The following is a 143,231-nucleotide window of genomic DNA, read 5'->3' as shown; positions in this document are numbered from 1 at the left end:
ATACCTCTCCATAATGTGGAGCAAGGCTGGTGATCACAGAGAAGTCAGCTCACCTGAGCCTCACCAAGAACTCAGAGCTAAGACAGACCCAGCAGCTAAACTGGTACATTGTAGCCACAGGAAAGATATTGAGTGAACTCTACCAAATTTATTTAAAGCAATACAAGACACTGCTGCCAGAGGTCACCTTCCCCACTGAAGGGGCAGCAGGTGAACATTTGCTTTGTTTCAGGTGTGTGGAGCTCTGAGTCACTGAAGCACCCCTGAGCCCTGGTTTGCAGGGTGGGCTTTCAGTGGGACTGAGTGGGAAGCTGCAAAGGCTCTGCTCAGTCCTTACTCAGTCCCACGTTAAATTTTTTGATGCTTCAATGCTGATTTCTTATCTTGCCATCATTTATTCTCCCCCACAGTTATCTACTTTCATTCTGGCTTCTCTTTCTTTGCCCTCCCTGCCCTTTCCAGGGAGGCTTTATGGACTCTCCTGCTGGGGAGACCAGTGGGAACAGAGACCATAAACAAGCACAGAGGAAAGGTTAAAACCAGGGTAAGCGTGTGTGACACTTCCCCATGTACTCTCCCCATCTCTATTTTCAGCTCTGGGGCTTTCCTGACTTCATGATTTGTCTAACACAGCTCTGAAAAACAGCTTCAGTACAGCAGCTGATGTCTACTATTGGAATGTAGCACCCAAAAAACCCAGCAGAGTGAATACAAAGAATGGCTTGGAAATCATTAAAATCACTGTAAAAATGTTTTGCAGTTAAACTTATAATTTGTTCTTGGTTTACCAGCCAGAATAGAGAAGGGACCTATTCCTATTTAGAGAAAGAAAGGATAAAATGCAAGCATGTTCTTCAATCTAGCCAGAAGAGTAAGTATATTAAGAAGTCCCTGGAGGATAAAGCAGATACATGCAAATTAAGAACCAGGTACAGGTTTCACAATGACAATTATTAACCACTGGATGAAATTATCAAGAGAAGTACTTGATTACCTATCTTGTCTTCAGATCAAAACTAGATGGCTTTCTGGAAGGAAGCTTTAATAAGACAGGGGTACTTTAGTGAAATATAATAGCCTGTGATATGAACAAAACAGTGATCTAAGGGCTCCTCTGCCTTTAAAAACTGTGACTATCAAAATGAGGAATTGTTGTTTGAATAAAAAAGACAGCTGATCAGGAGCAGCATTCATAAGATTATCCTTGTCACATTATCTGTAACCTTTCCTACAAAACAAACACCACCATTAGCCAGAGTCTTCTTGCAGATCACATTTGCCAATTTACTCTTGACCTCTGTTTTTTTTATTTTTCTCAAGATGTGAAGACTTGACAAAACTTTTCAGAATGTTTCCACCACTGCTGTATAAAGTGGAAGGGTTAATCCTGCGTGTTTACACTGATGCTGTGTAAATGGGAGTGCTCAGTATGATTATTTCTAACAGGATGACTTCAAAAATTCTTGTGAACTTTAAGATGCATATTTGTATTCCCAAACTATTACTGCAGAGCTGCTGCTCATTCTCCAGCTACATTTATTCCTGTGCAGAGCCCTAAATGAGAGCAATATTTTTTCTTACTGACTTAGAGCTCTGTATTTAAAATCTGTGTGGATGTGGCACTTAGGAACATGCTTAAGTGGTGGATTTGCCACTGCTGGGTTTAGAACTGGATGTAGTCTTAGAGGACTTTTCCAGATGGTTCTCTGATTTCAGAATTTCTCAAATTCATCACAGATATTTAATATTTTATATTTTAACTCTGCACCTTTCCCCTTCAATACCTAGAACCTCTCACACATTGGTAAAATTTGTCCAGCTCGATTGTGTGTGATAATTCTGACAGAGAAGCAGTACAGCACAAAGCAGCACACGAAAGCTGCAACAGATGCTCCAAAACAGGTGTTTTAGGAAGGAAGAGCACAAAACCTAATTTATCAGGTTCACAGATCAAAAAGGACACTCCTCCTTTTCAACTTTACCCCTTCCTAAAATTCACCTCATGCGAAACGATCCTTCTGAGAGCGGCCGATTTGTAAATTTGCGTACAGATTTTAGATGTGAATTTAGATAGAAATAATTAACTTTTTTTTTTTTTTTTTTTTTTTTTGCCTGGAGCATACCGTGAAGGGCAGCAGACACTCCTGCTGGGGCTGCACCACGTAGAGGCTGAGCAGGGGCACCCGGCAGGGCCCTGCCAGGCCACACGCCAGGCACAGGACGTTCTCCAGAGCCTCGGAGAGCACGGAGCAAGTGTTGGCCCAGGAAGGGGAGGTGACATCCACCACCAGGATGTGGGATGGCTGCTGGCTGGGGGCTTTGGCAGCAGGGAAAATTCTCCGTGGTTCTGAGGGTAATTTTCTGGAATTCATGGCTTCAGCACGTGGGTGTTACGTGCACGGTGATGCATCTGAACGGGAGAAATAAATTAAGAATAGCAATGAGTGTCAGAACCCTGGTTACTGAGAATTTCAGACTTTCTGTGCTAACAAGCACTGACCCCCAAGAGAACACTGCATTTGACCTGAAGCCATAGAGAAAACTTCCAAAAATAAATGAAACTAAAATTATAAGTGTGTAGTTTAAATAAAAATGTATAATATCACTTTAGATATTTAAGTGATTGCAATTTCTTTCCCCCTCCATCACAAGCTTTTTTTTTTATGCAGAGTAAGATGAATTTTTGTTTCCTTTTCTCAGTATCAGACCAAAACTGGGTGGTGGGAATGACACCTACTGCTGCTGTCTTTGGAAATATCTTTAGGGTAGACTGTATATATTAAAAAAAATAGAAAATTCCCATTCAGTTTTCAAGGGAGAAGGCCAGGTTTAGTCTCTTTGAACTACAGTTAATGCACAAGTCCCTTCTTACACACAGAGACTCAGTGATCCCAAGTGCAAAGCACAGAGCACAAAACCTGTAGATGTTCCTCCAGTGAACCTCTCAATCCATTTCACATAGCAAAAAACTTAAATTTTAGAATCTTGTAATATATATATAAAACAAAATAAAAGTTTTATAAGAAAAACTAGTCCTTCTTCTTCCCCTTCTTCTTCGTGAGTTTAAATAATATTATGTAATTAGCTAAAAAAATCCACTTTACAAACCACAAGTAGTTATTAAGTTAAAAGTAAAAATAATTTAAGTGTCATTTCTTAATTCAACAGTTTATCCTTAAAAAAACTTATAGGAATACAAAAACAAAACAAAACAAAACAAAAGAGCTCCATTTTAAACTTGTTAACATAAAGTACTATAAAACTCAAACAGTCCCTGTGCCTTCAGTCCCAGCAGCAGGAGACAAGTAGGTGGAAAAGCCAAAAGAGGCCAGCAGGATGCAGCAAGAAAATCCTGCATATCCATGAATTTTACTTTGTGGGTAAAGTTTACTTTTTTCTTTTCTTTTCTTTTTGTTTATTTTTACTTTGTGGGTGTGAAGAACCAACTTTTGTCCTTCAGAGTGTCAAACACCTGGAATGAGCTCCTCCACAGGCCTTGAATATGACATTTGTTCTCCACCCCTATCTCCCTTCAACCTTAATGCACAAGAGCATTTTCCTGTTCAAAAATCTACTTTTTACTTCATGAGCAAAAAGCCTTTCTAAAAATCCTCTCTTTGCTAAATCCATGAAAAACATTCAGTGCTGTTTCTAAAGATACAAGAAATCCTTCAAAAAATAAAAGTGTTGGTATAACTGCACACATCTTGTTATGAACTGGGATCATTTTTTTTTCTTCCTCCAGTTTTGCTCCCAGCAGAATTAGTAAAAGTTTTAAAAAGGATTTACACAGCTGGGCTCTGGCCTGTCATTTGTGTGCTGTGTTCAGCTCACACAAACAGCTCTTTTAAGGTCTCCAAGGAGACAAGATACTGCATTTCCTACAGCCTCCAGCACTCTGGAGGAAGAATTTCTGTAAGGCTTGGGAAGAGCAAGAAATGAGTTTCTATCTGGCTGAAGAATCATCAGAAAAAAAAAAAAAAAATCTGAATTTCTAGGATTCCTTAGGATGCCTGTCAGTGCAGGCAAAACAAGAGTGATCACAGCCTGAATTTCAAAACTGGGATTAACACTTCAGAGCTGATGAAAATGTTATAAATACAGATATAGATCATGCAGGTATCTTGCTTTGATTAGTCCTCTGCTGTAATTTGATTGTCAAATGAAAAACTGCCAGACACCCCTTTAATCAGTGTCTCTCCTGCAGCTTTTCAATTTCCAGCAGAGTTTACTCAATTACATCACTGAATCTGGGAATGGACTTGTCTGTCTGAATTTTTTCTGATGAGGCTTCAGTGCTACTGAACTCTGCAAGCCCCCAGAGCTTTCTCAAACAAGAAACAAAACCCATCCTGCCAGAAATCCACGAGAGCTGGGCCTTAGCATTGGTTTCAGAGAGGAAAATGAGCTTTGATGCTGAAGCAGAGTTTTCCTAATTTTGAATGAATTCTCTCATTCTTGGCACTCTACTTTGTACTCCCAAACTATTACTGCAGAGCTGCTGCTCATTCTCCAGCTACATTTATTCCTGTGCAAAGCCCTAAATGAGAGCAATATTTGTTCTTAGAGCTCTGTATTTAAAATCTGTGTGGATGTGGCACTTAGGAACATGGTTAAGTGGTGGATTATTAAGGACTATGTTTATTTTAAAGTGGTTTTGTTAAAATAGATCCCTTATCAGCTCCTTACCAACTGAATTTCGCTTCTTCATAATTGTGGTGTCTTAATTAATCTCTGCTTAGCAATATTAATGTGATTTATATGCATCTATCTATACAATATTTGACAATATTTGACCTTTTGTATAGCTCTAGTGAGGCTGGAGAACAGAGGAATTCTGTGGAAGTGGTTGCTGTGGTAAAATGACATTTTCATTTAGGCATTGGGTGGACTGACAGAGCCCATCCCGAGGGATCCCCCACAATTCCATGAGAATTGTGCAAACTGCAAGCTCTGGCAGCTGATTTGACATTAAGTTATTGCTCAATAAAACAGAACTCTCCAGGTGTCAGGGCTGGTGAAGTGCATTTTGCTCAATGCAAGGAGACACAAATTGTGCAGAACTGGAAAGAGGCAGAAAGGAAATTTCTTTATAGTGAGTGATTTGTGACTGCTGAGGACATTCTGCAGTTGCACATCATCCTATGTGCTTAGTTTGTTATATATATAAAAAAAAATTAAATAATATCCAGGTCTAAAAAGACATAACACCAAAGCCACTGGTTAAAGAGGATTAAGGATAATTGGTTTTAAAATGTGCCATTTTCAGAGTAAGCTTCAAACCCCTGGGAAACAGGAATATTCTCATGTGGAAAACAAATCAAGCTGCATAAATGAGTGGGTTTACTAGAGAATAAACTGGCTGTGCAGTGTGGATGGCCTCTGGTGTGAACAGTTTTTTCCACCTAGCCTAGAAAGGAAGGTATTTATTTTAAAAGGTCAGGATGAACAGAAGAATAAAGACATAAAAACAAAAGAGTTTGCAGAAAACCAAGCTACTGAAAACAAAATTATTCCAGACCCTATATAACAGAAGATATTATGTGTTACTCTATTCATCAGTGCTATAATCAATCATAAATAAATGGATTTAGGCTTGTGCTTTTATTGACATAAAATCATCAAAGTTCAGCAAGAATTGTCGCTTCATATTAGTGTTAAAATCGCTCATTATAGCCTTTATAGGTTCTTGGGTTTTTTTTTTTTCCTCAAAAGAAGGGCAAGCATAACATTGTGGGAGTATAAAAAAAGGCATTTTTAAATCCTGAATCACTAAAAATGAGTAAAAATAAAGAAACCTGAAGAGAGCAGCAGAGCAAGGACAAATTACTGCAGAATTCCCAGGTGCTCCTGTGGAGGAGCAGCCAACTCAAACCCCACCAGGAGAGCTGGGCTATCAGGGTGCTTGAGTGACAGGCTGGAATTCCCAGAGTTCAGCTTTATAGGAATTGCAATAACTCAGTGATCGGATGATGGGCACGGCTAACGAAGCCTCAGGGGGCAGCTGCTCCATCTTCCCTGGCATCTTGATTAAGAATCCAGGATGACACCATGTCAACACACACACTCTAACCTGATAAAAACCTGCATAATTCATGGGCAGAGCGTGCTGCAGGCAGGGAATCACCACTGAGGCTGCACAGAAAATCCTGGGATACCCCCACGTGCTGGGATTGTCCACCAGGTCCTCCATGGCTCCTGCAACCTCAACTCTTCTACCCTGGATGTGACCTCAGAGTCTGAAGTTTCAATCTTACTGTGACATTTTCATATTCATATTTCCTGTACTGTTTTGTTTTTGGGGTTTTTTTTTGGTTTGTTTTTTTTTTTAAAGTTTTAGGCAGCAACACTCCCTCACTGGTGGCTGGATCCAGGGAGCAAGGGAAGGCAGCACTTGTCCCGCAGGAAATCCTGTGGCATGTGCCACCTGGAACAGCAGGATGTGCTGAGGTGGCTCTGGCTTTTGAGGCCTCTGCAGGGAATGGGAGAGCACTGCTGGGATGGACAGGGACTGGGACAGGGACACCCGTACTGGGCTGTAAAGAAATTGGGAAAGCTTGACAGGGACAGGGACACCTGTACTGGGCTGTACTGGGACTGGGACACCTGTACCAGGCACTACAGGAATTGGAACACCTGTACTGGGCTGCACTGGGGTTGAAACACTTGTACTGGGCTGTACTGGGACTGGGACACCTGTACCAGGCTGTACAGAAATTGGGAAAGATGGACAGGGATTGAGACACCTGTACTGGGACTGGGACACCTGTACTGGGACACCTGTACTGAGCTGTATAGAAATTGGGAAAGATGGACAGGGATTGGGACACCTGTACTGGGACTGGGACACCTGTACCAGGCTCTTCTACAGGGATTGGAGCACCTGTACTGGGCTGTACTGGGGTTGGAACACTTGTACTGGGCTGTACTGGTATTGGGACATCTGTACTGGGCTGTACAAGGGCAGGGACACCTTTACTGGGCTGGACAGGGACAGAGACAGCTGGACAGGGATCAGGACACCTGTACTGGGGTTGGGACAGCTGTACTGGGCTGACAGAGACTGGGACAGCTCTACAAGGATTGGGACACCTTTAATGGGCTGGACAGGGACAGGGACAGCTGCACTGGGCTGTATAAGGACAGGGACATCTTTACTGGGCTGTACAGGGACAGGGACAGCTGGACAGGGATCAGGGCACCTGTACTGGGTTGTACTGGGATTGGGACAGCTCTACAGGGGTCATGACAGCTGTACTGGGCTGTACTGGGATTGGGACACCTGTACTGGGCTGCACTGGGATTAGGCCAGCCTGAAGGGTGGCCAAGCCCCCAAGGGGTGTCAGGGCAAAGCAGCAGCTCTGCTGGGCTCCCTCACACCCCATCCTGTGTTTCCCAGCCATTTCTCCTTGCTGCCATCCATTTTCCCTGCACTGGACCCTGTGGGAAGGATGGATGGGGAGGGAAGCACCGGGCCCAGCTCTTCCCCCAGCTGGGGCCTTGATGGAGCATTTTGGTGCTGCAATTAAACCAGGATCAGGTACAATCTCTGCCTGATCTCTGTTTTTTAAGGTGCACCTTCCACCCTGAACCGGGTTTCCCCCCACACTTTCCTTCAAGTTCTCTCCACACCAACAGCGCCCGAGGCTGCTCCCCTTGGATGCCTTAATTGCACTTAGAGAGGAAATGGGGACTAATTATTAACTTCCCATGGGAGCATGGGTTGATGTTTTCCATCCTCCCAGCTCCCAAATACCTTGGACAAGGCTTTCCGTGAGGGATTTGAGGTGGAATTTCCCTGAGGGATCTGGGATGAATTTCCCTGAGGGATTTGGGATGGAATTTCCCTGAGGGATTTGGGGCTCAATTTCCCTGAGGGATTTGGAGCAGAATTTCCCTGAGGGATTTGAGGCTCAGTTTCCCTGAGGGATTTGGGATGAATTTCCCTGAGATATTTGGGATGGAATTTCCCTGAGCGATTTGGGGCTCAATTTCCCTGAGGGATTTGGAGCAGAATTTCCCTGAGGGATTTGAGGCTCAGTTTCCCCTTAGCAATTTGGGGCTCAATTTCCCTGAGGGATTTGGGATGAATTTCCCTGACAGATGTGGGATGGAATTTCCCTGAGATATTTGGGATGAATTTCCCTGAGGGATTTGGGGCTCAGTTTCCCTGAGGGATTTGGGATGGAATTTCCCTGAGGAATTTGGGGCTCAATTTCCCTGAGAGATTTGGGATGGAATTTCCCTGAGGAATTTGGGATGAATTTCCCTGAGGGATTTGGGGTGGAATTTCCTTGAGGGATTTGAGACTCAATTTCCCTGAGGGATTTGGGGCTCAGTTTCCCTGAGGGATCTGGAATGGAATTTCATCCCTGAGGGATTTGGGGCAGGATTCCCCTGAGGGATCTGGGAAGGAATTTCCCTGAGGGATATGGGATGAATTTCCCTGAGGGATTTGGGGCAGGATTCCCCTGAGGGATCTGGGATAGAATTTCCCTGAGGGATCTGGGATGGAATTTCCCTGAGGGATTTCCCTGAGGGATTTGGGGCGTGATTCCCCTGAGGGATCTGGGAAGGAATTTCCTTGAGGGATATGGGATGAATTTCGCTGAGGGATTTGGGACTCAATTTCCCTGAGGGATTTGGGATGATTTTTTCTGAGGAATTTGGGGAAGAATTTCCCTGAGAGATTTGGGATGGAATTTCCCTGAGGAAATTGAGATGAATTTCCCTGAGGAATTTGGGGTGGAATTTCCCTGAGGGATTTGGGGCTCAGTTTCCCTGAGGGATTTGGGATGGAATTTTCCTGAGGGACTTCCCTGAGGGATTTGGGATGGAATTTCCCTTAGCGATTTGGGGCTCAATTTCCCTGAGGGATTTGGAGCAGAATTTCCCTGAGGGATTTGAGGCTCAGTTTCCCCTTAGCAATTTGGGGCTCAATTTCCCTGAGGGATTTGGGATGAATTTCCCTGACAGATGTGGGATGGAATTTCCCTGAGATATTTGGGATGAATTTCCCTGAGGGATTTGGGGCTCAGTTTCCCTGAGGGATTTGGGATGGAATTTCCCTGAGGAATTTGGGGCTCAATTTCCCTGAGAGATTTGGGATGGAATTTCCCTGAGGAATTTGGGATGAATTTCCCTGAGGGATTTGGGGTGGAATTTCCTTGAGGGATTTGAGACTCAATTTCCCTGAGGGATTTGGGGCTCAGTTTCCCTGAGGGATCTGGAATGGAATTTCATCCCTGAGGGATTTGGGGCAGGATTCCCCTGAGGGATCTGGGAAGGAATTTCCCTGAGGGATATGGGATGAATTTCCCTGAGGGATTTGGGGCAGGATTCCCCTGAGGGATCTGGGATAGAATTTCCCTGAGGGATCTGAGATGGAATTTCCCTGAGGGATTTCCCTGAGGGATTTGGGGCGTGATTCCCCTGAGGGATCTGGGAAGGAATTTCCCTGAGGGATATGGGATGAATTTCGCTGAGGGATTTGGGACTCAATTTCCCTGAGGGATTTGGGATGATTTTTTCTGAGGAATTTGGGGAAGAATTTCCCTGAGAGATTTGGGATGGAATTTCCCTGAGGAAATTGAGATGAATTTCCCTGAGGAATTTGGGGTGGAATTTCCCTGAGGGATTTGGGGCTCAGTTTCCCTGAGGGATTTGGGATGGAATTTTCCTGAGGGACTTCCCTGAGGGATTTGGGATGGAATTTCCCTTAGCGATTTGGGGCTCAATTTCCCTGAGGGATTTGGAGCAGAATTTCCCTGAGGGATTTGAGGCTCAGTTTCCCCTTAGCAATTTGGGGCTCAATTTCCCTGAGGGATTTGGGATGAATTTCCCTGACAGATGTGGGATGGAATTTCCCTGAGATATTTGGGATGAATTTCCCTGAGGGATTTGGGGCTCAGTTTCCCTGAGAGATTTGGGATGGAATTTCCCTGAGGAATTTGGGATGAATTTCCCTGAGGGATTTGGGGTGGAATTTCCTTGAGGGATTTGAGACTCAATTTCCCTGAGGGATTTGGGGCTCAGTTTCCCTGAGGGATCTGGAATGGAATTTCATCCCTGAGGGATTTGGGGCAGGATTCCCCTGAGGGATCTGGGAAGGAATTTCCCTGAGGGATTTGGGGCGGGATTCCCCTGAGGGATATGGGAAGGAATTTCCCTGAGGGATATGGGATGAATTTCCCTGAGGGATTTGGGGCGGGATTCCCCTGAGGGATCTGGGAAGGAATTTCCCTGAGGGATATGGGATGAATTTCCTGAGGGATTTGGGGCGGGATTCCCCTGAGGGATTCGGGACCGAAGCTCCTTTTCCCGCTGCCGTGCCCGCGGCCGGGCCGGGCCCTGCCCGGTGCCGCCGCCCCCGCAGCCGCCGATCCCGATCCCGGCTCATCCCGGGGCCGTTCCCGTGGGAATGCCGCCATCCGGGCTCAGACCCACCTGGGTGAGGCCCTTTCCCCGGTCCTGGCCCGAATCCCGGGTCAATCCCGGGTGAATTCCGGGTGGATACCGGGCGGGCGGGGCCTCCGCGCATGCGCAGCGGGCGCTCCCCGCAATCCCGAATTTGGGATGCTCGGGAAAAGCGGGATCGCTTCTCCTTTCCCAAATCTGCCCTTTGAGACCCTCCCAGCGCATCCAGCACCGCTTGAATTGTTTTTTAATTTCACCATCCGATCACCCAAACGTTAATTTTACCGAAATTAACCCCCGGCGAGCCTCAGTTAAAGCGGAAGGGAGTTGGAAGGTTGGAAATCTGGGATTGGAGATTTATGGCACTTCAAGGAGTCTGGAGGGACCAGAAGATGCAGAAGGGATGAAGGGATGGAAAGCTGGAAAATTCTCGTTTGAGAAAAAGATGATTAAATGTTGGAACCCTGGTTACTGAGAATTTCAGGCTTTTTGTGCTGGCAGGCACTGACCCCCAGGAGAGCTCTGCGTTTAACTTAAAGCCATAGAAAAAACTTCCAAAATTAAATGATAGAACTAAAATTGTGAGTGTATACTTTAAATAAAAGTGTGTAATATCCCATAGTAGAAAACCTAAAGTTTAACATTTTAGAATATAGTAATATATATAACAAAATTAAAAAAACTAAGGCAGAAGCTAGTCCTTCTTCACCTCCTTCTTCATAGATTAAAGTAGGATTGTGTAATTAGATAAAAAAGCCCACACTGAGAGCCACAAGTAGTTATTAAGTTAAAAATAAAAATAATTTAAGTGTCATTTCTTAATTCAACAGTTTATCCTTAAAAAAGCCTTGCAGGAAAAGAAGTGCAGCTCCATTTTTAGTTTGTTAAAGTACTGTGAAACTCAGAGTTTGTGGGACTGTAATATAAACAAGAACTAATAAACATCTGAGTCCGAACAAGAAACGCTGTCTCACACATTTAATCCTGAGCCTAACTAAAAAAAAACCCCAAACCACCACAATTAAAGGGCTAAAGAATAAGAGTGAGAAATTGTTAACTAATAGGGATAAAATGCTAATTAATGGAAATAATGATGTGACTTAGAACCAGTGCAGCTGGTCAGGGGTCCCTCCTCACGGTGTGACAGCCCGAAAATCCCTCCTTGGAGGGAATTTTGGAGATAAAAATTGAATGCATCGCTTTGCAGCTGTGCCAGTTCAGTGAATGCAAAAGGAAATCCAGGGAATATTTTTACCGTAAAGTGAATTATTGAGATTTGGGGTTGTTTTTCCCGTTTACTCTTTACGTTTTCACTCTTGACTTCCAGCTCCATTGTGGCACGAGGGAAAGGAGGAGTAGGGAAGCAAGGGGAGCAGATGGACCCTCACAAAAAGGGAGTTTACAGCCTCAAAAAGCGCCTGAAAACTCACAGGGATGTGTGTGCGTGTGTAAATACTAAAACTTTTAAAGTTCCTCATCTTTATATATTTATATATATTTTATATATTGACAAAAATATATATTTATAAAATAAATATGTTATATAAAAGTAATTTTTCTGTATTGACAAATATATAATACAATTATATATATGATATATACTATATATAATAATATAATATAATATAATATAATATAATATAATATAATATAATATAATATAATATAATATAATATAATATAATATAATATAATATAATATAATATAATATAATATAATATAATATAATATAATATAATATATAATTATAGACAAAATAAATATAGATAAAAATTGATTTCAAAACAAAACGCCCTCTCTGATGTATTATATTCAGGAATTTAGGATAGAAGAAATCTCTGGCTACAGAACCGTAGTGTTTGAAAGGGCAGATATAACTTCTGTATTTATAAATTAAAATAATAAAAGGTAATAAAATATAAAGGCTTGACTTGTATCGCTGCTGCCACCACGTGGTGAAAATCAGGAACTGCAGCCACCCATGACTCAATGGTACGGCAACCCAAAACCACAGAAAAACCACAGAAAAACCCTCCGAACCGAACAAAAAACCGAACCAAACCAAACCATAAATCCACCAAAATCTCCCCAAAAAAGCCGAATCCCCATTCCACGCGTAATTAAAGGTGGGATGGAACAGAGCGATTGGCATGCGAAGTGTCTTTTTTTTTCCGCTCAGTGCTTCCGCCCTGTGGCGAAAGCTCGGTACTGCAAGTGGGCGTTGTGTCCCGTTTATTGCGGATTTTTCGGGGATAAAAATGAACATTTTGGGGATAAAAATGAACATTTGGGGAATAAAATCCGAGTTATCTGCCCTGGGGAAACTGAAGACTTTGATGTGAAATTGAGGAGATTAATAGGTGATATTTTGGGAGGTAAAATTGAGGTTATCCTTAAGGGACAAGTAGGGAAAATTGGAGGGATAAAACCTGTAAGGGATGGAATGAATATTTTTTAGGGAAGGGATGTGAGGTAAACTATAGCGGACAGAGGGAACATTTTGGGGTTAAAATGTACAGGGGACAGGCATCAGTGAATGGGTCAGGGACTCAGGGGTGATATTTTGGACAAATGGATGGCAGAAATGAAACAGGATGGAACAGCCCTGTGGTGCTATAACCTTGAAAATGGAAATACTCCTTGGATATTCCAAATATTTCCTATAATGTTAGAAAAAAACCACAAATAATCACTGGCAATTGGAGCCTTCGACTCCTGCAGTTCCCACTCCAGCCGCGAAGAAGGGAATTTCTGCAATTTCCAGGTTTTCCAGCCGGCGTCACTCCTGGGTCAGGCAGAGCCCTCCCAGCCATGAGGGGATCCAGGAGGTGTTTCTGGCTCTGTGGAAGGGCAGCAGTTCTTCGTTTATATAACTAAGTTTTTAAATTGATATTTATATTTATATTTAAATTTATATTTATATTTATATTTATATTTATATCGATATTTATATTTATATTTATATTTATATTCATATTCATATTTATATTTATATTTATATTTATATTTATATTTATATTTATATTTATATTTATATTTGTATTTGTATTTCTAGTCATATTCATATTAATAAATATTATATTTATAATTGGTTATATTTATATTTATAGTTATAGCTATAGCAAAAAATATAACTATAAATATAAATATATAGCTATAGCTATAGTTATATTTATAGCTATATTTATATTATATATATCTATATATCTATATCTATATCTATATCTAATCTATATTATTTATAGTCATAATTTTATGTTTATTTTATATTAATAGATAATATCTATTATGTTTTATATAATAATATACTAATATATAATATAATAATACATACAATATATTATATATTATATATTTTCCATATTGAATATTCATATATTGTATGTTAATGTATTGTATTTTCTATATTGTATGTTAATATTATATAGTAATGTTTGCTATTTCATATTTCATATTTCTATACGGTATTTTATATCATATATATTTTGTGCATATATTTATATATTTTTGATAACTTAGTTTTTATAACCAATTTCGTAATCTTATAACCTTTTATTAAGGTTATTTATATTTATATTTATATTTATATTTATATTTATATTTATAGTCATATTCATAATAATAAATATTATATTTATATTTATAGTTATAGTTATAGCTATAGCTATAAATATAACTTTAAATATAAAATATTTAACCTTTTATTAAGGTTATAAATAATGTTGGGCTAGTTCCCCCCCTTTGTTTCCTTTCCCTGATGCTCTGTCCCTGCTCTGCTCTTGTGCCGTGTCCTTGTCATGTCAGATCCCACATGTGACTTCTTGAAGCACCCAAAGAAGGGCAAAACTTCTTTTTATACTTCAGGAAAAGAAACTTTGGGCTCCAACTGTAATAAGTTCCCGCAGCAAACTCCCTAAATTAAATTTAAATATTGTTTATTTGTAGTTGTCCAAAAGAATTCTGTGAAAAAATGGTTTGGAAGATGTTCCCTGTCTTGGATCTCCAGCTGAACTCTGAGTTCAGTTTCCTCTGGAAAAAAAAAACTTCTGCTCCTAATCCCATCCACCCAAATCTGATTTTCAGGTTCTACAAGACCCACACAAGGTTGGCACTGAGGAAAAGATTTTATTTTACAAGTGCCCACCAAAAAAAGAATTAATTAAATTCACTCAAATTCAAAAAGAATTAATTAAATTACTCAAACTCATAATATTCTTGCTTTTTAAATTAGCCACTTTATGAATTATGGAAAAGGAAATGATTGGCATTGATGGCTGATTCTTTTAAATGTGGTGTAAAAAAAGAAAAAAAATCACTAAAAATGCACCTGAAATTCACCAATCCACAGTGCTGACTCTGTTCGAGTGCTGTTAGCAATGGGTTTTGCCCAAAATTTCTCATTTTCCAGGTATTTCCCTGTCTTATTCAGAAATATTTATGGTTCCTGGGCACTTGCAGATGTTTTGAAGATGATTTTAAAATAAAGATTTTAAACTTTATGCTCCTGATGGGGCATCCTTGAAACCTGACTCCATGAAGAGCTGGGGACAAGGTTTGAGAATCCAGGACAAGGAAGCACAAATTGCTACTTGTTCATGAACAATTTGGTTTAAAAATTAAATATTAAAAAAACAAAACAAAAAAACCAAAACAAAAAAACCCCACCACACCAATCACCCTTATTTTTAAGAGAAATCTTTGCATTTCTGCAAGGAACAGTGTTGGAGGTCACAGGAAACTTCATCGAATTGGAATTAAATGAATTAAAATGAAATTTCCTGGAATGATATGAAATGAAATTTTTGTGCAATGCAACGAAATGAAATGAAATTTCATTTCATGGAAGGAAATTTCATTTCATGTCATGGAACAAAAGGAAATGCAAGGAAATTTTGTGGAATGAAGTGAAACGGAATTTCAAAATTTCATTTCCTGACAGGAAATTTCATTTCGTTTCATGGAATTAAATGAAATGGAAAGCAATTTCATGAAATGAAATTTTGTGGAGTGAAAGAAAACAAAATTTTAAGTGTCATTCTATTTCATGAAATGGACCGAAACTGCATGGAATGAAGGGAAGTGGAACTTCATGGAATGAAATGAAACGCTTTGGAACTAAATGAAGTGAAATGAAACGTTACGCAATGAAATGAAATTCGGAAATGGGGCTGCACTGCTTCTGCCTGAAGGGGAGGGCTGAGTTTTAAACTTGCAGTTTAAAGCTGGGTTTAAAGAAGGAGAAATTCCTTCCCTGTGAGGTTGGTGAGGCCCTGGCACAGGGTGCCCAGAGCAGCTGTGGCTGCCCCTGGATCCCTGGAAGTGCCCAAGGCCAGGCTGGATGGGGCTCGGAGCAGCCTGGGACAGTGAAGGTGTCCCTGCCCATGGATGGGGTGGAACTGGGTGGGATTTGAGATCTCTTCCACCCCAAACCATTCCCTGATTCTCTGATGTGTGCACGTGTTTGTGCTTCCCTGCCCAAGTGATTTCATGATCCCTGATCTGACAGGGGGAAACTGACAGGGCTCCCCTGATCTGACAGGGGGAAACCCTCCTGGAGCAGTTCTTTGTCAGGAAAAGCAGCACAGGACTTTTTCGGTGTCGTGGTTTGACATGGAAGTGAATTTTTTCCAGGAAGTTGGGTCAAACCAATCAGTGGTCAGGTTTGGATATTGGCACCTGGAGTGACCACTGAAAGTATGGACACGCCTCTGAGAACACAGGGGGTTAAAAGCAAGAACTCCCAGGAGAACTCTCTCTTTTAGTTTCGGTCGTCAGAAAGTGCAGACTCCCCCCCTGCCCAGCCTTAGGCTGGGTGGGGGAGGGGAAGCCACGCGGCCTTGTCCAGGTAGGCCGAGGGAGCTGAGGGTCTGGAACCGAGCCAGCTCCTGTGGACGGAAGGGTGGAGAGAAGCGGAGATGCCTTTGCCCCCCCATGTGGGAAAGAGACGGAGAGCCTGGCGGCACCTGGAAATCTGCCGGCAGAGGAGAAGGAGAAGGGGGGGGGGGGAAATGCCCAGCGTGGGAGGCGGAATGCCGGACTGAGATATCAGCCGTCCAGGGAGTCTGAACTTTTAACCCTTTCGAGGGAATGAGGGCTTTTTAAAAGTATTACTCCTCCTTGATTTGTAGTGGAAGAGAGATAGTCCGGGACCTGAGATGTTAGAAGAAGAAATATTTAGGTGGGAGGAGATGATGGAGTAGCTTTTAGCTGGACTTTTCTTGTTAGCCATGGACTGAACCAAAATCTCCTGCAATAGAGACTGCATTTTAGGGGGATGCAGTGGTGACCCAGGGAGACCTGTTTCAGCTTCGAACAGCACAAGAATGGCGAGAAACGAAGAGAGCTGAAGAGGGAATGGTGATACCCTCTGTCTTCAGGAAGAAGATGAGTCCTGCTTTTGGACCCCTCGGCCCCAGGGGAAAATGGGGGGGACTGTAGTCCCAGGATGAGAAACTGAACTGTTATATCTTTGGGTCTGTGGCAAAGCATCCTTAAAGGAGCCCTACGAGCAGTCTGTCCATGCACGGTGGTGAGAGCACTGTGACATGGAAAGGAGAGTGTCACACTGGCAGATTTTTCTTCCGGGCGGTTGCCATGTGTGACAGGGAAACACAGGAGAGCAGCTGTGTTTCCTGGGGGGCCTGTGGTGCAAGAGAGACTTCTCTCTCCCTTGATAGTTTAAGCATAGATTACCTGAAGGGTGGTAATTTGATCAAGAATCCCGGGTGATGTTTCATGGCTGGGTGTGTTTAGAATTGGGAGGAGGAGGGGTGGTTTTAAAAGGTCTTCATCCTGGATTTAGTTTATGTGTTTTCTGTATTAGTAGTAGTTTAATAAAGTTTTTTTCCTTTGTTATTAAGTTTAGGCCTGCTCTGCTCTGTCCCTGATAACATCTCACAGCATTTATTTAGGGAAGGTGCATTTTCATGGGGGTGCTGGCATTGCGCCAGTGTCAAACCATGACATTCGGTCTTTGGGTTCTTGTTTTATTGTTATCTTATCAAAACTTCAGCACACTGCCTGCACCCAGACCTTGCATGCAGGAAAACAGCACAAAAATGGCAACGACCTCGTGTCGCAAGGTCTTTTTAAGGCTAATCAAAAACTAAACTACCCAATTAAGATGTGACACCTAAATTATTTCTCTTTCTAACCCAGTAACTGACCACTAAAGACCAGCAATGCGGATTTTTCTGCCCAATTACAAGATACCACCCAAACCCATGAAGAAGGAAGAAGAAGAAAGAAGAAAGGAACTCAAGTCAACACCCTGTATCCTCCATCTTGTACCCAACTACAAGATGCAAAAACTCCTAAATTTCTCACCCATGTGACCTACTAAACTACTCTCTACAATCCCTACAATCTATTTCACACTTTTGTGGTCTCTAGTTTACTCGGTGACACAGTTTGTGTCACTTTTGTGTTCAGCCACAGCTAATTCACCTTTACAGCTTGATTTCCCCCTCATTTTTGTGCCTGGCTAACGCAGAACAGCTCTGATCCCATTAACTTCATGCTCCACGTAGCTGGAGAAGATAATGAAATTACACCACGGGATTTAACCTGCCCAGCACTAAACACTGGGAACTGCAGCTCTTCCTGTTAGAGGAAGCAGGAAATGAACAGGAAAACAAACAGGGAAATAAAGATATTAAGGAGGCAGCACGTTCCTGATTCCGATGTAACCCATGGAGCCTGGCTTAAGGGTCACCCTGTGTCACTATTGGACATGAAATGAGTACACAGAAGCTTGGTAAGTTCAAAGGAGGAAAAGACCCAATTTTATTTCTGACCTCACAATATAAAGAATTCCAAAAGTGACACTGGAGTGGAGGATGAAATTGCCACCTCTCCAACCACACTGGTCAAACCAACAGTCCATCAATTCTCTCCTCCCACAAAGAAGAATGCAAAACAATCATTATTGACATGAACAGTGAGTGAGAACTCCAGTAGAAATATGTAAACATCAGAAGGCATAGAAAACTTTTAAAAGAACTTTAAAACTTTCAAAGGAACTGTAAAAGAAAACTTAACTCTTTTAAAAATCAGGCCAACAACCCTGTGGATCAATATAGCTCCCCTATGCCAGATCAGTGTTTGTGCAAATAAAACACATATTCCCTTTTCCACTGGAATGTCAACATCCAGGCTTGTCCTGGGCTGAGCCTGGTGCCCAAGCTGTGCCTTCCAAAGGGTGACACTCATGGATGTCTTTGGAGAAACAGTGACTTCTTTTCTGCCTCCCCTACACAGACTTCCAGGTGAGAGCAGAATCCCGAAAAGACCAGGATGAGTTTTGTTCAGTGCTGGGCTCCTCTGAGACGAGGACTTTGCACATCCCAGGAATTTACAATTTGCCGTGGAGAGAAGCTCTGGCTCTCCTCCCACGGGAGGAGCCCGGCAGTTCCTGGGCAGTGATTTGTGCAGCCTCTGACCCTAATGAGGATGGAGATTTATGGGGTGATGTGAGTCCCCTGATTTACTGATCAGCTGTCTGGGAGCTCCTTACAGAGCCTGCTGCTCGGGGCTGCATGGATGGATGGATGATGGATGGATGGATGGATGATGAATGATGGATGATGGATGGATGGATGATGGATGGATGGGTGATGGATGGATGGATGGATGGATGGATGGATGGATGGATGGATGGATGATGGATGGATGATGGATGGATGATGGATCCATGGATGGATGGATGATGGATGGATGGATGGATGGATGATGGATGGATGATGGATGATGGATGGATGGATGGATGATGGATGGATGATGGATGGATGGATGGATGATGGATGGATGGATGGATGGATGGATGGATGGATGGATGGATGGATGATGGATGATGGATGGATGATGGATGGATTCATGGATGGATGATGGATGATGGATGGATGGATGGATGATGGATCCAAGGATGGATGGATGATGGATGGATGATGGATGGATGGATGGATGGATGGATGGATGGATGGATGGATGGATGATGGATGGATGATGGATGGATGATGGATGATGGATGGATGATGGATGGATGATGGATCCATGGATGGATGGATGATGGATGGATGATGGATGGATGGATGATGGATGGATGGATGGATGGATGATGGATGGATGGATGGATGATGGATGGATGATGGATGGATGGATGATGGATGATGGATGGATGGATGGATGGATGGATGGATGATGGATGATGGATGGATGATGGATAATGGATGGATGGATGGATGGATGATGGATGGATGGATGGATGGATGGATGGATGGATGGATGGATGATGGATGATGGATGGATGATGGATAATGGATGGATGGATGGATGGATGGATGGATGGATGGATGATGGATGATGGATGGATGATGGATAATGGATGGATGGATGGATGGATGGATGGATGGATGGATGGATGGATAGATGGATGGATGGATGGATGGATGATGGATGATGGATGGATGATGGATAATGGATGGATGGATGGATGGATGGATGGATGATGGATGGATGGATGGATGGATGGATGATGGATGATGGATGGATGGATGGATGGATGATGGATGGATGGATGGATGATGGATGGATGATGGATGGATGGATGATGGATGATGGATGGATGGATGGATGGATGGATGGATGATGGATGATGGATGGATGATGGATAATGGATGGATGGATGGATGGATGGATGGATGGATGGATGGATGGATAGATGGATGGATGATGGATGGATGGATGATGGATAATGGATGGATGGATGGATGGATGGATGGATGGATGATGGATGATGGATGGATGATGGATAATGGATGGATGGATGGATGGATGGATGGATGGATGGATGGATGGATGGATAGATGGATGGATGGATGATGGATGATGGATGGATGATGGATAATGGATGGATGGATGGATGGATGGATGGATGATGGATGGATGGATGGATGGATGGATGGATGATGGATGATGGATGGATGGATGGATGGATGGATGGATGGATGGATGGATGATGGATGGATGGATGGATGATGGATGATGGATGGATGGATGGATGGATGGATGGATGGATGGATGGATGATGGATGGATGGATGGATGATGGATGATGGATGATGGATGGATGGATGGATGGATGGATGGATGGATGGATGGATGATGGATGGATGATGGATAATGGATGGATGATGGATGGATGGATGATGGATGATGGATGGATGATGGATGGATGATGGATGGATGGATGATGGATGGATGGATGGATGATGGATGGATGGATGGATAGATGGATGGATGGATGGATGGATGATGGATGATGGATGGATGATGGATAATGGATGATGGATGGATGGATGGATGGATGGATGGATGGATGGATGGATGGATGGATGGATGATGGATGGATTCATGGATTCATGGATTCACTCACTGAATCCTCCCTTTTTTTGTGTTTATCCCATATTCATGCCTTTAAGAGCAATGCTCATAAAATAACAAATGCTGTCTCCACGTGGATGTAATTAAAATCCAAGCATGAACACACAATTATGTGAAACTCCTTTCTTCAGCTTCCAAGCCCCATGAGGCCAGCCTTTGGGTCTGAGTTTCCATGCTGATTCACTGTGTCTTGAGTGCCTGGCAGGTTGTTATTAATTTTAATGACTTCTGTTTTCCTGCAGGAGGCTGCACTGCTGTTGGCAGTGGTGAGCACAGCCTGCAGCAGTCTGGGTGTAATTGCTGTGCAGATCCTGGCAGCAGAGGAGGAGGGAAATGCATGTTCAGATGACAAAAACCAAGCAGAAAAACGGATTGAACCTGCAGGAGGAATCAGCTCTGTGAATCCTTTCTCTATGAGTCCAAACCTCCCTTCCCAGATTGCTCCAAGCCCCATCCAACCCAAGCCTTGAGAGCTTCCAGGGGCATCCCTGTGCACATTTCAGAGAAGGGAGCTGAGCGAGGGGCTCCAGCAGGTAAAATAACCCCTCAGGTTGATTCTTTTGGGTCATCAGTGTTGGTTTTTATCCCTTCCTGTCTGTCCTGGCAGCTGGCAGTGCCTCCTTGTCACCACACACTGCACTTAAAGCTTCTCCTGCAGCTTTGTGGCTCCCCATTTTGGTCAGAAATGCCATTTCTCCTGCAGTTTTCAAGCAGCTGGGGATGACTCCTGTCACAAATGCCGTGGTCACTCCCAGAGATCCTGGGATAATACCTGGACCTGGAATTCCTGGAATTCCTGTTGCAGGCATGGAACATCCCTGTGGGGCCCTTCCAGGACAGAGAGCTTCTTTTGCTCTGGTCTCAGGGCTCCTTTCTGCCTCTGGCTGCATCTCCTGCTGCAGCTGAAAGCAAATTCCAGGTTTTGCCTGGATGTAGAGGAAAGGGGCAGCGGGAGCAGCAAAGCTCAGCAGACCCAGAGGAAGAACCTGCTGCAATTAAAACCAGGAGCATTTGTTACTTTCCCAGCTCACCAACAGCCACTGGAGGCAAAGCAACAGCCAGGATGTATTTTTAATTTTTTTTTCTTTGGCTTTGCACCTTTTTTGTGGTTTTGTTGCCTCCTGGTGCCAGTGGAGCTTTAAATACAGGAATATCTATTTATTTGATGTATATCTATCTCATGTTTTGCTTTCATTTCGTATGGAGCTTCCAGGGATAAGAATTCACATGTGCTAATCATTGTTTATTTAAAAATTTGCTTTAACTGATTACTAATATAAGCAAGTTATTGGAAATAGCAAAATAATATTATGAGACTATGAAAGTACTTGGTAACCTGTTTGGTAATTTAAAAAAATATGATATTTAAAAAAAATTAAGAACATGACTTCTCCTGGTGCCAGTGGATCAAGGAGCTGGAGCAGCACAGTTCTGACAACAAAGGCATGAGAGATGGAAACCTCAGCTCATGACAGAACATGCATCCAGCCTCAAATATTTTCATGTTATTTGATAGCAAATTCATGACACCAATGCTTTTAGAAACTTGCCCACCTCTGCACAGACAGGTGCACCTGAAGAGAAAGGATTTTTTAAAAAATTCAGAGAGTGGGAGGTAAAAACCTTCCTGAGGCAGAGAGTTTTGTGTAGAGCAGAGTTTTCTCAGGTGTGTAAATATTTCTGAGTGCCATTTAAGTTAATAATGATGTGATATATTTCATCATGGAATATCCTGAGCTGGAAGGGGCCCACCATGATCATTTAAGGAGAAAACAGACCCAGCACAAGTGAAGGTTTTGCACATGCAGTGGGCACTCGAATCTCTCCCTGCTGACTTCTCATCTGCCTTTTCCTGTGCTTTGGCTGAATCCTCTTCAGGTCATAACCATGGTCAAGAAGTGACTGATCACCAGCTCTAAACCTCCTGATTTAAAAGGTGCATCCCCCAATGGTGTGGGGTTTTTGCTTGATATTTTTGTCCATTTTTGGATGTAATTTTTCCTGGTTGATTTTTTTTTTGGGGGGGGGAATATTTTTGATGTTTGTTTTTTTTTGGGGGAGGGGTGTGTGGTTTTTTTTTTTTTGTTTTTTTTTTTTTTGTTTGTTTGTTTGTTTGTTTTTTAAGTCCAATGACATTTTTCTAACTGCTTTTGAGTTCTTCCAGAGTGGTGCTCTTTGTGCCTGATTGCAGAAAGATTTACATTGCGATTACAGCTCTACCAACGTGCTCTTGGACAGTTTTGACTCATCTGCATCAACATCTTAAACAGGGCTGATGGGTCTTTCTTGCATTTTATGATGGGATAAGCAAAATGAGATGTCAGGAGTGAAACCCAAACCTCTCCACCTCACTCCTCTGCCTGAGCTCCCTACCTGCAAGGTCTTCCAACAGGGAACTAGAAAGAGCAGATCTATAGAAGAAATATTTTATGATGAGAGTGGTGAAGCCCTGGGATGGGTATTCCCAAAGAAGCTGTGGCTGCCACATCCCTGGAAGTGTCCAAGGCCAGGTTGGATGGGGCTTGGAGCAACCTGGGCTACTGGAAGTTGTCCCTACCCATGGCAAGAGGTTGGATTTTTTTTTTAATATTTTTATTTTTTAATTCTTTCCTCTTCAAACCATTCCACGATTCCATGATTTTGATTGTGAAAACACCCCTTCTGACCAAAGAAAAATAGGATGTTTCCCGTATTTCCTTTCCAAGGATTCGCATCCTTCCCTTTAGGAGCAGCTGAGCGCCGGGAGCCGGCGGGCCGCGCCTGGGGAGCGCTCGCTAATGAGATCAGTGGTTTGTTTTCATTTAATGGTGTAAAACCCCGGCCCCTTTGTTTCAGCTGTAAATTGCCATTTAACTCGACAGCTCCGCTCCTATTGTTGGCCGTGTAAAGACGGAGCAAGGTAAAGGACGAGATGAAAAGCTGGGGGTGACACAAGGGAGAAAGGCAGACGGGGTCAAAGTCAAGGTCAGAGACGGGAGATTCCCCACGCCCTTCTCTTGACAATGGGACAATTTATTTCTGTTCCCTCGCTGGAAGACGCCTTTATATCCTAATTTTAGCTTCCTTTCAGCTGGTAAACGGGGAATATGGCAAGAATAGGAATCGCATTCGCACAACCCCCACTTGCAGATAGTTTCAATCCGATGTTCAGCCCTTCTTCCTCACGTTATTATTTTACAGTTAGCAAAACCCAGCAGCAATCAAATCTCATTTTGTAGCCCCAGCCCTTCCCTTGTTTTGTTGTGTTGCCAGCACAACACAGAGGAGCAGGAAAAAAATGAAGAGAGCATCAACACCAGGGGCTTTGTGGACGTTCCTGCAGATGCTCTCCCAGCGATTATCCCGGGCGGCTTCACCCCTCCTCCTTTTTTTAGCTCTTGTCTCGCTTTTTCACAGTGCCCTCCTCTGCACAAAGCCCTTCTCGACTCCAAACCTCTCCCAGCTGGTCGGGAGAGAAGAGTTTGTCATCATTGTCCCCAGCTCCGTCGGCGTCGCGGCCGTGCCAGGCGAGCACCGCGCTCCTCCTTCCCCTCGCCCAGCGCTCTTCAGACAACAGAGAATATTTCACAGATATTTTTCAGACAGCAATTTGGCCATTTTCCTGGCTCTGGCGCAAGACTGGATCATTTCTAATTATCCGGGATTGTGACTTAAGTGTCCATTTTTTGCTCAGGGAGACGGCAGATTTCCCTGTTTGTTTATTTATTTAGTTTAATCTTGGAAAATAGCTTTTCCTTTGTCTCCCACAGAACAAAGAAACGTGAACGCACGATTTAAACAGCGAGGGCTGTGATGGGCTGAGCCCATCCCCAGGGTGAAGGCGCTGCCTTTAATGGAGTTACACGCAGCAGAAATAAATTTGGCCGGGAGTCTGTAATCGCTGCCTGAATTAATGGAAAAAAGGGGGTTCTTTGGAGCAGGCTGAATAGCCCAGCTGCAGCAATTATCTCCTCACTCATCAGAATGACGACGAAATTAGTTCCAGATATAAAACCGGGCAGCGGAGGCGAGACACCCACCGTGGATTTATTTCCCAGTTAAGGACACTGGAATTTCCCTTTTCCATCCGTGTCTCCCACTCGGGATTTATTTCCCAGTTAAGGACACTGGAATTTCCCTTTTCCATCCGTGTCTCCCACTCGGGATTTATTTCCCAGTTAAGGACACTGGAATTTCCCTTTTCCATCCGTGTCTCCCACTCGGGATTTATTTCCCAGTTAAGGACACTGGAATTTCCCTTTTCCATCCGTGTCTCCCACTCGGGATTTATTTCCCAGTTAAGGACACTGGAATTTCCCTTTTCCATCCGTGTCTCCCACTCGGGATTTATTTCCCAGTTAAGGACACTGGAATTTCCCTTTTCCATCCGTGTCTCCCACTCGGGATTTATTTCCCAGTTAAGGACACTGGAATTTCCCTTTTCCATCCGTGTCTCCCACTCGGGATTTATTTCCCAGTTAAGGACACTGGAATTTCCCTTTTCCATCCGTGTCACCACTCGGGATTTATTTCCCAGTTAAGGTACTGGAGGTTGCCTTTCCACCCATGCTGGTGCCACACGCTCATGGCTCGCCGGGTGTTCACAAGAGACAGGGACCTGCACATCAGTTTGTTCAATTTCATTCCTGTTTTTCCAGGGATTTGGCCAAGTTTTGTCCCAAATCATCTCCCTGTTCCCCAGTTCATGCCTTTAAAACTTCCCTGTGTGGCTGAGCCTTGTCGTGGTCGTAGCTGGGGATGCAGGGAGCAGCATCCTCACACCTACAGTGATTTACAAAGATATTTATCCATCTGTTGGATAAATTAAATTTTTTTTTAAATTTAAAAATAAAAAAAAACTAAAATTGAAGATTTTAGAGGGAACCCCCATCTCTCTTGGGGCTTCTAGGTGGGTGATTTGGTTCTTGGGAAAGCCAAATATGAGACTTTTTGGCTGGGCATGCCCCAGCCATGTTGAGCTTCAGAATCCCCCCCCTGTGCTGAGCTGATCCCCCAGCGTGGGCAGCAGGGGAAGGGGGGATTCTGCCCCTCTGCCCTGCTCAGGTGAGACCCCACCTGCAGAGCTGCCTCTGGTCCAACATCAGAAGGACTTGGAGCTGCTGGAGCCAGGCCAGAGGAGGCCACGGAGCTGCTCCGGGGCTGGAGCCCCTCTGCTCTGGAGCCAGGCTGGGAGAGCTGGGAATGCTCACCTGGAGAAGGGAAAAATCCAGGGAAAGCTCAGAGTCCCTAAAGGGGCTCCAGGAGAGCTGGAGAGGGGCTGGGGACAAGGGATGGAGGGACAGAACCCAGGGAATGGCTCCCACTGCCAGAGGGCAGGGATGTTGCCCTGATTTTAAAAGTGTTAAGTTTTCTTTTATAGTTCTTTTGAAAGTTTTAAAGTTCTCACAAAACTTCTTTAGCCTTCTGATAATGTTTACACATTTGAGAGTCAGAGTTCCCACACAATTTCATGTAGAAATAGAATAGTTTACATATTTCTCTGTAGGTAGAGAAACATAATTGATCTTTGGACCAGTGTGGTTGGAGAAGCAGTAATTCCATCCTCCAATCCACGGTCACCTTTGGAATTCTATAAATACCAGATGTTTAAATAAAACTGGGTCTTTTTTTCTTTTGAGCTTACCAAAATTCTGGGTACTCATTTTGTGTCCAATAACAGCACAGGGATAGATTGATAGTAGGGAGAAATTTTTCTCTGTGAGGGTGGTGAGGCCCTGGCACACTGGAATATCTCATTCCACCCCCCTGCCATGGACAGGGACACCTTCCACCATCCCAGGCTGCTCCAAGCCACATCCAGCCTGGCCTTGGCCACATCCAGGGATCCAGGAGTAGCCACAGCTTCTCTGTTCAACCATCTGACCCTCTGACACCACAAATCTCCCTGCCATGTTCTCTACAAGCAAAGGCAGCTCCAAGCCTAAAGTGTGCTTTCCCAGATATCCAAGGGATATCTTTGAGGTTTTGGGGTACCAGGGAGGGTCCCAGGGACGTTTCAGTGTCTCCATCCTTGGATGGTTTCAGGAGCAAACTGCAGACAGCCCAGAGCAACCTGGGCTGACCTCCTGGGTGACCCTGCTTTGAGCAGGAGGTTGGAGTAGAGACATCCTGAGGTCCCTTCCAACCTGAATTTCCCTCTGCTCCTACCCCAGTATTGCCAAACTGTTCCTTCTTTTGAAGAACCTTTCCAGAGCATCCAGGGTGTCAGGGAAGAGACACCAGCACACCCCTCCAGACAGCAATTTCCTGATTTTTTGCAGACCAAATGCCACACTGGTAAACCTGACATGGTCAAACAAGATGGTCTTCAAGTCCCTTCCAGCCCAAGTTATTCCATGATTCTGCATCACCTGGAGATATCCCAAAACACGTTGAAATGAAGAACTTAATAAATGCTGCATTCCCTATTTTGGGGGACATCAGCTGGTGCACACATGCTGGCAATTTGCACATCAGATACAGCTGCATTGGATGGTGGGCAAAAAGAGGCTGGCACATTAATTTTGAGTTTTCATTTTAAATCTCTGCAGGAAGGACATTTTTTGGAAAAATTATAATAGCACCAGTTGACTCCGTGCACTCTCCCATTGAAGGAGGTTCAGAAGACGCTGGGAAGAAAAGTCTGTGATTTATTTAAAGAGGGCTTTTCCCCCCCCTCCTCCTGGTACTCAGAGGCACGCAGAGCTTTGACTGAAATGAAAGCCGTGCTTGCAGTTTGGCTTGTGCGCCCTGCACCCCTCTGTGAGCAGCTACCAGGCACCACTTTGTGCATTGTGCTCCGTGTAAATAACCCAGCTGCTGCCACCGGTGTCACACAGGACTTCAGCAAAGGGCTCCTCCCCGAGGAAAGCTGGCAAGTGTGAGCCTCAGCGGTGGGAAAACCTCTTGGGAAGAGTTTGCCCAGCTGGCAAAAGCTCCGAGTTTCTCAGGGAACAGGAAAACCGGCTGCCTCCATCCCACACTGCCCGGCACTGTCACAGCGAGTGACATCAGGTGACAGCCACAAGCCTGTGGCTCTGTGGGATTTCAGGAGGTGGATGCTGTCTTTGGGGTGAAATACAAAAAGTCAGCACTTCCTGTCGAGTCTTAACTTCTTTTTTGCCGGGGTCGGGATTAAATGTGTGAGATGGTATTTCTTGTTTGGACTCAGATGTTTATCAGTTCTTATCTCTGTCACAGCCTCACAAACCCTGAGTTCTGCAGCACTTCACTCTTACAAACTAAAAATGGAGCCCTGTCTCTCTCTCTCTACAAGGCCTTTTAAGGATAAGCTGTCCAATTAAGAAATTACATGTAAATTATTTTTTAACATGTAAATTTATTCTTTACATGTAAATTATACTTATTTTTTACATGTAAATTATACTTTTAACCCAATAACCAACCAGCCGTGGTCCACAATGTGGAGTTTTTTATCTAATTACACAAAACCACCCAAACCCATGGAGAAGAAGGTGAAGAAGAAGGACCAGCCTCTGCCCTAAAACCTCCATCTTGCCTTATATCTATTACTATATTCTACAACCTTAAACTTTAAGTTTTCCACCACGTGATATTACACACTTCTATTCAAACTCCCAGTAATCCCAATTCTATAATTCAATTTTGGAAGCCTTCTCCACGGCCTCAGGTCAAATGCAGTGTTCTCCTGGGGGTCAGTGCCTGGCAGCACAGAAAATCTAAAATTCTCAGTCACCAGGGTTGCAACAACTTCCCAGCAAGTCCCCTCAGCCTTTTCCCAGCTGGCAGAGCTCTGCGAAGCTCACTGTGCCTGTGCAGAGAATATTTTAATCTCCGCTGCTGTTATTAGTATTATCACTGCTAATGGTAATCGATAAATTAAGGGCAATGGGATTCCCCGCTGAGATATTGCCCTGCTGAGTTTTTAGCGCTTTGCAAACACCCGCTGGGAGAGCCATTCCTGCTGGAATCGCTCTGGAGCCGGCTGGGATAGCCCTGGGGGAGATAGAGAGTTGTAAATCACCGTCTTGTAGAGGCTGGTGTTGGTTTAGTGCGAAGGATAAAGAGCCCACAAAGGCTTTTGTGCTGCGGGTTAGAGTGCCACAATTCCTGCCCATTCCCGAGGGATAAGAAATCGGGGATGCTGTCCTTGTCAAATCAGGATTTTTTTCTTGTGAAGAGCTCAAGATCTTTGAATTTGGCCCATAGCGTGTGCCACAACATGGTGGGGTTGGCAAAGGTGAAATAATCTGAAATTTTCCAGGTGATGAGGGACAGGATAAGAGGAAACAGCCTCAGGTTGCTCCAGGGTGGGTTAGATTGGATATTAGGGAAAGTTTCTTCATGGAAAGGGTTGTCCAGCCCTGGCACAGGCTGCCCAGGGGTGGAATCACCATTCTTGGAGGGACTTAAAAGCCATAGGAATGTGGCATTTGAGGACATGATTTAGTGGTGAGTTAATTCTTGGACTTGGTGATTTTAGAGGTCTTTTCCAGCTTCAGTGATTCTATGATTTGATTCTCTGAAATCATCCCCTGCCCAGGTGCTTCCTGCTTCTCCCACAGCACAGACCAGTGCTGCTTCCTGCAGTAATTTGGGGACAAAACTGATGGGAGCCACCAAAAGGGGCTGGGATGAGGCAAGATTTGAAGTTTCTTGAGTCATGGAGAAGCAGCTCCAGCAAAGCCCGACCCCTCCAACACTCAGCACTCAGTCCCACAGCAGAGAGCAGACAAAAAGCAGATTTTGGGCTTTCATTTCCTAAGATTTGGAGCCAAAACAGAGCTCACAGGAGCCTCTGCAGCTGTCCATGCCCCTGCTGTGGCTTCCCAGGAAGCTTTTCACAGCAGGGTCTTACTGCTACATCTCCCTTAAGTTCTCTGAAGATTCTTTAGCTCATGAAACACAGCAAAGGCTGCTGGCCAATGCTGGGATGGATTTCTCTTGGATTCTCTCTTTTTCAGTGGTGATTTCCTCAGCATGTTAAGCAACAGGTTGGAACATTTCCCTTCCCAGCTGTCCTAGACGGGGAGAGAAGATTTTATTACTAACCCCAGATTTATGGCTCGTGTGCTTTCCCAAGCTGTGTATTTCACAAGAATAATTGGGAAGGGGGAAGCTCTCCACAGCTTTCCTTCCCAAAGCTTCATTAAATGAGCTGCTCCCTTTTCCTTGCCTGCAGCTGCGAAAACGCCGCGCGCTGAGAGGCAGAGAATTGACCAAACGCGACGTTTTCCAACGTGCATTCCCTCCCAAATCTCTGTAACTGCATGTTGGATCTGCAGAGGATCCTTTTGTGGTGGCCTCCAGGCTGACCTGCTCGGAGCAAGCCATAAAATGAGCCGTGTTCCTCTAATTTGTCTCGGTAGCGGAGGGATGCGGCGGCTCGCGAGCCCGGAATGCTGCCACGTGGAGAGGCCTCGCTGAGAACATCCCAGTCTGCCTCTGGTAGAGCTGCAGGATCCATGCTGAGCATCAAATCCATGATTAAATGGCTCCGGGGGACACAATGTGCTCGTTCCCATCCATCACTGAACAAAACCTGGGAGCTGAGCCCGGCACGGTGCTCTGGCTGCTGGCTTTGTCCCAGTTTTGTCCCTGCTGGTTCCCACAGCCCCTCCATCAAGCTGTGAGCTCAGCCTTCCTCCTTCTGGAGTGAGGCAGGATGGAAGAGGAGGATGGAGTGCTGCTGGTTGTAATTATCATCACCTTTGTTTTCATGGATGAGCGACAATGAGTTTAATTTCAGTTTCCGCAGAGGGTGAAGGGAATCTCTGCTCATCGTTTGTTGACCGCACTCCTGGATTTCCACTGGGCAAGCCAAATCTGAAGGAAAAAAAAACCCAAAACATCTTTCCAAGTGATCTCATTGTTGTTTCCTTCCCCTGGAGCCAACAAACAGAGTGCACAGAGAAGTGGTCAGTGAGGTACTGCTCCATCGGATATCCGGGAAACGCTGCAGGGAACCTGCTCAGGAGCTGCATTTTGCCATGAACGAGGCTCAAAAGGAGATTGAGAGGCCGTGGTGACTCTGCAGGGTGGAAATCAGTGATGGAGCCTGAGGCCATAAATGTTTTTTGGAGAAAAAGGAGGGATTCAGAGGATTTAGGTCTCTGATCCCACTGCAGCGCTGGTGGTTCCCTCCCCTTGCAAAGGATGTGGGAAGCACTGGAATGAACATGGAGATGGGTGGGAAGCACTTGGAGATGAATCAGCAGCATGAAAATCCTACTTAAATGAAATGCTGACAAAAGGAGATGAAAAGCTTAGATGGATTTTCCCTTCCTGAGATCCCTGGCATTCTCTGCTCACACTTCTGAGACAGAAACCATTGCAAGCTGAAAATGGGGAGTCCCGGAAAGCAAAATTCCTGCTAAGGAGAAATTCTGGCTGATTTCTGGGAAAAATGTTGAGTGAAAGATGAAGAGAAATCCTCTTAGAGAGAAAGAGCTTCTGTGGGCCTGTTTGGAAAAGGAAAATCAGGAGAAATTTCCATGGCTCGTTCATGACAAGGGCCTGGAGTGCCAGGACAATGGGAATGGCAGAGGGGACATTTAGATGGAATATTGGGAAAAAATTCTTTGCTGTAAGGGTGGTGAGGCCCTGGCACAGGCTGCCTGGCTCTGCCCAGAGCAGGAAGGTGGAACAAGATCATCTTTAAGGCATCTTCCAACCCAAACCATTCTGGAATTCTATGATCCATATCTTCATAGAAACCCTAACAATTTCACAGCATGATGCAACGGAGTTACAGCGAACAGAAGCATCCTGGCCAATTTACTCTCTTAATCATCTCCTGTGGATGCCTTAGGAGGAGCCCAGAGCTCTCCAGGACCACCAGCTGAGGAGCTCTGCCCAACGTGGAGAAGCTTGGAGATGCTCTTCCCTTGCACATCCAGCCTTTGAAGATGCTGCAGTGCCTGAAGTCGCAGCCTCTCCCCAGGCCAACAGGCAGAGACTTGAGAGTGAGCTGGGGAGCTGCAAAATCAGGAGGTGCTGCCTTAAATCAGGTTTTAAGCAGTGTATCCTCAGGCAGTGTTGAGAGGAGGCTCCTGGAAGGGTGAAGCACAATGAAGGGAGGGATTTGAGCTCCGGAGGAAGCGGGATGGGAGAGGTGGGAAGTTGTTCCTGGAGATAACGAGATGCAGGGGAGGCCACACAGCAAATGCTGTGGGGTTTGGCTTCCTCTGTTCATCTGAGGCTCAAAAACTGGGAAAAAAGATGAGCTTAGGGCTGGTTGGCTCCAGGGGGTGGTGGCCACACACCTGGAATGCTGAGGGTGGCTATGGGGAGGCTGTGGGGCGAGCAGTGGGAGAGGAGCAGATCCCAGGGATATCTTTGAGGTTTGGGGTACCAGGGAGGGTCCCAGGGACGTTTCAGTGTCTCCATCCTTGGATGGTTTCAGGAGCAAACTGCAGACAGCCCAGAGCAACCTGGGCTGACCTCCTGGGTGACCCTGCTTTGAGCAGAAGGTTGGAGTAGAGACATCCTGAGGTCCCTTCCAACCTGAATTTCCCTCTGCTCCTACCCAGTATTCCCAAACTGTTCCTTCTTTTGAAGCACCTTTCTAGAGCATCCAGGGTGTCAGGGAAGAGACACCAGCACACCCCTCCAGACAGCAATTTCCTGATTTTTTGCAGACCAAATGCCACACTGGTAAACCTGACATGGCCAAACAAGATGGTCTTCAAGTCCCTTCCAGCCCAAGTTATTCCATGATCCTGCATCACCTGGAGATATCCCAAAACACGTTGAAATGAAGAAGCCATGACATTAAATTACTCTCAGGGACAGTGGTTTGTTCGCCCCATCTGGCATCAAACATCTTTTTGCTCCATCCACTCTTGGAAAAGCCAAAAGGAACTTCAGCAGTGACCACCACCAGCACCAAATTCCCTCCTTGCACGGATCCAGTGTGCAAACAGAACATCCAAAAAATCCTTTCCGTTTCCTGGTCACCCCTCTATATCTTAGCCAAACTCTTCATTTACAAAGAGCAGTGGCTATAACAAAACAAGTCTGGGTAACTCGGGGTCAGCACTGCTATTTTTTTGAGTAGTTTCCTGTTCTTGCAGGATCTCGGTGTGTTGTGTCTCCATCACCTCCTGCATCTCCACCCTGTGTTTGATGGGTGTGTGGTGCCAGATTCAGGGTGGTATAAACAAGCAGATCTCAGCTTGTTGAAGTAACTCACCCTTTTGTTTTCTTTGACCTGGGGGCTGCTTTCTTTTTTTTTTTTTTTTGTGGTAAGAATAAAACAATCATTTCAGGGCAGGGGAAATTTTAATATCTCTCCTCCCAAAATAGCACTAGAGAAGAATGAGGATCTTCTAGCCTGAAGAACTTGGATAGATGGAGTAGGAGGCTTTTTATAGCCATCATTATTTATTACTTAATTTTCCCTGCCCAGGTAAAAGTGGGAAACTTTCCAAACAGTCTCGTTTTATCCCTTTCTCATGCTATTCATAAATTTTTCAGTAAGAGCTCTGTAGGCAGCAAGTCCATTCTCTGAATGAACATCCATTGCCTGGAGGGTGGAGTCCTCTGAAGCATTCATGGGATCCCATAAATACAACAGGACCCCATAAATCTGAGCAAAAAGGAAGAAAAACAGTTCTTATGAAGCACAGCAAGGGACTACCTTGTTTGTTTACCATGCAAGCACAGCACAATTCATGTTTTCTCTCCAAGAAATCAGAATTATTTCCTTAAAGGTGCTGTTACAGTAGGAAAATAGCTCCTTGATGCTACAGAGGGATAAGGAAAAAGCAAATTGAAAACCCTAAAGGATGGATCCTTGGCTCTTAGAATGCTGAAAATGGGATTTGTGAGTCATAAAGCTTTTCTGTTTGGTTTTATTTGGAGCTGCTGACTCTGGGTTTATTTCTGGGCTTGCCTTTGCCCATCAGGGATGGAGACAGGTCTTCCTGGGGTTCCACCATCCCGGGAAGTCCTGCAGGATGGCTCAAGGATGGTTCCTTAGCGTGCACCAGGACATCAAAGCCATCCCACGGCCCACATTCCCAGCAGCCAATGTTTTCCGTGGGGAAGGGTTGTGCAGGTCCTGGTAGCATGGGATGTACCAATTAATTTTTACATAAAATTCAACCTCCAGCCTCACTGTGCAACCATCAGCCCAGGGTGGGAAGTTTAGGCATTCCTCATGGGTGGGGGAATAAAGAACCTCTCCAGGTGCACATCTCAGGGTGAACAGCTAATTCTGGCCTCCCTGTGTGTACAGCATTGTTTTCTCCAGCAGGGATTTGCTAAAAATAAACAGGTATCCAGGGAAGAGGGTGTGAAGGCAGCTGTTTCCATGAGCAGAGGCCAACACTGAGGTACCCAAGCTGAAAACACAGCGAGGATCAGCCCTCGGCCGGGTCACACGAGCAGACTCAACCCAGATCTGGTGTTTGCTTTTGGACAAGATCTAGGTCAGGAGGACCCACCAAGAAACACCAGCAGCAGCTTTCCCCCTCTTTGCAAACCACTCTGCTCCCCTCTTCCTCTCTTTGGGAATTGTTGTGGATTTCATTCAGCTGCACCCTCAAAACGTGCAACAATAGTGGGATAGTGAAGCTGAGGAAGCTGGAGAGCAGGAACAATAGCTGATGTCACGTTCTTTCCCCTTCCACCTCACCTCACTCCTTCTCCAGGAAGCCTGACCTCTCTGTCCGGTGTTTTCCAGGTTGTTGACCTGATTTTTCATCCCAAGGGAAATACGAGGCTGCAGGCCACAGCAGTGGTGTGAAATGTCTCCCCTTGTTGGCTGAAAGAGTCTTGGGGGCAAAATGTCCTTAAATCCCATGCTGGGAATATCCCTTTTCCCTCTCCTCTCCTCTCCCACCACAGCTTTGCTGTGTTCCTGGGGCTTTGGAGTGTCTGGGCAGGCTCATGGAGATGAAGAGGAGATGGAAGGAGCCAACAAAGCAGCCAGATGTTGCAGGGAAAGGTTGCGCTGTCAGTCTCCTTCCTCTTGTGAGTGTTGGATTTAGAGGGGGCTTGGGAAAGCCTCTGGAAGCTGCTGGTTCATGGACTGGCATGGGACAACCAGCAGGAGCTCTGCAGGAGACTGTCCCACTCAGCAAAAGACAAGAGAAGCAGGAGGGATGCATTTCAGGATCCTTCCAGAGGGAAGCTAAGGGGTTTTTAGCAATCCTATCCACTTTTCCTTCAGCTCCTGTTGCTGGTGGTGCCTTAGCAAGCTCAAAGTGTGTCCAGGGGCTCAAAAACCAGGGAGAGCTTGGGATTGGGATGGTGCCAGCTCCTTGTCAGCACAACCTGTGCCGTGGGGACTTGTCCATACATGGAACCATCAGAACTTTATCAGGGCCAGCTAAAACGCTTCCAGGTGGCTGCAGGGCAGCTGGGCCACAGCCCAGCATATTTATTTATCTTGTCTTTGCTCTGTGGCAGCGAGCAAAGTCCAATTTGGTTTTTGGGGAAAAAAGCAAAGAACGCTTTGGAACGTGTTCTCACCTGCACCAGGTTAAAAGCGAGGTGGGAGTGAGTGTTCCCCACTGGATTGGGGTCCTTTGGGAAGGGAAAAGGAGCTTGCTCCAGGCAGCCCCATGTCTCCATCACACCCCAAAGCTGCAGATTCTGGGCTTTACGCTGCTGCTGGCAAATGCTGGTGTAATTAAAATAAGACGCAGACGAAGGGTCTTATCCCACTCTCTGCCAGGGACGAGGAGCTGGGGTGATTAACGGGATGGACACGGTGCAGGGAGCTCCTCACAGATTAGCACTGGGGGATGGGGATTAATGTCCTGGGGGGGGGAAATGGGAGCCTCCACAGCAAGTTCAGTCCTCCTTAATGCTTACTCAGCCTCTAGTCACGCCATGGGGCAGCTCTTCCTTCCCCCGGGGGTGGGTGGTTGTCGGAACCCAAGGTGTCCCTCAGACACTCTTGGATGTTCCAGGCCCAGGTCAGGAGCCTCTGAGACCCTGGCAGGCAGCCAGAAACCCCTGTGGTTTTGAATTTGACCCATGGAACAATTTACCAACCTTGCAGGAAGAACAAGAAATCACAGAAGTTTAGATATTATAGTAGAAGTAATCACAAAGTAAAAGGAAGGATTTTTGAGTGCTGTACAGGGGGGGTTTAGGCCTTGCACAGAGGGGCCTGAGTTTTGTACATGGGGGTCAGAGGTTCTAAGATGGAGGGATTTGAGCGTGCCCTGTCCTCCTTCTTTCTCCTTCCTATTCCCCACGTTCATGGTGATGTTGGCACTCACAGATTGGTTTAGAGTAGAAAGCCACTGTTCAATATAGGTGATAGGCATTGGGGAAAAACTATAAACATTTAATAGGTAATGTGTGATATAAAAGATGGCACCAGCCCCTTGGGCGGGGGAGACTGAGAGAGACACAGAGGGAAAAGGAGTCAGAGAAAATGTCAGGGAGTGTGTGTGCCTTGAGATAACGCGCAATAAACTGCCTTGAGACCAGACAACTGAAGACTACTGAGTCTTTCTTTGAAGGCACAGGTTGGAGGAGAGACTTTATCACCACCCGGGGTCACCCCAATCTAGGGGTGATTCTGACAGGTGGTGAAGCAGGAGGATGCAGGAGGAGCAGGACGTGCTCCCCTCAGCTGAGGGATGTGTGATTAATGGGTTTCCAGCCATGTGCCCCCCTCACGGTCCATTAAAGCCTGGCTCCAGATCCTTCCCTGTGTTGTGATGACCTCAGTCCTTTATAGATCCTTGGAGGGTTTCTGTGCAGGACCTAAAATCCCTGCTCCTGCTCCCTGGAAGCTGGGGGTGCTGCTGGCTCAGTGCTTTGGCAGTGGTGACACATCAGTAAAATAGGAAAAGACTGGGAAGATTGGGGAAAGGGTGCCAGAGGCCAGGCGAGGCTGGGATCTCTGGGCAGAGCAGGATAAGGCAGAGGAGGCAAAACTCCCTGAATTTCAGGTGTGAAGAGAATAAAGGGTGTCTGTAAGGATGGTTGTGCTGGCACTAGGACACAGCCAGCACAGAGGGGTGCTGGTTGTGAAGTGGGGTTATTTTTGGGGGACAACAAGAAAAGAACTATGTGGGGTGCTGGTGACAGAGGGGTGCCCAGATGGGGCTGTGGTGCTTTTGGGGCAAGTGGGGTAGGGCAGGGGTCCCATGGGGCAGCCAGGGCATGTCTGTGTGCCTTAGGGTGTTTGGGGGGGCAACACTTTGGGGAGACCAGGGTACATCACTCCCTGGAGCTCCAGGACACATCATCATCCCTCGGGGCTCTGCGGGATATCCCCGCGTCCCCCTGCTCCTCGGGGCTCTGTGTCACCCCTCCCCGGAGGGTTTTGTGTCACCCATTCTCGGGGGGGCACTCCGTGACACCCCTCCCTAAGGGCTTCAGGGGGTTCCAGGGGAATCCGTGTCACCCCTGCCCAGAGGTCCCAGGAGTTTTCAGGGGTCTCTTGTCCCCCTTCCCCGGGATCTCAGGGGTCCCTTGTCCCCCCTCCCGGGGGTCTCAGGGGGTCCCTTGTCCCCTCTCTCCCCGGGGTTTCAGGGGTCCCTTGTCTCCCTTCCCTGGGATCTCAGGGCATCCCTTGTCCCCCCCATCCCCTCCCCGGGGTCTCAGGGGTCCCTTGTCCCCCTCCCGGAGGTCTCAGGGGGGTCCCTTGTCCCCTCTCTCCCCGGGGGTCTCAGGGGTATCTTGTCCCCCTCATCCCCTCCCAGGGTCTCAGGGGTCCCTTGACCCCTCATCCCCTCCCGGGGGTCTCAGGGGTCCCTTGACCCCTCATCTCTCCCCGGGGGTCTCAGGGGTCCCTTGTCCCCCTCATCCCCTCCCGGGGTCTCAGGGGTCCCTTGTCCCCCTCATCCCCTCCCGGGGGTCTCAGGGGTCCCTTGTCCCCTCTCTCCCCGGGGGTCTCATGGGTCCCTTGTCCCCCTCATCCCCTCCCAGGGGTCTCAGGGGTCCCTTGCCCCTCTTTCCCCGGGGTCTCAGGGGTCCCTTGTCCCCTCTCTCCCCGGGGTCTCAGGGGTCCCTTGTCCCCTCTTTCCCCGGGGTCTCAGGGGTCCCTTGTCCTCTCTTCCCAGGGTCTTAGGGGTCCCTTGTCTCCCTTCCCTGGGATCTCAGGGCATCCCTTATCCCCCTCATCCCCTCCCGGGGGTCTCAGGGGTCCCTTGTCCCCCTCGCCCCCCCCCCCGGGTCTCCCTGGCATCGGACGAGCCCACGCCCCGTCGTGGGGGGGGGACAGCAGCCGTGGTGGGGGCTGGACGCGCCCAAGAGCGAGCAGGGGGGAGGGGGGCGTGTGGGGTGTGTGAGCAGGGGGCTGGACTTGGACGAGCCCATTCCTGCCGGAGGGGTGACCAACCTCATCCCCGCTATGTTTGCTCCCAGCTAGGGCCGCTATCCAAGAATTCCCAACCGCATTTCCTGCGAGAGATAAAAAAAAACTCGGGAAAAATCCTGCGCGGACTGAAAAGCTGGGAGAAGAGGGAGCAGTGCGGGTGTGCCGTATCCTTCCCCCCCCGGGCCGAGTGGTGCGCGCGGCGCGGGGCGGGGCGCGGGGCCGCAGTGGCGGAGCCGCCCCGTCCCTCAGGCGCATCGCGGTCGCCATGGCGCTGTGCGGCCGCTCCGCGCTCCTCCCGCCGCCCCCGCGGCACCGGCCCCGGCCCCGAGCCCCGGGGCCCTTCGTCAGGTACCGGAGGGGCAGCGGGGAAGGCGAGGAGAGGGGTGACAGCCAGCGGCAGGGCTGCGCTGAAGGGGCTGTGGCGTGGGGAAGGGGTGTGCGGGGTGGGGGGGTCTATTGGAGGAGCGCTGAAGGGGGGATGTGGAGGGTTTGGATGAACTGAGGAGGGATTTGGTGTGCGAGAAGCCGGGCTTTTCACAGCTCGTGGAGGAAATCGGGTTAAACGCCTGTTTGGGGGCGTTGGGGAGCGAGGGATGCGGGGCGCAGCGCTTTGGAGGTGCTGAAGTGCGCTGGAATAGAGGGGTTGGGGAGAGGTGTCAAGCGGTAGGATGGGGCCTTAAGGGGTTTGATATGGGAGAAGGTGGGGTGTTCGCAGAGCTGAGGGTGCTGATTTGGGGTAAAATAGGGTTTAACACCGGATTGAAGGCGTTGGGGGTGGGAAGGATGGGGTGCACGGCTTTGGGGGTGGGACAGAAGCGATGGGGCGTTAAGGAGAGTGCCTTGGCACTGAGCTGTGGGGGGGGGGGGTGTTGCTGTCGGATTTGGGATCATTAAGGGTTTTTTTGGGGGGGCTGGAGCAGCATGTGAGAGGCTGGGAACGAGAGGGAAAGGATTGGCCACGATGGGGACAGGTAGATTTGGCAGGTGGCTACCGGGAGGGAGGTGTTGGTGGCCCTGCCAGGGTGGCAGACAGGGGCCTGACGTGACCTTGTGGATGGAGGGATTGTCAAAGGCTGAATCCTGCTGCAGGAGGGTGTGTGGGAGGCTGCGGAGGATGAGGAGCAGCAGGACATCACGGGGGGCTCGGAGCAGGGCTGGTGTGCAGAGAGTGAGTTTAGGGTTGTGTTTCTCTAGGGGATAAACCTGGCACTGATTTGGGAGGGGGTTGGCGTGGGCTGTCTTGGCAATAAGGGAAAAAAAAAAAAAAGGCTTGTGAAAGGCAGGAAAAGTGAATTAGGATAGGGACAGCTGAGGTTTGGGATTATGGAGAGAAGGAAGAGGCTGTATTTGTGTGGGCACCTGCTGGGGGGGGGTTTGTGGATACAAAGGTAATAAAATTTCCTGAGCTCTGAAAGTATGTTGGGTTGGGCTTGACAGGAGCTGGGGTGTGGGGACATGTGAGATGGTGGCATTGGCTCTGTGGGAGCTCAGGTGTCAGCTCAGGTATCCTTAGGTCGCCAGAGCTCTGTTTCCTTTTGGAAACACTTGAGGTGCACCGATGTGTATGAGGCTGCAGCCCATTATCTGAAGGGTTTGAATAGAGCAAACAGCCTCAAGTTGTGCCAGGAGAGGTTTAGGTTGGGTGTTAAGAAACATTTCTATGCTGGGAGGATTGTCCAGCACTGGAACAGGCTGCCCAGGGCAGTGGTAGAGTCTCCAGGTATTTAAAAAGCAGTTAAAAAACGTTTTTGTGGTGCTTAGTGACGAGGTTTAATGGTGGCTTTGGCAGTGCTGGGCTAACAGTTGGACTTGATGGTCTTGGAGAGCTTTTCCAACCGAAATGATTCCATGATTCTGTTTTTTGGTACCACAAAGGACAGCCCAGGAACTGAAGTGCTTGATGCTTTCAATAGTTCCAGCACAATACATGGAAGTATTCAGCAGTGGGAAGCCAGATAATCAGGGAATGGAGACCTTGCACGTGAATCGCAGACAAACACTTGGCCAAGCTACCTGGGTCTGTGCTTGCTGTAGATTTTCAATTAAAAAACAAACAAACACCAAAACCAAACAGCTTTTTATCTTAAGTACAAGGAGGGAACAAAAGCATTTTCACTTTTTGGATAATTTGTCAGTGAAATGAGGAATTCTGCAGTGAGAGAGGGAGAAATGGAGGTTGTTCTGCTGCCTTGAAATGCGTGAACATGGCTGGTTATGTTCCCTCTCTCCATTTCTGAATTCAAAATAAGACAGAATGAAAAATGACCTTTTCAAAATTTTTTTTCACAGAATAAATTAATCTTAATTATTTAGAAAGAGCTTAGAATTTCTTTAGAGCTATAAAGAAATTCACGTTGGGTAATGAAATGCCAAGATGGTAAGAAAAAAAAAAAAATGCTGAGAGAGAAAATGGTTTCCACTCAAGCCTTCCTCTTCCTGAGTGATTTTTGTAATCTGAGACCCTGTTTTAGAGTTGTCATGAGAACATTTCGACTCTGAACATCTGCAAGCTTTTGAGCTCCACTGGGGGATGCAGCCAGCAACTGTAATTTGGTGCATTTGTAGGAGCCATGTCATCTGTTAATTTTTTTTCCTCCTTAACATTCATTCTTGTGCAGTTCTTTTTAAAAATTTTTTTTATTGTCAGGCCAGATGGAGGCCAGCGTTTGCAATAAATTTCCCAGGCAGTCAGCAGATAGCAGGCAGTTAATAAAAATAACTTAAAACAAAACAATCTGTTACCCTCCTCCCCCTGCCCCCAAGTTCCTAAACAGGAATGGAAAAATTCTTCAGACTATATAAAGACTAGAGAAAGAGCCAGAGATAATTCTTGGAGTTCTTCCACATACTTGAGAGTTTTGGTCTGCCATGTGGCACTTTGGGAGCTGGCGACCCTCGGCATTGTAACAAGTAAAGAATGGGTTTGGAAATAGATAGAAAAAAATCCCTTAAGTAAGAGAGAAGTGCTGCCCAAAAAAGGGGAAGTCTTTTTGGGAGGTGATGTCATCTTTCATGTGCCTGTGTTTAGTGGTGAATGAGTGTTTTCCTTGTGAATACAGACGTTTCTGAACAGAATTCCTATCAAGTTTGTTTTAAATATCTGCATCAGAAAATCAATGCAGATTTCTTCTATTTTAGAGCACTCTGTACCCACCCAATCTGAATTAACCTTTATGTAAAACAGAGTAGAGCAAATCCTCATTATCCATTATCCATGGTGGTAACATAATACAGATGAGTTCTAACCATGTGTCCATGTGGGGAAATGCAAAATAAGTCCTTGGGTTAATTTTTCTGTTGTCTCTTCCTCTGTGCTTCTCCTGCTCTAAACTGTTCTGTTGTTAATCACATCCTGGTTAAATATGTAGCTTTTTTTTTTTTTTTTTTTCCCATGAATGGGGTATTTGGGAGCACGGGACCAAAGAGTTGTTGTGGTTTCCCAACCAATTTTTGTAGGGGACTTGTCTGTGATGAAAGATTAACAAATTTTTCTTTGCCTGTGTTGTGTTCCTTATGTAATTATGCCGAAGTTCAGGATATTGTAAGAGCACAGTTGCATTGGAATTTTTTTTTTTTTTTTTAAGGAATGTGCTGTATTTTAGCAATGCAAAGAGATAGCTGATTTAACTTGAAGTACAGGAGGGGAAAAAAAAAAGAAACAACCCCCATTCCTTGAATATGGATGGTTTTCTGCCACCTTAGGGAAATGAGAATGCTTAGGATCTTCTACAGTGAAAATTGAGGGGTGTGGAACCATTTGATTGATGGGAGTAGAGAGGTAGAAGGGAAATTTGCCACGGGGAGGAGCAGAGCTATGGTGTGGACCTTTCAGCTGGAATTCTCCCTTTGTGATCATCTCACCATCTGATTCGGAGCTTTGTGGCCACGTGGCTGCAGAGGTTCTGCCCTAGGAATGAGCCCTGAAGGTGAATTTAGTCTTGAGGCACTGAAAATGAACTTTGATTTCTGCCCAAGTGCCTGGCAGTGCCCTGTTTTTTAATCAGAGTGAGTGATAGCAGAATAATCACCCTCCAGCTGCTGATCGTTGTCACTTTTTCAATCATTGTCATTTTCTCAGCTGATAATATTTTTGGAAGGGAATAGTTGATGCTCTCCATACTGTGCTGCAACATAAGAAAATGAAAGTACAGACATGGTTTTTGTACATCAGCCTGTTAGAGAGAACATCAAGGCTGAGGGTCTGACTGGTGTGTAAGTGATGGGCAACCCATCATTTAGTAAAGATCCTCAAAAAGTTTGTGGTTGTGCAGAACGACATTAGGCAGTTCCAGATGTTTAGTGAGGAGAGATTCAAGCTTGTTCCTGTGTGCTTTGAGGTCTCTGAATTACAGAATTGACTATTCCTGTCCACTTAAAGTCAAGATTTGGCCCTGAAAATGCACACAAAGTTAAAAATGTATTTATCTGTGTCCATTTTTTTCTCGCTGTTCCTAAAAAATTACTTGCCCTCCTATTTATAGTCAACATCCCTATGCTCACTGTAGCGAAATTTACAAATCAGCTGGGAAACAGATGTATATTTTAAGGTGGGTGAATGTTGTCTTTTGAGTGCCAAGTGAAGGAGTTATTTTGAAATCAATGGAATTCTGAGAGTCTTTAGCTCAATCTGACTTCTGGTGTCTGTTTTCACAGCTACAGTAAGGTGGGGATAATGTCAGACTGTGAGAAATCCAGGAAAATCCTGGATTCTTAACAGAAGCAGGCAACGTTTCTGATAGAAATCATGCAGTCGACAAAAGACCCAAGAAATATAAACTTGATTTTTCAGGGACTAAAATAAAATGGAAACAGATGTTCACAACAGCGAGTTAACAAGGAGACTTGGGGGAAAAAGCCCTGTGATTTATCATTCTGTTTAATTTATTTATTTATGCTAAATCAGGCTGTTATTGGTAAAACCATTGATTTTGATACGCAGCATGAATCTATTCAAGGCGAGGATTTCTTCTGATGTGGGGATTCTCCTTGGTTTGCCAGGGATATCTCTGATTTTTCCCTGCCATCCATCCAACCCCGGCCACGTGCGGGTTTTTAGGGCTGCCAAGCCTTTGTGGGGGAGGAGTGAAACACCTGCCAAGATGAAACACACGGAAGGCAGCGAAATCCCAGCCTTTGTCAGCTGACTTGGGCACAATTAAACACAGCTGCCAGGCTGTGAAAGTCCACTGGGAACTGGGAATCCACTGGGAATCAGGCAGGGATCTGCTGGTTCTCACCTTCTTTTTTCTGCCTCTGTCGAGGTCGGGATTGAAGGCACTTGAGATGACATTTTGCATTCAGGCTTAGATGTGAATTATTTCTTTTTTATATTACAAGTCGTGAGTTCTACAGCATTCTACTAACAAGGCACAAAATATCTTTTGTTACAAGGTCTTCTAAGGCTAAACTATCCAATTAAGAAATGACACCTAAATTATTTTCACTTCTAACCCAATAACTGATAACTTATGTCCCACAATGTGAAAAATGCCATTCACTTTTGTTAAAATTTTAGGAGTTTAATAGTAATGAAAATAGTGATGGAAATTAGGACAATAAGAGACAATAAAAAGCGAAGAATTACGGATGTCTGGGTGCCTTGCACTCTGCCAAAAAGCACCCCTTGCTAACAAAGAATTACCCTTTAAAAGCAATAGCCTTTTGCATATTCATATATCTCATACATGATTCAAACATTTCTTTTAAACGTGGGTGTTTCTGCTTAATTTTGGCTTCCCCCCCCATCTTGTAAATCAACTTTCTTGGTTCCTCGAAGTCTGAGCTTTCTTGATAAGGAGACAGTAATTCTTCTCTTGGGATTTTGGTGTCTGTTGCTGTTATCTCGATCTAGATAGGATAACGTGAAGAATTTTTTCATTATCTTTTCTATTCCTTGAGCTAGTTACAAAAAGTATCTTACATCACATAGTTTAAAAACTATAGCTTAAAAACTATATTTGCTAGACTACTTAAAAGAGATTAATACAGCATAACTTTCTAACATAACACATATAGTATTCATTTTAATATTTGTGAAAAGCCAATATTATAATATGTATTTATAACACGCAAGGTGGACTTTTCTGTCCACAAAATACCACCCAAACCCATGAAGAAGGTGAGGAAGAGCAACCAGCCACTGCCCTAAAATCTCCACCTTGCCCCATATATATTGGTATATTCTAAAACCTTAAACCCTTGAGTTTTCCACCCTGTGATTTTACACACTTCTAATCAAACTACACCCCCATAATCACAGTGCTATCAATAAATTTTGGAAGCTTCTCCACGGCCTCAGGTCAAATATAATATTTTCTTGTGGGTCTGTGTGCTTCAGCACAGAAAGTTTAAAATTCTCAGCATCCAGGATTCCAAGAGGGATCAGTGCTGATGTCGGTGCTGCCTCAGTTCTGGATTACCACGTCAAGAAAAGGCAGCTTGAACGCAGGTTAAATCCAGCCAGGGGAAAAAGCACTGTGGGAGAAGAAACAAGATGGAATGGAAATTCAAGCACCTCGTGGCTTTCTTGAGGAAATGGATTTGTTCTTTGTGATGGAGAAAGGCACAGTTGTTAATATTCCCTTTATTTGCCAACAGACGTGCCTTGCAGCGCCGTGTCTGTTACCGAGCTGTGACAGGCTGCCTGTTGTAAAGCGAGGTACTTTGCATAATTACTGTGAAGACGTGAACAGATGAGCGCTAATTCTTAGAAGTTAATGATTGTCAATTATCTCCTCTTTTTTTTTTTTTTTTCTGGATCCAGTCCAAGATTAGCGGAATATCAAGTACCTCAAGGTACAGTTCCTTAATTGGCCCAAGCACACTTTATTGCCAGATGTCACCCCAAAGTGTGGCTTTGCCTTTTGACCTGCCTTCATCAGCAGTCAGGTCAGCTTGCTGCTGTTTGAAAGCGTTGTTTTCTTTTTAATTCCTGGGCTGGAGGTTGTTTGGATCCATAAGCTGATCCGACCTGACACATGGCTTGGAGATCGTTAGTGCACACAGAAAGGCAGCGAGAAGGGTGAGACCGTCCCTTGCAGCACCAGGAGATTTTATCCTGCCTTAAACCGACAGAGAAATCCCAGCTCCTGCTCAAAAGTGGTGCAAAAATTCCCACTTCACCTATTTCAACTTCTTACCTGCTCCAGAAGTTGTCTCATAGGTAGATAAATAGCTTCCAGCTCTTGTCTTGCCCAAATCTTGTTGAAATCCAGCATTTTGGAGCTTCCTTAGTTTCCAAACACACCTGTTTTCTTGTTTTTTTTCAGCAGCAGGTTACTGTAGGTTTAACTGTGGTTATGTAGCCACAACGTCCAGGGGAGCATCCCAAGGCCCACAGGTTTGTGTGGAGGTTGTTGTTTCCGTATGAATTTGTGCTGCTGGAGCAAAATGAAAAGGAGTGCTTGTTTTGGAGATGGGAAAAGTCATGGATTTTTGTTCCCAGGACAGTCTTTTTGTTTTTGTCAGATGACTGTTTAATGTGAAATCCAAGAAAATGCCTTTATTTCCCCCCCCTCTGACTTTATACACAGTTTAGCCTGTATTGTTTAAAAGCATGTTGTAAGAATTCTAATTATTCTCTTTTTATTTCTGAATGGCATCTTTCTTCAGGCACACAAGTCTTCTGTGTTTAGTGTCAGCCCTTGAATGTAATGATTTATCCACACTTGAAATGACGTTGAAAATTTTTCTGTGAAGAAGCTTTTTCAAAGAATTTTCTCATTCTCTCACTTCTTAAATAAGGCTAGGAAAAATATTCTGCAAGATGTCTGTTTAATATTAAGAATGAAATAAATACCTTTATTGGACATAACATCTTATTGTGAAATAATGAATGTATAATTTGCTCTGTGCTTTCACATTTTGTGTCAGGACACACAGCGCTGACATCAAGATTTACCTGGCAGAAATGTTTTAGCAGCTTAATCTGAGATCTTTAGATATTTTTAAGGGCTGCACCAAAGATATAATTTATTTGAAAAATAATGAAAATAATTCAAGGAGAATAAAATTTCTAACCTGAAAACATAAAAAAGGAAAGAAATGCTCAACCTGTGAGGATTCTCTTCCCCCAATTCTTCTTCCCTTTTTCCACCCAGCACTTGAACTGATCAGAAAATACTTTCCCAGAACTCAAGAAAACAAAAACCCCATTTATTTTGCTTTTCTCTGCTCTGGTCTTCTGGCACAGGCTCATAACACTGCTTCTTTTAAATGATAAATGTGATTTATTGGGTCACTCTTTAGAAGCTTTTGAAATTAAAATTTAAATATCATAGGAACTGCTTACCTTGTTTCCTAGGTAATATTTTTTAATAAAATGGAACAAGTCTTTCCCCATGAGTTTCTGTAGTTGTTCTTTGTCAAATTGAGTTCTAACCACTTTTCTGTAAGTGATCAGTACAGGGAGGGAAAAAAAATGGTAGCAAAATCAAAATGTGTATTGCTGCTCTGTTTAGAATGCTTAAGAAGTTCTAAAAATGTTACAGGTCCTTAAAAACCTGTTTTTGTCTGGAGAATTAAATTTGCCTTCAGAGTTGACAACAGCAGAAGAATTATTGCATTTTGTTTTTGAGGAGCTGAAGGGAAATGTCCTTCTTGTGCCCTCAGCATTTTTCCTGTTGACTGTTTCTTTCCTCACTTTGAGCAGGAACAGGAAAATGCACCCTCTGATATGGAAAATGCTTTATTAAAAGTCACTCTGGGTGCTGCTTGCTGTGTCAGTGCAGAAGTGCTTGGACATGGTTTTTCTCCCAGTCCTTCCAATTTGTCCTTCAGATCCTCTCAGAAATCATGGAAACAATTCCTCTGCAGGCAGGTCAAGAAGCATTTTGAGAAGGATTTCACTCATGGGCAGCTTTGTACAAAAAGTTGCTTTCATATTCTTGTTTTCTTTTTTTTTTTTTTTTTTTTTTTCACAGAGGCTCCAGCAATCCTGCAGCTGCTCCTAAATAACTGTGGGCTTGTGCAACTTGTGTTGCTGTTTCCATACCAACAAATGAAATAAGTCCAATTTGTGCCCACAGTGAAGAGGCTGGGGATTTTTTTTCTCCTCTCTTATCTCCTGATATGGGAAGTATAAAAAGATGAGCTCTGAATAGCTTGTAGTGAATCATCTGTCAGCCAGCTGGTCTGGGCTTCTGTTGAATGATGGGGTGAAAATTTTCCAGAATAAGATACAAACCTTAATTTTGTACAGCTGTGAGAGTCAGGTTGAGGTGAGGTTTGAAAGAATGAATAATTAGTAGTTGCTTAAATGTGCAGCATTAAGTTCAGTGTGGTTTTCGTGGATTTCCTGGCATCACCCATGTGAGCAAACATCTGATAGTACCTGATGAAGTCTTTGCTGTCATCAGTGGCTTTAATTTCTATTTCTGTGTCTAAGAGTGGATCAAAATATCCATCCATCCATCCATCCATCCATCCATCCATCCATCCATCCATCCATCCATCCATCCATCCATGTAAATAATATAAATTGAAATATTCCAGGTAAAAAGCACAATTGAGGGATTCAGAACTGAAACATTTGACCTAAAAAGGGATAAAATTAATGCTGGAGACCGCAGTGACTTTGTGCTTCCCGTGAAAGTATCTCCAAATGAAGTGTTGTGTGTCCTTTATCACTGGTGTTTGAATTTCACTTAGATATGCCATAATGGAAACCTTTCATGTACATTCTTTCTTTCAGGAAAAGTAGAGCATAGTAATTGTAGTATTGCTGAAAAGACCTATTTGCTTTTTTTACTTGGCTAAAGTAATGCTGAAAATAGAAATATTTGACCTTGCTTTATTGTTTGTTTGAACTGCTCATAAATTTAGCTCTATTTGAGTGGTTCTGTGAGAGACATTTGTTTCCTGGAGCTGAGCAGCTCATAGTTCTATAAACAAGAAATCCCATTCACTAATACCAACAGTGAAATTTCTTGTCTTTTATCTTTATTTAAACAAACTCACAGAATGTTGCCTGGAAGCACAAATTGTGTTGCTCTCTGTGTGGCTGTTGTAGCTGAAAGATGCATATTGGGCAACTGAATTAAAATGTATATAATGAACTATTCACTTTGATTATAAAAAAATCTGTCTGGCTGTTGCAGATGGAATTTTTGCCTGGTTTAAAGAGAAATATTGGACAGCTGAATTAAAATTTATATAATAAACTATTCATTTTTATGGTAAAAAATCTCAGCAATATTTGGCATTGTTTCCTTTCTCTTTCATGTTTGAATTGATGATCTGGGAGGTCTTTTCCAACCTTAATGATTCTCCTGATGGTGCTGGAGGTGCCAGAACTCTTTCCCAAACTCTTGTTGGGATGTAGGTGCACCTGTGGCCCCTTCTGATGTTACTTTGCTTTTTGCTTCTCTGGTAGAAAAGGGAATTTCTGCTGGCCAGGTGAGAGCAAACTGAGCAGCAATTTTTGCCACGTTGGAGAGTAACAGAGCTCATGGGTTGAAGGATTAGTTATAAATTCCTGTCTTCTCTCAGTGCTGTGGACTTCATCTTTTAGTGGGCAAAAATAATCAGGAATGGTTTGATTTAAGGTCCATGTCTCAAGAAAAAATCCCCCAGTTGAAGTGTGTCCATTTACTTTCTGTAATAAAGAAAACAAAGCTGGGTCAGCTCTTCAGCCTCCCAGTTTGACATTTCTCAACAGTGACCTTGAGGATAAATTCTCTTTCTTTTGCAGCTGCAGCCGCCTCCGAAATATTCAGACTATCCTGACACAGAGCAGCAAATCTCAGCCTGATGGAATCCTCTGCATTTTAGGTTAGTGTTACATTTTTTGTTCTCATTATGCTGATAAAGATACCACGAGTTTCAGAAAGAAGAAAATCATCTTGCTGCTCCAAGCCCCAGCCTGGTTTCTCAGGGCATGAACAGCTGATATTACACTCTCTCCTCCCTAAATAATTCTTCAACCTATTTACTAATTTTGGACAAAGAATTATAAAGAGTGGCCTAAGAAACCCATGAAGCAGTTAGGAGTTAAATGTTGGCATGTGAAATTAATGTGGTGTCAGTGCTTTATTTCTTCTGGGACAGCAGGAAATAAAGGTGCACGTGTGCAAGCGTGCTGTAGGAAAATAACAGGGGTTTTGTATTGCTTTAATACCATTTCATTGGCTCTTGTTTTATATTATATAATCAGTGTCAAGATCTTAAAGGAAAAATGCAGACATTACCATTGAAAACTTGAGTCCTTAGAGAAAAGGACTGAGGAGTAATTGTTTAAATATATAAATAAATAAATATAAATAATAGATTGCAGTTAAAGAAAAGAAATCTGTTGTATCTATAAAGAAGCTCTGTGTAGGAAGTGATACCACAGTCTGTTTTTTTTTTATTTTTATTTTTATTTTTTTATTCTGTTTTTTTAATGAAGTAGCAAGAGTACATAAAGCTCATTTACTGGACCACAGAATAAAATTTATAAATATATATAACCTCATTCTCTTCCAGTCAGTGTTAACTGTACATGACCCTTCCTGCCCTGCATTCTCTGGGGTAAGAGGTTAAGTCTCTGACTAAGTAGTAACTGTACAGCCAGAAGCTCTGTGAGGTCACTGTGTCAGTGAAACTTAATCATACAGGATAAACTCCTTGGGTTTTGCCTTTGCTGCTAATTTAATTCCATAAAACATGTTACACTGCAGTATTTCTTAATTATTGTGAGCTCTGAGACTGCAGAAAGTCCCAGGTAAAGAACAGCCATTGAAAACGTGGCCCAGCTTTAAGGAAAACAAAGGAATTGCTTTGTGTAATCCTCAGTGTCGTGTGGAGGATTTAATTCTATTCATAAGAACATACCTCTTCATAAATAAGCACTTGTGGTATGGAAATACTGGAGGTATGTTTTGTTGGGAGATTTGTGCTTTGCCCTGATCTCTCAGCACCCACAATGGGACTCTTGTCTGCTCTGGCCTGGCTCCTGTAGCCTGCAGAATTTCTGGCATAACTTCCATGAAACAGGCATGTCACTGTTATAAATGCATTAAATCTGTCATCAAATACAAGCTTCTGATGACAAAACCCATGTAGTTTTACATCCTCTTGACTTGTGTGGAAAGTGAATACTCACAACTATGTTTTTTTACAGCCAGTGCATGTTCTGTTTCACTTGGCTGCTTTTAATGGCCTGAAGTTAATGCAGTTCCCTCACCTCAACTTCAGTTTCATACTGGGCTGTGAGATAAAACCTGTGTGAACTTCCACAGCTTTACTTCAAGTTCATTAATATTTGTACTGAAATTAAACCCAGCACTGTGAGATCCCAGAGAGAGATGAGAACTGACCCACTGTTGATACAAGTATTTAAATGCAGTTACAGCTGATTTTTAAAAGGAATCCTCTAATCTGATTTTGAAGGGGTTGCATGGTAACATTCCTGCATTCTTTGCTGGGGAGAAAAGGCCTCACAGCTGACGTGAAAAAGGAATTTGGAGGTTGGCATGTCAAATGCCTTTAAAAAGCACTGATGTCTCAGCTGAGTGTGTTGCTGTTCAAAGTGATCTACTTAAATCATACTGTGAACTATTTTTTATGATAGTGGTGTTTCTTGGCCTCTTACCTTTCAGCAGAGATTTTCAGCTCGTGGTTCAGTTGCTGTGATTCCTGAGGAAGAGCATTTGCTGTGAGCAGGGTGTGTTTGTAACTCACTGGAGTTGTAGCTGCTCTGATTGTGGATTAAATTGTTTCACCATTCAGCACAGCAGAGCTGCATTTTTGCAAATATTGATATTTATTTTTTATTCTCCTTGAAGAGTGTGGGGATACTATCAAGGCTGTTCCAGTAAATATTTATTTTACTTTGGTTCTGTTCACATATTGCTTTTTTAGATGATAAATAATCTAATTATTTATTTAGATGATGCATTTTAGATACTATATGACTATATATAATATATATGATATAATATTATAATTTTATATATGATAGATTATATAATTAGATTAATATAATAATATATAATAGAATAAAATGAAGTAATAGATTTCATATATAAATGTATAATAAATACTATTATAGTTTTATATATTATAGATGGTATATTGAGATATCATATATATCATAACTATATATATAATATATATTTTAATATATAATAAAATATATAATCTAAATAAATAATCTAGATTATTTATCATCTAGAAAGCAATATGTGAACAGAACCAAGAAAGATAATGTTCACATAATCTTTTTTCGATTATTTTTTCTCCATTATATCCATCCCACCCGGAGCTCTCCCTGCTGGGGTTTCTCCCACATTCTGAGAACCTTTAGTCCATTGCTCTGATTGTTCATCCCATTCCCTTTCCAAACAGAGAGTGTTTTAAGGATTATTTAGGGATTATTCTGCCAGCAGTTCCAGAGCTGTGTGTGGGTTTTGGGCCAGTATCTAAAGGTGATGTGTCCATTCCCTCCTGCTCCCTCCTGCTGTCCCCACGTGCATTTCACATCCCTGCCGGTGCCCTTGGGTATCCTGCACCCACTTTATCTTAGCCAGCAGACCGATTTCCCCCCCGGATTTGGCCAGAATGTTTTCTGCCAATTTAACAAGCGGAATGGGCTCGCTGAGGGGCAGCTGAGCAGGAGCCTGGGGGCTCAGGCTGACTCACTGCGTGCCCACACCCAGCCATGGCTTGGGAGCAGGCGGGGGAGTTCCAAACTCCCAGCCCAGCTGGAGACAGGCGTCGGGGTTTCCTAATTAATGGCCTTGCCCATTGTTCTGGGGAGGACTCCTGATATGCTCTGGGGTGTATCTTATCTTGGTCATTGTTTCATTTCCTGTTTGTTTTCTGCTAACTATATCTGTTCCTTTCACTCCATATGTTTCTGTAGAATAGCACTAAAGCCTCAGTGTGAAGGCTCCTGTCTGGACAGGATACTTGAGAGACCCAAGTAAACCACAAATGGCAAATACTCTGCAGAATTCATGGGTTTATGTTAAACAAATGCCTTCCCTGCATGGCTGTCAGTGCTCTGTAAGCAATAAATTCACCCATGTCCTCTATTATATGAGTTAAATTTGTCAGCTGTCCCCCTTTAAGATCTTTTGTTTTCTCTTCCCCTCCTTCTGTCATTAACTGAAAAAGCAGGGGTTTGGGGTTTGGCTTGGAAGGTCTTCCCTGCTCTAAGCTGCTGCACCCAGATAAAATCTCAAACTCTTTGCTTTTGCCTTTGCTGCTAATTTAATTCCATAAAACATGTTAACTGATGACACTGCAGTATTTCTTAATTATTGTGAACTCTGAGACTGCAGAAAGTCCCAGGTAAAGAACAGTCACTGAAAACATGGCCCAATTTTAAGGAAAACAAAAATTCCAGAAATTAGAATCACAGGATCATATAATGGTTTAGGTTGGAGGGACCTTAAATAGTCCGTAGTTCCAACTCAGTGCTGTGGGCAGGGACACTTTCCACTATCCCAGGTTGCTCCTGGGAGCAAGCTCTGTCCAACCTGGTCTTGGACACTTCCAGGGATCCAGGGGCAGCCACAGCTTCTCTGGGCACCCTGTGCCAGAGCCTCAGCACCCTCCCAGGGAACAATTCCTTCCCAATATCCCATCCATCCCTGCCCTCTGGTACTGAGAAACCATTCCCTGTGTCCTGTCCCTCCATCCCTTGTCCCCAGTCCCTCTCCAGCTCTCCTGGAGCCCCTTTAGCACTGGGAGGGGTCTTTCCGGAGCCTTCTCTTTTCTGGGCTGGACATTCCCAGCTCTTTCAGTCGGTCTGTGCCAGATTATTGCTCCTCTGAGCCTTCAGAAGGTGCCTCAGTTAGGCAGGTAATCAGTGGAACAGATTATCCTCAGGAGATCCTGTGTGCTCACTTGCCAAGGCTGCAGCTGATTCCAAGGAGATTGATTACATTTAAATGGGGTTCCCTAAAACAATGGGACAGTTTCTTCCTGAAAGAAGGGAGTCTCCATTTGTTTGTAACTAAAATCCCACTTAGACACGAGGGCTTTGGCAGCAATATTTGTATGTTGAGTCCCATTGAATTCCAGATTACATTGGTGTGCCTGCTTTCATGGGGCTGAAAATGTAAATAAAATAGAGGGATGCCTATGAATGAAAGGTCAGAAGCAGCAGGAGAATGAGGAGATTATGGCTGGAAAAAAAACTTTGAGGGCTGAGAAAGCTGGGACAGATGTGAGGCAGCTTTCCACCAAATATCAGATACCTTGGAATATATGTGAGCTACCCAAAGTTACTGAACAAAGAGCTTAATAAGATGTGGGATTCATTAGCTGGATGCAGACACATCATCTGGTTAGCTCTCTAAAGCTGAAGCATAACATGAACAAGGAGCATAAACAGGAGACCCTAAGGTTTGTTCCAATTTTTGCCAAGTCCAGGTGACTCTTGACTGGTTTGGTTTCCAATTCAAATGCTGACACTCAGATGTTCAGGCTATGTTATTACATTATCCATGTCCTGATCTCTCCTTTAGCAGTGGTAACAAATCCTAATATGTTGGCAGCCATTCCACTGTATCCTAATGTAACAAATCCGAATTTGTTGGCAAGCATTCCACTGAATTCTAATATAACTTGGTAGGAAAACTTGCCATTAGAGGAATTTTTGGCAGTCAAGTCTGGTGACCTCTGTGAAATGTGGATAGTAAGGATGCTGCTTTATGTGCAGTTTTACTTGTTTGAAAAAACTGGGTTTATTACAGTAGAATTATGACTGTGACTGTTGTCCAAAGAGATGAAGATGGATGAAAATAATTTCTAAATCTGTGGTTTCATTCCTTTCCTCTTGTATTCATCTTCTGTCTCTTCATGCTGCAGATCTTCAGCTGTTTTCATTTAATTTTCCCAAGGACCAGGAAAGGTTCCCTTGGAAGCTCTTTGTGCCCCATATTTTTTGTCAGAACATCTTTTCACAATTTCTCAGAAGTCTGCAGTGGCTCTCTGGTGACTCAGGGATTGCTCTATAACACTGATAAGATAATGTTTAATCATGTATTCTAAAGCAGGAGATTTGGGTCACAGGATTAGTTTGTTAGGAAGCTTCAATCAAGAACATATTAATTAGAATGCATCCTGCATCCAGACAGATGTTTGAATTACTAGAAAAAAACCAGAATTTTGGATGCAAAGCGCTGCAGAAAACAAGACATTTAAAATTTTTAAGGAATGCTTGTGGATTTAGGTTGAAAGGGGGATGTCAGTGTGTGGCAGTGATCTTGCAAAAACTCGTTTTTCCCTACTGTTCTCTCAGTGGGTTTAGTTGAGAACACTGAAGTTGAGTTCATACTCCTGCTTTAAAATTTAATAAATTGGAGAGGAAAAGAAACTTTTCAGGTGTGCAGTATTAGGACACACAACAATTCTCCTGTGGTTTTGCTTTTGCAGGGATAGACAGTCGATACAATGAAGGGTGCAGGGAGCTGGCAAATTATCTGCTCTTTGGTTTGTACAACCAGAACAACAACGACTTTGAAAGGACAGGTTTTCCTGAGGAAGTTCTGGATGGTGAGTAATGTTCTCAACATTTTTACCTGTTCTGGACAGATGATGAGCAGAAAAAGGGACATAGGAAAAAAAAAAAAAAAAGGTCATTAAGTCTCAAGTTGTCTGTATATGCCTGAAAATATCTTCTTATAAACACTGCTGAAGGACTCATTTTTAAACATAAAAAGATATATTTCATATGTTTTATGCTCCACAATTTATCTCAAATGTTGTAAACTTACACAATTACAGTCCATTAGTTCATGTTGTTAATATTGTGTGATCACACCTCTGCATTTCTAAAGTACTTGAGCTCTTTTTTACTTCACCACATTAACTCACCTTTGTCATACTTGGAATGTGGCCAATCCCTGTCATCACAGTTTATTATTCTCTTATTTGTATGAAACTTCTGGATGTCTCCCCCATAGGCTGTGGTGTTGATGGTTTTTAGCTGAAGCAGCTCTGTTGTAACATCAGGCAAGAGCAGCTGGGGTTCAGAGTTCTGGAAGTGCTCTGGGAAGACTCATCCTGACCCTCTTGGCTGCACAAAGGACAGGCTGATGCAAGTTCTGTGCAAGACTTGGGAATTACCCCCCAGTTGTCTGGAACAGTAACAAGTGCTCTTGTACTTGGAACTGTCTGTGGCTGCCAACTGCTCCTTCTGCTTGTTTAAAAGAAATCAGGAATTGCACTGCATTCAGATAGCTGAACAATTTTCTTTTTTTAATGAGCTGGCACAATAGAAAAAATGTTTTCTGTTCAGTTTCTCTTGTGTGTGGAGTTCTGATGCTGGAATATTTGCTCTGCTTGTTGCAGATATAATCATATTAATAAAACCTGACAGTGTTCATCTGTACTGCAACCCTGTGAATTACAATCATCTTTTACCCTATGTGGCACACTGGAGGAACTTGCATTTCCACTGTCTGACTGAAAATGAGGTAGGTGAAAAAGGAATGCAGGCAAGATTTGCTAATGAACTTGTTAATGAACTGATCCTTAAAGTGAAACTTTAAAAAACATTCTTTCCTGAAGCTTTTTTTCTCTTTCCTCCTCAGCAGAGGTCTGATATGTGTGTATACCCGGGTATTAATCATTTGCTAAAGTGTGCAAGAAGAATATGTTGTCAATACTTTTATTTGTTGGAGTGTGAGGACAAATTGCTCCTCTCTCCCACTAATTGCTGTTGTTTGGATCTAAGTCAGTGATATTTTAATGAGGAAAAAAGAAGTGGGTTGTGAAAAATGCAAAATGTGAATCAAGTATCACAGTCAATGCTGAGATTTCCCACATCAGCCTTGTTTGCTGCCAAAGCAATGTTTGCATTGGCTGCCAGTAGTTTGAGAATATTAGAAAAGATGGGTTTAGTGAGTCCTTTAAAATCAAGAAATTTCATTATGTATTTTCATTTTATCTTTACATCTTTCTGTCAAGAACTGTTAACCTCACTTCCACTACATCCCATGACTGCTGTTTCATCTTGAACTTAAAAGTCAAAGTATTCTAGAAAAAGTCCATTTATTGTTGTGAAGTATTTTTAGAGGAGTAAAAAAAGAAAATACTCTTTGTCTGGGTGTAGAATAAGGACCTTTTCATTCCAGTGGAGACTGGAAATGCTTCTTCCTACATGAAGTTCTGTGTAGTTCCTCTTCTAAGTTAGAATTGTACTGAATTCTGCAGGGAGTGGGTTTGGAGCCTGTGATGGTGAGTGAAGCCAGTGGAAAAAGGAATGGGAAAGTCAGGGAGAGAAACCTTTTGTTCCCTTGGGGTTCCAGCTTGGAAGTGATGGGACTTACAATAGACTGATTGTGTTTTTATGTGTCTGGTTGATAGCTTAGATCACAGAATTAGGAAATAATTCAGATTGCAAGGGGCCTCTGGAGATCATCTTGTCCAACCTCCTGCTTCAGTGGTGAGATCAGATCAGGTTACTCAAGGTTTTTTTGCAGCTGGGTGTTGAAAGCATCCAAGGATGACTGCAGAACCTCTGCTGGCTCTGCACTGCATTTCCCCACTGTCCTCCTAATGAAAAAGTGTTTCCTTTTGTCAAACCCAAACCTGGCTTGTTTTAAGTCCCATGACCACTGTGGAGAGAGCCTGACTTCACCATCTCAGTAATATTTTGGTGGGTTTGAGGTGCAGATATTGAGCAAGCCTGGATCTCTCCTTCTGGGACAAGTGCTGCAGCCCACTGATTGTGGTGGCCCTCCACTGATCTTGCTCCAGTTTATAAATACCTTGTCCATGGATCCCAAAACTTGTGGATACAATTCCAGGAGTGCAGCAGAGAGGGATAATTCTTGTTAGGATAGAAACAGCAGAGCTCCAGGTTCAAACATGCCACAGCAGAACCTAAAGCCTGGCTTCACAAGGCTTTTTTGTTGCCAGAATCCTTGCTGAAAGGGCAAATCTGATGGTGGGAGAACACGTGCACTTTGGAATCAGGAACAGAGAAGTTCTTACCACACAGTTGCCAGTGCAGCTGCAATCTCAGCGATTGAATTTTAAGCTTCATCTGCTTATAGGCTTTGATATGATTTATCATGGTAAGCAGGAGCCTTAATCACACAGCGTTGGCTTGAAAAAAATGATGTAACTGGCAAGGTGAACCATGTGCCTTGTTCTTTGTGGAAATGAGGGGAAAGGTTTGGTTTTGGGAGCTGAAAATACAGTTCTACTTCACTGCTGTTTGGTGTGAGTGAACTGAGCACTTGCAGTCACATTTCCAATGTATAAGAATTGCCAGTTTCCTAGAGTACTGCTGAAAGACAAACAAAACCTTGCTGTGTCAGGCTTTAAGTGCATCCTGTTTACAGGAGAATTGCCTGCAGTGGCTTTTAAGTACTTACTTCAGTGGTAGAAATAACTTCATAAAAATGAAACTGAAAAAGCACAAGAATTTTAGGAATAAATAAAGCAATGCTGTACCTGGCTCTGGCAAAACACAGAGCTTCTGCTTCCTTTTTTCCTTCCTACTTGCTTTAACTAGCCCACAGGAATTTAAGAGAATATCCTAGTTATTGGGAAAAAAAAAAAATCCCATGTTACTAAAAAAAAATGCCCATGTTCAAAGTGGCCAAATAGGATAAAATACAGAAATTTGCTCTAGTAAATTTTGGGATGTCACGGTTGAACAGCAGATTGTGAGCAAGCCGTTAGCACCCTGCCAAAACCCAAGTTCTTATTCCAATGACATTTTTAAGTCTTGAGAAACTGGCAGTTGTTTGGGGCTTGGCTTTGAACTGCAACTTTGATCTGGCTTCCTGGGATTGAAGAAGGAACACACCACGGAGGAGCTGAGGCTGCACCTTAAATTCAGGCTTGGCTTAAAAGAACTTGTTCTCAAAATAAATGTGTTGGGTGTACCCTGAAGCTCACAAAAAGTTCATAATCATGTCATTTGCCTTGATAAGAAGCTCAGAGCACTGCACATAAAAATAAAATAAAACAACATAGGCAAAACACCTCTGCCTTCTGATCTTGCTCCAGAAAACAAGTGGCTCTTGAAAAAGCCAGCAGGGCTAAACCTGTTGGTTCCAGACTTGCTGCTAAACTGCTTTTCAGGTCAAAGTCAGTGTGTTTTCAGGTTTGTGTTCTGTTATAAAAATGACTTCAGTGTGATTTGTCTCTTCAGTCTGGTTTTTATGCTTTTCTGAGTTAGGATATTTGCTCTTCAGTCTGCTGAAGTCTTCAGTTCAGACAGTGTTGCATGGGGGTTTCTCCTCTTCTTGCCTCCTCCTTTTCCTGCAGTTCACCTCTCTCTCAGACCAAAACTGGTTCTCATTGTCCAATCTGTGACCTGGGGCTATTCTGTCATTGATTTTCCTTGCTCAGTGTTGTTTAGCTGGTAACACAGCATCTTATTTTAATTTTTTTTCCCTCAGTGGCACGTTTTTCATGGCACATCAGCTGGTAGCCTCAAAATGACTTCTATCTTTCAAATCTAGATGTTGAAAGACTTCACTGAAAGCTGAAAACAAAGTCTATAATTATGCCTTCATATGTCATGATTAAAAACCTTACTTTGAAGTTTCATTTTTTGTTCAATTCCCATTGGCTTGAATCCCTGCCACGATGGGATTTCCAAAATCCCAAAGCACCTCCCGAAAAGGGGTGCTTGAGCTCCTGGAGGCTGTAGGTGATATTTTAGTGCTTTCTTTGCTGCATCTTCTCTTTCCTACCAATCAAATTAGGGCATGCCTAATCCAAATTGATTTTAAATGGCTTCTTTCAGTACGAAGATGAAGAAGCTGCAGAGGAATTCAAGATTTCCAGCTTTGTGGACATGGTCCGGGATTGCAGCCGCATCGGGATCCCCTACAGCTGCCAAGGTAGGGTGGGTTATGCTCAGAGTTGTTGGGTTTTGGGTTTTGTTTATTTGTTTTTGTTAAGTTTGAGATTGAAGGTACTTGAGCTGGTATTTCAAGTTCAGACTTAGATTTTTTAAAAAAAAATTATTTTACAGTTTCATAAGTAGTGAGTTTAAGGTATAAAATGGCTAACTACCTTTCTTCACAAGGTATTTTCAGGTTAAACTATCTAATTAAGAAATGATATTGAAATTATTTTTATTTTTAACTCAATAACTAATCTTTTGTGGCCTGCAATGTGGACTTTTTTTATCTAATTACAAAATATGACTTAAACTCATGAAGAAGAAGGTGAGGAAGAACAACTAGCCATTACTTTAAAACTTCTATCTTAACCTTTATATATAGAATTATGTATATATATATAATTATATAATATATACTGTAATATATAATATATAATATGTAACATATACAATATACAGTATACAATATATAATATATAATAGAGAACTTTAAACTCCAAGTTTCCTACTTTGTGATATTCCTTACTTTGTGATATTCAAATTACACACTTGTAATCTTAGTGCTGTCAATCAATTTTGGAAGCCTTCTCAACAGCCTTAGGTTAAATATAATATTCTCTTGTGGGTCTGTGCTTTTCAGCACAGAAAGTTTAAAATTCTCAGCATTTAGAGTTCCAACACAGAGTGGAAGTATTTTTGCACCCTGCAGCTGCAGGGAATAAAGATTTCCTTGCTTTGGGAGAGAAATAAGGATTAGTAAGTTATTAGTTTCCTTTTAGCATCTTTTCCCTTAAGAGTTGGATTTCTTTCTGAGAGCTGGAAGCCTTCAGAGTTCATTTGGGGAGCGAATGCCCCCAGCGTGAGGCAGAGAAATAATTTGCATTCAGGGCAGTGTCTTGAGCTGCTACAGAAGTTCTCTGTTCCCATGGGAGCTCCAGATAAATCCTTCTTTATGGAAGGGGAGAATAAACATTTCTTTATGCAAGTTGCCTTTTTTAGCACTGAAAAAAACTGCCCTGCATGGCTTCCTGTTGGGATCTGGAGCCAGCCTTGAGCCTCAGCAGTGTAATCTTGCATTCTTTTTTTGTTCCTAATTCTTTATTGCTTCCCTTAGGGAAGGCTGATATGCTCTGACTGCCTGAAAAGTCATTAGTGGAAGTGCCAGGAGGAAGTTTTAATCTCCCTCGACTTAAAATTCTGCTTAAATGGGGATGATGGAAGAAATTCCATCCCTGTGAGGGTGGGGAGGACCTGGCACAGGCTGTCCAGAGAAGCTGTGGCTACCCCTGGATCCCTGGAATTATCCCAGGCCAGGTTGGACAGGTCTGGGATAGTGGAAAGTGTCCCTGCACATGGCAGGGGAGGAATGGGATGAACTTTAAGGTCCTTTCCCATCCAAACCATTCTGGGTTTCTGTAGGGTTGACAGTATTTACTTATGGCCAAGTATTTGAGGAACTGGAGTAAGCAAAGCTCCCTGTTTATTGTCTTGAATTTTAATGGTTAATCAGCATGTAATGAAGTTTGCAAGGAGATGTTGAATATCCTGAGAAAAAGGGACAAAATTTAGGGCATAGAGGAGCTTCTAAAATTGCCATCGGCGTGGAAAGTACTTTTCGCTTCAAGATTTTCAGTTGTGCGAAAATGGGATTTTTGTACAACTGAATCTGTGAATCCCAAGGGCTGAAATGCCAGGATTTGTGAGGATTTGTTGCTGTGCTTGCTTTGCAGGCCACCTGCAGATATTTGACATGTTCATCGTGGAGAAGTGGCCAATTGTCCAGGCCTTTGCTCTCGAGGGGATCGGGGGCGACGGCTTCTTCACCATGAAATACGAAGTGAGTGCTTCCCTTGGTCATTTCCTTTCTCCAGCAGAACTTACTCATGGAGTTATTTTGTTTGGAAAACACTTTTTGAGATGATCTAGTCCTGACTCACTGCTCAAGTGAGCTGCTAAATTGAATGAAGTTTTTTTGGGATCTTGTAAAACTGTGGCAGGATGGAAACCCTGTGGTGTTGCTGAGATTCTGTTCTGGGCAACACAGCACTTTTTCCTGGATAAACCATTATATGAACATTCTCCCCAGGCTTCTGCTGTGATTTAGAACTTTTTTCCTTTCCTTTCTTCCTTGCCCTTCTTCCTTGCCCTTCTTCCTTGCCCTTCTTCCTTTCCCTTCTTCCTTTCCCTTTTTTCCTTTCCCTTTTTTCCTTTCCCTTTTTTCCTTTCCCTTTTTTCCTTTCCCTTTTTTCCTTTCCCTTTTTTCCTTTCCCTTTTTTCCTTTCCCTTTTTTCCTTTCCCTTTTTTCCTTGCCTTTTTCCTTCCGTTCCGTTCCTTCTAAAGCCACCTCTACCAATAACCATTTTTTTTACCCCTAATTTTTTAGATGGGTTCTAGATCTTCAAGAGCAGAGCAGGAGGAGCTGGTTAGTGATGAACACCTTGAGATGAGTTCAGAAAATGAGAAAAGACTATTCTTGGGTCACTGGTTTTGACTGAAGAGATGCATCTCCTCTCACTGACATTGTATATTCATGGGTCATACCCTGCTGAATAGGGCAACAGTCAGGATTTAATTGCTCCTATATTTAATAATGATTTGCTGTTCCACTCTGAGCAAATTATGTCATTGATTTGCCCATTTATTAATTATGCTCTGAACAGCAGTTTCAGATGACAGCTTTGCATTTTTGTGCTTGTTTAAAGCTTCTTTGATTTCATTTTTTGAATCTCTGCCACAGCAATGCAGATGTTCCATTTTCCTTATCACTTCTCCATTTTTACAGCCACAATGGGCTTTTCTCTGACTCCTGATAGCTGGAAAACCTCCAGAGAATGAATAGTGCCATTTTTAAAGTCTCATCATATCTATAATTGTACATGCTTGCTCAGAAATATGCTCTGTAAGTTCCTGTGCCTTTCTGAGCACTGGAAAAAAATTTTAAGCTTTCTTCAGAGTTTTTGTTTTGTTTTTTTTCCAGGGTTTTTGTCATTCCATCAGTGGTACTGTAACACCTTGTGGTGTGAACCTGCCCAATCCATTAAACCCAGAGTGCAAACAGATGAGCATCTTTGGAGAGGGCAATCAGTGGCCCTTCTCCATGTCTGAAATAAATAAATGAAAATTTCACTGGCAATTTTTAGCTCAGACTTTCCCTCTGAGATTTTTCCCTGTGCTGTTTGGGCCTTTAATTGCCCTTTAATTACCCCAGTTCATTTCACAAATCTCTAGAGGCTCTGAAAAAAATGTTCAGACACAGTGGCACAGAGAGAACCTCTCCTGTGTGATCCAGGGAGCTGATGCTGTCCCCAAGCACTCCTGGAATGCTTCAAAAGGAGCAGGGAAAGTTCTTGCATTCCTTTTTTAAGAGCAATCATGTTGGCTCTGGCAGTCCAGCCAGCTCCAGCTGGAGTTCTTGCTTGCTTCCTCCTTGAAATCATGAGGGGATTTCAAATGGGAAGTGACATTCTTAACTTTTTACGTGTTTGTGTGGTTGTGTGTCGCTGATGGGGGAGGAAACCAGGCTGGAAGTGCATTTGGGATCACTGTAAATCATCTATGAATTAATTCTTCTGCCATTATTAAAAGGGGAGTTTTTTTGGTGCATTTTTAGCTCAGATTTTCCCCTGTGCTGTGTGTTCTCCTAGATTTGAATGTAATTAAAGGATGATAATTCAGCATTTTTCCCAGTCTTTTAAAGGCAGTTGCTCTTTTACTGGATAAATCAGAGTTGCTCAAGATGCTTTAATTTAGAAAGTTTACTGTATTTATAGGAATGGAATGGAGGTGAGGTCTGGGAAATCATTATTACATGAGTACCTGGAATAAATATAAAGCAGTGGGTTAAGATAATTCCAGCCAATGTTGCATTTTTAACTAAGTGGGTGATGGGGAACCCTGTAAATGCAGAATCATTCAGATACAAGTGTCCCTTAAGAATATATTTTTAAATATTATTCTCCATATGCATCATCCTGCTACTTGGAAGAAAGTATTGCAAAGTTGAACTGTCTTAGCCTAAATTTACATCAGCTTGGAGCAAATATTGGCTGATGCTGAGGATGACTAACCCTGGAATTGGCTCTTGGCTGTCTTAACTCAGAAAACTCATCTTGCCCTTTTGCCTGCACCAGCTCATGCAGTTCTTTGCTATTAAATTGAAAAATTACTGTGAAATGATTTGTTTGGAGGATGCAGAGAAAGCTTTGCACAGAGTTCAGACCCTCACTGGTCAGGTCTTTTGTAACAGAGTAAAAATATTTGTGAAATCAGAGCGGAACTATTTGTGAAATCAGTTAAGGAGCAGTGTTCCTGTCTCAGCTTGAGCCTGCATCTGTGGCTTTCTTCGTGGTGTTTTTCACAGAAAGGTGTTTAAAATCTCTTTCAGTTAATGGATGTCAGTGCTGACTTGTGGAAGACCTACAGCAAAATGGATCCTGTGTCCTTGGAGGATTTGCTTCTTGAGGTAATGCAGGTGAAATGTTCTGCCTCAGCTCCTGCTCGGTGTAACCACAGAGTAAAAATGTTGTCATTTTGTTTGGTTTTAATTAAGTTCATGGCCTTAATCCACAGACTCTGCCTGCTATTGCTTGCAGGGTCTCCTCCCATTCCTTCAATCTACCACAAACTCTGCAAAACGCTAAAAGAACTTGTCTTGGTTTCCATGAATTTATTACTTTGTCGGAAAATCTCCTAAAAATTTTCCTTCATGACATTAAACCATGTACAAAATACATGAAGTTGCTGTGGTTTAATCCTCCTTTTGCAGCAAGGAGGGCTAAAAAAAATCCCCTTGAGCACACAGCCATTCTTGCAGGAGAAATAAAGCATTTTTCAGATGTTTTGTAGCTCTTTTAAGTGGGGAACAGTGACACTCAGTGGCTGCCCTGATGCTTTGGGAAATACAAACACTGGGAAGGGATTCTCACATTATTGCCATGCCCTGATCTCAGTTCTAGAGGAGAAAGCATTGTAGAAATATTAGTATTTATAGTTAAAATTTATATTTATAATTTATTAGTATTTATATTTTAATAGTATATATATTTTTATAATTATTGGCACATAATTACTTTTATATATTATGATTATGTATAATAATATATTATGTATAATAATTCTAACAATCATTTGTCTATTATAATATTTTATTAATATTTATATTTAATAGTACATCTATTTTATAATTATTTGTATATAATAAAATTAATTAAAACATATTAATTTAAATCTGTTTCTAGCTTGATAGCAATTTAATACGTACAAAATTCAGCAGTAATTGTCCTTTATTAATAAAATATTGGTAGTTCACAGCAATTTGGTTGTTTAATCAACTGCTATAATGAAAATTAAATTACCATAGAGTTTTTACAAGGCTCTCAGTCTAAATAATCACTCCATGATATTTCACTTCCCCTCTCTCTCTGGAAGGGAGATTCATGTTTGGGACTTGTCCTACCCTCTGAGCAGACCTATTTATTATAATTTGAAGCTTTCAATCTGGAAGTTGTTGTTAAATTGACTTAAATTTTCTGAAAACAATAAACATAAAACCACACACCCATAAAAAATAAAATCCAGCAGAATATCCTTATCTTCTAAAATATATTTATATTATTTTATTATAGATAATATTGTTATATATTGTATATTATATATTTATTTTCCTGAGCTTTTTGTTTCATTGGGCAGTCTGTATTCCAGTGAAATGTCACCTTTGCCTTAATTTCTCTTGCCTTGGGATGTAATGTCAAATATTTTCCTTCTAGGATTTAATGATATTTGAACACCAGTGGACCAACTTTTTTGCTAATTTTGACACTGAAATCCCCTTCATTCTGGAACTCTCAGAATCTCAGGCTGGGGAGGTAGGCCTGCTTCAGCAATCCTCGAGTATCCATGCAGAAGGAATAATTACTCAGCATTAATTTGGGTTTTTTTTCCCCCCTATCCCATCTCACTTTTCATGTTTGAGGGGTAAAAACACAAGCTTTAGATTTTTTAAAGTCACCACCCTCCTTAAAAAATCCATGGTATGATGGCTGAGGACTGTAGGGGTAATTCAGTCGAGTGTTTGCTCACTGATAATTCAATTTATACCTGCACAGGAGGTATTTGTAGGTAGATTAACTTGCATTTGGATGGAATCTGGTATGTGCAGAGCTTGACAAGTTGAATTTGCACATCTCAAACCTCAAACATAACTTGGGGGGGGGTAGCACAGAGCATGGGAGAAAACAGCACAGCATTTCTGGGGGTTTTCAAGCATTTTGTTGCTTTTTTTGATGCATTTTGTTGGTTTTTTTTATGCATTTTGAAGCCTTTTGATGCTTTTTTGAAGCATTTTGTTGCTTCCTCTGGGATGGTGGAAGGTGTCCCTGCCCATGGCAGGGCTTTGGAACTAAATGGGCTTTAAGGTCCCTCTCAACCTAAATCATTTAATGATTTAATGATATGAGAGACTTAGTGGTGTTTGGGTTTGTTTGTGGAGGTTGGAAGTATTTTCTGAGGATTCAGGAGTTTTCTCTGAGAAGGATAATTCAGGTTTAATTAATGAGAGGATATTTCACACTTCTGTTCATGTGCTTCTTAATAATTTTTGTTTTCAATTCTTCACAGCCCTTCAGAAGTTATTTCAGCCATGGCATGATCTCAAGCCATATAACAGATAACAGGTAATTATTACTCATTATTATTATTACTCATTATTCCTTCTGGTGTCATTACTACCTCAATATTTTATTTCCATATCCCTGATGCCATAATGTTTAACATTTTTTTTTTTTTGGTATCACCTCAGTGTATCAAATCTCCTACTGAAAAACAAACCTGTGCAGAATTCTTTCCCATCCTGGAAGGACAAGCTGAATTTTCCCAGGGTTTAATGCTTTAGTTCTTACATATACCATGAAATTTTGTGCATTATGATCTGTTCCTTCCTTGTTCCATCCCTGGAAAAGGTTGGATGGGGCTTGGAACAACCTGGGGTAGTGGAAGGTGTTCCCTGCCCATGGCAGGGGTTGGAATGAGATGATATTTAAGGTTCCCTCCAACCCAAACCATCCTGTGACTCTGTGGGAAAGTTTTAACCAAAAGTTGTTGTTTAGCTGAAGGTTCTGTTGCAAAATCCACGTTCTGCTGTTGTGAGCTAATCAAGGTTTGTTTAGCTAATTCAATCTCTCTGCACATTCTCCTGTATTTGGAGTAAACCAGCGGAGTTCAATGCTCTTTATTGCTGGCAGCATCCTCTGCTGTTTGCATTGCATTAAAGAAAAGAAAATCCTTGACCTCTCCAGCTGAGTCTTGGGCCCAAAGCCAGAACTAAACCCAAAATAGTTTTGTTTGTTTCCAACATGGTCATTTCAGGGCTTTTCAAGGTGGTGAATTTTAAACTAAGCAGCTTTTCAAGACAGTTTAAGATAAAAGAATCTTCTAAGAGCATTTGGGAGCAACCTTGAGATAAGTTCATTGTATTTGAAAGAAATTATCATTTTATAAATGCAAGAAGATTTTTTTCCTTTAGAACTTGCTTGTTTCACTGTGAAGCTTTGTGCAGCTTTAGTAATTTTCTTTTTTCTTAGTGTGAGAAATTCAGCAGTTGGTCTATCACACTTGAAAGCTTTATTTTCATTTGTTGGTTGTAAACTTCCTGCAAGTATTTTGGTGGTGATTCCCTCTCTCCTCCTCAGCCCGAGCCGTCAGCCCTTTGTCCTCTTTGGCAGCCACTCCACAAAGGAAAACTTGAACACTGGGAACTTTAATTTTCCATCTGAAGGACATCTGGTCCGAAACACTGGCCTTGGTGGAAGCACTGCCAAGCACATGGTAAGGCTTTAGAGAAGTTATCTGAGATTTTGAAGTATATTCTCTTTCTCTTTGTATATTTTTTGTGCTTGTCTTCCATGAGTTAAAAATTGAATTCTTCTTAACATAAAGCACCATAGCAAACCATCAGTTTAAGGAACAAATGTGACTTTTCTTGCTCTTTCCAAGTGAAACTGTAGTGGATTCTTAATCAGGGACTGCTGAATGAGTTAAAATAATTTATTCTCTCGAAAAAGACAACTTTTGCTGTAAGTGGGTGGGAGAGAGGGAAATGCTGTTTGTGTCCAGGCCACAAAGTGAAAACCTTCTGTGATACACTTAATGGTGACACACAGATTCCATTTTAATCACATTTATTTAGTAATTTCTTAAGAAAAAAAACCCAAAAAGCCACTTTTTTTTTTTTTTATAACACCTTTGTGAATAGACCTAGGATATACCACCATATACCCAAATTCCAGTGTTTGCTTCAACAACTATTGACCAAACTCTGAAAAACCTTTCATAAAGTTCCAGGACTGTTCTGATGAAGTTGCAAAGATTAACTTGCTTCCATTTCCAAGTAAAAAAAGCTGGGTTGTTAAACACGATTAACTCATTTCCATTTCCAAGTAAAAGCTGGGTTGTTAAACATGATTAACTTGTTTCCATTTCCAAGTTAAAACTGGGTTGTTAAACATGATTAACTTGTTTCTATATCCAAGTAAAAAAGCTGGGTTGTTAAACATGATTAACTTGTTTCTATATCCAAGTTAAAGCTGGGTTGTTAAACATGATTAACTTATTTCTATATCCAAGTTAAAACTGGGTTGTTAAACATAATTAACTTGTTTCTATATCCAAGTTAAAGCTGGGTTGTTAAACATGATTAACTTATTTCTATATCCAAGTTAAAGCTGGGTTGTTAAACATGATTAACTTATTTCTATATCCAAGTTAAAACTGGGTTGTTAAACATAATTAACTTGTTTCCATTTCCAAGTAAAAGCTGGGTTGTTAAACATGATTAACTTGTTTCTATATCCAAGTTAAAGCTGGGTTGTTAAACATGATTAACTTATTTCCATTTCCAAGTTAAAGCTGGGTTGTTAAACATAATTAACTTGTTTCCATTTCCAAGTAAAAAAAGCTGGGTTGTTAAACATGATTAACTTATTTCCATTTCCAAGTAAAAAAGCTGGGTTGTTAAACATGATTAACTTATTTCCATTTCCAAGTAAAAGCTGGGTTGTCGTGCCTGGGCAGGCGACCCCAGGGAATTGGGATCCTCTGGCTGGAGGGCCTGGGTGGCTCCAGAAGGCAACTTGGCAGCGAAGGAGGAGAGAGGTAGAGTGTGGAGAGAGCTCCCTGCTGCCTCCAGGGGCTCTGGGAGTGGTGTGAGCCCTGAGCAGGTGGATGTGGCTGAGCACAGGCCATGCTGGAGTGAGAGCATGAGTGAGGCCATGAGTTGATGAGCTTGTCAGCATTTCATGTGCAGCTGCCTCAGGGATGGATGGACGTGGGGTTTCTGGGCACGAATCGCGTGTGCAGAGCCTGAGGAAAGAGTGGTTTTGCATCTTGGTGAAATCTCATCCTCCATTTGCTGCTCTTAAGACTATTTCTGTAAAAACACTTGCAAGTCTGTCTTTCCTTCCCTTGTTAATGATAAGATGCCATTTGATACCTTTGAAAATGCAAGTACTGTGTTATTCTGATGTACTTGCTCCCTCTGTTGTCCTCAGATTCTGATGCTGTTCTTAAAAAGGTGGTTTATTTACAGGTACAGGTGATACTGTTTTAATAGGGTGTCATGAAAATAGTAAATAAGACCAAGTGCCAGCGTAGTTATGGGAACCTGACACACTTTCCTCTTCATGAAAAGAGCAGTTGACATAGGAAATTGAAAACACAAGTCAGAGCTCATCTCCTTTCCAAAGTCTTTCAACCATTCAGGTCAAGTCAAAAGTGAAATAGACCTTTGAAAACGTAAGTTGCTTTTTCACAATCCAGTTCCGTCTGTGTTGTAAACTTCTGTAGTCTGTCAGTGCTTAGAAGACTTAAGGGGAACGTAGTTAATTGTTAATTATTGCACCAATTTGGTTTACTGATGTCTTTTGTATCTCATTAATACTGACTGCTAGGTAGTGCAGTGTGTATCTCCAAAGGGACCTCTGGCTTGTTCAAGGACCTATTTTTTTGGAGCCACTCACATTCCTTTCCTGGGTAAGTGCATTAAATACACCAAGGCAGTTATTACCTCTGATTCCATTAAAAATTTGTAGCAATTAAAGGCTTTGCTTCCTTTATAACTGATAGATTCTGTAGCCAGTGCATGAAATCATAGCAGATTTTGTGGGTAAAATCTGTCAGATCGGAGTGTTAAACAGAAAATCTGTCAGATCTCAGTGTTCAGATGCTTTTTAAAGTATTAAACAAATATTTAAGTCCATGTTCCATATGGATTTATAAAAAAACAGTCTCCAAAATATAGTAATTCAAACTAGGAGTTGTCAAGTAACTGAGGATTTTATTTATTTTATCTATTTTTTATCCTCAGTATAATGAGTTACAGTAGCTGTATTTGCAAATAAAAACAAGCCATGTAAAAATTTTAAAAACCATTTTCTTATGTATTTTAAATGGCTGGAAGAGTTCATGGATGAAGGGTTGTCTTGAAAATAATGATAATAATAATAATAATCCCCACATTTTATATATATATATCTATGTAAAAATAATATAAATACTGGTCTCAGAACAGCTGAAGAGAGGGTGGTTGGAGGATTGGAATTACAGCCTGTATTTGCCCTAGTAGTATAAAATCCTGGATAAATTCCATGTAAAATGTGCAGCAAAAATGTTCTCAGAGTGCTTAAACCAAACATGTTTTAATTATTATTTTTGTTTTAATGCAGGAAATGACAATGAGATGCCCAAGCAAGCTGAGCAAGTGTAAGCTGACAATTTTTTATATTATTCCTTAACTCTTCTTTCTTTCTACCTCGTGGCAGTAGGTGAAACTTGCTTTTAGTGGCTGTTGGCATTTGCAGAGACATTTTTTAATTCAGAATAATGTGCATAGGATGGGGTTGCAAAGGCAAAATGCTTGTGGAGAGTTTCAGTGCCTGCATGAGGAATTGTTAGGAAAGGAAATATTAGTAAATTTTGCTCAAATTGTAGTAAAAAAATAATCTTAACAGTCACTTGAATAATTTTTAAAGACACTTCATGTAAACCAAAGGGGAAAAGTCTCTCACACTGTAGCATCTTGCACAGATGAAATAAATAATTTTTTGACCAGTTTAATTAACAATGTGTAAGATTTCTGATGCTTAGTGAAAATGCCACCAGGGAACACTCAAACTTGGGAAGAAATTCACTGTGTTCAAGTTAGATCTAAGTTAATTTTCCCCAAAAGTTGGGAAGCTGCAAAGCTTCTGCACATTTTAACCTTCTGAAAAATCACACTTTGTTTATCCGTGTTGATGTCCACTTCCTCTGCATGTTGTAGATCCTTGTCCAGCTTGGAGAACAAAATAGATAATCTGCTTTGCTCCTGCTCTCTCTCTTGATAAACCAGACTTTTCCTTAGAGATTTTGTCCTCCTTATTAATTGGGATCATTTTAGGAGCTTGTTTTTGCTTCTGCAAAGCTGCATGACCTGTAGCAAGATATTAAAGATATTAAAGATATTAAAGATATTAAAGATATTAAAGATATTAAAGATATTAAAGATATTAAAGATATTAAAGATATTAAAGATATTAAAGAGATTAAAGATGTGTCAGTGCTGTCACACGAAATACTATTGACTCCTGGTAAATAAAAATGGAATTATTGCACTGAGCAGCAGATTTTCCTTTTTTTTTAGAGAAAACTGAACTCCAACAGATATTTTTTCTTGCATTGCTCAAACATTTTTTGTCCTCCTTCAAAAATCCTTTGTACTAAATACATTTCAATCAAGAGAAGCTCTAAACAAAGCAGGAGTTGATAAAGGCAGTAATTTAAAAATAATGTGTTTTTCTTGGGAGCATCTCTGTATTGGTTCAAATAACCTAATTTCAACAACAGTAATATAATTGGCTTTTTTTTTTTACAAACGTGAACTCATGATTTTCAGCGTAGTTTGCAGTTGTGTCCTACTTCTTACAGTCGTCAAAAAGTGAAATAAAAAGTATTTTATGAACACTAGTCATTCCAAATTTAGCTGTACTGATTGCCTGGAGTGCATAAATTAACTTTGAAAATTGAAGAGTAAACTGGGATAAATTTTTTGGTTTTATTTTTATTTTAAGAAAATGCTTCAAAAGCAACACAAAAGAAATCCTGTGCTGTTTTTTTTGATTTATTTTTTTTTTTCTCACTGCTAGCTTTAAAATGTTAAAATGGGATCTCACTGAGGTGTTTTCTTGCAAATATATATGTGAATTTGAGGGAAAATAGGAATGGTTACAAAGTCTGGAAGAATTACAATATAAAGGAATTACATTGCTTTACTGGGTGCAGTGAAAACATGCTAAGTGCATATGAAAGCACAGGAAATTACAATCCAGAAACATGAAAAAACAGTGAGAAAGCTCAATTTAAAAATCACTTGCTGCTGTTGGGGACGATGAAAGACAAGCTTTGGTGCATTTTGAGGTTCCTCCATGTTTGGGGTCTTCAGATGCTTTTTTTTTTTCCATCCTTCAGGAATGCTTTGCATTTGGCTTAAATGCTGTATCCTTCTCTTTCCTCCCCCTTCTTCCCTCCCTCAGTATTGGCAGTGGAGTAATGAGAAAACTTAAAAATTTGGGGACTGATTCTCTTGGTCTGCTCATCTTTTTTTTTTTTTTTTTTTTTTTTTTTTTTTTTTTTTTTTTCCCAGTGGTTCTGGAGCTGTAAATGTGTCAATAGCTAAAATCACTCCTGACTTTGGTTTATTTCTGTACAATTCTTTCAGTCCCCTTTTAAGAAGGGAATTGGACTAAGCTGGGATGGAGATTTCATGGAATTGTGGAATGGTTTGGGTTGGAAGAGATCTTCAAAGATCATCTCATTCCAATATTCTGCCAGGAGAGGGGAGGATAGCAGGGATATCTTCCACTATCCCAGGTGGCTCCAAGACCTGTCCAGCCTGGCCTTGGACACTTCCAGGGATCCAGGAACATCCACAGCTTCTCTGGGAATTCCATTCCAGGGCCTCCCCACCCTCACAGGGAACAATTCCCTCCCAGAATCCCATCTCTCCCTCCCCTCTGTCACTCCAGGCCCTACATTTAGGATGTGATTCTTAAACCCAACTGCAGCAAAAGGCAACAGTAAAACAGATTTTTTTATTCCTGACTACCAAAAGCACCAGATACATTTATATCAACAGTTATTTCCCTAAAATATCCTGTAATTTGAGCAATTTCCTCGCTCTAAATTAATTTTCTTAAACAGAAAATTAAAAGCTTAACTATAAAACTACTTCTCCACTTATTCCAACAAAGACCCCTTCCTTATTATTAAGGGAGTTGTGCAATGAGAGGAAAAACTGCTCCTTTAAAGAGAGGAGGAAGAAAACTCTGCCTGTCCAGTAAATGTTGTGTTTGTATTTCTCTTCAGTACGCTGTTGTCGCAAATATATTCTGCTGTTGTAGAGGCTGTGCTTGCTGGCATTGAGTGCTATGCTAAAACTTCCACTGAATCCAAGGTAAATGAAGTTGATAAATGAAATTTAATTGTTCCTCTCTCTGTGATTGTTGGTTTGGATTGCTTGCAGTATGAGATTTACGTGCAAACCAAAAAGAAAACCGAAAGAATTCCCGTGTTCCGCTCAATGGAATAACACAAAGGTCACACCCTGGCCTCTAACCAGGCTCTGAATTCTGTTTAAAAATAAAAAAATAAAAGAGAGATTTCAGAGTGTGTCTCATTTTACCCATCTCCAGCTGGTTTTCCATCTTCTCATGGATTTTCCTGACCTCATAGTAAGGAAAATGAGCAATGTGAATTTTAGCCTGGTGCATCAGTGTGTTACTGTTTAGTGTCTCCTGTTGGTCTTAGGGGTGCTCCTGCAGCTGCTGGGATTTGGAAGGATGGGAAAGGATGTTTTAATCTTTTATTTCCTTTTTTCAGGCAAAGGAGGTGGCAGAGCAGGTGCTGCTGTCTGTGTTAGACACCCTTGGCTTAGCACAGCTGAAATCTGCTTTACGGTGTGTATTTCCAGAGTTACTCCTTGCTCATTTGGCTTCTTTGGGGGGAAAATATCAGTTATAAACTGAAAAATACTAGTTTTAAACTGAGCTTGTCTGACTGCCAGATTTCAAGACTTCATAATGCATTCAACCTTTAAAAACCATTATAATTATTGAATTTTCCAGTTTTCTTAATCATTCCTTCGCTTTAAGTCTATTCCTGGTTTTTTTTTTTTTTTTCCATTTAAAAAAGCTAAACCACATGTTTCACCTGTACAATTTCTATTCTACAGCTCCAAAATTGCTTTTCAAATTCAGGCTGTGAACAACCATGGCAGGTTTGTATCATTGTCTTACAACTTCTTGTTATTAATTAGTGCTTTTCATACACTAATAAATAAATTTTTCTCCTCTTGGAACTCCTGCAAAAGCCCATGTGTTTGATTATTTCATACAAGATGTGCTAAATGCTTTTGTGTATGAGGTAGTTCAGTGATTTCATATCTGTAATCCTGTGGAATCCTAAAAACATTCAAAGGAATAAAAAGCAGTTGGGAAGACTAATTTTTATTAACTGTTAATGAGTAGAAGCAGCATGAGCTCATTAAGAATTTCCTTTTAAAAATGCTTTTAACTTAGTTGATATCACAAACTTGTGCTTATTTAATCTCCACACTAATTGACTGAAATGACCTGCACAAATAAATGTTTATTTTAAAATAAAACAGCTTTTTTGGCTGCTGTGGAGTCACAGAAAGATGATATAATTTTAAATATTTAATTGTCATTGTTGTTCTAGAATTACTCCATTAGATAACGAGGACAGCCTGAGTTTGATCAAAACGGTAAGAAATAATAATATTTATTTATTTAATTAGAAAATAAAGCTCAAGTGTCTGTTTTTGTGGGGCATACTGAGATTTTTATGTGAATATAAGTGTAAGAGGAGAGATGAGAGAGATTTCAGATGCTGGTCCAGGTTTAACAAGAAGTCAGAATTCAGAATAAAACATTAACACAGAATTATGACCTCAGGCTTTAACCACAATACAGAAATAGGGGTTTAGGATGTTTGAAAAATACAAATTTTGCTTTTTTCAATTGAAATATTTTAATTTCTGCTTTCTCTTCCCTCCAACTGCAGGCATCCATGATGGTGTTTGACATTCCAGACCTGCTTACAGGAAGGGGATGCTTGGGATCTGTTGTGTTTTCAGAGTCCTTCCTGACATCACAAATACAGGTCAAAGAAAAAGGTGAGTGCTTTAAATTGGAAAAATCAACACCACTCTTGTCCTTCTGTTGGCTTTGCTGTGATGGGAAAGCCAAAGGAATTCCATTGGATGTTTTTGCTGTTACTCTGATGGGTTTGGAACACTAAGAGCAAAGGAAAAAGCCATGGAAAGATCAGAATAAATCAGGATTTCTTTGGAATTTTGTAGCAGCTCTGTGTATGAGAGGACTGAGAGTTACTCTGCTGTGAAAGCTTCGTTTAAACACCCAGAAATCCTTAAAATAATAAGATTTTAATATTTACTAAAGAAATTTCAAGTCTTAAAAGTAACGTACTGAGCATTCTGAAATATATGGGTGATTTTAGTTTAGTGGCCATGGTGATATTAGGTCAAAGGAGGAATTTGGTGATCTTGGAGGATTTTCCGACCTTAATAATTCCCTGATTCCATTGCTTTGCTCTTCCCGTGGCTTCCCTGCAGATGGCAGCATCCATCCAGACTCCAGGCACGTTATCCTGACCGCAGCTATCCCGAGATTCGCATCCTGGCTGGTGAGTGAGAGCACACAGCCTCAGCTCAGCTCATCCACAAGGCAAAACTTGTGAATCCCAGACCAAAACTCGGTCTGGGAGTGGGCATGTCTGAGTGAAAATCTGGAACTGGAGCATTGAAACAGAATGTTGTGATATTAACATACCCTGATTTTTTAGATTTGGGTGATAAGTGGAAACAAGCTGATGGTTCCACGCATAGCAGGAGGTTTAAATTATTTCATTTTCACCTTGTCAGGTTTTTATCTTTTTAAAGGTCTGGTTGTTTTTGAAGTGCACATTTAAAACTCCTGTGACTTTTGAAAATTCTCTTTGTTGTGGGGTATTTTAGATCAGCCCAAAAGAAAGCAAAGTCTGATTCAAGACTTCTGATGCACTGCACTGTGTGAGAGGTAGAATTCCAAAGAATATGACAGTGCTGGGCATTGCCCTTTGGCAATGCATGCTTGAACAGTAATAAAAAATAAAACTGCATGCTTTCTATCTATATAATATTTTAGTCTATAAAACAATTTAATGGGGAGAATGTAGTGCAATAAATTATTTTGGTCCCATGGTAATACAGTATTAACAGCACAAAATTGTTTTTGAAACACTCTGGGCTCAGGGTTTCTTCTGTCTGTGGTACCTGAGGTTCTTGTTGGCCTCAAAACTTCTTTAATGCTTTTTATTTAGTGTTAGACTTGCTTTATTTATATAAATCACAATTCAAATGGAAGCTGTTTCTGGCTGCAGGTTGAAGACAGTGATGTGAAACTCTCTGAAAAGGCACAGCAAGTATTGAAGGTAAAATTAAATATTTTTATTAAACTAAAGAAGTTACACTTTGATGAACCAGTATTTGCAAAACCTGAGCTACTACCAGACTCTCTTTTTATTATGTGTGTTACTTCTCTTCTACAAGACTTGCCTGTTCTGCCTTGTCTTTTTCAAACTTTGACATGCAAAATAATATATTGTGTGTAAAAGTTTGAGGGTTTCTTTATTTCAAAGAATCATAAAACCCAAGAGCAAAAAGAGTCCTAATAAAACTATGATTTCATGGAAGTCTCACTGAACATTACTCATGGAGCTCATGTGTTTCCAAAAGCCCCTAAAACCTGATGCAACTTTCTTTTAACTTAATTAGCATGCTAATGTCTAAAGGAAAACACTCTAAGCACTAGGAAAAAAAAAAAAGAGTTTGGAATCTGGAAACATCTTAAATCACATGAGTTTCACATTTGTGGTGCAATTTGTGGTTCCCAGGAATGTTCATTAGAAATAGATTTATTTTCATGTAATATACTTTTAGCTCACTAGATTGACGAACTAAAAACAAAAAGCTCAGCCTTGTGGTTGTGACAATAACTTGTAACTTCATAGCTGCTGGCAAAACCAAAATGGGGAGAAGGCTTTTAAAAATTATCCTCTTGCCTTGCTCTCTTTCCCTGGTCCTTCTGCATCCATGCAGGAGAAGACTCTTTTAAAGAAGTTCTTGACTGATGCTGTTTGAAAAGAAAAGATTTTTTCTTGGAGCAAAAGCAGGAGAAAATGTTCCTGCCTGGATTGGTCCTTGATCCAGTCTGTGATGTTGCTGTTTGTTTTTTCCTCTTTAGGAAGACAAATCTTTCCTGGGCACTTTACTCACTGGGGGTGATGGAGTTTATATCTGTTCCAGCAATCCACAGGCCATGCCTGCAGAAGGTGAGATGTGGTTGGGGTTTTTTTGGCTTTTTTTTTTTTTTTTTCTTGTGTTGGTGCTTTTTGTTTTGTTTTTAAACATGAGAGAGAGGTTTTGGGATTCACACTCTGGTGAGCCAAGCTGTGCCATCACCTTAAACTTTCAATTTGCCTTTCCAAGTCTCTTGTGTTTAATTCCATGTCTGGTTTTTTTGTCCCCACCCTCTGCCTGGAAGTCCTGGAAGGAGAATTCCTGCTGAGCTTTGGGCAGACCTGGCAGGTGGGAGGTGGCTTTTCCCCATAGCTCACCTTCACAACATGCACAGGCTGGCTCCTCCTGTCCTTGAGAGATGAGCTGCCAGATGTTTTCTGCCTTTTCTGCCTCTTATAAAAACGAGGTTGGAAAGATTGGTCATTGCAGAAGTGCTGTGGGCTCCCAGCTCAGGAGGAGAAGGCAAATATTCCTCTCAAAGCCTCCTCCTGGAGCTGACGTGTTCCAGGTTTCTGCCACTGTCATTTTCTCTCAGGAATTCAGAGTTTGTCAGCTCTGCTGCTCACTGTGGTACACAAAAATGCCTGATTTTGGTCCTTCTCAGATCCAATCCAGTTACAGCTTTCTGACACAAGATCCCTGGCAGCAGCCTTGGATTATTCCTCTTTTTTTTTGGTGCCTTTTCCTTCAAGAACTTACACAGCATGAATATCCCAGGAACAAGACTGAAAACAATTTGATAGGACTGTTAGATTTCCCTCCCTGCCTTGAATTAATAGATACTTTTAAAAGCACAATACTTTTATATTCTATATATATATATATATATTTTATACAGAGAAGGTGTGGCTGTCACGGTGCTGATGTGCAGCAGGAGGTGGTGAATTTCTGACATTAAGTGCTTGGTGCTGACAGTGTTTAGAGGAGAACCTTCAGCTTTATTGTCTTTGCCCTGGAGCGTGGAGGATAAATAATGATGTGCAAGGCAATTAAACAGCAACCCTCACATGAGGGCAGCTGCTTTTGCTCTAATTGATCAGATTTCAAAGAGAAGAGGTTAATGCAGAGTGTGATGTTCAGCTATTTTGCAATGCAGTGCTGTGGGCACTTGTTCACTCAGTAAATAACTGGAGAACACTGGATTTTATTTGATTTTATTTTGGCATTGTTAAAACTGGCTCTGTGCGCCCCCAAAGAAACAATTTACTTTTTTTTTTTTCTTTTTTTTTTTTGAGATTTTTGCAGTTAAGTGTTTTACTAAATCTTGAGTTACAAGTAGGTGCTGTAAGGACCATTATGAAACACTGCAAGGAGTGTGAGATTTTTTTTTTTTTAGGTGTCACGTGGCAGTGAAGCTGATTTTGTTCTCAAATTTGGGCTCAAATTTGCAGCCCTGTAAAGTGCAAAAGGTGCATAAAATTCATGGAACAGTTTGGGTTGGAAAGGACCTTAAGGAACATTTAGATCCAACCCCTTGCCATGGGCAGTGACACATTCCACTAACCCAGCTTGCTCCAAAAAATTTAATTAATAAGTTAAATTTTAATTTAAAAGGTTAATTTTAAGTTATTTCTTTTAAGTTTAATTTAAATTTAATGTTTTAATTTTCCACTTAAACATTTTTACACTTCAGTTTGCTACAATGTTTGAATTTTTAATTGTTTTGGATGCAATCTTTACTTAAGTTCTTGTATTGTCGATTTTGTATTTCTGGAAGTTTGAAATTTGACAGGATGGAACTTTTTTTTTGCTTTTAATTTAAAAAAAAAGCCTCAGAATATTTATGGTAAGTGGTTCTGTGGGGTCAGATGAACTCAAGATGAAGTTGTAGTCATGATTCCTGCCCTTGGTAATGAGATCCAGTAAAGGCTGAATGGTTGGAAATATTATCCCAAATAAAATAAATGCTTTTATTTAATAAAAATAAAAAAAAAATCACTAAATATTATCCCAAATCAAATTTACTGCTTGTTAAATACAACAAAATCCTGCAGGAACGTAGATTTCTTCCTCAGGAAGAAGAGACAGTCATGAGAAGCTGAAATGTTGATTTATACTCATACAATCCTTTTTCCTGCAAATTCTAGGCAAACTGTATTTCTTTTCGGATGGAATTCTGTTCTGTGATCCCCACCACGGCAGCATTTCCATTCCCAAGAACCACATGAGTTCCATTTCTCTCTATGATGGGGTGAGTGTTTTGTCTTTTCTTTCTGTCACAAAGTTTACATCCATTTTTAACAATGATTCTGTTGGGTCCTGGTACAAAGTTGAGATTTCGGCTTCAGTTTGACGTGTCTGTACAGCTGTAATAACTGATGCAAATCACTGCAGTTCTGGTGCTGATTAACTGAAATTAGTGAGTAAGGAGGAGAGAATTTTGTATTGGAGTTAGCAATGTGCTGTTAATAGTGTGAAAACTGCTTTTTGTTAAAAGAAAAATTACATTCATCAAACATCTCACAGTGTGAAGGGATAACTAGAGAAGAGTTCAAGGTGTGGTGAAGTCATAGGGTGTTTTGGAGGGTGAAATGCTGATTTTTATTAAAAATAAATTTGAATCTCTCACTTGGCCACCAGAGCAGCGTTCAGGCTCAGTGGGAATTGAGAGGTTAATGATGGCAACTCAGCTCTGTCCACCTCGAGGCAGAAACACTGGGTTAACCATCACATCTTCAGGCTGGAAAAGAGATTATTTGTGTTGGTTACTGTTTCCTAAACACTGGGGAAAAAAAAAATCAGTTTCCTTTAGTTTCCCTTTTGTTCAGGTACAGTATTCCTTATTTATTCAGTGGCCTCCTGCAGCATTGTGCTGGATGATTTCATCCCACAATACAGGAAAGCAGTAAAATACAATAAAAATGTGATTCAATTGAGATGAAAACACAGCAGCTCAGAGAGTCTTACCTTAGCTGCCTTTTCTTGGACATCATATTGATTGCCTCTCGTTTAAGAAGCTATTTTAACACTGACCTTCCTTTGATTGTTTGAGTCAAGACACTCACTTTCATAAAAGTTGCTATTTCTGGGACCTGGCCATCATTCTTGAAATGATGCCAGATTTTTGTGTGAAGCTAAGCTTTGACAGGGAGTGTATTATTGTTCTACTGACTTGGCAGAATATGAGGGTGGAGGGTTTTGAAACTGTTCAGGAGTGACAGGAGAAGCAGGGGAATCGTTGGTTGCTCTTTCCAAAAGTTCTTTGCAGCAACGTGGATGGAAAAGAAAAAGGAGAACTTATTGTTCTGATTAAAATAAAAGCAAACTTTGCAGTGATGCAAAATGCAGGTTTTTTTAGAGGGTTTAGCATGATGCCTCTGAGATATTCTTCTTTTTAACTTGAAAATATCTGTACTCCTGCACGTGCTGCAGATTCCTGAAACTGAACTCCTGAAATCCCAGGGACTCATGCATGGAGGGCAGGGGAGATTCTGGCCGTTCATCAAGTGAACAAATATTACCAAGCAATATTTAGATTTCACAACAACATTAACATCTTGTAAAACTTGGAGCTGGCTCCTTTCAACCTCATGTCTGTGGGGATTATTGCTGCTGCTGCTGCTTTTCAGCTTTTTTCAATTTGTGGAGCCCAAAATGTTTTCCAGGAGCAGATTTTGTTGGACACTTCTCGTGCTGACAGCAGCGTGGATGAGTTGGCCCTGGAGTCACTTCTCAGGAAATCTCTAAGCCATCCTGCAGAATCCAGTATCTGTGGATTCCCTTCCAAAAGCCATTTTCTCTTAAAAGAAATTGTTCTCTTTGAGGAGAATATTTTTGTGTGTTCTTCAGTAACCTCAGTGACTTGGAGAGGATTATTTTTATGATTAATCCCTCAATCAGCAAAGCAGAGAGATTCTGTTTGCAAATGTCTCTGAGTTGATACCAATTCTTATGTAACAGTTCCCCAACTTGAGCTTTTTCTTCTCAACAATGAGTACAGTGAATTCTTTGCCCATTTCTATTGAAAGTGAAGGGGATGCCACTAAAATTCTGATTTGAGCCTTACATAATTGAATTCCCATTTCCCAGAAATGTTTTATGCTTCTAAATTGTTCTGATTTTCTAAAACTTTGATGTGAAAAGGGTTATAAGTGAGAAGGGCTTGAATATAAAACACTTCAGCATCCTGCAGATTTGAATATAAAATCCTGTCCTGGATTCCACAGTCATGGAATGGTTTGGGTTGGAAGGGACCTTAAAAACCAATTTGTCCCACCCCCTGCCTTGGGCAGGGACACCTTCCACTTTCCCAGGTTGCTCCAAGCCCCATCCAGCCTGGCCTTGGACACTTCCAGGGATGGGACATCTCCTGCCGCTCCGGGGAAAAAAAAAAAAAGCCCCAAAACAAACTAAAAAATAACCCAAGAAAAACAAGTCAGTGTTTTTTTCAGAACAAAAATGGAATTTGAGTTTAGTGCTTCTGAGGGAAACACAACCTGAGGGCTTCAGCCTCTCTTGTCACCTTTTTAGGTGGCATTTAAATAATTTTTCATCTGGTATCTGTGTTGGAGATGTGGATGTAGACAAAGAGTTTGTTGTTTGAAGCAGTAGCAGAGGAAGGGTCTAGATTTTGGTGTGGACAAGAGAAGATATTAAAATGTAAGCTTTGTTTTCAGGACAAAAGTTCAGTGCTTCTCTCAAACTCAGATCCTTTGTTTTAAACTTGTGATACCTCCAGTAGCTGCAGAGTGGAATCTGAGGGGTGCTCCACCCCTCCTGATCCATCCCTGTGCCATGCAAAGTAGAAAATGTTAATTTTAACTTGTCCCATTTCTTTCTTTTCCAGGATTCCAACAGCATCGTTGCTGCTCTCTTTATAGACTTCAAAAGTTCCCTGCTTCCTCATCTCCCCATTGAATTCCACACCCAGAACAACTTTCTGATGATTGCACTTTTCCCCAAAAGAAAGATTTATAAAGCTTTTTATTCACAGGTAAAGTGAAAAAAAAGTTTGGTTGGGGTGGGGGAGAAGCCATATAATTGCTCTGTGTGTTTAAGATGTGTGAGAAACTCAAATTTTTGCATGAATTTCCAGTGATGGTGCTGCTCGTTGTGTTTAATGCTCCCATGTGCTTTCACTTTGCCTTCTGAAGGCAGCCAGGGCTTTAAAATCTCCTTTTCTGAGCTGCATTTCAGTGTAGCTCTGGTGTCTAATTTGCTGCAGGGATTGTATGGAGTGGCAGAGGTTCCATTGTGTGTTTTTGTGGTCAGACACATTTGGATCGTGATCCTTGGGGAAGTGGAGTTAAAAAGTTTTTAAGTCTCCCATATGGCATTGTATTATTCCCTGAGTAGATTGGCTTCGTGCATTGTGCTGCAGAGGCTTTTAATAAACCCAACTTTATAACAATAGTGCTTTTGAGGAAATGAGCCTGGAGATTTTAGGATGTCACAAGGGTTTTAGGATGTGCTCATCACACTGGGTTGGAAAAGACCACCTAGCTCAGTGAGTCCAGTGAGACCAGTCCCCACTGGTCGTATTAATGGTCCCATAAAATGTCTCCTCCTTTTATCTTAAGTGTTTAAATTCTTCCCACTGTTCCACTCTGTGAATGGTTGGCAATCTGTTGTTTGTTTGTATTTGAATTTTCAGCCTATTTTATTAATTCTACTTCTATATCTGTTTTATTTTTCTTTTCTCTACCAGAACACATCCTCGAGATACTCACAAATCTCAGACCTATTCTTTCTGCTTTATTTGGCCTAATAAAATAAAACCAGATTCTTTTCAATCTATGCCTATAAAAAGTTCTTTTTTCTTCTGATAGTTGTAATGCTTTTCTTTTGATCTGGTTTTTGGCTGTAGATATCCAAACTGTTTGTAATATCTGAGATGAGGGTATTTGTTTCTCTGTTGCTTTTTCTCAGGGCTATTTATCCCTGTCCTCCTTTGAATTAATTTTTTTTTGCTGAACAGTTCCACACTGAGGTTCGGTTTGGGCAGTTTAAGTTTCTCATTTGGCACCACACCAGTTGCTTTGCTCAAGCAGATAAAACAAATCTTTTGTCTTCAGGATGTTCTCTCATGAACAAAACTCTTCATCAAATTGACTGTACCTGATTGTGTAAACCATGGAAATATATTATTATGTTTTGTCAGTATTTCCCTTCAGGTGTTTATTGATTTCCTCCAAAATTCTTTCTAAAAGTCTGTGTGTGCCTCACAGGTTACAAAGATTCACTAAAATTTAGATGCTGCTTCTATTCTTCTCAATTATCTGCCTTGATACCTCACTCACTGGAGCTATACTTTGATTATTCCAAGCCTCCTGGAAATAGGGGATTGCAACTGCCCTGTTACCCAAATCTGGGTTGGTTAAAAATGAGATGTTGAGCCCACAGAGGCGAAATCTGCTGTGCAGGATGAGGTGATGCCTTTCCCATCCTCACTCTGAAGGGTACAGGAGGAAAATTTGTTTAGGTTTTGGGATGTGTTGATTTCTCTCATGTTTTTCTTTGATGCCATAGCAGCTCTTTTTTTACTTAAGTTATACAAAAGGACCTGATCTATTTCTTCTGGGCCTGATATATTTCTATATTTCTAACACTTGTTAGCCTGACCCATGTTCTCACTTTATCCCCAACCCTTTGACTCTTTCAGAACACAAATTTCCCTTGACCATTCCTTTTTTCCATCCCTCCCAGGCATTTCTTTGAGTCCCTTCTGTGTGTTTTGAAGTGGTTGTTTCTTTAGTTGTCTGGATCCTTCTGCATGAGCAATATTGCCTTTGTTAATATCAAAAGTATATTTTATTTTGATGGTTTTTATCTCCTACCCTTTTGTATGGGATGCTGAGTTTTTAATGGAAAGCAGTCGTGTCCCCCCCAGTTGTTTTGTCTTGCAGGCAGTTATTGTGAAAAATGACAATGGCTGTTGCCTTTAGTTCAGAAAAGAAGGGAAATTCCAAACACTGACAGGACTTTGTGATTCATCTGAATCTGATTTCTAGGTTCCCAGTGCCATTCAGATTAATGTGTCTTGGCTGGAGCAATTGGATGTGAGCCAAAACATTCCCTAGAGAAACGAAGGGTTTCCTTTTCTTTGGGGAGGGAACAGAGTTTTTCTTCAATTTCAAGTAATGATTGCTGCAATCTCACCTCATGAAAATTACAGCAGTGCTTCCAAGAGACTCGAATTAATTCAGTTCCTGCTGTAGAGCACTTGGGTTATAAACACCTACATTTTTATCAGGGAAAACAATTCAGTACATTCCTAAAGCACTTCCAGCCTAGCCAAAGAAAAGATTGCAAAATCTGATCTGTGGATTTGAATTCTAAAATTGGAAGGGACCTCAAGGCACATCTCATTCCATGGCAGGGAATCTTCCACTCTCCCAGGTTTCTCCAAGCCCCATCCAACACTTGGACACTTCCAGGGATGTGGCAGCCACAGCTTCTCTTGTAGCAAAACCTTTATTGTGCAATATTTAATGGCATGTGAAAATGTGTCTGCTTTTTTTTTAGGTGAGCAAAACCAATTCCTAAACAAATTCACAGCAAATTTGGGAAAATAATGGCACTCATGCATAGATCTGGTTTATTCCAGGTTTTCTCTCCATGGCAAAACCAGACAAACTCAGGATTATCTTTAAGGGTTGTCCCAGAAGAATTCCTGTCTGAGGAACAAAAGAGGCTGTAAGTTCCTGCCAGTGCAGTGCAGTTACACAGAAGCTGCAATCAGAAAAATGTTGCTATTTATTGTTTTTGATAATAATTAATTGCTTAAAATTTAAAAAATGGTGCATTCTTAGTGCAACACTCACATTAGTTTTTTATTGTACCATTTAATATGAGCCCATGTGGTTTAAAGAAGAGAATTTTTTAGGTTTCTCCTTTAAGTAATTATTCTATTCCCTTCTTTTAGGCATTCCAGTGTCCAGAAGCTCTTCAATGCCTTGTCTTTTGCTTCTGGGGAAAGATGCAGGGAGCTGAAACTGTCTGCTGCCATTCCAGGGTTGGAGAGGTGAGAAATTACTTTTGTGTTCAAGGGATTCATTCTGTCAGAAATGAGACAAAAATGTTTTGGTAGATGTGATAGCCATCTAAAAATGTTTCTGAAATAATTCTGTCTTTACACTAGATTGTTTTTATTCTGAGATGAATTATTTTCTCTCTAACTTGCCCTTTTCATGCTCTTGTTTTAGTAATTTCCCAGCTATTTATATGGATGAAATCTTTTGCTGTCAATTGTAAGGAAGTAAAACTATTATTTTATTTTGTTTTATTTTATTTTTGGAAGGTTTGTGCAGCACTTCACAGTCAGCAGTGTCAGTACCAAGCCAGTGATGAGAGCACATCTTCCTGTCCTTCTCCAACAGTCAGAAACCATTTCTGACAGCAAAGCAGAAGGTGATAAGGTAAGGAAACAACTCCACAATAATTTCTAACCCTCATATAGAATATCTGGAATATTCTGTCAGTAGTTCCCTTGTAGTGTAATAAAATACTAATCATGTTCAGCCATGCTCTGCCTCCTCCTCCACTACCACCAGTTTTTTGTCTTTTTTTTTTCTGGTTATATACTTAATTATTTTCCATTTAAACAATCTTTTGGAAGTGCAAATGGCCTTTCAACCTGATGAAATAGAGGCAGAAAATGAGGTGTAGATCTTTAAGTGAAGTGTTTTCTCTAATGTCCAGAGAGACTTTGCCCTAAAGCAGCAGCTTGTTTTTATGAATTGCTGAATAATTTAACTGAATTGTTCTCTGGAACATAAAAGTCCTTTAAATAGCATAGGGGTAGCACATGATATTTAACATTTGCTGATATTATCTGTACAACACTCCTTTCTCTATAGGGGCAATAATAATTGTCCAGTTTAAGGTGTGCTTTAAATAGCATTTTCAGAGAAAATATTTCCTTGGAGCTTCCCAGCTTTTGAAATCTGCTGAAAACAAAGCCAAAGCAGCAGGAATATAATCTTTCCTTGCAATATTGCTGGGGTCTGATTCAGAGACTATTCTGAAAATTAATAAACCCTTGGGAACGTTTCAAAATCTGATTTTAAGGTTGGTTTAACTGTGGCTTTTTAAAAAAAGAAAGAAAAATCTCTATGAATCATAGAAAGCAGCCTTTTTGGTGTCTGCACCAGTTTGTTTCTGTGATTATTTTGTGTTTAGACTTTCCTTTGTCCCCTGTTCCTGTGTTGCAGGTGATCATCACCATCATCACTGGGCTGCCAGGCTGCCGTTCCAGCGACCTGTGTTCTTTCCTTGTCACTTTTACCAAGGAGCGTGGGAGGTTGGTGCAGCTCTGCTTACACTGATCACCAAAAAAAAAACCAGCTTGGCATGAAGGCAAAACAAAAAATTATCACTGTTTTATTTGGTGGTTTTTTAAACCTCATTTCAGACTGCCAGGTAGATTTGCCCATAAGTGTATACATTTAGGCAGAAAAACAGCACAGGAGATTTCTTTGTTGCCCATTCCATGTGGTGAAGAGCTTCCATTTATTGATTTGTAGTGATTCTAATGTGCTTTTTTTTTGGGTTTTTTTTTTTTTTTTTTTTGAGAAAAGACTGTACTAACAGTCCTTGCCACAGCATTGTTTTTAATTTAGCCTGATTTGAGGTATATTCTGGGCATCTGTTGTATGGCAATGAGATAAATCTGCTATAGGAATTTGCTACTCTGTGTGTTGATAGAACTACTGGAAAATAAAAAAAAAAATCTTATCCTTTTAATTCTTACAGCCAAACACCTTAGCATTTAGACTTAGCCATGTTCTGCACTATTCTTTTACTTTTAACTCAATGTCTTGATTTTATCAAGTTAATTCAGAACAGTTTTGTGGTTCTGTTATAGGGCAAACATGTCAGGTGACTTTTGGAGGCTGTGTAATAACACATCTCCTCATGTTTTCCTGCAAATGTCATTGTTACTTTCCATTTTTGCAGTGAAATATTTTCATGCGCAGAGTCTTGAATTAGATTTGTCTAATTTTTGTTTACTGCATCACTGCCAGTGATCAGAATTACTCATATGATGTACAGCTTTGAAAAAAAAAAGCTGGTGAACATTGTTTTATTGAGGAAAAAAAAAAAAAAACAACAAAAACCACCCACAAATCCCTTGGGCAGCCACATAAAAAAATGTGCATATGCTGGAAATGATAGAAAACCAAATAGATTCCCCTTCCCCACATGGCGACGTGGAACGAGACCACCATGAGATGACGAGAGATGTGAAATCTTTGGGCTTGTCAAACTTCATTTTGCTCTGTTGCTTGAAAGCAGGAAGAAACCAGAGCTGTTCTGTGCCAGCACATGAACTGCTTTGCTCGTTGTCTGTGCTTCAGGTGGATTGTTTATCGGCAGACCATGGACAGCCCGGAGTGTTTCAGTGCTTCCCACTTCCAGCGCTTCCTGGCCGGGCTCCTGGAGGCCCAGCAGAACCTCGGGGTCCACACTGGGAAGAGAAGCAGGCTCCTGGTGGTGCTGCAAGGGTAAGGAATCCAAACTCTTGGAATTGTTGTGTAGAATAAGGCACTTCTGGTTTGCACATGGACCAAACTCAGCTTTTCTGTCCCTCTTGGTTTTGTTGCTCCTGTAAAAAAATGTGTCCTTAGCCTTCCTTCCATGTTCTGGGTGCACTCACAGCCCAGAACCCCCCCTGTGCTGGGCTGGTCCCTCAGTGTGGGCAGCAGGGGAGGGGGAAATTCTGCCCCTGTGCCCTGCAGCTCTTAGGTCCCAACAGCAGAAGGACTTGGAGCTGCTGGAGAAAGTCCAAGGAGGCCACGGAAATGCTCTGAGTGTTGGAGCCCCTCTGCTCTGGAGCCAGGCTTGGAGAGCTGGGAATGCTCACAAAGCTCCAGGGAAAGCTCAAAGCCCCTTTCAGGGCCTAAATGAGCTCCAGGAGAGCTGGAGAGGGACTGGGGACAAGGGATGGAGGGACAGGACACAGGGAATGGCTTCAGATTGAAAAAGGGGAGATTTGGGTGGGATTTGGAAGGAATCCCTGGTGGTGAGGGTGGTGAGGCCCTGGCACAGGGTGCCCAGAGCAGCTGTGGCTGCCCCTGGATCCCTGAGGTGCCCAAGGCCAGGTTGGAGCAACCTGGGGTAGTGGAAGATGTCCCTGGTTGTTGCAGGAGGTTGGACTAAGATGACCTTTAGAGATCCCTTCCAGCCCAGTCTGTGATTCTGACTCCAGAACTGCCAGCAGAGATCAAACTGTCAAAAATCTCCTGTTGCCTGATAGAGCAGGTGATAGCAGAGGAGGACTTAGTAATGTGTGTTGGCTAAATGCCATTTTCCTTGTGGGATAAAGGTGAAGACTGAGCCACCTACCTGTGTTTGACATTTCCATCTCCAATGTAGCATTTGAGAACCAGGATCATCTTCTGAGTCATTAGAAGGTGACATAAACCAGTGTGAGGGAGGCACTACTCTGACCTGGCTGCAGTGACTTCCAGTTCATCCTTCTCACTGAGGATGTACAAATGGAGCTCAGCATTTCCATTCTGATCATGCTAAAAACCATCATTTTTTCCATGTTAGAGTCAGACTGATTTATTTTTTTGTGTAATTAGTAGGGATGGTGTTAAGTCCATTGATGGGCAAAATAACTGATACTCTGGTAGCAGCACTGGCTTCAGGAACAGATAATTGGAAGTTTTCCATTCTTTATGGATAGTTGGATGTTAGTACAGACAGCTTTAGAGAAGCTGGAGTTCTCTAAATATCCCATTCAGTTGATAACTGACAGCAGAGAAAAGTTTGTAACTGGCTGAGAAATAAATAACTAAAATTAAAACTCAGGTTCACCTAAGCCTTGATGTCACACAGAGATAAAATACAACAGTGGTTGAAGTCCTGATAAAAAATTGATGCATTAATAGTAGAAACATATTTAAATTGGGATGCTGATAAGTGAGAGAGGCTGTTATTTTATTCATTTTTTAAACTCAATTTGTGCTTAATTTGCTTGGCATTAGGCATAAAATGTTTGTGTTACATTGTGCTTTTTGTGCTTTTTGCAAGCTGGACCTTCCAGTTGTTCAGTACAAAGTTCATGCTGTTTTTCTCTGGATTGTTAATAATTTAATTTTAATGTAACTTCCAGTCAGCTTGATTTGTCTGGATTTGCTTAATTTGTCTGGATTTGCCAAGTTCTGAGCTGCTTTCCATCTCTTTTGGTAGCTCTTTTGGAAATCCAGTTTTCCTCCAAGCCATGGATTTCTTCCTGGACAGGGAACTGTTCTGGTTCTCTGAACCCATTTTTCATTTTGGTTTCTTGCAGGTACACTGATGTTATTGATGTTGTGCAAGCTCTGCAAACTCACCCTGACCCAGATGTGAAATCTTCTTTCGCCATTGGTGCAGTCAACACCTGTGTGGAGCCTCTGAGCTGCTACATGGAACACAGGTGTGCTTGGAAATATTTCTACAAGTTTAAGAACAGATATGTTGATTTTATGGTATCACTTTTATAATAATTAGTGATTTGTGATGGTTAAAAGCCACTGAACTGACTTAAATCCCATAAAACTGTTTAATAATCCATCTTGGAGGAACTTGGAAGTCCTGTTTGGTTTATCAGGATGGCACTTGGTTTCCACTGGATATATAATTATATAGAATTTCAATAGAAGTTCAGCTCCTAGAAGAATAAACAAAGATTGTTTAAACACAAATATCTGGTTAAGGGCTTTGTAACATTTGCACAGTCATTTTTCCTCTGAATAATTCTCTTTTTTGCGATCTTGTAGTAAGACTAAAAATGGAGATGTGCATCCCAGTTTGGGTTATGGATTCTGCCACTCCTTTTGGATGTTTAAAAAGACTTTACAGGTTTAAAATATGGCATTTAAGGGAAACAATCCCTGAAATGGGGAAGAGAATGACAAAGCACGGAAGCCAAAGCATTGCAAGTGTTAAAATCTGATATCCTGGGTTACTGCAGAGCCAGGGTGGGGAGGAAATGGTCGCAGAGCCAAGTCGCTGACCTTTTGAAATAGTTTGGTTTCATAGTAAATGTGTGTGCTCCAGACTTCAACAAACATGGAAATCATTTCTCAGACCTACCTGTAAAATTGTAACACTCCAATTTTTTAATTATGCCTTGCAGCTGATTTGATAAAAGTAAGTTCCAGCAGTTAGAGTTTTCGGAGTTGGTAGCACTGCTTCTGTTTGTGATCAAACTGTGCATCACAGCTTAGAGGAGAACTGCCCAAGCAGTTTCTAAAAGTGCATTCCTGACATTTCCTGGCTGTTCTTAAACACTAACCAACGTGCTGCTTGTGCTTTGCAGTAGTCAATAAATAGACCTTACCTTGCTGCTTCTTCTTGTCTCTGTGACAAAGATACCAAACAAATATTAAAGACTACATAAAAAAATTGGTGAATTGATGCTGGAGTGCTGTTTAAACTTGTTCTTTCCATAATTCTAGGAAAGACAAGTTAATTTCTGTTTTATTTTTAACTTACTAATGTGTCACTAGTCGTGGTACTGTGTAGTGTTACAGCAGCAGCAGCCTGCAGTCCTTTAATACTGTTTGTCTCCTGAAGTGCAGAAGCAATGGAAGGAAGAGGCTCAGCCTGTGCTGTAGATTATTTACATTTTGCTTTGGAGTTTGTTCTGATAAGAATTTACCAAGTAGCCACACAGTGCCAATGGCAAACCTCGCAGTTGGGAAGCTTTGGTGATTTCACTGTGAGAATGGAACAGAGTGGATTTCATGTCTGGCTTGACACTTGCACTCAAGAAAATCAAACCCATTTCCTGCCTCGGAGTTCATCACTGTAGAGATCCAGCTCTTCCTTGAGCATGGGATCAAGCTTTTCCCCATTCTGAATTCGCAGACCAGGCCAGGGGAGAGGGAGTTGAAGGGAACAGGTAAAAATCTCTTCTTGAGGTTTTGTGTCCGTGATAAACATCCTGAAAATAATTGTCACTTGTCACAGCAGCAGAAATTGGCATTCTGTACATCCAGTCTTTCTATGAAAAGTTCCCACTCTTTGTAAGGCACAATTCTTTAGGGCAAACTTTAAATTCCTATTGTTTAAATAAGAATTAAAATAAGATTGAAGCGTTTCTGACTCCTTAAAGTACAGAAGAAATTGCATGGTGGGAATTAGCTCTTAAAACTGATGGAGAATTAAAACCATCTACAAAAGTGATTTTTGGGGGAAAAGTCCTGAAAGACATAAGCTGTGAGGATATTGCAGTTACATGGATTGAGGAGAAGAAGCATGAAAATGGTTTGGTTTGTGAGACTCTGTCAGTGTTCAAGTGAATGTAAATGTTTTACTTAAATAATAATATCTATTCTTGATATGTGAACTTTTTGGTTTTTTTAGGCTTCTTTTTCCCAAGTTCTTGGACCAGTGTTCACAAGGTATGTGTCACTTTTCCTGACTTTGAGCTCTACAGGACAATAACTGAGCCATGTGGCCAAATAAATACCTGTATTTATTATTTTGTGCTATTAATACACGTAGCCAAAGGGTCATGGTAAACTCTTGGAGGTAAGAACAGACAATCTCTGTCAAACCTCATGGGCAGAAAATGAAAAAATTCTGGAGCATGATCCATTTTGAAGTCCTCATCTGCAGGATGGGTTTCCTAAGACCATGAATTAAACTGCTCACATTGAGCTGTTGTAACTGGGAGTGAAATGGATTGGAGTTCCACCCTCCTTTGGGGATGTGTGAGGAAATGGAGCTTTCTTCTCATTTCTGCTCTATTAAAAAGGGAAAAATGAGGGGTGACCTTGTTCCCCAAATGCTCCCCTTGGTGTGGCCTGGAGGGTCCTTGCAGGGCTCATTGCTCACTGCAGCAAAGCAGCTCAGCTGCAGGGCTGCTCCTTACCTGTGTGTTCAGTTTTATATCCTGAAATCAATCACTGCCTGCATTGTCAGGCTTGGGAATTAGAGCAGGAGTTGGCATAAATGGGATATGATCCTTCCTCACCTCAAATCCCTGCCCCAAGTGTTCAAGGCCAGGTTGGGTTTATTTTATCTTCATATTTAAACGCAGTTGTTGGAAAATCAGAGTAGGATGCTGTGCTCTTCTTGTGGCTGCTTAAACTCTGATTGCTCTGCTTGGCTGCCAGAGTGGTGCCACCTCTTTTTCATGTGTGAAGAGAACCTTAAAGAATGAAGTTGTGAACAAGCTGGACAGAAAGTAGGTGCTGTTATATTAATCAGTATTTTATTTGGAGAAAAGCATTTGTGCTCCAGATTGGAAAATTATCATGTGTACAGCCACTGGTAAAATTGAAGAGAGCAGGAGAATGTTAAGAATATGAAGAATTATTAATTACTACAGAGAAGTTAAAGGTCCAAATTGTTTTATGAAAGAATAAATAAAACAAATACCCAAAGCTTTGTTTTCCTTAAAGTGAATTTGTACAGACTGGATTGGGTGAGAATTGGTTATTGTTGAAGGAGAAACTGCAAAATGTCCAGGCCAAGAGTAGCTGATTTTCTTGCAGTCCAAATGCTGTAAGAATTACAAATACTGAAGGTTAGAGGAATGTTCTTGGGGCAGGGAATAATTTCTGCACGTTGCAAAGTGTTGTCATCCAGTTCTGTGATACAGAATGTGACATCAGAGAGGTCCCTTTGCATAAAGAAATTGTTTCACAAAAATAGGGGTAATTTTTGTGTAAAAGGTTCAAGAGGAAAAGTATGCTTTGAAGTGAGATGTGGCACACTTAAACTTTCCAGACAGATGCAGAATTGTGCCACGTGTGCAGTGGAGAATTTACATCTGCACAATTCATAGGAGCACAGACTGGTTTGGGTTTGAAGGGACCTTAAAGAGCATTTAGTGCCACCCCTGCCACTGTCCCAGGCTGCTCCGAGCCCCATCCAGGCTGCCCTTGGACACTGCCAGGGATCCAGGGGCAGCCACAGCTCCTCTGGGCAATTCAGAGACAATTCATTGTGGTTTCACACACCTGAGAATTCATTTTTGGTGCCACAACAGCCAGATTTGATGAGACATTCACACAGAGATATTAATTCCTATTTTTGGGATGTTGTGCATGCCAATATTGTTTGTTTTGCTGTGTCACCAATTGGCCAAGACTTTGTTGTGTTGATTTTTGGATTTTTTTTTCCCTAGAAGTTTGGATTGAAGGTACTTGAGATGATACTTTGTGTTTAGATTTAAATGTTTATTTTTTAAATTTGTGTTACAGTTTTATAGGTAGTGAGTTTTGTATTTAGTATCTTACTAATAAGGTGCAAAATTGTTATCTATTTTTTGTTATAAAGTTTTTTAAGGTTAAACTATGTAATTAAGAAATGATACTTAAATTGTTTTTACTTTTAACTGAATAATTAATTACTTGAAGTCCACAATGTGGACTTTTCTGTCTAATTACAAACTACTACTCAAACTTATGAAGAAGGACTAACTTCTGTTCTAAAACTTTTATTTTATATATATATATTACTATATTTTAAAACCCTAAACTCAAAGTTTTTTACTTTGTGATATTATATGCTTTTAACTAAACTATATGCTTGTAATTTTAGTGTTATTAATTAATTTTGGAAGCTTTCTTTATGGCTTCAGGCCAAATGTAGTGGTTTTTTTGGGAGTTAATACATGTATTGTATTAACATGTATTAACATGTATTTTTTTGGTTTTTTTGGAGTCTGTTAATACAGAAAGTCTAAAATTCTCAGTATCTAGAACTCTAACAGTGTTGTACTGGGCTTTGTACAGATCTGAAAACAGAACTTTGTGGGTGTAAGAAAAGCCAAGTGCAGCCATAGGCAAGTAGGAATTAATTAGAGTTTGGATCTGTATTTTTTCCTTCTATCTTCCAAATGTGGGGAGTGAGTTGGGTTTGCCTTTTGCTGCCTTTCTCTGTATCACAGAGGTTCCTGGGCACGTTAGCAGTGTGACATTTTCCAAAATTTCAGTTTGGAGAGCCCCAAGACTGGCAGAGGCAGATGGGGATTGGGGAGAACTGACAAAGCCTCGAGCAGAATGACCAACAGGAGTAACCCTTGCATACTTCCTTAAACTTCTCCAAAAATTCCTGCCACTATCTGTGTGCTGTAATTCCCTTTTGTCTCTCTTTTTTTTTTTTTTATATATTTTTTTTTTCTTGTCTTTCTGTCCTTTCTTTCTTGCACAGAAGCTGTAAGATGATACCTTCCTAGTCTAAGGGCACCCTGGCATCCCTTGTGAAACAATTTCATATAGAACACCAATTAAGACATCACCATTGTTAAATATTCCCATTGTAAGTTTGGGAGCAAAGAGGAGCCATTATTTTCATACAGCATATGTATTTTTAATCCATCCCTCCTGTTCCTTTCCTGCTTCCATTGAACACACTATTCCCCAGGCTGCAAGGGTTCTTTTCTTTAGAGGAGTGTATAAATAAAGATTTAAACAAAACTGGGTGGTCTTCAAAATGCATCTCTTAGAAACAGAGATGGCAGTTTCAATAGAAAAGGTTAAATTTGTTCCTTACTGAAGCCGTGGAGGCACCTTCCAGTTCTCAGGAAGTTGTTTTTCTTTGGATTACACTCCCTGTGCATCAGTCCAGGGTCATGAACTGGTGCCTGTGATCCCAACACCTCCAGGATTTATGGCTGGGTGTGAGCAGAGCCAGAGCTCTGAGCAGGCTTCTCCTGCTTCCAGAATTGTGTGGGAGTTTCCAGTCAGGAGTGACAGGGAGTGCCCTGGGCCAGGCACACACGGAGCAGAGATTGCTGGAGAAGGAGCAGGGGTGCTGAGGAGGAGATGAGCTGATTTGCTAGATTTGATTTCCCCTGAATCTTTTTTTTTTTTTTTTTAATTTAGAGCTTTTCCAGCTTAATCCTTGACAGTTATGGATCCTCTCTCTCCAAGGCATGGTGCTGCCAATTGTCCCATGGACTCAGTGGCAGCTCTGTAGCACAGCCACAGGGTGGTGGTGGGTGATTCAGGAATCTCAGAATAGTTTGGCTTGGAAGGGATCTCAAAGCTCATCTCATTCCAACCCCCTTCCACCATCCCAGGCTGCTCAAAGCCCCATCCAACCTGGCCTGGAATATTCCAGGGGTAGAATTATTACCTTATTCATATTTTTATCCTAATTTCATGATTAATATCCCCAAGCTTGATATAATTTCAAGCCTGCACTTGGCTTAAATTTCAAAGGGAGCTTGCTGTCCTCCTTCCCTCTTCCCCCTCCTCTAAGAGCAAGTGTGTATTGGAGAAGGCATGGATGTTCCTGAAATTGGAGTGGAAACTTCTGTGCAAGGTTAAAAGAAAAGGAAATACAGTGATGGGATTTGTGCTGTTAATGAAGTTCTGGCTTGGAAGGGTCAGTGATGCAAAGAGTCTGGGAGTCTGTGCTGCAATGCAACTGCCCCAGAAATATTTGGTGCAGGAATTTGTGTGTAAAGCAGCCTTTGCATGGATTAATGTGATTTAAGACTTGTGTAAAGACCAGGAATTACTGCAGGCAGCAGATCAGGTGTGATCAGTTGTTACATCTTTGCTTTGCATAGTTGGAGGCAGAGGAAATGCATCCTGGCTCAGTTGTTCGTGGATATTGGAGATTTTCTTTTATTCTTTCCACTCCACTTGTAGTCACAGGAAAGTGTCAAAGCAGGGCTGCACATCTTGAGCAAAGAAATAATAAATATTGTAATATTACAGAATTGTTTAGGTAGGAGAAGACCTCTAAGATCATCAAATCCAATCATCAAGCCAGCCCCACTGCCCAGTTCCCCATTACCCCTTCAAGAGCCACATCCAGGTGTTCTTTGAACGCTTCCAGGGATGGGGACTCCACCACTGCCCTGGGCAGCTCTGCCAGGGCTTCACAACCCTTTCCATGAAGAAATATTTCCAAATATCTCATCTAAACCTCCCCTGGTACAACTTGAGGCCGTTTTTCCTTTCCATTTCCTCTCCATCCCTCAAGCACCAAGTGTTGACACTGCAGTTTCTTTGTGGAACTGGCCTGAAAGTCAAATCATGTCATAATTGGTAAGCAGGGATCCTATAACTGAAATTAACTGGATGGTTTTCTGTTATCTTTTTGATGCCTCATGGGTTCAGTCTTGCTGTCTGAATAACCTTTTGGAGTCTTTAAAGACAAAAAATAACCCCAAACCCTTCTCTTGTTTTTGGGAGTGACAACTGAGTGTCCAAAATACTGATTTTTTGCTGTTTAGTCTCTTACTGCATGTTGAATTTACCAAGAGACTTTACCCCTTAGTGTTCTTTTTTTTTTTTTTTAAACTAGTCCCGCTCAAATTGATTCTTGTATGGATTTGTTATTTTAATTAATAGATTCTATGGATTGAGTCTGAATTGATTCTGTTAGATGAGAAATTCTCTGCTTTTTTTTTTTTTTTTTGTTGTAGTGGATTTTTTTGTCTTTAATGAAAGAATGCAGTGAGAGGGAAGGAAAATAAGAGAAGAATGGTTGGAATATCACTGAATGGTTTATTAGTCACTGTTTACATGCCTGAGCTGTGTAAATTATCCCCATTTCCTTCCACAGGACTGGTGAGTAACGTGGTTTTCACAAGTCATGCCACAGAGCAGAGGCACCCACTCCTCGTGCAGCTGCAGAGCCTGATCCGAGCAGCAAATCCTGGAGTTTCCTTCATCCTGGCAGAAAATGGGATTGTAACGAGGTAACTTTCATCAGGATTTATCACTTCTGGCACACGGGCCACGAGCACTCAGAAACTTCTGTTCTCATGGTTGTACTCTGGTGATTTATAGGAAGGAAATGCAGATTTTTCTTAATTGCTTCTCGTGCAAAAGGGATTTTCCCTTTACGTTTATGGGCATATAAATACAGGGATTAGGAAATGTGTGTTTTGTTTGCAGAGTGTAATTTATGTTGCTGTTACTGCCATACTCAAGGAAAAGTGCTCTTAATTTTACTGTCACTAGCACATAATGTTTTATGTAAGTAGATAGTGGCCATTTTATTTAACTCAGAAAATTAAAAATCTTCATTTTTATCTCTTTACAGGAACGAGGATATTGAACTAATTCTCTCAGAAAGCAGTTTTTCAAATCCTCAGATGATGAGAGCTCGATATTTAATGTACCCTGGCTGGCAAGTATCTAGACTGAGAAGTATTAAAACTATTTTTCTAATTAAGTTGAAGATTAAAACGTTTCACTAGCTTCATTTATATTTTTTTTCCCTAAGACTACTCATTTGGAAATGGCAACAGCTTTGTAAATCATCTTTAAGAGAGCTGATGATTATTCTTAGTGGATACAAGATTGCTGCCCTTTTATGGGGGAAAAAGCTCCTTTCTGGGCACCATTTAAATCAATGGCAAGATTACTGTTGCTTTCCAGAAGAATAGGCAAGAACCCTGTGGGAATAAACTGGGAAGGATTGGGATGGGTGAGGTCAATAATGAGTGGAGTAATTTCATCCTGACAGCTACTCAGCATTACTGGAATGAACTTGCTCTGTCAGCCTGGCCATTAGCAGAGCAATTATTCACAAAACCCAGGAACCTCAGTGACAGCCTTGGCACAGCTGAGGCACAAACCCACGTGGCACCAAACTTTCCACTGTGAGCACCGAGGGAGATTTCTCCTGGCTCAGGGCTCTTCACACATCTTGTTGCAATTCTCTCTGCTGCACCTTTTTGGCAGAAATCTGCAGCTGTCAGCCATCATAACTCCTGGCTGACCAGGCTCTGTGCTGGAAACATCATTTATTTATCATACCTTGCAGTCCTCTGTATCTCTTTATTAATAAATTTGGTTCTGAATTGGATGCAAGTAGCCAAGTAAAGCTACTGGAGTGAAGCACAAGGCTTGGGATGAGGATATTGAATTAATATCATCAGAGCTGCTTGTGGATTGCATGGAGCCAAAGAGAGAGAGCAGGAAAAGAAAATATTTCAAACTTTTGGGCAGCTGTTAATCTGTTTCATGACAGTATGCAAGAATTGGATCTGGGTAGTTTGGAAGAAAAAGAAAGAACAGCAGGAAGAGCATCAAAAGCATCCAGGGAGATCTTACTGCAGCCTTGCAGTACCTAAAGAGGGCTTATAAAAAAGGAGTAGAATGAGTTTTTACATGGGTAGATGGTGTCAGGGCAAGGGAGAAGGGTTTTAAGCTAAAAGAAGAGAGATTTAGATTAGATTTTAGGGAAAATTCTTCCCTGTGAGGGTGCTGAGCCCTGGCACAGGGTGCCCAGAGAAGCTGTGGCTGCCCCTGGATCCCTGGAAGTGCCCAAGGCCAGGTTGGAGCAACAGGGCTTGGAGGAAGCTGGACTAGTGGGAGGTGTCCCTGGCCATGGCAGGGGTGGGAATGAGATGATTTTTAAGGTCCATTCTGACTCAAACCATTCCATGACTCCATGAAAAGAACTCCTGAGTGCTTTGACCAACCTAATGCTGTTGGCAGCACATTTTCATGGAGAAGAAATCTCTGTATTTTCCTTCCTCTGAGCAAGGCTCACCCGTGGTGAAAGAACAGATGTTGTCTGCTGGATGAGAAGCAGAAACTCCTGGGATTTCTGTCTGTTGAAGGTGTTTGTTTTTGTCTCCAGGTACGAGGGTAAATACGGGGCTGGGCCCGTGTTCCCTCCCATGGTTCAGATCTGCGTGTGGTTCAGTCGCCCTCTGGAGAAAACACGATTTGTGACCAAATGCAAAGGTACCAATGAACTTTGCCTGACTTGATTGAAATCCAAGTTTGGGATGCTGGGGGATAGAGGGGAAGGAAGGCACTGACGTAACACAGTTATTTAATCACTGCTGAAGTTAACTTTTAATTGAAAACTCAGCTTTCCTTCCTAAAAGTACAGTAAATTCTGTTCCTTAGTGTCTGCTCTGGAAAATTGTCCCATGATTTTTGTTCAGATGAAAATCTAATTGAATTTTTGGTTTCTAGGACGGAGACAACTTCCTGTGTTTGCTTTTTATTTTATGTCTGATTGTATTTGGTAGTGTTGAAATACAGTTTTATAAGTGACCATCAGCTTCTACTTCTTATGCCAAATAATTCTTTGTAGCTACTAGAAAAGAGGCTCTGCTCTAGAGTAGATACATTATTAAACTGCTTCTTCTCTCCTTAGCCAAGTAGTGTTAAAGAGGAGGATTTTACCTCCCCCACACACTGTGTTCTGCCAAACACACCTTATTTCCCAAACTCCAGGGCAAAAATGAGAAAATAAATGTTACATAGTGGGACTCCAAGGGGACATGGCAGCTTTTCCTTTGGAAGCACTGGGATGTGGATTAGAGATCAGTTGCACAGGTTTTACCAGAAGCCTCCACCAAGGAAAAGAAAAATAAGTTGAGATAATCTGTTTGTCTTCTGTTTCAAACAGCAATCAAGTCGTTGCTCAAGCCAAGTCCTTTTTCTGGAAACATTTATCACATCATGGGCAAAGTGAAGTTTTCAGGTAAGGGCAAATGACTGCTGAGGTGTTGTGATCACACTGTGTGTTATGGGTGTTTAAAAAAGTATTTCTGTCCTGGATTCTGTCTGCACCAGTGTTGATGTTAGATTAGATTAGCAATTATCAGGCCCTTCCTTCTGTCTTCTCCTTGTTAGATGCTGATAGAGTCATTGAAGTCTGTCACAACACAGCAGCAAATTCCCTAAGCCTGGTGCCTGTTCCGGAGGGGTCAACTCCTCCTGATTCCAGAAATGATCCCAGAGACTGCAGCAGTCAACAGGAATATTTCCTTGTGTTCATCGGCTGCTCCCTGAAGGAAGAGGATATCAAAGATTGGCTCAGAGAAACTGCAAAACAGGTTTGTGGGCAGGTTTCCTTTTGTTCAGTGCTTGGCATTTCTTAACAAGCAAAGGAAAAATCCGAGTGTCTCAGTGAAACGTTTGGGTTTCTTAATTAATCTCTTTTTTTTTTTTTTCTTCTACCAAGCTATTGACATTCTAGGGTGCAAATGGATTTCAGGAAGGGGACTAAGAGTTTACAAATGTGTGTTGTAATCTCTGTATTGTTTTAGTGCTTGCTACAGCTTATTCATGGATTGATTTGCTCTTGAATGCTTGAGCAAATGGATTATGTCCAGGATAAACACAAGATGATTTAGCTGAGCTGTGATTGCCAAGGGCTGAAGTGTGCTATGAAATAAATCTTCTTCCAGTACCTGAATGCTGGCAAAGCTGAAAATTTGTTTTGATACACTAAATTAAACCTCCTTGGAAGTAATCCACTGAAATGGAGGGTAGAGTCCTGTTCATTTTGTCATCTTTAATTAGTGTATTTCTGCATGGCTGATGTAGCCATGCAATAAGGAGTAGGGAGCAGGGAATGTGGCTGTTTGTAGGAAGCTCAGAAGGCAGAGTTTGCACAGAGGCACTGATTGACAGACTCACAGATCCATAAAATCCTGCAATGGTTTGGGTTGGAAGGGACCTTAAATCCCATCCAGTTCCACCTCCCTGCCATGGGCAGGGACACCTTCCACTATCCCAAATTATTCCAAACCCTGCCCAGCCTGGCCTTGGACACTGCCAGGGATCCAGGGGCAGCCACAGCTTCTCTGGGCAACTTTTTGGGACGTTTCTAAATTAAAAAATACTCTATGTTACTTCTATATGGATTAGGATTTGCACAATGTCTCCCTCCAAAAATTTGTGTAGGAAGGGAGAAGTGTTTCCTGCAGACTGTGGCTGGAGCAGTTGCTAAGGTTCTAAGATTTCTGAGGTTTTTGAGTTTCTGAGATGCTCAGGTTCTCATCTTCTGTTCCCCTGTGTTAATTCAGGGAATTAATCCGTTTTCTGTGCTGATTATCTCATGCTCTGTACTTACCACTGGGGTAAAACATGGAGACAAATGCTTTGCCATGTAAGAAAGCTCTTTGTGGAATACTACTTAAATTTTATGAAAACTTGGAACTTAAATGCTTATCTCAAGTGTGAAGTGTTTCCTCTTTGAGCAATTCAAGACTATAAACACTTTTTGTACAGTCATGGCTAATTGAGGGTTTCAGATAGCTCTAAGAGTTACCACATGCTGCAGGAAAGAAAGGGATTACAGAATTTCTCAGCCTCAAAATGAAGTTGTTTTTCTGTTCCTGTGCCAGCTTTCTTACAGGAAAGCTGTATTTAAATTGTCTTGTTTAAAATACTTACAGAATTTTTAATTTCTGCGTGTTTTCTGTAAGATGAGTGAATTTTTACTTTTGTTTTCAGAACTCTTCAGGGCTCTTCACAGTTGTGAATGCCTTCATGGAACTGAATAATTTTAAAAATGAATTTTTTGAAATACATGCTTCTATTTGGTGGTTTGGTTTTGCTTTTTTTTTTTTTTAATTGATTTTTTTAACCAACTAAGCTGTGATATCACATTGTCATTCTGTAATCACATAACTGGAATCTCCTTCTTCATACAGAAACCTCAGAGGAAAGCCCTGAAAACCAGAGGAATGTTAACCCTTCAGGAAATCAAAAACATCCATGTGAGTAAAAGCAATAATTTACAAACCCTTCTTTTGGCTGATTTCCCTTAAATATCCATCTGGATGACAAAGCACCTGCCACAACAACTGTGCTGAGCATTAAATTATTGCAGCACTTTTGGAGCTGTCCAGGAGGGATTTGAGATAGAGATCTGACCTCAGAGCTCCAAATTCACTCTGGAAAGCAGGAGAAGGTGTAAAATTGGCCATCTCTGGTTGCTCTAATGACCCTTCCATTTTCTTTTTATCTGTTTGAGTTTGTAAGGACTGTCCCTACAGGTGTTTAATTTCAATTCTTTCCTGCTGCAGGTGAAACGCCACTTGGATCCGCTTCCAGCTGGTTATTTTTACAATGGGACTCAATTTGTGAATTTTTTTGGTGACAAAATGGATTATCATCCATGTATCCTTTAAAATTGAGGGTTTTGGGGAAGGTTTTAGGATAGGCAATGAACTGTGCAGCTCTGAAATGTTAAGTGCCAAAGCAGATATGGTAAAGAACCAGTTCCTTGCCAGCTAAAGCTTAGTTTTAAAGCCTTTTTTGAAAGATAAGATCTCAGAAACAGAATAGAACCAACAAAACAAATCCCAAACTGCCCATGAGCTCATGCAGGGAATAATTTATGGACCACAGCTTGTCAAAGTAATATTTTTCAAACCAAATAGTGCTGTAATTGCACTGAATGCCTGGGCACGACTGATAAAACTTCCAAATGAATGTAATTTCATGTGTGCACACACTCAAGTGAAAACAATCATATTTTTGTCCTTAGTATTACCCTGGAATTCCTTGCCAAGGTTCCAGTGTATTCCTCTTGTCCTTGGTCACCACTTGGGTCATGGGTCAGTGGTGGCCATGGCAGTGCTGGGTTAACAGCTGCACTTGATGATCTCAGAGGGCTTTTCCAGCCTTAATGGTTCTGTGGTTCTCTCATTTTCATAACTTCTTTTGCTTCTGTCTTTGGTCACCAACTTCCAAATCAGTTTTATATTCCCAGTTTACTTTGCACCTTAACTTTTCCAAACTTGGTAAAAATCCAGGGGATGCTGCTTTAGAATAAGAGCAGAACTATTTTCTGGGGACAACTTTAAAATTTTAAACAAGCAGCTTTCTGTCTGCAGGGCACAAAACCCAACAGCAAACTTGAATTTCAATATTCACTGGGAAATTATTGATGCCCCTGAATCCCTGGAAGTGTTCAAGGCCAGTTTGGATGGGGATTGGAGCACCCTGGGCCTGTGGGAGGTGTCCCTGCCCATGGCAGGGGTGGAATGAGATGGACTTTAAGCTCCTTCCAGCCCAAACCATTCTGGGATTCTTCCCCCTTGGTGTTTGGCAGGGAAAGCTGCAGGCCTGGTTAACCCTTTCTGGGGGATTTGAATTTTGGGCAGAGTTTTAGACTTGTGTTTCAGCAGAACAGCTGGAAATGTGTTCAGAGAGTCCCAGAATGGTTTGGGTTGAAAGGGACCTTAAAGCTGATCTTGTTCCAGCCCCTTCCAAAGATGAGTCCAAAACCTCTTTGGGCAACCTGTGCCAGGGCCTCGCCACCATCCCAGGGAAGAATTTTTTCCTACCATCCCATCTAACCCTGCTGTGTTTTTACTGCCCTTAGATCTTCCTCCTGTCTGGGAAATATCCCTTGTGCAGCTCCTTTGTTCCCTGGGAACGCTGAGTTGGGGTAGCTCTGACTGTAGAACTTCTAGAAAGTAATATATTGAATTTCTGCTTTCACTGAGTGTCCCAGAACTTCCTTCAAACCTGGATGTTCTTGTCTACTAAATTCCATTTGCACAAATGTTCTTCCTTCACCTTTCCCAACCAGTAATGGACCAGTTCATGAACGATTACTTGGAAGAAGCCAACAGGGAAATCGAGAAGTACAACAGGGAGCTGGAGGAGCAGGAGTACCACGACCTCTTTGAGCAGAAGATTTAAGCACGTGGATCCTGAGTGTTCCTGTCCTTGTGTCAGGAACCAAAAAATGCTGTTTTGTCCTTCTGGCTCATGAGAAATTGAGTGAAATGTCTGTTTTCAGCACTCCTTCCCAAACTAAGGGATTGTTCCCCTGAGGTTGGCATTTAACATGGTAACTGCTTAGCTGTTTGTACTGTCAGGATTGCTTCCACTTCACCTTAATTCCAGACTGTACAAAGCATCACCTGGAATCTCTGGCTTACGGTGGAAACGTGGGAAAAAGAAGAAGGAGGAGGAGAAAAGAAGCAAAACTGGATTTATTTCCTAAAAAGGTCAGAATGTAGTTGTGGAATTGGGCCATGGTGCAGATATCAAACAATGCCTGGGCGTCCCTTGGAAATCGTCGCACAGGAGTGGGGGAATTCAGGATGTGGGATTGGGGTGTTCCCAAAGCGAGAAATGGGGGAACAGACTCAAAGAGTCCCCAATCCCAGAACTGTTTGCGTGTTCCCGAAGCAAAAAATGGGGGAATGATTTAAAAAATTGAGAGAGTCCCTAATCCCACATCTGCTGGGATGTTCCCAAAGCAGGAACAATTGGAAAAACTCAGAACTGAGTCCCTAATCAACAGCTGTTGGGATGTTCCCAAAGCTAGAAATGGGGGAACAGTGGGGAAAACTCAAAACTGGATCCCTAATCCCACAGCTGTTGGTGTGTTCCCAAAGCGAGAAATGGGGGAACAGTGGGGAAAACTCAGAACTGAGTCCCTGATCAACAGCTGTTGGGATGTTCCCAAAGCAAGAAATGAGGGAACACTTTCTCAGAGTCTCTAATCCCACAGCTCTTGGTGTGTTCCCAAAGCGAGAAATGGGGGAACAGTGGGGAAAACTTGGAAGAGCTCCTGATCCCAGAGCTGTTGCTGTGTTCCTAAAGCAAGAAATGGGAGAACAATGAGAAAAACTCAGAACTGAGTCCCTAATCCCAGAACTGTCAGATGTCCCCAAAGCGAGAAATGGGGGAACAATGGGAAAAACTCAGAAGAGTCCCTAATTAACAGTTGTTGGGATGTTCCTGAAGCGAGAAATGGGGGAACAGTGGGGAAAACTCAGAACTGGGTCCCTAATCCCACAGTTGCTGGGGCATTCCCAAAGAGAAAAATATGGAAACAGTGGGGAAAAATCAGAAGAGTCCCTAATCTCAGAGCTGTCAGATGTTCCCAAAGCAAGAAATGGGGGAACAATGGGAAAAACTCAGAACTGAGTCCCTGATCCCACATCTTTCAGAGAGTTCCCAAAGTGAGAAATGGAGGAACAATTGGAAAAACTCAGAACTGAGTCCCTAATCCCAGAGCTGTTGGTGTGTTCCCAAAGTGAGAAATAGGGGAACACTTCCTCAGAGTCCCTAATCCCACAGTTGTTGATGTATTGCCAAAGTGAGAAATGGGGGAACCGAGGGAAAAGCTCTAATCTAATCCCACAGCTCCTGGGATGTTCCTAAAGTGAGAAATGGGGGAACAGTGGGGAAAACTGAAGAACCCCTAATCCCAGAGCTGTCAGGATGTCCCCAAAGCAAGAAATGGGGGAACAATGGGAAAAACTCAGAAGAGTCCCTAATTAACAGTTGTTGGGATGTTCCCACAGCAAGAAATGGGGGAACAGTGGGGAAAACTCAGAACTGAGTCCCTAATCCCACAGCTGTTGGTGTGTTCCCAAAGCGAGAAATGGGGGAAGAGTGGGGAAAACTCAGAACTGAGTCCCTGATCAACAGCTGTTGGGATGTTCCCAAAGCAAGAAATGAGGGAACACTTTCTCAGAGTCTCTAATCCCACAGCTGTTGGTGTGTTCCCAAAGCGAGAAATGGGGGAACAGTGGGGAAAACTCGGAAGAGCCCCTGATCCCAGAGCTGTTGCTGTGTTCCTAAAGCAAGAAATGGGAGAACAATGAGAAAAATTCAGAACTGAGTCCCTAATCCCAGAACTGTCAGATGTTCCCAAAGCGAGAAATGGGGGAACAATGGGAAAAACTCAGAAGAGTCCCTAATTAACAGTTGTTGGGATGTTCCTGAAGCGAGAAATGGGGGAACAGTGGGGAAAACTCAGAACTGGGTCCCTGATCCCACAGCTGCTGGGGCATTCCCAAAGTGAAAATTGTAGAAACAGAGGGAACAACTCAGAAGAGTCCCTGATCCCAGAGCTGTCAGATGTTCCCAAAGCGAGAAATGGGGGAACAATGGGAAAAACTCAGAACTGAGTCCCTGATCCCACAGCTGTTGTTGTGCTCCCAAAGCGAGAAATGGGGGAACACTTTCCAGAGTCCTTAATCCCAGAGCTGTTAGGGCAATCCCAAAGTGGAAATTGTGGAAACAGTGGGAACAACTCAAAAAAGTCCCTGGTCCCAGAGCTGTTGGTGTGTTCCTAAAGCAAGAAATGGGAGAACAATGAGAAAAATTCAGAACTGAGTCCCTAATCCCAGAACTGTCAGATGTTCCCAAAGCGAGAAATGGGGGAACAATGGGAAAAACTCAGAAGAGTCCCTAATTAACAGTTGTTGGGATGTTCCTGAAGCGAGAAATGGGGGAACAGTGGGGAAAACTCAGAACTGGGTCCCTGATCCCACAGCTGCTGGGGCATTCCCAAAGTGAAAATTGTAGAAACAGAGGGAACAACTCAGAAGAGTCCCTGATCCCAGAGCTGTCAGATGTTCCCAAAGCGAGAAATGGGGGAACAATGGGAAAAACTCAGAACTGAGTCCCTGATCCCACAGCTGTTGTTGTGCTCCCAAAGCGAGAAATGGGGGAACACTTTCCAGAGTCCTTAATCCCAGAGCTGTTAGGGCAATCCCAAAGTGGAAATTGTGGAAACAGTGGGAACAACTCAAAAAAGTCCCTGGTCCCAGAGCTGTTGGTGTGTTTCCAAAGAGAGGGATGAGGGAACACTCCCACCCCCACCTTTGCCAGGGCACAGCCCATCTCAAAACCTCAGCACAGTTTGAGTCTGCACTTGAAATTCTGACTTTAAAGAAAAGCTATTTATACATTTCAGGGTGAAATCAGTGGAGAAATCTTAATTTCTTCCCAGTGCTCTCATTGGGATTCTGGAAAATATTTCCTGGCTGGCTGCAATGTGCACCTTGCTTAGATTATCCCTGGTGGATTCCTATTGCAGTCCTAAAAACTAGGCAAGGCAAGGGGGAGATTCTTCAACTAAAGAATTCCTTTTCATGAAGATGAGTGATTTCCAAAGGTAAAAAATAGCAAAGGATGTTACTTGAAAGAGGCAGGAACTTGTTTGTGGAGCTTCCAGAAGAGTTTGCACACCGTAACATTTCACTGTGCTGGTGAGAAATCAGCTTTTTAAGTACTTGCAACACAATTTTTATAGTTCCTAAATGATAGTACAGGAATGCTGGCAGCCTGTCCTAACTTAATTCAGCATCATTTTAAAGGAGGCTTTATAAATCCCTGCCTGAAGGATTATAAAGTACCTTAGCAGCTACTTACAGGTAATTATTGGAGTTTATTTGAATAAGCAGATCATTGTAGCATGCATGTGTTCAGAATTTAGGTGAGAGCAGCCCAGCAGGAATTTTTTATTTTCATACTCCTTTGCCTTAGGGACAGCTCAATCTTTTACTGCAACTGCAGCTTTTCTTTCTGACCAGATGTTTGTGATACAGCAAGAAATGGAATGAAAAATCTCTTGCAGGACACTTAAAATACTTCAAATGTATCTGCACAGCCTCATCTCGAGGCAGGAGAGGGAGATTTAACCCCTGCCATCAAAGCTGAGGCTAAATTAGAGTTTCTGCTTTGCTAAAGAGATGTATTTTTTACCTTTGGAATATGAAATAAGTGACATTGCAGTAACCTGAAGCACATTTTAGGTGGTTTTGGTCTTCATTGCTGGGTGCCTGTCCTGTGAGTGTTCCACAGTGCAGAGGTGGAATTCCAGGTGCTGCAGGCTGGGATAGAAATATTGATAAGGTTTCATTCCTCGCTTTCCTCCTAGATTTAAAAAGCTGTCTGAATTGAAGACTTTAATATTTTATTTTCTTTTTTTTTTTTTTGCACACCACGAGACTTTATATAAAAACTACTTGTATCCTGTTAGAGGCCAGTAAAAGCCAGCAATTAGTTTGTGTTTTTAGGCTTTCCTGGGGTATTCCCTGGATCACAAGTGTGGAGCATCCTGATAAAGCTCGTGAGTTTTATCTATGCATGGCTAAATTTTAGTCTTAATATCCTGTAGTGCCTGTAGAGCAAAGGTAGCTAGCAGTGGGTTTGGGGGGCTGCCAGGGGTTTACAACTCAGTCCAGTTGGTTGCATGAAATTATTTCAGAGCCCAGAATTTTTAGGAATCCCAAAATTCTGGTGGCAGCGCTGCAATAAAAAGGGGCATTAGGAAATGGAACTCCAATTGGAATTGCTTTGCCAATTAACTCAGTGTAAACCCAGCTGTTCCAGTCCCAGTTCTCTCACCTGCAAAGCCATATTTTTAGAGTAGTGGGATGTGATGTGGGAAGAAATTCCAGTGGTTGGGACAGCAGGCACGTGGTGGAGGCTTTGTCTCAACTCGTGAGTGGATCAGAGTAGATTTAAGTGCAATTGATTGAAAATAGATGAAGATGCTGTAGCTGATTTTTGCTCTGCTGAACTCTTTTTAAGAACTCCAATTTGTGCAGCTCTCAAATCAATATGGATGGGGCTTGATCCAGCTGCAATTCCAAGCCCTGTGAACAAAAAAAAAAAAAAAAAAGAAAGAATTGGGGTGTGAGTGTGCAAATTGAGCTGTTCCTTAAAAACTGGAGCAGAAGAGCTCGGAACAAAGGCCTAGAACCCTCCTGTGCTGTGCTGCATGTGCTCTGTGGTCATAGCTGTGTATTACAAAGACCTTTCACCAGACTGGTACTGGCTCAATTCATGTATTTTGGTATTGAAAGAAATTGATTACCTCAATTTTTAGCGTTTATTTTTGAACTGTGACTTTCAACCAGAACGGAAGAAAGAAAAAAAAAAAAAAGAAGAAAAACATAAAAATACCGAAATAGTGAAACTGTGACAATGGTATCCTTTAAATGTAGTAGTGCCTTGCAGATGACACCATTTATTCCCCAAATAAATGGATGTCAGGGGTTGCACCCCCCCTTTTTTTTTTTAAAGGAAAATAACGGTTTTGGTGAAAGGACTTAAAAATTTAACCTAGTGACAAATATTAGCACAAATGGTTAAACTGTTTAAAAGAAAACTCTTTGAGGACTGAAATGCCTGATGATGCTGCTGCTGTTGAAGAGCAGTTGCTGATTTTTTGGGAGTCAATTCTAACGATCAGCAGCGCTTTTTGAATTTATTTTTTTCTTTTTTTTTAAGAAGAGTGTAACTTTTGTACTCTGGTCAGAGCTATTTGTACTGTATGGAATCCCCAGCCCAGGGGGTTTGGTGTCCTCACCCTTTGGAAGTCGAGGTGAGGATGGATCTACTCCGAAGGATTGAGGTTTGAACATTTTTTTGCTACTGTATAATTAAAAAAAAAAAACCAAACAAACCAACAACAACAAAAAAAAGCACCATTTCTAACCCACTGATGTTTGGATACAGCAAAAGTGCCATTACACTGTTCCTTTTCTCTTTTATTGTACTTGGAAAAATTTGTGTCCAGGCATTCCTGAGCTTGGGAAGTGCTGAAGAGTCCTCAAGGGGTTTCCACGCTTTGCTGACCTTTGTTAGCAGCTTGTGGTGGTGTTTTTTTTTCTTTCTCCTCACCGAGAATGAGTGTGATCAGAAGTTACTGAAGTTATAGGATTCAAATGTGACAAACTTAGCAGGGGAACCTTTGCAATTTGAGCTGCTCTGCAATCTGGGAGTATTTGAATTTTAAGCTGTGCAATTTGGGATTAATCCAGTTTTACACTTTGCAATTAACACACCGGATTGCAGGGAGGAGTTAAGTTGCATGTGAGAGTTCCCTAATAAGTTGGAGTTTTTTTTTTTAAATTATTGTTATTTTTTAATTGAAACTTGTCTGAATTTGCACAGATTTAAGCTCTGGAATACTTTTGGTATTCTTGAAAAGGGAAAAAAAAAAAAAATTGTGACTAGTATAGTGAATTGTGAACTGTGAGTTGGTAGAACCACAAGGTTGATCTAATCTTAGGTTGTTAAAAATGTACCTCAGACAGCTCGTGAGAAATCGCTTCATTTTTACACAACAGCCGGATCCTGACCTAACACTTCTCACTTTACAATGTGCCAAAATTCACTTTTATACTAGTTCTCAATGCTTTAATATTTGCAAGTCTAAGTTAAAAACGTGTTATTTACAAACACTACTGTAACTTCAGTTCAGCTGAATGGTGTGATTGAAGCTTTTTGCCTCTCGTATTTATTACACAACTTGATTCAGTAAATATAAAATTACCTTTCCATTTATTTTTGTATTGTTTTACATGTTTATACCTGCAGTTTGTGTGACTTTTACACCTGTAACTCAGATGTGATGGAAAGAACCAATAAACAGTATCCATCCACTGCCTGGCTTTGGCTCCTTTAATAAACTCACAGGTTCCTAAACTGGAATTTTTCAACTTCATTTAAAATTTTTAAACTGGCAGAAAGGTGAGTTGTTTGTATTCAAATTAAAATTAAAAAAAAATTAAGGTTTTATGGGGTATTTTTTAGCTGCTATTTTAAGTTTAGGCCTTCTTGCTTGGGCTTTTAACTGGGTAAAATTCAAACTCAAAGAAGAGTCACCTGCTTTGTGCTGCTGTCTCTGTTTTTCAGCAGCTGTGTGTGAGCATAAATTGGTATTTACATATTTTTAGAAATACAGGGAGGTGCTAAACCTTCCTCCTTGTGCTCACAGAAACAGCTTCAAGCTGTGAGGATGCAGCTTCAAGATCCATGGATCTCAAATCTGGCTGCCATGGAGAGGGCAATCCCAACTTACCCTTCTTTCCCTGAGGGGCTGAGCATGAATCAGATTTTTGCTGGTTAAGCTGAGCCTGCAGCTGATTTTGTGCCTCTGTTTTACATCACTTTTGCATTCGCTGGGGGAGGTTTTGTGCTTGATTTGGTTTTTAGGAATGATTTATGTAAATCCAGCCAGCTTTTTATATTCCAGGTGTGCACATATACCAGCAGCTTCTGGGGCACGGATTTTGGACTGAAATCCAGTTTTTCCCTTGCTGTGCAGCTGGGTTTGGAAAGCAGCTCCCAGCTGTAAGTTATCGGGGTCTGTGGTGTTGGGATGACCCCAAGATTGTAAAAGTCCTCATTTCCCAGCCCGTGCAGCCAAAGGAGTCTGAATGCGCAGGGTCAGCTTCTCAAGGGTGTTTATTTTTCCCTTCTCTAGAACATTCTTTCTCTGCCCTGCTGAGCTCTGTCCAGCAGCTCGGCCATGGCATTCTGTCTGCCCTCAGGGTGGTGTTCACATTTTATACCAAAAACTCCGTGTGCTGTGTTTACAATAACGTGCCAATCTCTATAATTTATGTTGGACAGTGATTCTCTACCTGAAACCAATAGAAAAGTGTCACCATCGCACCAAGACATGGAGGGCAAGGAGAAGGAGAAGAAGGTCAGGGCACGCCCAAATTCCTCCATCTTGTCCCCTTGAACCCTCTTCTAAAAAGCCCCAAAATTCTACTTTTTCACCCTGTGTTAATTCACCTACCACACTACTCAAACCCTTGTGGTTTGTAATTCCTCACGCAGAGTTGGCAGTTTTTACCACGGGCTAAAATGGAAGCCACAGGTGTTTTTGACTTCGTGCCAGGGTCTGGGGACAGCCAGGGCAGCCAGAGGGATGTCCTGGGTTCCCACAGTAAATTGGGAATTTGGGTGGCAGCAGGACCAGGGCAGTGCCCGTCCCCTGTGCTGGCACTGCTGAGACACCTCCAGTCCTGGGGGTGGTTTTGGGGTCTCCAGGTACAGGACAGACATTGAGGGGCTGGGGAAGGGTCTGGAGCCCCAGGAGCAGCTGATGGAGCTGGGAAGGGGTTCAGCCTGGAGAAAAGGAGGCTCAGGGGGGACCTTGTGGCTCTGCACAGCTCCTGACAGGAGGGGACAGCCAGGGAACAGGGACAGGAGGAGAGGGAACGGCCTCAGGCTGGGCCAGGGGAGCTTTAGATTGGATATCTGGGAAATTTTCTTCATGGAAAGGATTATTACACATTGCTCAAAAGCTCTCCAAGATTACCAAGTCCAACCATTCCCCCAGCACTGCCAAGGCCACCACTGACCATGTCCCCAAGTGCCACATCCACAGGGCTTTTCAACCCCTCCAGGGATGGGGGCTCCACCACTGCCCTGGGCAGCTGTGCCAGGGCTGGGCAACCCTTTCCATGAAAAAATGGGGTGTTAAAAATGCTTTGAGAGGCTTTAGATGATGAGGAACTGTCTGAGTTTCATTTCCTAAGAGAGATGAGGTAGATTTTCCTCAGCATACCCCAAATCAGGGTTGTTAGTCCTGTTTCTTGCTCTTAATTACCTCGTTTTGGTCAATCTGGTTGTATCTGGAGAGGTTTCCAGCTCTCCTTGGCTTTTCATGAGCTCCTCTTCCTTCCATGTGAACTCATCTGGAATTTCTTTGCCTACGTGTCCGCCAACAAATGGTGCCTCTTTAGCTTCATAAATTACCAGCCTAATTAAAGTAATGAACTCCCAACAGGAATTGCATGGAAATGGGAGCACTTGTTACTTGAATAGCCCTGGGTTTGGCTCCCATTGTACACGTCCCACAAGGTGCTTGTGTGATTCCCTCCTATTGAATTGGCTTAAAATAAACCTTCAGGGCAGTTTGATGTCTTGGTAGGAAAGAAAACACCCAACGGGCAAGGCCTGGAGGATTTCAATAGCTTTGCTGCTCCAGGACAGACAGAAAAACAACAAAAAGAGCATTGGAAAGTAAAATGTGGGTGACCCATTCATGGCTAGGAATTCAGCAGGCACACAATGCATTGTATAGATCACTGCAAAACCGCCCCACACGAGTGAAACAGGAAATTTCTAATGGTTCAAATTGAGCCTTCGCTCAACCCCACCAAAAATCTTCCATTTTTCTGTGTTATCAAAGTTAGTTCAATATTTGCTTTATATACATCCTGTTCCGGACTTTGATTCCTCTATACAGCACCTTCCTGCCTTCTAATATCTGATTTATTGCAGAGCCCTTTTTCTTCCAAAGGTTTGGCTTTGCCTGCTTTAACTCTTTATCTTGTCAGCCTTTCCTTGGGCCTCTCCTTGCTTTGGGAAGCTCTGGAGAAAGGCTAACAGAGGAGCTGGAAAAGAAGGAGAGGCTACAGGGGCTGTAGGGATGGGTCACGGGATTTTTGGGACAGAGATCTGGAATATCCAAGGTGCTTGAGTGCATCAAACCAGAAGTTGGGACCTTAAATATGGTCCAGTTCCAACACCCTGTCCTGGGCAGACATCTTCCATCATCCCAGGTGGATCCAGCCTGGCCTTGGGCACTTCCAGGGATCCAGGGGCAGCCACAGCTTCCCTGTGCCAGGACCTGCCCACCCTCCAAGGGAACAATTCCTAATTCCCAATCTCCCATCAATCCCTGCCCTCTGGCAGTGGGCAGCCATTCCCTGTGTCCTGTCCCTCCATCCCTTGTCCCAGGTCCCTTTCCAGCTCTCCTGGAGCCCCTTTAGGCCCTGGAAGGTGTTTGAAGGTGTCCCCAGACCCTTCTCTTCTCCAGGATCCGGAACCTTCCCACTCCCTCCCAGCTGTGGTGCTGGATTGGGATCGCTGCCCTCCCCACGCTCTGGGCTTCTTTGCAGCCCTTGCCCATCGCAGGGAAATGAGGAGGAAGTTCTCTGCTCCAGGTCAGGATGGACGTCACCAGCCCTCAGGGAAGGTCCCAGAAGCAGGCTGGATGCTGAAGACGCCTGAAAGATGTGTTTCCTGTGCAACAACAGAGAATTTTGTTGTGTTTCCCTGTGGAACCCTCTTGGGGTAAGTGCTGAAGTTCCTCCTGTACCAGCAGACACATCCCTTCTCCCTTTGCCGGCACAAAGGAGAGCACAAGGACAGAACTGCAAATTGTGGTGCCTCCTGAGTGCCTTGAGCTGTCAGAGCTGACCTGCCCCATTCACTGAATTCCATCCTGAGTGGACCATCGGGATTATAGGACACAGGGAATGGCTTCCCACTGCCAGAGGGCAGGGATGGATGGGAGATTGGGAATTAGGAATTGTGCCCTGGGAGGGTGGGGAGGCTCTGGCACAGGGTACCCAGAGAAGCTGTGGCTGCCCCTGGATCCCTGGAAGTGCTCAAGGCCAGGTTGGACAGGGCTTGGAGAAACCTGGGACAGTGGAAAGTGTCCCTGAACATGGCAGGGCGTGGAATGAGACAATCTTTAATGTCCCTTCCAACCCAACCCATTCCATAATTCCCTGCATTCCTTGCAACTTCCTTTCTTCTGAAGATGGAGTAAAAAAAAATCTCCTCGAATGACACAATTTTCCCCCTAAAATCTCAAGGCCCTGCTGTCCCCTGCCCTATCCCCAGCAGTGGGATGTGGTCATGACAGAGCAGGGCTGGTAAGAGATTTCTCTTCTCAAAGGCAAGGCCTGGGCTCGCTTGGCGTGCGCTGCAGATTAAAATCACTGCTGCAAAGCAAACGAAACACAAATGTTTTGGGCTTGGCTGGCTTTGGGAAGGGTGTCCCTTCCGCTGGCCGCTGTTTGTTCGCTTAGGTGAGGTGGGTGCAGGTTCTAACAATAAACTTTCCTGGGAACGTGATGGGAGAGGTCAGGGAAAAAGGAGAAAGCAGCGGCAGGCGTGGGGTGGGGTCCTGGGGGCATGTGGGAGGATGGAGTGGGCACAGAAGGGGTTGGGATGTGCTCCTTGCTGTGTGTGTCTCATCCTCCTCACAGGGAGAGAGGGGCATCGCTCTGGGCCGTGGGTCCTTTCAGCCCCTCCTGCCAAGGCCAGTCATTAAAGGGGTTAAATCGGCGTGGAGCGAGAGAAGAAGGGATGCAGGGTGGTTATGGATGTCCCTGGATCCCTGGAAGTGCCCCAAGGCCAGGCTGGACAGGGCTTGGAGCAACCTGGGACAGTGGAAGGTGTCCCTGCCCATGGCAGTGGTGGGACTGGATGAGCTTTAAGGTCTTTTCCCACCCAAACCATTCCATCATTATAATTTAAGGAAGGAAACTTGCAGTTTGAGCCTGGTTGAAACAGGGAGAGAAAAATCCCATGGTCAGCTCAGACCAGGTGGCTCTAAGCCCTGTCCAACCTGGCCTTGGACACTTCCTGGGATCCAGGGCAGCAACCCTGTGCCAGGGTCTCACCACCTTTATAGCAAAGAGTTTCCTCCTAACACCACTTCTAGAAGCCAGCCCCTCCACCTGGTGCTGAGGGACAGCTCAGCATCATCCAGGATCTGCTGAACTCCATCCTGCCCTCGCTGGTCCCCCTGGGATGCAGAGTTCAGTTCCTGGGAAGCTCCTGCTGCCTCTGGCTCCCAGACAGTGCTGAGCTCACCCATCTGCTCTGTCTTGGCAGCAGGGGAGGGGAGGAACAACAATCCTTTTCAATCCAAGCCTGATGTGTGCACAAAGAGCCCCGAGGATCCCTCTGGCACAGCCCACGGCGGGGGAATTCGGCTGCTGGAGTGGGCCAGGGAGGAGTTTCCCCCCTGGCCTGGCTCAACCTTTAGTTGGAAGTGAATGTTTCTGACTGTCTGCAGCCAGCCTGCCGTGGCCGAGCGTCTCCTGCTCTCCTTGGAGGTGTTCTCATCCCTTTTGTGCCTTTGGGAGTCCATCCAACATCTCCAGCACAATCCCTGCGCTGTTGCAGAGAGCCTTCAAAGGCTGAGCCATGAAGACACTGGTTTGGGACTCATGGGCTTCTCCCAGCAGGTTTCCCATTGCTGCCCAGGCCAGCAATCCACGTTCCCATCCTACTAACAGGACAGCGAGGAACAAACCAACATTTTCTTTGTGACCTGCACATTGGAGAGGTTTTGTGATAATTTAAATCCCTGTTTTTCTGCTCTGGGTGTGCAGTTGGCTGTGCAACCTCATCCAGACCTGTTTTCCTTCCTGTTCCCCCCTCAAGTGTGGGCACAGAGAAGCTGTGGCTGCCCTTGGATCCCTGGAAGTGCCCAAGGCCAGGCTGGGTGGGGCTTGGAGCAACCTGGGCTGGTGGGACCCCGTGGGACCTCATCCTGCCCATGGATGGGGTGGGATGAGATGATCCTTAAGGTCCCTCCCAGCCCCAACCCATTCTGGAATTCTAAAGTGAAAGGTGAAGGATGCTCTTAGCTTTTCCTGAGGAAAACACATTGCTTAATGGGTTGGAAACATCCTCAAGGCTGTCAGTCAGCCCTTGATGAGTTCACTGACACCTGCACAAGGCTAAAATTTAGGGAAAACCTGCCTCAACCAGGGCATCACACCAGATAAATTATTGTGACTTAATTGAATTGCCTTTTTTTTCCCCCTCTATTTTTTCCCCCTTTCTTTTGTCTCTAAGTCAGAGGCTTTCAGTTATTTACGTATCATGTGAAGCCAGATTTCCTCTCATTTCCAGTGGAAGAAAAGGGAGCTGGTGAACCCTGTCCAGAAAGAAAAGCTGCTGGGATTTGGGGGAAATGGTGGTTTCTGGTTCAAAGCTGAGTTGTTTGTGCCTTTGCTTCACCAGCAGCTTTTTGCTCGTGTATCACTCCTGGTGTGCATGGAGAGAACCCTCTGGATTCCTCCTTCCATGGAGCCTCATCCTTTTTTTCCTTGAAGGAGTCACTTGATCCACAGAGGGGGCTTTGAACTTTTCTGTTGTGTTAAAAATCCATTCTCGGCCTCAGTGCTGTCGTGGAGCTGCCTCTTGTGGGAGAAAAGTGAGGAAAAAAAGCAAAATAATGGGAAAAAGATGCAGAGTGAATCCCCTCTCAGGCTTGGGAGGAAAAGCTCAGCTAAAGAAGACTCTGAACAACAAAATCCACCCATCTGCTCCTGCTTTTTAGTTGACCCTACAGATGATGTAAAGGAAGGGGACAGCCTTGATTCAGCTGCTTAAATCCAGGTCAAAGTGCTTAAAAACCCCAGTGTGAAGTTCCAGACCCCTGCATGGAGCCCCTGCCCCAAATCAGCAGAGCAAGGAGCAGAAATTCCTCTGTTTTTTTCTCCCAAGTGGAGATAAAAAGAGGGTAGGAGAAAGAAAACCAAGAGCAGAGCTCTTTCCCTGCTCCTGTCTTGCCTCTGCTGACGGTTATTTTGGGATCTGAGCTGTGTTTTGTTCCCTTTTTTGAGATATCTGAAATGTTCAGTTCAGAATGTCTCAGGGGAAGGCTTAGGAAAAAAAAAAAAAACAAACCAAAAAAAACCCCCAGATTCAGCACATTTTTAGTGAAGTTACTGAAGTAAAACCTGAATTTAAATGTTAATAACATGACCTGGAAACGGATCCCCAGCCTGGCTGTCCCATCTTGTGATGCCACCTCGACCACAGGCGACCAAATTCTCCAAGGAAAGGAGAATTTCTGGAGACAAAACCCCTAAAACAGGTAAAAAAAAAAAAAAATCCATTCTGTTGTGTTTATAGAGCACAGGTGAACAAAATTCTGGGTACAGCAGCTGGATGTTCCCTCAAGTCCTCTCTTGGCTCTTGGAAAGGGGAAACCAGACACATCGTTGGAGTCTGAGGCTAGAAAGTGTAAAATGAGGAATTTTGTTGATCTCTGGTTCCCTTGATCCTCACCTGGCTTGGTGAGGGGGTCATTCCCAGAAACAGGAGTACACCATCCTCTCCTCCAGCTGGATAACCAGGAATGCCCTCAATCCAAATGTGAGGACTGGGTCAGCTCCCACCCATTCCTTGCAGCAGGAACTGCCCTGAGATAAAAAACAACTCCATTAAATACCTCAATATTTCCCAGCAGGGCTGGATTGGGTTACCACGGTCCCTTGGGGCTCTCTTGGGAGCAACGTGCAGGAATTCCAGCCCAGGAATTCTTGCTGTGCTGCAAAAAAAAAAAAAAAAAAAAAAAAAAAAAAAAAGGAGAAGAACTTCTCCTTCAGGAGGCAGTAAGGAAAATGGAAAGATAAATTTGGCGTGTGCCAGGGTGGGGATGCAGGATGCTGGAAACTGGAAGGGTGAGGAGAGGTGAAGCTCTGGTGGTGGAGAGCAGGATTTGGGGAGAACTTCTAGGGGGCTTGCAGGAAGGCTGGAGAGGGACTTTGGGCAAAGGATGGAATTACAGGACAAGGGAGAATGGCTTTGAGGGCAGGGTTAGGTGGGATTTTGGGAAGAAATTCTTGGCTGTGCGTGGGGTGAGGCCCTGGCACAGGGTGCCCAGAGGAGCTGTGGCTGCCCCTGGATCCCTGGAAGTGCCCAAGGCCAGGTTGGACAGGGCTTGGGGCAACCTGGGCTAGTGGAAGGTGTCCCTGCACATGGCAGGGGGTTGGAAGATGGTCTTGAAACCCCTTCCAAGCCAAACCATTCCACGATTCTGTGATTTATTGACTGCTCTGTTTGGGGTGTGGGATCTGTTTCCCCCTGCTCAGGGTTTGGTACAGCAGAGCCCTGTTCCATCCCATCAGTGCACCACCAAGAAGAGGGAGGGGGAATTCTGCTTTCTCTGGGAACAAAACTCCCAGGAGCAGAACCCCAGTAACCTTGGTTACCACATTTCATGTGTGGTGAGCAGAAAGGCTGAGGGGAGAAGTCCTTTCCTCACGGATGCACCGAGCACTCCGTGTACCCACGGAGGGGAAGCAGCACAGCAAGGAGGCAAGGAAGACTTTGGTGAGGCAAGAAAAGTGTTGTCAGTGTGGTGTCACGGGGTTCTCATCACTCCAGTGCTCTTGGCAAGTCCCTTCCCGAGCAATTCCACTCTTTGATACAAGGAGAAGTTGTTCCTCTTCCCCTTTGTTCTTGCCCAACTTACGTCCCGTGGAGATTTGTTTTTGTAGCTGCTGGAGGTGAAACAACCTCTGAGTGAAAATGCTAACGAGGTGCCCACGGTCGGATGGCTTTGTAAAAAGGGGGTTGTGGTTTAAATCCTTAATCAGGTTGGATTTGGGAAATATTTTTTGCCCAATCTTCAGCCTACCCAGGACAATACTTGGATTCTGTTATAGAAATGCCCCTTTGTGGCTTTCCTTTGGCTCTGGAAGGTCTCTCCTGCCCCGTGAAGAAATTCCTGCTCATAATTTCCTCCCTTTTCCTGCTGGAAGTGGGACTTCCACAGCCAGAGCTGTGACTTGGGCTGTTTCCTCGTTCTCCTCCTCAGGGAATTTCCAGACTCCTCTTTCCCCGTGTTCCCAATGTTGTGTCTCCAGTCTGGTGAGGAGGATGGCACCTCCAGATGTCTGTTTATCTCCAGCCCCTCCTGTGCTCCAGGCCCTCTGGAGACACATCCCGCAGCCAAGATTTCTCTGAAAAAATATTTTTAACCCTTCCTCCCTCCCACCCGTCTTCCCAAGCCAGATCCCCTGGGAGCTCTCTGAACAAGATCGTTCTCACTTACACGGTCTCTGGTGGCTGCACAAAAGAGCTGAGCTCTGCTTTCAGAAATAAACTTCTTACACGTATTTTTCCTTGTCTATGCCCAGTTTTTTCCCTTGCATTTTCACGTGAAATCCCAGTTGTCAGGCCAACAAGGGGAAGTTTGAAGTGTATTTGAATTTTAACTTGAAGTGGATGATTTTATTTTTAAATTTGTTTTTTTTTTTTCCATCTTGCTGTATTTTGAAGTCCTTTGGGCGATGTTAGGCCTGTTTTTCCCGGTGCGTTCTCTGACCTGATTGACCAAAGTTTTTGTGCTGCTCTCATCCAAATTTTGGAACTTTTGTGATGACGTGCAAGCTTTTATTTAGTGTGGTACTTTAAAGCTGTGGGTCCTACCCCTGTGCAGATATTTTTGCCGCTGTATCCCACACTTGATGATCGGACTGGATGACCTCAGAGGTCTTTTCTAACCTTAAGGATTCTGTGATTCCATCACCCCCAAGCTGTGGGAGCAGCCCAGGGGAGTCCCTCATCCAAGATGGACCACAGAGTGGGATGAAACCTCCTTGTATTTGTGTGGCCAGGTTTTGCTAGCCAGGGGCTACAGGCCTGGCTTCTGGGAAGCTGCTGGAATAAATGAAATTAATTCCCCCAGCTGAGCCTGTTTTACCCATGGCAGTAACTGGTGAGTGATTCCTGTTCAGTTTTTGGCCAGGCACAGCTCGGTGCCTGCCTGGAGGCCTCCTCCTGACTTTTTGAACCGCGTGTGCTCAGAACAAGGTGTGTTTTATAGCTGCAGGTATGCGCTGTAATCTCTTTCTCCCTGATTTAATCCTGCTGGGCAGAGGGAGCGAGAGGAGCAGAGATGTGTGGGTTTGTTCTCATTGTTGTTTCACCAGTGACGCTCAGCCCAGGGCTGTTATTTTTGGAGAGTTTGGTGCTCGTGTTTATTGCGGAGGCTCCTCGAGCTCTGGGGCTTTTGAGGTGCGTAAATCTAAATAAGGATGACATTTAAAATAGGTTACATGCTCTCCCCGAGTGTGCAGAGAGGAAATATGAGTAGACTGACTTCAGATACTTCAAGTAAAAAATCCCCCAAGGGAGTGTCATTAAAGTTCTCAGCACCTCCAGGTAATTATATTCTGACATGAGTTGTTTGGACCACAATTCAAGGTAGCTCTAATCTGGACCTCATTATGATGGATAAAGAGGAATTAATCACTGAGCTGGAAGCGGGATTGTTCCCTAGAGGTGTGTGGTCATGACCTGCCTGCTGAAATTTGGGCAAAGATGGGAGAGTTTTAGCTAAAATCAGGTGTGTAAACACAGATAGCAGGGAGAGGCTCGAGGGCTGGGCAGCACAGCTGACAAAAAATAACAGGAAAGGAAGGATTGGGAAGGAAAAGGACTTGGAGAGGGAGGTGGAAGTGGGAACTGAGAGTCATGGAATTGGGTTGGAAGAGACCTCAAACACCACTCAGTTCCACCCCCTGCCATGGCAGGGACAACTTCCACTGTCCCAGCGTGCTCCAAGCCCCATCCAGCCTGGCCTTGGGCGCTTCCAGGGATCCAGGGGCAGCCACAGCTCCTCTGGACACCCTGTGCCAGTCATTTTTCTTCTCACAGATAAAATTCTTCCACAAAAACCAAGAGAAATCACAGTTTTTGGGAGCCTGCTGGGTCTTGCAGGTACAATTTCCCTTCCAGAGCTTCCACAGCTGGGAAGTGCCCAGGAGCTCTGGACAGTGGAGGAGCAGCATTCCATTTCTCCTTGGAAAGGAAGGCTCATGCTGATGGAGGGGGTTTGGAGGACAACAGCCACTTCCAGCAGTTTTCCAGGCTCTGACTTTTAGGGCTGCGCTCTGGGTTGTCTGCTCAGCTTTGTGGAGAGCAGAGTTTTTTTTTGTCTAGGATTATTCCCAGCCCTGGCACAGCTGCCCAGGGCAGTGGTGGAATCCCCATCCCTGGAGGGATTTAAAACCTTGTGGACGTGGCACTTGGGGATGTGGTCAGTGGTGGCCTTGGCAGTGCTGGGGGAATGGTTGGATTGGATGATCTGAGTGGAATGATGGAATGAATGATTCTGTGAGTCTGATTCTGAAAGACACACACGGGGCCTGAAGTTCCACTGTGCTTCTCTTTCCCTTATCCCAATATGGAATACTGAGAACATGGTTGAGAAGACAAAGACCTGGGGAAATTTCTCCTTCAGCTGTTCTCCAGCAGCACAGGCAGGAGTTCAGCTGATCCTGACTGGTACAAGCTCTTCCCCTGGCCTTGTACTTGGCTCTTCAGGGGAATCTTGAACACACCAGCGTGGCCCCAGCAGGTTCCATGTCCAGTGTGGATCCTGGTATTTTACCTGCAGTAATTACCTCCAGAAAAGGTTCAAACCTACTTGAGCTTTCGCTACAGCTCAGATTTAAATTGCCACACCTGAGGAAAGCAAACCATTTTCCCCCACTACCTTTGGTGCAGCGTCCAAAAAATAGCCCAGTGTTTTTTCCTTCATTATTGCAACCAGAATCCCCCTTTGAAGCATCAGTCCAGGGCAGGTATGGAGCAGTACTCCCTCTGTGCATCTTTTAACCCACCTAAGCAGGAACACGGGGTTATCTTTCAGGAATCTGGGGGTTGTCAGAGTTTAAGGGCAGAGTTGCCCCTGCTTTCTGTCCAGTGATGAGATGTTTTGCTTCCTTGCCTCTTCCCTCTCTTTCTTTCAATCCTTTTTATATGAATCCTCAAGATTTACACACCATCCTTGATAACGAAGGCCTGGAAGGTGTTTTAAAGATATGGATGACAAAATACTGCATCTCTACTTTCTTTCCCCTTTCCTCTGCCCAAGCAAGGAAGCTTTACTTGTTTTACTATATACTTATACTTTAAAAATCTCGCTGCCATCTGAAGCTGCTGGCTCCAGTTTGGGCTTTCTTGACTGGTTTTTTTTTTTTTAATTTTTTTTTTTTGTTGTTGTTGTTATCCTCTCGAGAGAAAGAAACCGCGCGGGTTTCCAAGTTCCTTGAATAAATGTCAAATAAAACATTCCAAACAATTATTCAAGCTGGTAATAAGCAGTGAGACATCCTTCCTGTAGAGAAGCTGAACAATGGTTTCCTCTGACAGAAGCACAATATTAGGAGCCTTCCATGTGCTGGTGCTGATTTAAACGGCGGCAGCATCTCCGAGAGGGATCGGAGGCCCCAGTGAGTATCTGCATATCCTGTGGGAAGAAAAGCTCTGTGGGTAACACCCTGACAAAATTCTGGGAGTTTTGTCCCTGTCTCCTTGACATCCTCCAGTTTTGGGAGCATTTGCTTCCTTCCCTGGGATTTTTAATCCTTCCCAGCACGTCCAGGCTTGCTCTGAATGCCTCAGGGAGGCAGGTGAGCCATCCCCTCACCTCCAGCTCCAGGATGGCCTCCAGGGAGGAGCAGCACTTCACAGCTCCCAGTTTGACCAGTTTGATGTGTGTGAACACATCCCCTTCCCATTTTTGCTCCAGCAACACCCCATCTCCATGAGCTGTATTCCCAAGGGAAGGGATCCCACCTGGGATGGGAGAAGAAGATAACAATCACAGATATCGACAAACTCCTTATTTTCCTTGCTTCTCCCAATTTTTAGGTGCCCAAATGCGGGAGCACAACGCTCACACTGACTTTACTCCTCAGGTGGTGACCTGGATGGGCCTCTCCAGGTGAAGCTGGCACTGGTGGTGCTGTCCTTGCTCGAGTTGGTGGCCACCTCGACATTGGGGACATGCAGAAGGTGACAGAGGGGGCAGAGTGGCCGGGGTTGGAAAGGCTGTGGCTCCTGGAGCTGATCCCACTCCTGCAGTCCAAGCTCAGCCCCCAAGGGAAGAGCCCGTTCTGGTTGATGGGTCCCAAACAAGGAATGAGGAAATTGGCCACGCTCCTGGATGTGGTGCCTCCTAAATCCTGCACAAACACGGAGAGCCGGGAGTGACCCTGGAGAGGCCAGAGCTCCTCGGGTAGTTCTTGCTCAGAGCAGCATCTAAATCTTTATTAACCAGCACAGACGTGGCCAGAAGAGGTTGGGATGTCAGGAGCAAAGTTCCCCTTTGGGCTGCTCTCCTTGATGCCAAAATCTCTCAAATTTCGGTGAAAACCCCAGAAATTAAAAGGGGTTTTGGGCAATTTGTCCCTCTTGTGTGGCCCCAGGCATTGGATCTGGTAGAAGCACACCCAGCTGTTGTCCTGGGAGTCAGTGAGGTCAAACAGGCCCTTGGCTGGGGAAGTCACCTCGATGGTCACTTGTTCTTGGACACCACCACCATCCCATGAACATTTGTGGTGCCCTGGGTTTTGGAGAGCTGGAGGTGAACCCTGTTCCTTGCTTGTAGGAGGTCCCAAATCACTACCATGTTTTAGGAATTAATTTAATTTTCCTGTTATTATCATTAGTAGTGTTATTAAAACAATTTTTTTCCTAAATTTTGGCCTCCCCAAATCACAGGAACCCACAAGCTTCTGGCTCGGGGTGTGTGTGCTGACCAGGGAGGAGCTGAGAGCAGGAGGTCCAAAGGAGAGGTGCCGGTGCTACAGCAGTGCTGGGGCTCTTTCCCAAAGATTTTTTTGCTCCTAGGGTGGACATAATCAACCTCCTGCTCAGGGTCACCAGCAGCAGCTCAGTCTGCTCCTCCAGGCTTTAAATCCACCCTGGACCCACCTTCCCAGCAGAAACAAAGAACCTCTGGGGAGGTCACCGTGGAGGAGAAGTGTTGTGGTGGCCTTGGTTTCACCCCAACCCTCCGTGTGCCGTGTCCTGCTCCTCACAAACCCACTCTGCAGTACAAGGGACCAGTTTTTGGTGCAGAGAGCTGTCTCAAGGGATTTCCCTCTGCTCCTGGGCTGATTTTGCACGGGGGACAGGGAAAGTTTTCACAAGCCCTGAAGAAGCTGAGGCCGTCACGAGCTCCACATCCCACACGAAACCACAGGTATGGGGGCAGCCTGGCTAGCAAACCCTTGTTAAATGACATTTCCCACCTTTTTCTCTCCAGGTGTAACCAAAACCATGGGGAGAACAGCCACAGAGAGCAAGACTTGGGAGTCCTTTCAGCTTTGCAGAGCCTGGCACTGGCGCAGAGCTGAGCTGCGTGCCTCGCCCCAGCGCCCTCGAGGGCCGTGCAGATGAAGCCTGTCCTGCATTGCCCAGGCTCCCCGAGCGCCCAGGGATGGATTGTCTCACGTCCAGCGTGTGGCTGCTCTGCATCCTCCCATCCTCACCACGGTTTTGCTGGAGAGAGGGGAGGAGGGAGCCCCGGCACAGCGGGAGCCCTCGGCCGGGCTCGGCACCCGCGCTCTGCACAATGTCCATTTGTTCTGGGTGCTAACACGAAATGACAAAAGACTCCAGATTCATGCTGAACAAAATTGTCCCCTTGCTAATTATTAGATTATGAAATGTGTTTCATAATGTAATGAATAATGGAGGGGGGACGTTGGCTTTTTTATTATTTTTTTTTTTTTCCCCCTGCCTGAATCTGGATTTTTTCATTGTTTGCCCCGGAGTTTTTGTTGGTAGGTTGAAACAGAGATGCGAAAAGAATGGGAAAGGCTGGGTTTTATTTGTGCCTTGCCTGTTAAAGCTGTGACTTGGCTCACACAGTAAGTGCAAACAATTCTCTCCTGGCAAGTGTTCAGTGGAGACATTACTGATGACAGACTTTATTAAGTGCAGGTTTGCTTGTTATTAAATTCGCTCTGTGCTTGTTTCCGAAGCTGCTGGCCTGGCCGGCTGCATCCTATTAGGATCTTTAGGAAGAAAGAAAGGAACAGAACATTGTATGCAGCACAGCCAGCGATGAGGTGATAGGGAATCCAGCACTGGGGAAGGAGACCCAAGGAGATAATTAATTGCTGCGTTTAAAACAAACATTTGTTTGGTTTATTGAGTTAATTCAAGCCATCCCTTGGAGATTCCTGGTTTCCAGGTGAAGCTGGGCATGTCTTCCCGTGCCAGCACGCTCAGGGCTGTAGGAGGTCAATGTATGTTGCATTAATTGTTTGGGGGGGGGAAAAAAAACCACCATTAAAGTAGAGGCGTGTTTCCAATTTCTCAGAGCCTTGTTTAAACTCTTCCCTTTTCCCATCCCAGCTATTGTATGGAGAGCACGCCACCGATGACAGCCTTCCTATACAAAATAAATATCTTATAAACTCTTAAACTCATGACTGAATGCCTTCATTGCTGCAGTTCCCAACCCTAATTGCCCAGGCCACGTTAAAAATTAAAAATTTTGAGTGTCCAGCAGGTGGGTGCCAAGGATTTCCTGACAATCAGGTCCCTTTTCAAGGTGTCCCAGCTCCAGATCCCATCAGAGGGTGATTTGTGTGAGAAATCTCAGCTGATAGTTTGGAAGCACTCGAAGCGAATGGGAGCTGCTCAAATTTAATAGAGCAGGAACTGATCCACAGTAACCAAAGAGGAAAAATAGGCTGATTTTGCACTGAAGATTCTCAAGAGTTTTTAGACTGAGATTTTTCAGGTGTGCCCTGTGAGGTGATATCTTGCTCCCATCAGCCTAGATCAATATAACTGTAATTTTGGATCAACAGCTGGTTTGGTGTAGACATTTGGGTTTTTTTTTTCCTCAGTCTGAGTTTTCAATTTGTTCTTTAAAGGACATTTCTGATATGGGGCTGGCTGTTGAGGCTGCTTGCAGGGGTGCAACAGCTCAGGTTACGTCCAGGAGTTACAGTTCTTTCCCTCCACAAGGTAAGAGATTCACAAGGAAAAAGAGAAAAAAGTTGGATTTATCTTTTTTCCCGCTTCTAATGGAACAATCTCCTTCCACCTCAGTTTTTTGGGGAAAAAGGAAACTGTGCCTGCCACCCAGTGAATTTTGTAGTTGAGGGACAAGAACCCCAAAGGGGCTCCAAGGAATGATGAGGTTGGGATGTGCCAGGCAGGTTTGCTCCCCTGGCATCTCTTGCTGCCAGCAGGGACCCAAAGCCCTGAGCTGCCTCTGGGCTCCAACCCTGTGTCCTTTGACTATCAAAAAACCACGGGAGGGAGGGGACAGAATAACAAAATACTTCTCTTCCCTTGGTGCCAAAAGCCTTTGGGCTTTGAGGCACCAATAATGACAGTGGGTGAGAGTCTGTGTTTTGCAATTTATCACTTTGGCACCCGGATGAGGGGGCTGGCTGCACTCCTGATCTCCTCTTTTCCCTCTGAGGTCACAGACATTGTGTTGTTTGGGTTTTTTTTTTTTTTTTGCCTGGGGTCCTTTCTGGAGACCTGGGGCTGGAAGGAGTTTCTCCAGGTCTCCTGCTTTTGCCACAGAGGTGACCTTGGGTGAGAGGTGAAGTCTCCTCCCTGGGATGCTCTGTGGTGGAGGAGCACCACGAGAGCTTTACACAAAAGGCAGAATTGACTTCTCAACTATTCCAAATTTAGTTTGATTTGCCACTCAGGCCACTCTCTGCTCCAAAGCTCTGTCACAGCCCATCTTGGCATCCTGGAAATACTGGAGCAGTTTGATTTCTGGCTAAGTAATAACCTCCCTCAGTCCAAAGCTTTCCAGGGTGTCTGCTGTCCATTTATTTTCTAAAAGGCAGATGACTCCCCTCCACCTGAGATTGCTTTATCTCCCACTTTGCTCTCTCACTGAAATAAATTGCAGGAAAAAATCCATATAGTCCTAGGAGAATCCAGGGGAATGGATGTACAAAGGGTGCCCAGGTAAAATGAATATTGTGCTGATTCCATCTGAAAAATCATTATAAAGCTGCAGTCACAGAAAACCAACTCCACCCCCTTCCTTTCAATTTGAAAAACTGGAGCATGAATGCTTCAGGCCACGTTTTATCTGGGAGTCTCCTTTCCCAGCTTGGGAACACAATGAGGATTGTGTCCCAGGTATGTCGGAGCTATTTTGCTACTGTGGGTGAATTTAGATGGGAAAAGTCAGGCACAAAAGGGTTTAAGTGATTCGGTTCAATTAACTATAATTTATGAAACCCTAATTCCCAGTTTACTAATCAGAGTATCACACAATGGCCCTGATTTCAGAAATTGCTTAAATATGTGCCTCTGCTCTGCTCGATGTTAAACATGTGCATAAAAATAGGCAGACGGGCCATTTTGGAAGGAGAAATGTTTTACAAATGAGATTTTGTATCAGTCAAATTTAGCCCTTGTGTTTCATTTACCTGCTTTTGGAGAAAGGAGGGAGAGCCGAAGTCTGAAGGGCTCTGATGCTTTAAAAACTCCCTGCTCAAAGTTTTCTATGACATGAAGGGCTGGAGGAGCTGCCAGTGAGGGCTCTCAGGGACCTCAGGGTCAGAAAGGGAGAAAAAAAAAAAAAAAAGAATCATCATTCCTGCAGGGTGAGAGGAGAAGACACCATGGAAGGATCAGGAAAACCCTCAGCATCCCACGTGGTCCTGATGGGATGGATGGAAAGAGAAGGGAGCTTCCTCCACACCATCAGAGCTTCACCAGCTTCAGCACAGGAGGACTGAGCTCTCATTTGGCCTTTCATTCTCTCCTGCTCTTATTTTTCTCTCTGTTTTTCTTTTGGAGATGCCCAGAGACTGAAGTTCCTGGCTCTCTCCAGCAGCCTGTTGGGATGACCTGCCGAGGAGATAATTTTATGGAGTGATTCCCCTACCCTGGCCTGTTATTGAGGACACGTTCCAATATTCCATCTGATCCCAGTTTAAAGCTCTTCTGAGAATTTATGTGTGATTCAATAGTCAAAAGCCCTCTTGGTTCCAATTTTCCTGACTTTTCAAACCTTCTGGCTCTGCACAGCTCCCTGACAGGAGGGGGTCAGGCTCTGCTCCCAGAGAACAGGGACAGGAGGAGAGGGAATGGCCTCAGGCTGTGCCAGGGGAGGGTCAGGTTGGATATCAGGAAGAATTTCCCCATGGAAAGCACAGTCAGACATTGGCAGGGGCTGCCCAGGGAGGTTTGGAGTCCCCATCCCTGGAGGTGTCCAAGGAACCCCTGGATGTGGCACTCAGTGCTCTGGGCTGGTGACAAGGTGGGGATTGCTCACAGGCTGGACTCGGTGATCTTGGAGGTCTTCTCCAACGCCAGTGATTCTGGGATTCATCCTCTGCAGTCCTGTTGACCTGAAGTTTTGAGGACACTGTTGGATCCACGAAAAGTTGTTATCTCTGCCTCTTGCTCCAGGTGATGTTTCATTCTCCTTCTCTTTTCCCCATGCTCAGCTAAAAACAACCCACACTCACTGGTGTTTTAAACTGTTCTCAGCAAGATAATTACCTATTTAGAAATTCCACAGTTATTTCATTATGTACTATTACAGAGAAAAAAAAAATTAAAAATGCAATCCCATAATGCAGTTAATGGAAATTATTAAGTTCTGCAAATAACTTCCATGAGAGTCATTATTTGCTGAACATGGGCTGAGGAATCCCAGGCAATTACATACGGAGCCACATCAGAGCAGAGCTGCTGTGAAAATGAGGATTTGTCACTTAGTAAGTGACACTCACCACAGATTAAAAGCAAGCTACAGGAGGAAGGTCATCATCTGGAACGTTCCTGCCCCAGGAATGGTGATATTTCCATGGAGATGATCCATGTTTCCATGATTTGCCTGAGTCTCCACCATAGCTGAGGATGAGCAGAATAACTCCACGGATCTTCTGCAAGGAGCTTTTGGGGGTGGCCCTGAAAACAGGGGCTCCAGGTGAGTCCAGAGCGTGTTGGAAGGGTTGGGATGGCCACTCTGGGATATGTCCAAAGTCAGGATGAGCCTTGTCCCTGCGTGCTGGGGACCCTGCAGGGGTCTCACCGGGAGGCTCCGCCGTCCGTCCGTCCGTCCGTCCCCGCGGCGTTCCAGACGTGGCTGGAACCACCAGCAGCACTCCATGGGAGCCTGGGCTCCAGCCAGGCCCTGGGGTCTCCACGCAGCTCCATCAGAGTCAGCAGGGGAGATAAATGCAGCCCAAACCCTTTCTTGGAGAGCAATCCAACCTTCATGGTGAGTACAGCTCCTCCCTCTTACAGCCACGACCCCGCTCGGGCTCTTGGACAAGTTCAGCTGTGACCCAGCTCCCTTCTGTCCCCACAGTGACTCCCAGCCCTCATCCCTCATACTCCTGGTTCTGGTTAATCTGTCAAAGCCAGATGTGCTCCTCCATCCATGAGGAGGAGGAGAAGGAGGAGGGAGGCAGCTGCTTTGCCCAAGGAAATGGTGGGTCCATGAAATCACAGAAAGGTTTGGGTTGGAAGGGACCTTAAAGACCACCCAGTCCCACCCCTGCCACATGCAGGGACAACTTCCACTATCCCAGGTGGCTCCAAGCCCTGTCCAACCTGGCTTTGGACACTTCCATGGATCCTGGGGCAGCCACAGCTTCTCTGGGCACCCTGTGCCAGGGCCTGCCCACCCTCACAGGGAGCAATTCCTTCCCAATATCTAACCCCAAACCTGCCCTCTGGCAGCTGGAATGATTCTGGTTGTGTGGCAAATGCCACACAGAATGGCAGATGTGTGTCCCCTTCTCAGGGGCCTGGAGGAGAAAGCCCAAGGTGAGTTTTACCTGCACATCTCGTGGCAAAAATGGACACAGAGGTTTGTAGGGCCCGTTGTGGTGCGTGAATCTTCTGAGGGAGAGACCCAAGACTCCAAACACATCATATTCTAGGAAAGGGAAAACACCGCTCAATTTTAGGCCAACATAAAGGCCTATTATTCCCAAAACGATCCCATTCCCTCTGCCCAACCCTATTTCTGTGCCTACCCACCCTGGAAGCCATGAGAGCTCTTTTATCCATCATAACTCAAGGAGCAAAGAGCTGCCAAGGCCCCGGGGCTGCTGAGTTCCCATGTAAACAAGCCCTGCCCCATTCAGGGGAGCACAGGACACTCGCATTGTCTGCCACACATGGATGTCATAGGGTGAAGGACACAAAGCCACGCATTGTGCTGGCGTGCCCGTGTCCCCAGATGACTGCTGCCAGCCCTGCTGCCTTCCCATTATCAGGGAAACAACCCCCAGTGCACTGAGGGGGCAGCAGGGGGGCTTTACTGCTGTCTCTGGGGGTCTTGGCTCACCTGAGTGCTGGAATCATGTTCCATGGTGGGAATCGATCCCTGCTCCAGGCATTTCCCTGAATTTGAGAGGGGGATGTTGCAATTCACATCTGCAGCATGAATACTGCGGGGTCTGTTCTGCTCTCCCTGTTTGGATTTGATCCTAAAAGTCTGTTCCAACCTTAATGGCTCCATGCAGGACACGAAGAGCCTGAATCCAGGAGGTGGGTTATGCTAAAAGGGACCTTTCCTGTCTACAAAACCATGGAACCAGACTTAGAACCATACTGCCCACACCATCTCTCTCTGGGATTTGGGATCAGTGGGATGATGAACAACCTGGAACACCCAGACTTCACCTGAAGTGGGTGGGTGACTGTTCCCTGCGTTGGATTTGCTGGAAAAACAACGCACAGCACAAAACCCCCAAACCTGCGTTTTTTTTCCCCCCACCCACACTTCGAATTTAAAACGCAAAAGTACAATTTGTGGCAGAATGGGGGGGGGGGGGTTCCCCCCATTTTTCTAGGCCTGGTTTTATAAAAGCCTGAGAGCTGGGGTAGCAGGCTGGAGGGAATGAAGGTGGCATTTCCCATTCCCTTGGATCAGCTGGTTGGGATGGGCAGTGTCGTTGCTCTGGTGCCCTCTCTGTCACTTCAGCACGTCCTCTGGCCCAGAATATCTTGTCCTAGAGATGGATCTCTCCAGTGTAACTGCTTTGCAACACTCAAGCAGTGCCAGAAGGCTTCCAGCCCTTCCCCAATTATCCTCTCCCTGTATTTATGCAGAAGAGAACCAGGCTGGCGGCTCAATTGCTTTTTTTTTTTTTGTTTTGAGGCCGTGAAACCTCACTCAAACCCATGCACCAAAATGAGTGGAAAGGGATTTTTTTTTTGCCCTACCACTAAAATTTCACTTTTTAAATCCCCCACCTGACCCCAAAGAAAGGCTTCCTGCCCCTTCCTCCCATTCAAACATTCCCATTTCTGGGCTCTTCCCTCCTTTGTGATAGCACAAGCATTTTTAGCAGCAGGCTTTTCTTTCCCTGGGTTAAATTTAGCCCAGCTCATTCCTCCAACGTCCTGCCTCTGCTATTTCATTCCTCAAAGACTTTCCTGTCTCAACCATCTGTAAGATAGTTTCACACAGATGGAAATTCCTTTCTTTTTAGCTTCTGGGAAATGTTGGTGTTGTAATGGCTGGAGATTTTCCTTGGGATGTGGGTTTTGAAAGGAATTAATGCAGCCAGGAGAGCACCTATGTCTAAATGATGGTGCTCCTGCTGCTCATCCATGTTCCTGTCAGGAGGCTCTTGTGGGACAGTCTGCAGCTGCGAGGCAAACAAATAAGAATAGTTATTCCCAAGGGGAAAAACTATTACTCAGCCATCCAATATCTACCTCCTTGCCTGTCTGAACGTCTCAAACTGATCCCAAGTCTGGGCTATTCTTTGTTTCAGACGCTGATGGTAAGGAGTAGGCTCGAGGTGAGAGCTGCAATGTTCCCAAGTAATCCCAGCCTCGATTATCATGGAATCACAGAAGGGTTTAGGTTGGGAGGGACCTTAAAGGTCATCCAGATCCACCTCCTTGCCATGGGCAGGGACATCTTCCACTATAAGCTGGACTTGGAAGATCCTGAAGAAATGGGGTAGAGCATTCTGTGCTGCAGTAGCTGCTGGTCCAGTGTTTGGGGTCATAGGATGGAGCAGTTTCCTCCAAAACCAGGAAATGATCCTGCCAAGACCCCTCCCCATGGCCAGGATGGATGGATGGCTGTAAGCAGTCTGGAAACTACTCCTAAATGGCCAAGAAACAGGTTCAGCTCTCACAGAATTCACAGAATGACCAGGTTGGAAGAGACCTCCAAGATCATCGAGTCCAACCCAACACCTCAACTAAACCCTGGCACCCAGTGCCACATCCAGGCTTTGTTAAACACATCCAGGGATGGTGACTCCACCACCTCCCTGGGCAGAGAATTCCAGAACTTTATCACCCTTTCTGTGAAAAACTTTTTCCAAATATCCAACCTGTGTTTCCCTCGGTGCAGCTTGAGGCTGTGTGCTCTGGTTCTGTCAGTGCTGCCTGGAGAAAGAGCCCAAGCCCTTTTGCACCTGCACTGCCTGGGGCTGTCCCTCAAGCACCCTGGGGACTGGCAGCAGGGCTTGGTGGGGACAGGGGACAATCCAGAGCACCAGAGGCAGGCAGCAGAGGTGCAATATCCCACTCGTGGGTGGTCAGAAAACTCCTCCACTGCTGCTCTTGGCTCCAAAAACTCCTGGCTCGGGGGAAGAGACAAAGTGCACCAGGTTTTAGTGCAGCTGGAGCTTTGAATAAACAGGGAAACAATTTGTTCCCATGGCTCCCCACTGCCTTGGAGGTATTTTTGGTTGTTTATTACCCTCTTGTTCCTATCTTCCAAATCCCTCCTCCTCTCTCCTCTCTTTTTAATAGACTAGGTAGACTCTGAAATCCTCAAGCATCCTTCTTCCCGAGGGATATTTGGCCTCGGGCGAGGTACAAATTACAGGTTTAACAAAAAGGGAGGGCACAATTATCCCTTTTGTGCCTCTCGGCTGTCGCTAATGAGCTGACACGGGAGCTGCAAAAAGTTCAGCATTTGCTGCTCAGGAGATTGTGCTGACCCTGTGGCAGAGATTACACGGAAAATGCCTGGGTCAGGGAATGGGGAGGAATTATTACAGGATTCTGCTCCCTCCCTCCCTCCGGGCTTCCGAGCATCCAGAAAGTGGGAGCATCACGTAAGGACAGAGAGCCTGAAAGGACACAACCAATGCTTCCTCCTCGGGGAAAAGCAGGATTTGGGCTGCAAAAGATATGAAGGGGTTGGTGGACACGGCCAGGCTGTGTGGTTGTTGCTGGATCCATGGGGTTTTATGGAGGAAAAACACAGCCTGTGCTGCCTCGGGGCATCCTGTGCTTTGTGTCCCTTCCTTTCCTCTCCTTGCATCTGTTCTAGAAGGTTTTCCAGGATCCTTCCAGCCCCAGCAATCCTGTCTGGGACCCTGAAAAGCTCCTGTGTATGAGGAACCCAGCGCTCCAACTGAACTGGGGGGGCTCAGCCTGGAGAAAAGGAGGCTCAGGGGGGACCTTGTGGCTCTGCACAACTCCTGACAGGAGGGGACAGCCGGGGGGGTCGGGCTCTGCTGCCAGGGAACAGGGACAGGAGGAGAGGGAACAGCCTCAGGCTGGGCCAGGGGAGCTTTAGATTGGATATTTGAGAAAAATTTCTTCATGGAAAAGGTGGTCATGTGTTGGAGTCCTGATCCCTGGAGGGATTTAAAAGCTACGTGGACGTGGCACTTGGGGACATGTCAATGGTGCTGTGCTGGGGGAATGGTTGGGCTGGATGATCTTTGGGGATTTTTCCACCTTTAATGATTCAATGACTGTATCTGCTGATGGCACCATCTCTGCTCCTGCTGAGTGACACCTCCCTGCTGGCCCACGTGTAGGACAGGGGTGTCTACATGGCAAAAAAAACTTCCAGTCAGAGCAGAAATCCCTCCTGCTCTTCCTCTGGGAATTTTTAGCCTGTTTCTCTTCTTCCAAGCTGTCAAGCCCTTCTTCATCATGGAGGGCTGGAGACCAACTTCCCACAGTGACAGGCAACTTCTGCCCAGGGAGGTGGTGGAGTCCCCATCCCTGGAGGTGTCCAAGGAATGGCTGGATGTGGCACTCGGTGCTCTGGGCTGGTGACAAGGTGGGGGATCAGTCCCAGGTTGGATTTGGTGATATTGGAGGCCTTTTCCAACCTCAGGGATTCTGGGATTCTGTGCAAATCTTTCCCTCAGGAGAAAGCCCACCTCCCTGCCCTGTATATTTCTGTTTTGCTCTGATCCCCTTCTGCCATTCAGGCAGAAAAAAACCCATCATTTTTGGCATTACTTCTTTGCCCTTGAAATATGGGTGTGCTGGGTGAGAAGCTTGCAGGAGAAAACGTGAAAAAGTGGAAGGGAAGGTTCCATCCAGCATCAGTGAGGGGTTAAAGCTGTGGGTAGAGCCAGCCCTTGCACCCCCTCATCCTCTGCACGGCGCTCGCCAGTTTTATCTCGGTTTCGCTTCTATTTGCTGTTGTTGTTTTTAATCATAAAATGACTATTTGTGCAATGCAAATAGCAGAGCCTGCTGTGAGCCACTTAGCAGAGCCCAGAAATGTCACTCTCCACATTCATCCAGCATCTCCCATGCTGGGTTTTCAACAGCTGCACTGGGGCGCCGGCCACGCTCTTCCAGGAAAGCGCGATGTCACTCATCCCTCTCTCCACCACCCTGATTGTCCCCTCCTTGCTTGGCATTGAGGCTTCCACAGCCTTGTCCACGAGGGATAAGAGGTTGTGGCTGCTCTAGGCTGGCCCAATTTTTTTTTTTTTTTTTTTTTTTTTTTGTTATGATGCCTCAGGTTTGAGCTTTTCTATTTTTCAGAATCTGTGCTGCTTTAATGTGTAGGTCTGAGATTCATATAAGGGGATGGTGCAAACAAAACAATTCCTTCTCTAGCTGGGGACTGGGGACCAAGGACAAATGATCCAAATCTCAGGCCCAAGAGCACAAACAGCGTGGGCTGGAGAGAGAAAAACAAGAAGGATGGGACATCATAACCTAAAGCTGGAATGGGACAATTAATCCCAATATGCAAATGGAGCAGAACTGATCACAGTGAGAGACCCTGTGAGCAGTTGTGCATTTTGGGACCATTTTGGTTCATTCTGGGTGCAGCCCTGGCTGGGCTTTGGTGCTGCCCAAGGTGGATCCATGGAGGAGATCCTTTTAATAAATCCCTGCTTTATTCTTTAGCTCTGTCCAGCCTCTGTTCTAGGTCAGCCCTCACAAGGCATCGGTTATTAACACACACTCAAACATTCAAACACTGAGAGGGTTCCAACAGCTCCAAAGGGTTAATCCACGCTGGATGCTCAGGTTCACTTCCTGACGTGGTGGTGTCCGGTCAAAGGTTGGACTTGATGCTCTTGGAGGTCTTTCCAAGCTTTGTGATTCCATGATTCTACACCCAGAGGGTGGCAGGATGTGCCCTGGATCCACCCTGAGTGCATGGGATGGTTTTGTTTGCAGGACAATCGCAGAGTTTTACTCTTTGTTTGAGGAACTGGGGGGTTTCAAGCCCAATTTTTTTCACAGCCGTGCTTTATGAGCACAAGATTCTGTCCTGCCTTTGCTCATGGCATTTGGGATAAGTAGTTTGGGACTTGGAAGATGCCCCCACAGCACTTAGCCCATCTCAGAAATACTGGAAAACCTGTGTTCTCTCTGCTGCCTGAAAATGTGAAAATCCTCACTTTTTTTGCCCGGTTTTATTCTTTAATCTGAGCACTTTTCCTTGGGTTTGAGCTAATATTTTAATTCAGTTCCACGTTGCTTCTGCATCTGTGGCTCCAAAAGGAATTTAGGCAAAAGCACCACTTTGATATCAGCCTAAAGACTTTCCCCTCATGCCTCAAACATGATGCTTCACACACAGCCACTGACTGAGAAATCCCTAAATCACTGCTTGCCAACAGTCAGAGCAGAGGATGACAGGGGACTGCTGCTTCCTTACTTTCCCCACAAATTTAATCTGTGGCTGGAGAGGACGGGTGCCATCCCAGGGACACTTGTGCTATCAGCAGGCTCTTGACTCACAGTCCTGGACAGGCATTCCAGTCTGCTCAGAGCAGATAAATGTAATTTTAAAGCACCCTGGGCAGCACTCATTCTGGCAGCACGGTGTGGTGGCCATGTCGGGAGCACAGGAATTGCTTTGCCTTTGGGGGCTGCAATGGCAGCAGCTCGGTGGATCAAGTGGAAAACCCCCACAGGATGAGAGGAAGAGGCCATGTGACATCCCTGCAGCATCCCTGCTGTGGTAAGCAGCCTGGAAAGAGGTGGAGAGGGAAAGGGGGAAGGCTTGGGAAAGGCTGAGCTGGCAAAAAAAAACCCCAAAAACTGTTGGGGTGCAGAGGATTTGGGACAGGGAAGGTGGAGGAGGTCAGGAGTCAGGGGGTGGGAAGGAGAGGATCTTTAAGGTCCCTTCAAACACAGACCATCGTGGGTTGGGCTCTTTCTCCAGGCAGCACTGACAGAACGAGAGGTCACAGCCTCAAGCTGCACCAAGGGAAACACAGGTTGGATGTTAGGAAAAAGTTTTTTACTAAAAGGGTGATAAAGTTCTGGAATTCTCTGCCCAGGGAGGCGGTGGAGTCACCATCCCTGGATGTGTTTAACAAAGCCTGGATGTGGCACTGGGTGCCAGGGTTTAGGTGAGGTGTTGGGGCTGGATTGGACTCGATGATCTTGGAGGTCTCTTCCAACCTGGTCAATCTGTGAATTCTGTGAATTCTGTGATTCTGTGATAAAGAGGGCACCAAAGCAGAGCCAGGCTGGATCCCCCTCCACACGGGGATGTGACATTTTTCCTGCTGTGGTACAGGGAACGAAGAGGATGGAGCCAAGGGAATAACTGCAGAGGGGTGACAAACACCTGGGAGATGATCCTCAGGAGGTCTGTGAGGTGGCAGGAAGCCCTGGAGAGATACAGAGTGGCAGAGCCAGCAAAGCCTTTGGAAAAGGGGGATGTTCCTACTCACCCTGCTCCTGACACAGCTGTGGCTCCCTGGCTGTAGCAGAAGGCAGGAGACTCCTGCCAGCCCCTGTCCCTTTTATACAGGTGCCAAACCAAGCCTGTCTTCCTTTTTTTTGTGCCTTGCTTATGTCAGGAGGGCTGAAAATGCTGTAAAGCATCGAGGAATGTGCCAGCAGAGCTGCTGCCAAGCAGAGCCTCTGCAGCCCTGGCACTTCTGCTGAGCACAGGGTTGTATTTGCAGGGGGTTTGGGGGGAGATAAGAGGCTTTCCCTTATCAGTGGCCACATTTTGGCAGGACAGCCTGGCTGGCTCAGCCTGCCTGGGGAGGGCAGCTGCCTAAGCAGCCAGTTTGGGTATTTCTGCAGGATTCCTCCTGCCTTGGTTTAATTTCTGAGCTGTGATTTGAGTTCTTACAGTGATTTGAGTTTCATCATCCTGGCTTTGCCCTGGTAGGGATTTGGGGAAAGCCACGAGCTGGTGTGATTGTCCTTTCTCCCTCTCGTTAGAACTGCTTGGAAAGATCTGGATGTCTTGTGGGATGCTCATGGAGCAACTCATCATTGCAATCCCTGAACTTATTGCATCCCTGATTCGCCCACTCTTCTGCAAAATTCCCAGTGCCCTCAGGCTGCACCTGCAGGATTGCAAGGGAGACTCTTTTTTCTGCTTTTTGACAGCTCAGGCTGCTTTGAAAGCCCTGGACTCTGGGAAGTCCCCACTGCTCATCAGGATTAAGAGCACAGTCCCATAGAGGTGACCAAAAATTTGCACCATGGATGTTGGAATGTTGTTCTTTATTATTATTCATGTTCCACTAAGTGGCATCATATCCCTTGTTTCTATTCCCTCATCTTAACTCTGTATCCAAATATTGAGAATTCTCTTTATCAAGCAGACAGGAAATAATAAGGGAGGAAAAATGTTTGCCAACTGAAGGGAAATGTGTTTTTGGAAGAATTTTTTTCCCAGTTTCTGGCTGAAAAAGGAGAAAAAAATTGGAAAAAAAAGAGAGAAATGTTTCATTTAAACTCCCCCCCTGGCTCACTCCCTTTGCCTGGGGTTTGGAATTCACAGACTCCTGATCCTTCTGGTTCTCCCCAGCCCCCCCAGTGCAGGGTTGGCTCTGCTCTGGGCTCAGCAGCCACTGTGTCATTCGGGTCCCTGCACTGAGACCTTCCTAATTTGCAGAAAATGTTTTCAAAATGAAATTTTCACAGCGAGTGGGTTTTGGCAGCGGGAGGCTGCCAAAGGGAGAGCCCGGGCCTTTGGGGAGAGGGAATGAGATTCCATAGCTCCAAGATGTTTCCAGTCATGTGTGGCCAGTGGTGGGTCTGGTCTGAAATGAGTGACCCTGTGCTGGTCTCTGCCCAGTCCAGAGAGCCAAGGAAACACTGCAGAGGTTCTGACAGGCATCACCCCCATGGCTCATGTGGCTCTGGAGCAAAGGGCGAGAGGAAAAGAAAAGAGGAAACAGCTTCAAACTGCAACAGGGGAGGGTTAGGTTGGATATTAGGGATAATTTCTACATGGAAAGGGGTGTCCAGACCTGGCACAGCTGCCCAGGGCAGTGGTGGTGATGCCTTAAGGAGCTGGAGCAGAGGCTAGAGGGAGTTAAGAAGAATAAAGTGGATATTTATTGATATTTATTGCAGGGCCTTCAAAGGCCACACCCTGGCAGTACCAGAGTCATGGCTCTGCCCAGATGTGCTCCAAGGTGGAAGCAAAAGAGGGCTTGGTCACGAGATCTCACATTTTTATAAGCTTCAGCCCATTTGCATAAGGAGTTAACTGTCCAATTAATAGCTTCAAATGATGAAGTTTCATCCTCCTTGCTTGCTTGCTCACCCTCCTCTTCTCACCTTGTTTGTGCTTTGGGCCTGCAGTTTGAAGAGCTTGTCCCTGAGTCTCCAGCTAGAACAAGATTGTTTTGTCTTCACCACCCTGTGAAAAGATCCTGGTGACACTCAATATAAAGCTAAAAGCTGCACACCAACGCAGAACAGAAAAACTCAAAACCCAAGGTGTCAGTGGAGTCCCCATCCCTGGAGGGATTTAAAAGCCCTGTGGATGTGGCACTTGGGGACATGGGGCAGTGCTGGCCTTGGCAGTGCTGGGGGAATGCTTGGCCTCAATGATTTTAGAGGGTTTTTCCAGCTTAGACAACTCTGTGATTCCATGATTTGCCTTATCCATGCTCGCCAAAGAACCAAGTGAGGATGAACTCTGACACACAGGAATTTGTCTCTGTCCTTGCTGAGCAGCTCTTTTACCAGATGAGTGAAAGAGATTTAGATTAGAAATTAGGAATGTCGCAGCGACGGTGGGTGGGACGGAGACGAGAGATCTCTGAAGCCAGAGTGGAACTTGTGGTTCACAGAATCACAGAAACACAGAATCACAGAATTACAGAATCACAGAATCACAGAAACACAGAATTACAGAATCACAGAATCACAGAAACACAGAATCACAGAATCACAGAATCACAGAATCACAGAAACACAGAATCACAGAATCACAGAATCACAGAATCACAGAAACAAAGAATCACAGAATTACAGAATCACAGAACCACAGAATTACAGAATCACAGAATCACAGAATTACAGAATAATGAGGTTGGAAGAGACCTCTAAGATCATCAAGTCCAACCCATGCCTTAACTAGACTGCAGCACCAAGTGCCATGTCCAGTTTTTTTTAAACACATCCAGAGATGGTGATTCCACCACCTCCCTGGGAAGACAATTCCAGTACTTTATTATTCTTTCGGTGAAAATCTTTTTTCCTAATATCCAATATTCATTGCAAAGGGCATGGGTGCAGAGGCCCTGCTTGGAGCTGCCAGACACAGCTCGGAGCAGGCCCGAAAGAGAGACCTGAAAGAGCAAGAGGGCAAGAAAGAGAAGTTCCCATTACAATACAATAAATCTTCTTCTCTGCTGAATATTCTGACTTTCTCTAACCAGTCTAGTACAAGGTACAAATCCTATAGCATTTACAAACAGCCTGTAAGAATCATTACATGAATCATTACATTACAACTCCTCTTTGGGTAGTTTTTAGGGTTTAAAATGTAAACCTTCTGCCAAGCTGCCAGGGTCTGCTCTGACCCTTGGAGCTGTGTGCAAGCAGAGGGTGTTGTTTCATCAAAAGGGGATTACCTTCAGCTGGCCATGCCATTGTTTTCCAGTTGTTCAGTAACCAAGGCTTGGTATCTCAAAGCTTGCTTTCATTTCAATCTCACAGTTTCCATATTCTCAAAATCTTTTGCCAAGCAATCATATTTATAAGGCTTTCCTGTTTCATCTTCCCCAACATAGGAAGAATTTCCTCCCTGAGAGGTTGGTCAGGCCCTGGCACAGGGTGCCCAGAGAAGCTGTGGCTGCCCCTGGATCCCTGGAAGTGCCCAAGGCCAGGTTGGACAGGGCTTGGAGCCACCTGGGATAGTGGAAGGTGTCCCTGCCCATGACAGGGGGTGGAATGGGATGATCATTAAGGTTCTTTCCAACCCAAACCATTCCATGATTCCATGGTGTTTGAAGGGTGAATTAAAGCTTTTGCCATCGAAATTGAAGGAAAAAAACCCCACCAGACTGACCAAGGGCTTCACCAAAAAGTGATGAGCCAACACGGGCCAGGCAGCTCTACTGACCACCCCAGAGAGGCAAAGGGGGTTTGCAGGAAAAAGGTGAATTCTCAAGGAGTGGTTGCTGCTGGGGTTGTATCTGGGGGCTTTCCTCAGCATGAAGCCAGACAGGAAAGTAGCACAAAATTCCTTGCTTGGAGACCCAGCAGCTTGCAGAGGATCCATCAGGAGCCTGAGGATGGAGGTGGGACCTGAGGTGAGGCAGGAGGGGGCACAGAGGCTTTAGGGAACAGAGGCCAGTCCCTCCTTCCCTGCTCTCACAGGGGGAAGCAGTGCAGAGGGTCAGGATACACAAAGCTTGACCTGACCACTACAAACCCCCTCGCAGAGAGGTGTTCTGCAGCTGCAGTGGAGGCAAATTTGCATCAGAGGAGCCCGGAGGAGAGGCTGTGGCAGCGACCCCGTGCAGAACAAGAGCCCTGATGAGCTGCTGGGAGGGCAGAGCCTTGAAATTCCAGGGGCAAGGATGAAGGCTCCAGGGATGGAAGAAAACCTGCCCACACCAGCTGAGGCTGCTGTGGGTTTGATCCTCGTGATCCACAGGAAAGGGAATTTCTTCATTCAGGTAGAGCTGTAGGTGAGTGTTTGAAGATCAGCCTGGGGTAAACAGAGCTGTGCTGAGCCCACCTTGGCTCCAGGACACGGAACAAGATGAAAATGCCCCGTTGGGTTGGACATCCCCATCCCTGAATCAGGGCTTTGCTCATCCTGCAGAGCAAGGAGGAATTTCAGACAGACAAACTCTGCAGAGCCACGAGAAACTTGGGATTCCAGTTTGTGACCAGCTCTGGGCTCCCAAGCCAGGCTGTGGATCGTGGTCTTGCAGCTCCCACGTGCACAGTAATTTTCACTGTAATCTTTTTTACTTTTGTGTCCTTCCAGATTCAGGGAATCTCTTGGCTTAATTGCTGGGAGCTGTTTTTTTGGTGTTTTTTTTTATATAAAGAGCTCAGCAGGAATCCAGAATTTAAGAGACAAGAGAGAATTGCTCACCCTTCAGATATTGGCAGCAAGCCACTCTTCCAGTGTATTTCCCTGGAAAGAGGGGAGGAATTCATGGAAATAAATCAAAACCAGTGGTTTAAAACCCTCCAGATAAGCACCTTCACACCTAAAGTAGCTGTGGGATGGCTTTTCAAGCCAGCAGCTTTCCTCACCTGGCAGATCCAAGCAGGGAAATCCAGAGCTGGAAAACCAGCACTGGGCTGTGCTTGAATGACTGATTCTGTGAAAATGTTCTATGAAAAAGTGCCCTTTTTGTGGGTCAGGGTCTTGTTGTGCTGTTTGTACCACACCTGCTGGGCTGGGGTCAGTGTCTGCGGGATGCTGCTCACATCTGTGTTTCCAGAAATCCCAGCTGGGGAAGGATTTGTGTCCTGGGGCTGTATCTGAAAGCAGGAAATATAAAAAAATAAGCAAAAACCAACCAACCAAACAAAAAAGAGATGAGTAAGTGGTGCTTCACCATGTGTTAATTTGGAAGTCTGTGTAACACTGTATTTTGAAGGGGTTTTTTATAGTGTACATGAAAAAGAGATTTGAAAGCTTTCCCACCTGAGGCTGTATCATATTGGATCACAGACTCATGGAATGATTTGGGTTGGAAGGGACCTTAAAAACATCTTATTCCAGCCCCTGCCATGGGCAGGGACACCTTCCACTAGCCCAGGTGGATCCAAGCCCTGTCCAGCCTGGCCTTGGGCACTTCCAGGGATCCAGGGGCAGCCACAGCTTCTCTGGGCACCCTGTGCCACGGCCTGCCCACCCTTCCAGCCAGAAATTCCTTCCCAAATCTCCCCTTTCCTAGTGGGCAGCCATTCCCTGTGTCCTGTCCCTCCATGCCTTGTCCCCAGTACCTCTGCAGCTCTCCTGGAGCCCCTTTAGGCTCTGGAAGGCCACAGCAAAATCTCCCCAGAGACAAACCCCTGAGGTTTGTGGTGGGTCCAGCTCACCCCTCTTCACCAGGAGCTGCTGTGGTGCCAAGGAACTTAAAGAACAACAGAGGAAATAACACCTCAGACACCTCTGTCACCAGGTTGCCTCATCTTATGCATCGCTGTCTTTGATGACCTTTCTCAGGAGCTTTCTCTTAATGAACAGTTATTTTTTGCCCAGCGAGGAGGGACGCAGCGCTTGTGACGCTTCCCTTCACTCACTGTTTGTCTTTGCTCTGCTTTGTCATTTCTTTCAGGTGAATTCTTGAACCAGAAATGAATCGACTTTTTCTTCTTCTTTTTTTTTTTTTTTTTTTGATCAGAAGCACGAAATGTCCCGCGGAGACTGGGCACATTCTGCTTTCTGAGCTCAGTGCTGGCGCCCGCACGGTGATGAGGAGGATGTGTCTGACGAGCTCCTAATGACACTGCAAAGAGCTGTCCCCTGCTCCTGGCTCCAGTGTGACACTGCAGGCTTTGAAGCCTGGACAAGTATTTAATTGACATCACTGAGCTGGCCCGGTGTCACCGTGCTGGAGCTGTCAGAACAAAGTGAAGGAACAATGGAAGTGACCTTTTTGTTTAGAGGATGTTGGAGTAGTGGGAAGGACAGCCAAGAATTAGAGAAAATGGGATTCCTGAGGCTTTTCCATGATTTTCTACCCCGTGGCATGAGGTATAAGAAAGGACTCTAAAGATCATCTTGAGGGCAGGGACACTTTCCATTATCCCAGGTTGCTCTAAACCCTGTCCAAACTGGCTTTGGACATTTTCAGGAATGTGGCAGCCACAGCTTCTCTGGGAAACCTCTGCCAGGGCTTCCCCACCCTCACAGGGAAGAATTCCTTCCTAATTTCTAATCTAAACAGCAAATATCTAATTTAATTTAAAGCCATTAATGCCTTCACATGCTGTATCCCTAAAGAAATGAGATGTGCTGGATATCCAGCAAGGCTCTTAGCGCTGGGAAAATTTCCAAACACAATTTTTTTGGGGGTGGAAAAATTGTTGACCAAACCTTCAGTTTTCCTTGAGGGCTGTTTGCCAAAGGCAGAGATCCATGTGGATCCCACATCAGGCTCCCAGAGCTGGGACCAAGATGTGACCACCACCAGCAGAAGAGGCCACCGGGAGTGTGATGACAAAGGTCCCTCCCAGCTTGCACTGGCCGTGTCACCGTGTGGTGTCTGCTGGTTTTAGGCTGGTTCCTGTCTCCTTTCCATCCTGCCGGGCTCAGAGCAGCCAGGGCAGGCTGCCTGCACAGAAATGTGCTGCTGTTTGTTTTTACACCGTCCCTGCTTCGCGAGGATGGAGCGTGTGGGAAGATCTGTCCTTGCAGATTGGAAGGGAGGGAAGAAGCAAACAGGATTTGAAGGCAAGAACGGGCTTGAAAACCAGCAAGCCTGGATTTTAAAGCATGACTGGGCTCAGAGGTGAGTTTATAAGGAAAATGGGTGTTTTTCATCCCTGGCACAACCAGGAGAAGAGAAAGCCAGGCAGGAGAAAGCTCTGAGGGAAGTAGCCAGGCCTTCTGCCAGGACCAGGAGGAAAGATCCTCTTCCACAGGAGCCTGGCCACCAGCACAGCAGGCACTGGCTATGCTTGGACTGCAAGCATGGAATCACCATGGAATCATGGAATGCTTTGGGTTGGAAGGGACCTGAAAGCTGCCATGGGCAGGGACACCTTCCACTGTCCCAGGCTGCTCCCAGCCCTGTCCAGCCTGGCCTTGGGCACTTCCAGGGATCCTGGGGCAGCCACAGCTTCTCTGGGAAATCCATTCCAGGGCTTCCCCACCCTCACAGGGATCAATTCCTTCACAAAATCCAATCTATCCCTGCCCTCTGGCAGTGGGAAGCCATTCCCTTGTCCTGTCACACCAGGCCCTTGCCCAAAGAAGGATTTCTTCCTAATATCTAATATTGTGTCATGCAGGAT

The 143,231-nt window shown here is 43.7% G+C and overlaps 2 protein-coding genes and 1 long non-coding RNA gene across 3 annotated transcripts in view; 1 reads left to right on the top strand and 2 right to left on the bottom strand.

Moving 5' to 3' along the window:
• M1AP (meiosis 1 associated protein) overlaps positions 1-10,555 on the bottom strand; it is a 22,343-nt gene extending 11,788 nt beyond the window's left edge. Inside the window, exons 1-2 of the mRNA XM_053941584.1 lie at positions 10,447-10,555; positions 2,124-2,410 (exon numbers count right to left, since the gene is read on the bottom strand). Coding sequence (XP_053797559.1) covers positions 2,124-2,372 — 249 coding nt within the window. The 5' untranslated portion in view covers positions 2,373-2,410; positions 10,447-10,555. The remainder of the gene's footprint in view (positions 1-2,123; positions 2,411-10,446) is intronic.
• A 27,786-nt stretch (positions 10,556-38,341) lies between these two features.
• On the top strand, positions 38,342-109,133 carry DNAAF9 (dynein axonemal assembly factor 9). The gene is made up of 38 exons (XM_053940561.1): positions 38,342-38,455; positions 48,798-48,877; positions 54,473-54,592; positions 55,391-55,515; positions 58,809-58,905; positions 60,641-60,747; positions 63,295-63,372; positions 64,676-64,774; positions 65,526-65,581; positions 66,596-66,731; positions 68,852-68,933; positions 69,626-69,662; positions 72,303-72,390; positions 72,816-72,892; positions 73,168-73,212; positions 73,674-73,719; positions 74,019-74,130; positions 74,590-74,660; positions 75,396-75,446; positions 76,259-76,346; positions 78,402-78,505; positions 81,101-81,247; positions 83,861-83,949; positions 84,179-84,277; positions 84,554-84,671; positions 85,467-85,555; positions 86,613-86,759; positions 88,553-88,678; positions 90,613-90,650; positions 95,782-95,917; positions 96,265-96,351; positions 97,813-97,919; positions 98,596-98,670; positions 98,823-99,025; positions 100,631-100,696; positions 101,006-101,099; positions 102,520-104,884; positions 105,092-109,133. The coding sequence occupies exons 1-37, from the start codon at positions 38,373-38,375 to the stop codon at positions 102,630-102,632; spliced, it is 3,516 nt and encodes a 1,171-aa protein (XP_053796536.1). The 5' UTR covers positions 38,342-38,372; the 3' UTR covers positions 102,633-104,884; positions 105,092-109,133.
• On the bottom strand, positions 42,966-45,515 carry LOC128786866 (uncharacterized). The gene is made up of 2 exons (XR_008430496.1): positions 45,247-45,515; positions 42,966-43,954 (listed from the first exon to the last, which is right to left on the bottom strand). It is a non-coding gene; the product is annotated as an uncharacterized LOC128786866 (long non-coding RNA).
• Positions 109,134-143,231: the final 34,098 nt, after the last annotated feature.

Source organism: Vidua chalybeata, chromosome 4 (genome assembly GCF_026979565.1).
Source record: "Vidua chalybeata isolate OUT-0048 chromosome 4, bVidCha1 merged haplotype, whole genome shotgun sequence".
Lineage (NCBI taxonomy): Eukaryota > Metazoa > Chordata > Aves > Passeriformes > Viduidae > Vidua > Vidua chalybeata.
This window is presented reverse-complemented; position numbering and strand designations above follow the sequence as displayed.

Excerpts from the sequence above, each read along its gene's own strand:
- DNAAF9 (XM_053940561.1), top strand. The coding sequence starts at position 38,373 with ATGGCGCTGTGCGGCCGCTCCGCGCTCCTCCCGCCGCCCCCGCGGCAC. Across the intron at positions 72,391-72,815 it reads AAACTTCCACTGAATCCAAG|GCAAAGGAGGTGGCAGAGCA; the intron begins GTAAATGAAGTT and ends TCCTTTTTTCAG. Across the intron at positions 81,248-83,860 it reads ATAAAGCTTTTTATTCACAG|GTTTTCTCTCCATGGCAAAA; the intron begins GTAAAGTGAAAA and ends GGTTTATTCCAG.